Genomic DNA, 121,896 nt, shown 5'->3' on the forward strand with positions numbered 1-121,896 from the left:
AGAGGATCCTCAGATAAGATTGGACTCTGACAGCATATCATTGAAGGTCCATCCCATATCTTAATGTAGATGAGGAAAAAACAACAGCAAAGTTGTCAGACGTCTGGATTGCCAATGCAAATCACCACAAAAATGTTGTGATCCTTTGTAGTAGTTAAAATCACATCACATCTGGTACATCTCCACTTCTCTTTTGCCTTAATCTTAATATAAGCCAATGTTTCCCATCGAAAATAGAAGATGTACTACTGTCTCACAACGTGATGCAGCGCGACAGAGATTGTAGATTTTCTACACTCGATGCAAGAGACTATGCACAAGCAAGTACTTATATCAGGCTTTAGTGTTTGCCTGCTTTCACATAGTAATTGCGAAGGTCGCAGTTAACTATGGGATGGAGATCCCTGGTGTCATCAATATTAAGCCCATATATGGAGATCCCCGATATTGGCCAGCAACTCGACATCTGACCCCAATATATGGAGCTGACCTGTTCTGACATTCCATATGTTGATCCTTCCCCATCCATCTTTCCTCTTCGATGTCTCCCTTTTGACTGATACCTGTCCATTTAAACTCTAGACGGGCCTGCCCCAAAGTTATTAGTGCAGCCGCACCCGGCAGCCGGCGAAAACAAATTCTTAACAGGCCCAAAAATTAAGATCTTACCCCCCATGCCAAAGCGCCAGCGCTCGCCCAGCAGTCTGCTGTCACCCATTCATATATGTTCATCTGACCACCCATTCCAAAGCATCAGTGCCAGGCGTCTTACTGGTACTTATCTTGAGCGAACCCATAGAAGAGAGGGTATATTACAAACCTGTGTGTTGTGGCTGCTGGGTTGCTGCTGCTGCTGCTGCTGCTGTTCTGTTAGGATGAATGACAAGCACATGTTCTAAAAAGCAACCTGTTTGAAATTGTTAACCAAACTATTTTACTTTGCTCAGCTCATCAAAGAAGGATGGAGCCTTTAACAAAAATGTTAAAGGCCTTTAACATCTTTCAGGTAGATGAAATCAGGTAGATTTCAGGTAGCAACCCTCAAAAATGCATGTTGTATGATCATCCATATGCAGAGATACAGTATGTAACCTTTTTCTTTCTGTTACCATTGATTTGGGGATCCTCGATGGGAGCTTTTTCAGGGCTGCGGTAGAATCGGATGACGAAACAGAAGCCGACCAGAAACAGAACAGCCACCGAAACCACTGGGATGAAGGGTACTAACACGTCTACTGCTGTGAAGGACATGACAAAAGCCATCACAAAAGCTCTCCACAAAATGAATTTAGTGTTATTTAAAAATAAACCATAATGACCACTTCAAATAACAAATGACTCATCTTGACAATGTAAATAAATAGTTAAATTAACTCAAAAGGAACTGACAAGGAGACGCAAGGGCCAGTGGTGACATTTTGGGATTTGACGTACTCTTCAACGTGGTCAGAGGTGAAGTCATTGTAGTTGTAGTAGTAGTTGACAGGTTTACTGCTGTGAAGGACATGAGGAAAGGAAACAAAACCAGCATCACCAGCAATGTTCATCATCACAAAATCCCCCCACAAAATACATTTAGTGTTATTTAAGAAATAAACCATATGACCACATCAAATAACAAACGACTCATCTTGAAAATGAAAATAAATAGTTAAAATAACTCAATAGGAACTGACAGGGAGACGCAGGGGCCAGTGGTGACACTTTGGGATTTGACGTGCTCTTCAATGTGGTCAGAGTTGAAGTCATTGTAGTTGTAGTAGTAGTTGACAGTTTACAGTTGAAACTCTTCCGACATTCTTTTCTTTGACAGGTTCTGAAAACCAACCATGTAAAGATTAACACAACAATTGCATTTCCAGATATATTCCTATGTTGACAATGTCGCTAGCTTAGAAGTTTGAGCAAAACTATTGTGATTCTTCATGGAAAACAGTAGCAGTGTCTAGCTAAGTTTGGTTGCACACTGGGACACTGCATTGACAGGTGAGGGCAAATAACACCAACACTAATGAACTTGGTCTTTGTCTGCCACTGGCTGAGAAATACTGCTTTACGTGTTAAAGCACGTGCTGCTATGGTGTGGGGGTAGGTGAGCTTTGATGAAATCGAAAAATCTGAGAATCTAAGACACGCATAACAGGAAGTTTGGAAGGCAGCAATAAATATCTGAGAACTCTCCTCCACTCTGACAGGAAAACAACATCCTATGACCCTATTGCATGACTAATAAGGTGGTGCCTGTTGGAAAGCCAAATAGAATACCTCCTCAACATCAGAAAAGTTGCATTTTGAACAACACGTTGAGTCATTTAAGTCTTAAATGACTCAACGTGTTCTTCAATTTTAAGAGACACCAATGAAACTTAAGTATCAAAGTTTTGAGGATCAAAAGAGATGAGGTTTTTACTTTTAACTTTTAAACCATTGGTTGCAATTGACTGTGGCTTAATCTAAAGTCCATTGACATACGCGGTTTGTACACGGGGGGCAGTGACTCGAGAGACTCAGGGGTAGAGTGGCTGGTAGAGCGGCCAGATGTTCAATCCCGGGCTCCCCCAGAGTTAGTGCCAAAGTGTCCTTGAGCAAGACTCTGAACCCCTAATTGCTTCCGAATGTGCAGGTTGGTGGCTTGCATGGTTTTCTCCGCCATTGGTGTATGAATGTAATGCACAATCTATGAAAAAGATTGTCAGAATTGTGGTGGAGTGGAAAGGAGTCAGTGTGGTCTTGGCTAATTAGACATCTCAAAATCGTTTGATTCTTGACTTTATCTCATGGAATCACACACCTTGTGCAGCTCCGGCAAATGGGATCTGTACCGACACTTCCGACAGGGAAATATCCCTCGTCGCAAGCACATACTGCGTTATTTTTGTAGGAACAGGCCTCTAGCGTCTTTTGCCCTGTGTACAAACCAAAAACACATAGTTTGGCTTTATTAATATCATAAAGCTACTGCCTCAAAAACAATAGGTTTATATTATAATACGCCCATTGACATTTGAGCAGAAAGTGATACTTACCCTTAGAACATTTGATACATCGTTCACATTTGTCACGCGTATTGGGTATGACTGTGAATGTCCCATCACGACAAATTTTGCATCTGTACATCTGGACACCACAGGGTCCTGCATTGTAATAACCTGGAAAACAGTGGAAACCGGATTAAATCTAGAAGCTGATCTAGAATACAGTGGTTCATAATTACACTCCAAGTTTTCTGTAGAGTTGTCTTGGACAGAACAGTTATTGACACCAAGAAGAACTGGAAGAGCAGTCAAGATTCAATAAGGGATGCATACAGACAGACCAGACCGGTTGCATAAAGTCATAAACTATACCTAAAGGTGCTGTAAGTGATTTGTCTTTTTAAATAAGTGTTAAAACTATATTCTGAACGTAATCATTGCAAAAGAAGATTTCTTCAGTCTCCTCATCTCTCCAGTTCTTTAACAGAAAATGCATTTTCAGGTTGAGATACCATGCCAATTTATTCCAATCGAGAAGACTCAGGATACAAGATAAACAAGTGAAATTGGAGGTAACAACACAAACACGCGAGCAGACACAATTGGAACTGGAACACTACAAATTGAAGCTGATAAATGGGTTTTCTCTCCTGATTGGATGAAACTGATGCCCTGAAAAAGTTATTGTATAAACTTTATACACACTTCTATTAACGACTAGGTGTGTTGTCATGCTCATTTCAGCTCGGCTGGAGAGCCTATTTCAACCAATTGCTTGGTCAGAAGAACTACCTGTGTATTAATAAAATAAATAAATATTTCATTCTTTTATGGGTCAGTACTCTGAGTACCACCAGATGGGGGCTCAAGTACCACTAGTGGTACTAGTACCAGTGGTTGGGGAACTCTGTTACAGAGAGAACTTATGTCTGTCATTTTCAAACATGTTTGATATTTGTCTGCATGATTACTACCGTCTATCACTGACATGAAGTGATAGGCTTGCACATTGCTCATAGTGTCTAGTTGGGTTTCACTATCCCAAAAATGCATCTTGGTATCTCTTTATAAGTCATTCTTATATTCCAGAAATTATTCCATATTTAAGTCTTAAAATGTTCTGAGGAAAAAAACGGAAAAGGGAAACGTGATTTTTTTTCAAGCATTTTCAACCTATCCTCATCTATTAGGTCCTCACTAAAGCTCATTATAAGTTTGTACCATCGTGCCTACCAGTGACATCCTCAAGTCCTTGGTAAGCAGGTTTGGTCATTTTCATTTAAAACAGGTTTGGTAATTTAAAACTTTTTTCACTGGCTTCTATTTCAGCGTGCTAACTTTCCAAGAAGAGAAAGGCTGTCGTTTTTATTACGCTAGTTTGGAATCCCCATCGATGATGTCATCGGTAGGCAGGTTCCTGAACTGTCCATATCCCACCAAAGACAAACAGAGTGAGTAGACAGATATTGGACCAATATTCAACCTTATATAAAGGTTGAAAATAGTGCTCATTAATAACCTGATTGAGTGCTATAGAGCATTGGTTCCCATTCCCAACCTTTTAGTTTTTATACTGAAGTACCACCTCAGAAAATATTTGGCTCTCCAAGTACGACAATAATAACTGATGGTAAAATACAGGAGCGTATACCTGCACTTTTTGTTCCATTCCTACAGTAAGCCAATAATGCTGCTGCTCTGACAAAACTCTGTCTAATCACTAATCAGCACAACTGATGATATTTCTAATGTGTGACTGATTGATCCTCATTTCAGCACGGCTGGATAGCCTATTTCAACCAGTTGAACACACACAATATATGATGAACTTGGGACCCCCACACGGAGTTGCACCACTCACTTCACATGACAGGTGGGATTTTTCAGGTGGAATTGGGATACCAATTTTAACCATTCAGGAGAGACAATCCATTTATATGCTTCAATTGTCTTTACATTTATTTGTTTCACCACTTCCACTTAAAATGTATATCGCATTTTTTAATGCGATATACATTTTACTTCCTAAAGAGCTGGAGGGTTGCAGTGTTTGTTACTGAACAAACACTGCAAATGATTACTATCAGAATATAAAGCTACAACATCCTAAGGAAATCCTTATGGTAATCTAATGCAACTCAGTGCAGATCTTCCATCTGTCAAATATCATCTCGCAATATTGGAATGCAATGCACCTCTTTACATCAATGTGCATGCACGGTGAAACTCTCTGGAAGATCTTGGTCATTCCAGAGCATATTAATAAGGAAGTTATAAAAGCACCTTGAATGCAGTGTTATTGTTGAAAATGTCAAACATTCTGGTAACACAAAAGGGTCCATCGGACTCCATATCCTTCGCTCCATCCTCTTCCACCATCATATACCATTGACTGGATCAAGCACAAAACAACTGCTGGCTAAACGGGAAACATGGAATCATTTTCCCAATTGGAAGATAGCCTTTACATGCTCTCTTATAGACAGCAAAGTAAATCAAGTAAAGATTGACAGACTCAAGGATATGCATAGCAAACAGGCCTCGACATCACCCAAGATCAAAGAGATTATATAGGCCAGGACTACCTCCCATGGACCAACACCAACCACCGTAAATGGTGATTCACTAGACTAGAGGAAGTTGTATCTTGAGTATCATCAGCCATAACTGAGCACAAAGAAATCACATAGACTTTGAAAAGCTTGTGTTCATATGACTCTCAGACAAAAGGAGATGAGGCGCACACCAAAATTGAAAGAGGTGCTGCTGACCACGGTAAAATGAAACACACACAAAAATAACGTATGGATGACACCACAACACCTTGAGGTCCAGACTGTATGTACAGCCTCAAGACAACAATTCAAGTCAAATTGTTCTTGCCAAGTGCAGGTGAGTGACAAAGAGTGATGGGAGTAGAGTGAGACATGAGTCAGTAAGATCAACTCAATATAACGGAAGCATTATGTAGTGTGTGTTCTGAAACAATATTTCAATATAGAACTCTTCAGAACTATGCCAAAGTTTTAAGTTTAATTATGGCTTCGCTTGCACTGACTTTAAACGACAAGTAGAATTCTGGCCAAACGTCTACCGTTACTCCGAGATGGACACCACCTGCTGCAAAATACTGTGTGCAGGCATTAACGATACCACAGGATGAAGAGAAAGTAAGTACTAAGTATGCATTCAAATAAATCCCTCAACATGGCAATATATCCTACGAGTCCACGGCTGAAAACAAGTTCCACTGACTGTTTTTTTTTCTTTTTTTCATGAGCAACACGTGGGATGCTATGTGAGAGCTTACCTCTTGGACATTCCTTACAACATGTATCACTTTCTTTCAACATATCCTCTGTGCAACTCTGTCCAGTGTAAATGAAGCCAAACAAGAGTGGCCAAACCTGAGAGAAAGGATTTAGGCTGGATTTAGTTCTTTGGGACTAGCTGGCCCCATGTACAATACCACAAAAGAAGAGTTTATCAATAATATCTTGTGATTTGATTAGTTCTCCCCATTTAATAATTGTTATTACATGGTATCTTTCATCATATCGTACCTACTTATTGGCTGACAGTTTACTTAATATAGTAAAGCACAGTGCTAAATGAATAAAGTTTGACTGACTGACTGACGTGAATCATCCAGCAGGCAACATGAAGGCTTTCTTTTCTTTATATAGAACTTTACAGTATATTATTTGAAACAAGTTTATACAAAAGCCATGTACCTGCTTGTAAACTGCTTCACAGAGTGAAAATAATATATTATTATATTATCTTATGAGCCTCGGACAGTATATAACCTACTTGCCAACCAGTAGGTCTAAGTGTCGCAGGCTAGTCCTACCTGACACCAGTCTAATCAAACTCAACCATACAGATTGGTTTTAATCAACTTTTATTCAAATCAAAAGATAATAAATTAGCGGAGTAGTCTTAATAAATTAAACATGAATATATTATAACACAAAATAAATTATATAAATAATAAAGTGGATTACTTACCAACAACAGGCACCTCATTTTCAAAAGAATATGCCTTTAAATAAAGTTAAACAGTACACCTGATAGCCTGTTTCTCTCATTTGAAATGATCAATGATTATAAATTCATCAAACAAAATAGAGTTTGGACCAAATGTAACAGACTGTGATCGAATACAAATGAAACCTGTGTTTATGTTGATGTGATTGTCACTTCTTTGGCACTGAGCAGAACTGATTGTAGAAACAGGAAACACACTCAGAAAACCCCCACAGAGTAACAGTAGCTGTGCTATTGGTGGTTACAAAGATATATGGTAGGCTTATACGTCAGCAGACACGTTCATAGGACTTCTTCCTAGAATTCCATTGCACCTTTCTAACAGAAATGAAGATTAGATTTATTCTGATATTCCATGACCTTACATTTGAGGAAGGAAGACATTTTCATATTCTGAGGAAAATAATTACTTTCTGTTTTTAACCATCTAAATATATTTCATTTTACATTACATATATTTATTCTTACATGCAAAATTTACTTTTCAAAAACTTTTTGAATTGTTCTCTCTTCACACACACGCACACACACACTCCCTCTCTCTGCACCTTAATATTATTATTATAATATAAAAACAATTGTTATCATGATGTTAACGTGTTGACAGAAACTTGACACCACGTTAGTCATGGTAATACCAAATAATAAAATTAATATAGTGAACAAGATGTTTATAACGCCAAACCGTTTTGACTGATCACTGTAGCTGTGTAATAACGCTTATAACTTGGTCCATTAACCAGACACCAGTTCAAGCAATTTTATAGTAAACAGTTATCCAACGTATAAAAAGGTGGCATTTTATAAGGAAGGGGAGAAAATCCATTCAGAAATCTCCCCACGCGGTGGTTTGCGCATGTTTCTGTACACAGTACAATCAAATCAATGTACATTCCTTTATCGTCAGGAGGTGAAATCCCCGTGGCGTCTACTGTGTGTGTGCGTGTGCACTGTGAGTGTGACCGCAGTACGTTTCTACCCAGAAGTGAACAAAGCGACCCGGAAGCGCTGGTGGTCCGGATTGGAGGCACAGTCAGGCTAGAGAACACCAACCTTTTATAATAATAGCCTAGATCTGTTCTCTCTCTGCGATCAGGAGGACACAATCAGGTATTTAATGTGCACGTCTTCCAACGTCTTTATGAGTGTGCATAACGTCGAGATGCGCGTGACTTGTGCAGAAAATACTATAGACTTGGCTTTTGATTCGTCAAAAAAGTTGCAGAATGTAAAAAAAAAAAACAACAACAACAAACAAACAAAAAAAAGTGCATTTAGGTCCAGATGGTCCAGTATTTCATGGGAGCAGGCGGTGTGCGCGCCGATGCTGTTCTTTTTATCCGTTATGTTTTGTTTTAGGTCGAGGCAGACAGACTAGAGACAGTAGACAGCATCTGGGCTAGTTGTATTTCCGTGCTATATTTTTTTTGCAGGGCATGGTTTTCTAGGAAGTGTCATTTTTTTTTAAAGAAGTGGTGGGGAGGCCGGGCTATTCAAACCTCATGCAATTCCCCGTAAACAATCCTTCATGCCTTTGACGCGACAAACACACCTTTTGTGTGTCAGCGTCGACTAGGTCTCGTTTCCTCCCCAGACAACATGTCAGTAATGTTCCTAAAAAATTGGGGTCTGCAGAATATGGCGTCCCGCCTTATAAAAATAAGGGCTGCCATTTTTGTTTCTCTTTTGTCTGGAAATGTTTTTTAACAAAACTGTCTTAGACAAGACGTCTGGGTTACATCGGGGAGGAGCGCCGCGCCGATCAGTGAACATCACACATGTTCGCAAGCGGTTTACGTCTGCAAGTAGAAATTATGAAGTTTCCTATGATGATATATGTATTTCTTTACTCGCAACAGAGCGACCTATAATACTTATTTCCACGAATTCATATTCAGACAAAGGGATATGTTTGTCTATCATTACATAATGTATTCACGGTCAAAACAGTCTTTGCGGAATATTTAAGACTATAGACTGTATTAACCTTTTTATGAATGTGCCTGTCAGAATATCATGTGCGCATGTCATTTATAGATAATTGACAATACAGTATGAAGCGTGATCGTGGCAGGAGGTGTGAGAGCCCGTATTATTCTGAAATAATAATTGTATAATAACAATACCCAAATAATAATAATATGTGCTGAACTGAATGGTCACATGTCATGAACCATCTTCCTCAAAGCAGTGATTATATTTTTTCCAACCCAAATGATCTGTTCTTATTCTTATAATTACTAATGGAATATCCTCATTATGACATACTTAGGCCTATTTGTTACTATTTTAAAATATTTTATGAATTAAACCCTGTGATTATAGTGCAGTAAGTGAAAGTGTGTGTGTGATATATATATATATATATATTAGTGACATACTGTACTTAATTGTGTGCACTAACTGTGACTAGTAATCTCACATCTGAAATTGTGTAAACAAGTTGCCACGCGCTGTCAAACCCCAGGACTCGTCTCTTAATAGTGTCCAGAATACATATTAACCCATTTAGACCTAACCTAAGGTTTCTGAAAACCTTAGGTTAAATTCTTATTAAAATGTTAAATATAATAATTTTGTTGCTACACATATAGCAACAACTAATGAGACACTGAGGTATAGCATGTGGATTGAATGGTGTAACTACGTATGTATACGTTGCACTAGTTCTAAATGGGCTAAACCTAATACACTGATTTGATTTATATGCATTATAGTGAAGATGATGTTTGATTGAGAACTTTGTGCACACAGTCCTGTCTGTCCAATTGAACATAAATAAGGTACCGGTATTAGACATCCACTGGTTAATACTATGGCGGGAAGAAACCAAAGTAACTCCAAATTGTTCATTTTTTCAGGAAATTAAGAAAACCTTATATTTTGCAAACAAAGCAATACTGCCTCATCAAAGTTGGATGTGACTTTATATATCGTCAATTTCTTGCATGAGAGGTGGTGAGGTTAGTTGCTTTAGTAGACAGTTTGAGGCTCCAGTGGAGTTAAGAGGTTTTGTCCGAAACAACAGACAGACATAAAGGGTGTTCAATAGCACTGATTTATACAAAAAAGTTGGGTGGTTTCCTCCCGACAGCAACGATATGCACATTGAATAGAGTCATTGCAAAGGATAGCTAAAGAAAATTGGGCCAGTCACTCATATTGCACTAAAACACTTTTACCTCCTATAATAGGAAACACACACTGACAGTTTTCATTTTCCCATGATTAACCTGTAAGAAATCAGTACATTCATCCATCTGATAACAATCAGTCAAGCTTTTAGAACAGGATGTGAATGACCACACAGTACTACAGAAACCCAACATGGCCTCATGAGTAAGCACTTGGCAACAGTGGCAAGGTTTGACTCACCTGATTTAATTTCTTGGTAACTAGAATTTAATGACTTCTTGGTAACTGGTTTTACAAACGATTTGTTGAAATCACACAATTACATTTGTTTCCCCAATTATCATTCAGCCCTATTTCACACAATTACTTCATAATGTGTGTCATGTTAAAATATGAGTGATAACACATTATTTTTATCTCAGGATGGCAGAGCCACGATTCAACAACCCATACTTTTGGCCACCACCTCCCTCCATGCCGACCCAGGTAAGAAGCGAGTTACCCCGTAGACTTTATTTTCTGTGACATTGCCATTTTCCACTGCCTTGTGTCCATGTGTGAATGTCCTTTGAGCCATTCGGCAGGAATCCCTGACCAAAACAGTGAATCTTTCAATGTCGTCTTCCCGTCCCCCCCTCCCTCCCCCCAATTTCAAATGGACAATTTCGTGCTCACGGATTCTATAAATGGTGATGAAGTTTAAAAAAAATGCTCCCGATTTGGAAGGCATGAATGAATGACATTCACACATGGTGACTGTTGTCTGTTGAGCATGAACCGTTAAACCTTTCAGCTGGATAACCTGGTGCTCATTAACAAGATCAAGGAGCAGCTGATGGCTGAGAAGATCCGACCCCTACATCTGCCACCTACCTCCACGCCCTCCCAGCAGTCATTGCTGGTGTCCTCCTCGCCCTCTGACGGCTCCGCACATCACGGTATGTCCCAGAAGCAGCAGCAGGTGTCAAGCCACCACCCTTCTCAGCCTCAGGGCTCTGGCCAGCCAGACATCGCCCTACACGCCCGCCCCACCTCCAGCTCTGGACAAGGTACAGTCTGATGTCCATTGTTTGGTCTGGCATTGGTTCCCAAGTCTAAATGAGTTGCAAGTAAATTGCTAGAATTAAAGCCAGTTGTACTACATTATTGTATGTGTCCCACAGACTGAAGTGGACAACATCTGGGCTTGTGTGACTGCCCCCCTAGGTGCATTCAGCAGCTATATTTATATGCCACTTATTACTATATATTTTTTTAACGATGGAAGACGGCTCCATCATATGTCTTTAGAAACTAAAGTTATATTATTGTTCTCAGTGTGGACGCTTTGTGTACAGTTACATACTTGTAAGTGGAGGAAAGGACATGGCTGTCTGTCCAGAGACTCCAGACTCTAGACCAGATTTGTCAGGAGGTTGAGTGCACATCTTGTACCTGTAAAGGAAACATTTATGAAATGAACATTTGATAATTGATGATTTAATAATGATCTTATATAATACACACAGATAGACATGAAGCCTTTGATCCCATACCCACTGACTCTGCAACATCTGACTTCTCATTTTGAGGGCAAAACAAATATATTCATCACCGCTGTTACAACTTAATTCTATGGGAAACAGTGCCCAGGTTCAACCCAGGTTGCATTGCAATGATATATATTCTGTCAGGATGTTTACCTTCATTATCAATAACTTGAAGTAAGAACTCGCTAAGCAATAATGATATTGCAAATGAAAAAATAAAATAATCAATCAACAACATTCATGAGGTGACATGACTCTCAGAAGGAGCGAGTGCATTCTCCGGCAGCAGCGTCAGATGCATCGCTGGGGGGGGGGGGGTTTATGACACTCCACTGCCGGTCCGTGCGGTGGCATTGTCTCCTCCACTGCCGGTCCGTGCGGTGGCATTGTCTCCTCCACTGCCGGTCCGTGCGGTGGCATTGTCTCCTCCACTGCCGGTCCGTGCGGTGGCATTGTCTCCTCCACTGCCGGTCCGTGTGGTGGCATTGTCTCCTCCACTGCCGGTCCGTGCGGTGGCATTGTCTCCTCCACTGCCGGTCCGTGCGGTGGCATTGTCTCCTCCACTGCCGGTCCGTGCGGTGGCAGTGTCTCCTCCACTGCCGGTCCGTGCGGTGGCAGTCGTTCCAGACACAGCAACAGTCGATAACGGCCGCAGTGTTTCCTCTGCTCTCCCGACATGCGTGACCGGACACATGCGTGGCTCGTTAAGACTCACCCGTAGCTCCCGACACGCGTTGCCGGTTAAGACACATGCGTGGCTGGTTAAAACTCACCCGTGGCTCCCGACATGGGCTGCCGGTTAAAACGTACCAGTGGCTTCCCTGTGAGGTTAGGGTTTGGGGTAGCGTGTCGGACCAATGCAGAAACACTGCCGCGGCTGTCATCATCAGTTGGCGGCGACACTGCATCCGACATCGCTTCCGGAGAATGCACTTGCTCTGTCTCGATTGTCACTTCACAGTATTCATTTTGACCTTCATCCTTAGAGTTGGAAATGTTGGAAATAATACAGTACCGATATAGAGACAGGCGTTGTAAAATGTTTCTTTAATTTTCAAACTTTATTGTGTATTGATTAATCTGTCCTCACCTCACAACCTCTCAGATGGAAATATGGATGACAACAAGTCGACGGTTAAAGCGAAGGGACTGTGGGAAGACTGGCATTTAAGACAGATGTCAGAACAAGCTGGCAGAATCAACCATCGATCAGGTACAGGAGTCACTGTTCACTGTGTGAATGACAGAACACCCCTGTTAACTAGAGGCCGACCTATGGCAGACATTTGGGTCTGATGCCCATCGCAATTTTGGAGAGTCCGAGAATCTACTCTGTCCACCGATTACCAATGTTTTGACAGATATATCAAAAAGTGCAAAATTAATTCTAATCAATTAGAAAAATCTACAAGCTTACAATGCGTTACAAAAATAGCAGATCTAAAAGCTCACAAATGTGTATTTGACAACAAAAGTAAAATAATGGCCGATATATTGGTCTGGCTCTAATTCAGATTCAGTGCACAACAGATGCTTGTTTTTGACTTCCACAGCAACAGTACATACTGACACATCTAGGACATGGACAACAGGGAACATATAAACAAGGGGACATTGCAACACATACTAAAAATAGTGCAGTGCACTATACATAACTCTCCAAATATATACATTCAGCATTCACTGTGCATGCAACGTTGCACAGTTAGCTGCAGAGGAGTTATGTGAAACTATGCTACACAATTGCAGCTAATCTTTTATTTAAAGAGTAGGCATTAAACCTACGTCATGGTTAAAACGAATAGAATAATAAAAATAAGTCCACTTAATGGATCATACTAGCAGTTAATTTATTGGATGAAGTTGACATCTCGGGTGTCTTCTCTCATCCTTGGTTAAAGGTATATTCAGTGATTTCACTTAATTCAAATATCACTTATTTTTTTGTTTTGTTGTGATAATATTCTCTACTATAGAGTGTGCTGACCATATAAGTAGTTCCTCCCTGTACCCAGTTAACCCCTGGGGGTCAAAAAACCTTAGGTTTCGTTTTTGGCTCTATCCTGATTGGATGAAAGGCTTAGGTCCCAGCCAAAAACGAAACCTAAGGTTTTTTGAGTGAAATCACTGAATATACCTTTAACCACAAGCCCTATATGGTATACTATTATATACATTTTATATGGTCTGTACTAGTATATTTTCAGTTTTCTGGTATTGTGGGGAAGGCTTTTGCAGAAAATAGTAGATCCATTATGACAATGATGTATCTGTCTGTGTAGGCATTATGATTAGTTACTAGTGGATAAACATCACGTGGGTGGTAATAGATGGCAAGGTAGTGAATAGTAACAAAAAGTAGAACATTTGCAGAAAGCTTTGTCGATCTATATTGGTGCTGTGGCAGGAGAAATCAACAGAATGTGCATATATTTAGATTGTATCTGTATATAATGTATACACATGCACACACACACCCTTGAGGCACATTAGAAAGCTGAGAAATGTACAGAAGAGACTTTGGTGTGACACTAAAAGCGGTCCGTCTAGAAAAGGGGCTGTATGTAAATGTATGTATGTATAGCCTATAACGGGAGGTTGGGGGCATATATTATTGTGAATTGTGATTTGTAAAGAGGCCTAGCAATTGGAAAAGCCCCTTTTCTAGACGGACCGCTTTTAGTGTCACACCCAGGTCCCCTCTATAAATGTGTCCCAAGTGTTGCATTGTTTCATATACACACTGAGGAAGGCTTGACGCCGTGTTTTGTTTGTGCGTGCAGCTTTATGCAATACATGTACCAGAAGGACTTTGGAGTGCTGGCTATTTCTCTATTAGTGATTCTTCGTGAGCCGTGCAGGCGTGCACCCGGTAAACTGAGAGTGCTTGTTTGTCTCTTCTTAAAAGTACAGAAGATACTGGTCAAATACACTGGTAGGATTGAGTGCCAACTAAACCAGTTTTGGGTGTATGCATTAACCGATCAATGTGCAGTAGCCTACCTACTGTCTGATCCCTACGCCACAGGTTTGGCCCCTTCGTCCCGGCCTGAAAACCACAGCACCTCAGAGGCACTGACGCCAACCACTCCCACCTCCAGCAGTCAGAACCGGCTGTGTGGAGCACCGGTCAACATCATCTCTGGACTGGTCAATGGCCCCGGCATGGAGCATATGAAGGTCGGGGGCCTGGCGGGTCTCCTAGGGCCCCCACCTAAGGCCCCCCGGGGACGCAAGAAGATCAAGGCCGAGAATGCTACAGGTCCACTGTTGGTGGTGCCCTATCCCCTCCTACACGACCAAGGCTGTATCACTGTTGCACCCAAAGAAGGAAAAACCTACAGGTTGGGACACTGGAAGTTACTTTGTGTTGTACAGATAATTCAATCTTCATCAGGTCATTGTCCCACAGAAAACATTTTTTTTATATATATATATATATATTTTATCCCACGATTTTGTAACCCATTTTTCACCCCTGTGTCAATCATCTAATGTGATCCTGGCCTCTACACACCCTCCACCAACCTAGTCCCCATATATGGGGGACAAGGGGAGAGCAACGGACTTGAACTCATGCTTCCTTCATGCCTGAGTGTCCAAGTTGCTCCTTTACACCTGACAGGGTGGGAGTTTCCCTGGTTGGACGTAGCGCGTGGAAGGAACACGTTATTCCAACCAGTTCCTTTCCCCTCCATCAGCTGGCCAGGGGGAGGCAGTTTAGAGAAAAAAAATCTAATAGGCTACTTTATAGTTAATATATCATAGTCTGTGTTATTGGTAGTCTTCAATAACACTAACATTTGTTATTGTCCTCTTCTGTCCATTAGATGCAAAGTGTGTCCACTTACCTTCTTCTCAAAGTCAGAAATGCAAATGCACTCCAAGTCTCACACGGAGGCCAAGCCCCACAAGTGTCCCCACTGCTCCAAGTCATTTGCCAATGCTTCCTATCTGGCTCAGCACCTGCGCATCCACCTGGGAATCAAGCCCTATCACTGCTCCTATTGCGAGAACTCCTTCCGCCAGCTGTCACATCTGCAGCAGCACACCAGGTCAGTTACTTTACTTTATTATGGATCCCCATTAGCACTTGCCTAAGCATGGGGATTCTTCCTGGGGTCCATTACATTTCCAGTCCACATTACAGGAACCACATAAGTGAATTTGTGAACAAATTCTAGTTACCTTAAAGGTGTTAGGTCAGGGGTGGGCAATTACTTTTCCCAAGGGGCCGTGGAGGGCCGGGACAAAAGGCTGAACTCAATTATAAATAATATTAACTCATTCGGTTGGGCTAACGTTCTCACAGAAGACAGTTGACTGGCCCTTAAATAGGCTACCCGCTGCTGTATTATTATTATATAACGTTATATCATTGACCTAAATGGCATTTAGGTCAATGATATAACGTTAGACTTATGTCTTTTTCAGAAATTAATTTGGACATATGTGGAAAACTTTAGTTAAACATTTAGAGTGACGCACACATTACTTTACCTGGGTAACATCATCTTCTATTAAATAATAATCCTGTACCGTCACCACGTGTAGTGTTTTGTTTCATTACTGCTCGCTGAGCACACATGAACGGTAAAGATAGATACCAAGGATCGGACAGTGATGTCACTGTTATGCTACGCAACACTGCAGTAACACGGACTCGAAGCCGTTTATAAATCAGTCACTGACTCGTCTGCTGACGAATCCTTGGTATTTTCGGACAGAGTAAACTTTTCACCGCTTTTTGGAAAGTCCTTGTGGCTTCTGATTGGTCTGTGGTGCGGATTGAGGAAAAACACCAGTTTGACGTATCAATGCGCACTGCGCAGCTACTGCTGTTGTCCTGCAACGTCCCCTATCATTCACTAAACTCAACCCACACAGACGTAATTTATTTTGTACTACTGAATCTCAGTGGACTAATGCATCGTTTACTTCTTACCGTAGGTTTTTAGTCTCAAACGGTACTATTTCTTTCAACAGTGAGAAGCATGGACAGAGTGACGCTGGTTGACGTATCAGTAACTAACAACATAACATAACAGTTGACGTTATGAAATCCGAGTCAAGCAGCCACTGTCCAGACTGAGTAGCGAGTGACAATTCAGAATCAATTCAGGCTGGAACCCAGGCTAGTTGCTGCTATCAGCAAGCTAAATCTATTTAGCATATAATGCCAGCTGTGAGGCCCTGTAGCTCATGCCCAAACTCTGTTTGTTAGAGCAGAAGTTAAGTCTCTCATTTTAGGAGAGACAACTTAACTATTATTAATGAATTGTAACAGGTTGTCAATCACACACAATTCACGGCAGGAAACACATTGCCTGTACGTGAATAAACAGGCTTCAAAATAAAAGCAATGCCGTTTTAGTCCACACATAAGGTAAAATTAGAAAGTACGTTTCAAATTTCCAAGTAACCTTTCACAGGCAGGTCTGAGTCAGCCGTGTAATGCCCAGGTCTGTGTTAGGCAAACTGAAGTGTCTTGAGTTATTTGAACCACTGATCTATAGTAACCTCTGAATGGCTAATGTGTTTCCCAAGATATTGTAAAGTATCCAATGCATTCCATTTATATACTGTAGGAGGAATGCACTGGATTCTAGTTTTTTGAGTAATCCAACATCCTTCATGTCCCCTTCCTCCTGCCACAGAATCCACACTGGTGATAGGCCTTATAAATGTGCCCACCCTGGATGTGAAAAGGCATTTACCCAACTTTCTAACCTCCAGGTGAGTAACACTGCATACACACTACATGGAAAAGGTAAGACCACATAATATATATATGGCCTCACTCTAAAAGGCCAGTCAGTCTATGTACCGTGGGAGTGACAACAGATGGAAAGAATGTAACTTTGACACCCTTTATACAAGAACGAGAATGACTATATCTGTGGAATGGTAATGTGATGAGAATAAGGGAAGACCCGTCAGAAAAACGGGAAACAGCCTAAATTATTTTGTCAAATCTCAAATATCTTCCCAACAATCTGTCCCCAGTTCAGTTCTGACTTGTAGAGACCATTGCTGCATGTCTTTACCTCTCTGCCACAGGCGTCCTGTCGGTCTACACCGTACAGTCCAGTGTCCAATAATGCAATAACTACCTAATGAATATAAAAACGTTTGTTGCATTTTGTTTTGCCATTACAAGAAAAATAACTGATCATTATCTTGGTCTTTCTGTCCTTCCATTACAGTCTCACCAGAGGCAGCACAACAAAGACAAGCCGTACAAATGTCCTAACTGCTACCGTGCCTACTCAGATTCAGCATCACTGCAGATCCATTTGTCAGCGCACGCCATAAAAAATGCTAAGGCCTACTGTTGCAGTATGTGTGGCAGAGCATACACCTCAGTGAGTACACCTCAAATTACCTAGGTTTGAATAGTACTGTCTACCTAATGACGGAATGTCAATGTTGAAATGTTCTGTTTAGTCACTCCAAAGAACTAAACTGATTCTAAATGTTTTGTACTTTTGGAGAGTGCAGAGAATTTGTCATCCAGCTGCATTTCTCGAATACCCCACATTAAAAGCTCAGAGCATCTGCTGTGCTACTTGATTTGATGCCATATCCAAACGACAGCCATGCAAACAAACGCACAAAGTCGTTTACAGCTAAGAGCTAAACATTGCTCTCAATGTTTTTGAAAACATTTAATGCGAGAAGTAGACATGTTTTAGATATAGATTTCCGAGGCGAAAGCAAGGAAATACTTTTTTGTTGGTTTGCTGGTTTTGTTGTTACTTTTGCGCCAATTTATTTATTAAGTAGCCATCTAATAAGCAGGATAATTAAACCCATCAGCTTCACCTCAGAGTTTAATCATCCTGTCGGGAGTTATTTCTCAACGACCCGCGCGCCGTCAATTATCCCTTGCATATTGAGGAGGAATTGTACAGTTTATCCGGCTAGATGGATTTTGATATACTGTATAACATAACGGGTGGGCATAAACGATAAGTGAAATTTGTATGCTTTAGTACTATACTATAATTTAGTATAGGTTACTGTCAAGTAGCAGAGGAGGCTGAAAAACGGCCAAAAGAGACACACATCTTAGCTAACCTTAGTAGGCTGGGTGCCAGAACAAACAAAGTCACAGATCAAGAATAAAAATGTCTGCAGACCAAATGTCTGCTCCCAGTTATATCTTTACTTATGTGGTAACGTTTTAGGCCGCAGCCCTTCCTACTGTCAAGGTCTAGTGAAACATGTTTTTTTAATAAACGTGTACATTGCAAACCCCCGTTTGCATTCTTTTTTTCCACAGGAGACATACCTTATGAAGCACATGTCCAAACACACCGTGGTGGAGCACCTAGTGAACCATCAGTCACCACAGAGGACCGAGTCCCCCAGCATCCCCATACGCATCTCCCTCATCTGAGGTCCCCCAGTCGGTCAGTCACTACTCACAGCAGCAGTAGGTTGGATTTATTAGTCACGTGAGGCTGGCTTTTAGGGGCCCTGCACACGCGGTCATCTACATAAAGCCTACATTAGCATATGACAGCTGACATAAGCATTCAGTGCTGATTACAGCATCCAAGACGTCCCCCCTCTCTCGTTCCATTTTGACACGTCCTGTCAAGATGAGCACAGCGTTTTTATGAATGTAACGATGCAGCTCGACATTGCCCAGAGGATACAATGGCTAGGAATGTCTTACGTCAGATCTAAAAAAGCACTTTCGTAGGCGTCATGTACACTGCCGGATGCATTGGCCCTTAAATTGAAAACTCATTTGTTTAGATTTTGTTTTGTTTTTTGTTTATTATTCCATGAAATGGTTTCCCAAAATGTGCCAGATGAAATTTGCTCTCAAAAGGAATTGAGAAAGTAAAAGAGAAAAAAATATTTTGTGGGTGTAATCTGGAGACATCCAAAGATAATCTTAAAGCACTTTTAGGCCTTGTGGTTTTGGCTCAAATTGTTTTAATCTTGTCACATGGCGTCAAAAAGGCATTACTTGAGGCAGCTAAAAGTATTTGTGTCGAAATGAAAGTTGTGTTGTTTGTTTTGGTTAACTTTTCTATTCTATACCTTTTATTTGTAATTAAAAAAAGAATATTCAACTATACGTTTACAGGGTCATAGAAATCAAAATTTGGAGAATGGCAATCGGAGCAATGTGGATGACAATTCAATTATGATTATGATTGTATTAAGATCATTTAGGAGGTAAAAATAGAGAAAAAGGTTACTATTTCCCCAAATGTTTCATCCGCCACATTCAATGGCAACGTTTGTGATCATTGCATTATGATCCATCACTGCTATGTAGTTACCTTCCATTTTCCAATTGTTTTCCTCATGTCTAGTGCCATATGAACCATATTCAGGTTTTCTGTTTTGTTTTGTGAGAAAGAAATATTAGAAGTCGTATTTGCTTTCACTATTTTGTTCAGTTAAGCTATGGACATTGTTTGTAAGCATTAGAAACATACTGTTGCTAATTGATGTATCTACTTAACGCTTAAGACTTTGGCTCGTGATATAATTTTTTTTAAATCAATTCAAGCAGACATGAAATCTGTTAAAATGGGAAAAATATATTTAAAAGTAAACCATTGGACCAAAATGTGAAGTTGTTACAGCTATTTTGACCCAATATATATACGTATATATAAATAGTATTTTTACCTTCATATAAACATATTAACAAGCTTTACCCATTTAAAATGAACTTCCATATAAGTCCTACTCCATGGGCCTATAGGACAAGTTAACATGGAGTCGATGCTTATGCTTCGCAATATTTCTTTTGTTTATTTTAGTATTCTTTTCATTGTACACAGTATTGGTTTGATGTATTTTTTACTGTAACTTTAACCTCTGAATGGTACAAATTAGAGGTACCCTGTATTCTTCAGGGTACTTAATGAAAAGGTGCTATGGCTCGACGTATGTCTGAGGTGGAACTGAGAATAATGTAAAATACATATACAGTATATAGTATGTTTTCAAAAGAATAAAAGACAAAACAAAAAAACTATTACTCAAGCCACTGGCCTGAAAACATCATTTAACACAAACAACGGACCCTGCCTCTTCAACTTAATCTCTCTTTCTCTCTCCCCCTCTTGAGATTAGAGAAAAATGTACATGTTGCTGTATGGTAAATCATGTTAATCATTTATAGTTCCTATTTTAAGTTTTCATAAACCGTTTATTTCTATTCGGGTTTTGTAAAAGATGTTTATCTATGAACTTACTGTAATGATTTACATGTTGTATGTTAATAATATTCACGTTTTATATCGGTTATTTACATATAAGCCTTAACTGTTCTACCATGCAAACGACCATTCTATTTCCATTACTTGTTGTGTTCTGCAGTATTCCGTCTTGTAAACATATTTTATTTTTTCCTTTCGCATGGACTACCCAAGCTGTAAACTGTATGATAACTGTTTAACCCATGTTCTCTATGAAAAAGATAATTGCGTAGATTTATTACTTTTTCCTGTCTTGCATTGTGGTTTCATATACAAGTTTCTAGATAACTAAATATGCACAGCCAAGACTGAAAAGTAAAACTAAGAACATCAATGTTTAAAAAAGAAAAAAAAAGCTTTGTATCTTTACCTTGTTTAATAAACAGACTGTTATAAACTCACTCATTGCTCGGCAGGATTTTGTATCAGGCAGCAGGCTGTTTTAGTAAAACAGGACACATAAGAAAAAAAGATGTTGCAGGATTGTGAATTAATTCTTTATTTATGAAAATATGTTTGTATTTACATGGTTCAACTTCACCAAAGAGTAAAGTTATTGCCTGTGATAGTATTTCATTTACCACATCACAAGTAATTTTTTTGTTAAGATGGTATTCATTTTTACCAGTAAGACAAAGTTAAAACACTTTGTCATTTCAGGCACGGTGACGACTAAGTGGACGACAATTACCACAGTGTACAAGCTGGGGGTTTCTAACCGTAAAAGGAAACAAATCTATTCTTAGTGGTACAAAATATGTGCATATTAAATCCTATCCCAACATTTATAACTTGATTGTTCTTGATCACAGTTAGATAGTATATCATATAAAAAGTCTGTCTCCATTTTATCGAGCTTTAGCAAAGTATCTTGGCATCGAGTTTCACTGTGACCAGTTACAAAAACAGGCAGTAGTTCCACCATTGCCTGGGTACCCTAAAAATAGAAATTCCTTTCCGGTATCCTCCTTTTTACTGGCAACTTCAAATTACAAAGAATAACTAAGCTGAAGTCAGCATTTCACACAGCTGTAAATACTCAACTGGCTATAGCAGAATATTTAGATACTCTACATCTGACAAAATCTCTACATTACAGACAAAAAATTAACCAATACATTTAGTATTTACCACATTTATACAGTATTGTAATTCTGTAATTATGAAACACTTAAGTGCTGACAATGTACGATAATAATGACCAATGAGCCAACCAAAAAAATAATAATCATCCCATAGGCAACTTTACGTAAAAGTACCGTTCTTTCCTTTATGTAAACCAAGTCACAAATGTACCTTTTATAAAGTGCTTATTTCAAATCAGTCTGATTGTCTCTACCTGACATTAGCTGAGCACTCGTGTGAGGTCTGCCATTATCTTACTTTGCCTATCACACCACCACCACCATACAGCTTGGTCCAGAGTTAGGACTTGCTTTGGCATCCGGAGGCAAACACCATTTGGACAAATTCCAAGGTAAACACACAGATTAATAGTGCCCAAATGTTTGGGCCACAACTTTTGCTTAAAAGTTAAGTAAGCAATAATGCACAAGTGTCAAAAGTATTGATTTTGGAATGGTGATTAATCTGTTGACTGGGACTGTTTTTAAGAGTTGCAATATTGGACATTAATGTGACAGCCAATCGTAAATAAATGTTTCATGTCCGTATTATTTGTTATACAAATAAATCTGAATGGTTGATACTATAGGTATGGTATAATTATGATATACTATGGCTCTGATAGTTCTATATCACTCCAAGACAAAAAAAGGCGTACTTTGCGATCACTTAACGTCTTTGTCACTAGGTGTCGCTAAACTGCTGTGTCACTGACTGTTGCCTTTCAGCAAGCTTCTTTGTTCCATCTTGTGTACTAGAGGTACACAATGTACATAAGAGTCAATTCTGAGGCATTACTAATGCAGTTTTGAGGAAGTGGGTTGCTAGAAGAACAATATTGATTAATTTCACAATGGCTAGTTTAATCAGGATTGCAACCACCTTGTTTGTGCAGGCAGTCAGTGATTATTTTCTTGTAAAACGCATTTGTGTAAAGAAATTATTGTTTTAACAATAATTTAATTGGGATATGTCTATGATTTTTATGTTTCCATATTTAGTAACCATTTTATAAAATATCTCACTCCATCAGGCCATGGTAAATTGCCATACCATGCCCTGTCATGAGTTATTGCTTAAGTAACAAGCTCCAAATTCCATCATTTAGTCTTACACGAACATCACCACATACATGCAACGCCGGAATGCACACAGGCTTGCTTTTAGCAAATTATCCTCTTCACCGTGTTCACTTTAGTACCAACCCAAAGCATAACCCTGGAAGACAACGTATCACCAAGCCAAATAAGGGAATGAACATATACTGTAGAATGCCACTAGAGTTGCAAATAGCACTTGAGAAATGAATACCTGAGCATAAATGAAGTGGAAGCCCCTTTCTGAAAATACTCTTTTACAAGGGGTAATAAAATAAAACAAATCAACCTTGAATCCCTTTCACATCACACTTACCTATGCCACAGCGAAAGCAATGTTGTTCAGAAAAACAATTATAATGGAAGTAGACAATGCTATTGTATGTGTTTGACACTGTATGTTGTAGGACTTTGGCTTGAGCTCAATCCTTAAGTTGAAATACCTCCACTTTGTACTATCAATTAGATTAGTTTAGAGGACAGACTGGATAAGACACTGGATAGTAAACGTTTAGGGTCACAAGGTATTGAGTTTGCACTTTGAATCAGACGAGGGAAAAGTTCTGAACGCAGTGATGGTGCGCCATTGTAACTCATGTAACAAGATGGCTCCCAAACCAACCCTTTCATACCTTGTCAATCCCCACACCGGGGCTTCTCCTCTGGGTCTTTGCGTTCTGGAGGAATGACAGGGGAGGTCAGATTTAAGTACCCCAGCTCGGAGGTCTGGGATTGGGTGTTGGAGAAAGAAGTCCGGGTGCCCTCCAGCACGCTCTCGCCCACCTTCATCCGACAGATGGCGTCCAGGATGCCCAGCGGGTCGCACGTGCCCGGCGTCAGACTGCTAAACAAAAAAAAACACAGGCAGGCGCACACACTTGAGAAATGAAAAAGGAAATGCCCAGAGCACTCACCTTCATAATCAATTACAATCGAAAATGTGCTGTGATGGAAATGCAGGGTATAAACAAATTCTTCAATTGGGAATAAACTCCTTCTGTACCTTACAGTGGATGTATGCAGGCCATTATCCATAGGAAGACCTTCTGATGGAAACATTTTCTTGACATCCTGCCAGGAAAACGATTGAAGCCTTAACACATCAAAAGCGTCAGAAATATTTCCTTTACGAGGGGATTGTGTCACCCAGTTGACATTATTTCACACCCGTTCCCCTTACCTTACAAATAGCCAGTGGAGAGATGGAGTCACTTCCACCATTCCCAAGCAAACCGCTAACAGTTACAGTATCTTGCCTGTGGTAACTGCGTAGGTTAAAATGCAAGGTTTTACAATGGCTTTATTCCAGCGTATTGGTCTGTGCAGCATTAAGCTATATAAAAGTACTTGTTATACAATAGTTGATTGGATGTCAGGCAGTAGAGACAACTGGTTGTGCTATTACAGTGTATTCAATATACTTTTACATATAAGCCACTGTAAAGTGTTACCAATTCCCTAATACACACTGTAAAGCCACTGTAAAGTGTTACCAATTCCCTAATACACACACACACACACACACACACACACACACACACACACACACACACATATAAATGTACATGTAACTGTTACTTCTTACCCACCAATGCAAATACAGCAGTGGTGGAAAGTAATTAAGTGCATTTACTTAAGTACTGTAAGGTATTTTTTGAGGTACTTTACTTGAGTATTTCCAATTTCCAATGCTTTTACTTCTACATGATATCACATCCAAATATTGTACTTTTTGAAAATTCATTTTTAAAAGTTTGTTTGAGACATTCTGCATAAAAGACTACATTCTACTTAAGTACATTTTGATGACCGATACTATTGAAATCTGGACTTTTACTTGAGTATTTCTATATTGCAGTATTGATACTTTTACTTAGGTAAAACATTTGAGTACTTTTTACACCACTGTAAACGGGACTGTGTACTACTACCTCAAGACTGTAGTATGATTGGGTGTTCCTCAGGGCACGTTCCAGGCAGCTGACCTGATTGGACAGCTTCAGGGTTCTGTCCTGCAGCTGTCTGTTCTCCATCTCCAACACGTTGACTCTGGAAATAGAATAACATCCATCTCTCCTACTCAATCAATTCATCCCATGTGATTAGATGTGACGTCTTTATTTGGTCATGCATACTGATAACATTGATGAAATAATGGGCAACTGGGTCTGTCCAGCAATTCTAAGATTGAATCAGGGGATTCAGTCTTAGGGAATCAGACAATTCTGAGATTGTGTCGGGGGATTCAGTTTTAGGGAATCTTGCATGCCTATATGGATCACCAAACTTGAACCTAAAAAGAAATACCTAAAAACAAATACAAAAAATGAAATCATATGGATCTCAACATCCATGTGGGAACGACGTGGCTCCAATATGGATCTGGGACGTGGCTCCATTGTGGAACTTGGATTTCTGGTGTGGGACGTCAGTCATCTACAACACGTCTATAGACATATGACTGACTGGGCACCGTTCCAGACAGATCAGAACACGGAAAACATGTGGATGTACACACACACACACACACACACACACACACACACACACACACACACACACACACACACGACGAGCCCATTGCAGAGCCACAGCGTAAAAACAAGATGATCGACGGAGCTGGTATACCTGAGCTGGATGGTGGAGGCGGTCCTCATGCCATTGCTGCCTATATCCTCCGCATCACTCATCTTCCTCAGCAGCTCCCTCTTCTCCACCAACAACCTCTCATTGTCGTCCGTCACCGTGTGGATCCACTCCTTCTCCTGCATGCCACCACGGAGAGCCACATGAAGGGAAACCAGCGAGAGCCACATGAAGGGAAACCAGGGAGAGACACATGAAGGGAAACCAGCGAGAGCCACATGAAGGGAAACCAGCGAGAGCCACATGAAGGGAAACCAGGGAGAGCCACATGAAGGGAAACCAGCGAGAGCCACATGAAGGGAAACCAGGGAGAGACACATGAAGGGAAACCAGCGAGAGACACATGAAGGGAAACCAGAGAGACACATGAAGGGAAACCAGGGAGACACATGAAGGGAAACCAGCGAGAGCCACATGAAGGGAAACCAGGGAGAGCCACATGAAGGGAAACCAGGGAGAGCCACATGAAGGGAAACCAGGGAGACACATGAAGGGAAACCAGGGAGAGCCACATGAAGGGAAACCAGGGAGAGCCACATGAAGGGAAACCAGGGAGAGACACATGAAGGGAAACCAGGGAGAGACACATGAAGGGAAACCAAGGAGAGACACATGAAGGGAAACCAGGGAGAGACACATGAAGGGAAACCAGGGAGAGCCACATGAAGGGAAACCAGGGAGAGCCACATGAAGGGAAACCAGGGAGAGCCACATGAAGGGAAACCAGGGAGAGACACATGAAGGGAAACCAAGGAGAGACACATGAAGGGAAACCAGGGAGAGCCACATGAAGGGAAACCAGGGAGAGCCACATGAAGGGAAACCAGGGAGAGACACTTGAAGGGAAACCAGGGAGCCACATGAAGGGAAACCAGGGAGAGACACATGAAGGGAAACCAAGGAGAGACACATGAAGGGAAACCAGGGAGAGCCACATGAAGGGAAACCAGCGAGAGCCACATGAAGGGAAACCAGGGAGAGCCACATGAAGGGAAACCAGGGAGCCACATGAAGGGAAACCAGCAAGAGCCACATGAAGGGAAACCAGGGAGAGCCACATGAAGGGAAACCAGGGAGACACATGAAGGGAAGCCAGGGAGAGACACATGAAGGGAAAAGATAGACAAAAGTGTGAGACACATTTTCACTAGTTTGGGTCCCAGGCAAATATCTAATTTCTGTTTTGGGTCACAGGCTGAAAAGTTTGGGAACCACTTCTCTATCTGACAGGATGGTGTCTGTCTGACCTTGTGCGATAGGCTAGAGGCCAGGGCGAGGTCGTTCTCCAGTTTCTGGATGATGCGGTCTCTCTGGGCCGTGGCCTTCAGAAACACCTGCTTGGCCTGGCGGAGCTTGGTCTTGTGCTGGGACTGCTTCTCGTTGTACTTCCTGGTAGGGGAAAAGTGTTGTAGCAGAACGTGCATGAGCCCGAGCAAATGGCACACAAAAACAAAAATAAAAAAGACGGAACAACGCGACAGTCGAACTGTCGAACATACTTCGACCTTTGGAACAGAGTGACTCAAAAGAACAAACGACAAAAGCATCTTGTGCATAACATACATGAATGGAACAGTGTGAAAGGAGTCGCCCACACTAGTGCTGCTTCCTAAACAATTATGTGCAATGATTTGATCATGTTTTAGTAATATTTCTTATTAGGCATGTAACAATATATCGTATATCGATATTAATCCCGACGATTATCGCCGTGAATCCTGACGACATTAATCGATTTAATATATATATATATATATATATAGGGCTAGTAAATTATGGTATGTGCGATATGAAATGTGAGCTTTAATCATATTCCATCATATTCAAGTTATTTTGGAGAGAAATGAGACAGACTATGCAGTCACTTTCAGTAGTAGAAGTCTGTGTGTGTCTGTGACTGTGCCCAGGTGATGGTTGTTGATGCTCATTAATACATCAAGGAAGGCAATTATGTTTCTGCACTGTCAAATAGGTCTACATCTATCCTAAGATGCCATCAAAGAAAGCTTATGTTAACTCGAGCTAGGTTCTAAACAAGAAAGCATGTTTACAGTTGTTGCACAGAAATTAAGTCATTTTACATGAAAAGTTTGTCTGGAATTTGTCTGGAAAATAATTTTGTGTTTAAAGTATCGTGAAAAATCGTATCATGAAGACGTGAACCTCATATCGTGATACGTATCGTGTCTATTGCCTATTGCTAATATAACATATTGTTAGTTTGACCACTTCAAATGCTCTACTCTTCTAAACTGCAAGGTCTGCGTCGCTGACCTTGTAGAATGGCAATCTTCGCGGCAAAACATGCTGATACATACTGGCTTCTATGGAATCCAAATGACTAATCACTTCCTGTGTTTTACCTGATGTGACTGTCCAGCTGCAGCAGCACCTGTTGCAGCTCTCCCTGGAGTCTGTCACACTCCTGCTGACCGGAGGCCACCTCCTCCTGCAGCCTGTGACACGTCTTCTGGCTGTCCCTCTGCTGTGGACACAACACACACCAGTCAGTGAGTGTGTGTGTGTGTGTGTGTGTGTGTGTGTGTGTATATATATATATATATATATATATATTATTATTTTTTTTCATTTATTTAATTCATGTGGAAACACTGTTGTGTCAACACATTTAGAGAGGGGTGGGCATAGAGCATTAGCCAGACTGATGACATCGATTCACTCACACGCGTTCGTTGTGTAAGTGAATCCACGTTATCAATCAGGGCTGAAGCGTTAAAAAGGGAAACATAAAAGAGAAAGAGAGAAAAGAACATTGGAAAGAGTCTGCATGTGTACTGTACTGCAGGGTTAGGTAACCTTTGGCACCAGTGCCAACATTGGCACAGCGGAGGGTGATCACTGGCACACTGGCATAAGTGTGAGAGAGAGGATCTTTGGTTAAAAATTAACAAGTAAAAAAAGTCAAAGTCCCTCACATATGTATGTAAATTATATCCTGCACATAATTCAACGTTCATTCAAACTCTGAACTCATGGGGAGGGAGTCTGAGAGATAGGCGAGGCTATAGCTCAGAGTCTAATAATCATTATAACAATGTGAAAGAAAATATTTAAGTAAGTCAGAGAGGCAAATTGTCAGTATCAGCCAGGGTGTGGGAGTCTATCCCCGTTTCAATGCGCTAGACCTCTGGGAGATGGATTGCTGAAGTGGAGCGCAACACCTACTAGTCCGGTAGCCGAGGTGAGAGAGACAGCGAAATGCCTTCACGACGGACGACCTATGTCGCGACGTATATTTTTCCGTCGCAACGTATATTCGAGTACGTCCTGGCGTAAATATCAATTCGTCCCGGCAGAACGGACTCGTCGCGGCTATATCTACCCGTTTGCGACCTAGTAGTTTGACTATTCTTTTACGTCGCGACAGAACGGGACACGTCACGGCTATATCTACCCTTCTCGACGTAAAAGGTAATTCGTTGTGGCGTGTGTGGACTCGTCGCAACAGAACGGAACTCGTCGCGGCTATATCTACCCTTCTCGACGTAAAAGGTAATTCGTTGTGGCGTGTGTGGACTCGTCGCAACAGAACGGAACCCGTTGTGGCGTGAGCTGGACTCGTCGCGACAGAACGTGACTCGTCGCGGCTATATCTACCCGTTTGCGACGTAATGGTTGACTTTGTTATATGCCCGGTGCGCGGTGCCCTGCGCGGTGCCCTGCGCTGCCCTACGCCCACCGCGTGCACCTTGCCGGTCCGCCCTGCGCCCTGTGGCCTGGCACGTGTGCACGTGTGCCAGGCCACCGCGTGCACCTTGCCGGTCCGTGGAGCCCTTCGCCGTCCCCAGGCGACCCTGCGTTCCAGAGCTGTCACATGCCCACCGAAAATAGCAGATCTACCAGCTCCTCTCCTACATACGGGATGGCCCGACCCGCGTCTGTGGACCCCTGGGCGGGTGTGTGTGTGAGCGTCTGAGCTCCTATCTGTGTGCCTCCCCCCCCCCCCCCCCCCACCCCATGTGGACCCTTGCAGGGGGGGGGTCGGGGGGTCCCCCTATGCACTTTGTGTAGATGCTGCGTATCGCCTCATACTGAAAAAATTACTATTTTACGCACAGCGCAAGGCAATATGTGATTACGATCGTCCTTCTGGGGGGGGGGGGGGGGGGGGGGGCTGGCCTACACAATAGATAACCTACCCTGGCCAACACAATAGATAACCTACAAGGACATATGAATTTAATTTATATACACGGCTATATTAATTTAGCCGATCATCAAAGCTCACCGCGCTCGTATAGCGCATTGACTGTCTGTCTGTCTGTCTGTCTGTCTGTCTGTCTGTCTGTCTGTGTCTCAATGACTTGCCTTAGGCGGATAATATAGACTACAAGTACTTTATTAAAGTAAAGTAAAAGAGTGAGTTCTCATTGCGTTCTCTGCGTCGTAGCGCATGCAGATAGGCAGATAGGGGGGGGGGGCAGTTCTATAGGCAAGGGCAGAAGGTTCCTATAACGACAGTGGGTGCGTGCCCACCTTAGAGTAGCCTATATATTTTAAGGCACCCGCCCCGCAACTTATTATTATTGGCTTATTATTTTGCCACCAGCGGAGTTGACGGTTGACGCCGTTGTCTAGTATAGACTATAGGCCTGTGCCAGGATGATTTTAAATAAATATGTCTCTGTCTCTGCGTCTCTAGAGCTATAACATATATACTGTAGCACACATCATGTGTGACACATGTGCACACACACACACACACACACACACACACACACACACACACACACACACACACACACACACACACACACACACACACACACACACACACACACACACACACACACACACACACACACACACACACCGAGTACTAAGTATAAGTAGCATATAGGGTACGGCTCTAAAAACATTAAATACTGCGGGAGCATTACACTAAACAAAGTTGGATTTGTACATTGCAGAAACGTAACATAACGTAAGTGTTCTTATTATTGTCCGTCTGGGTTTTATAATGCAGTGTGAGTCCGCTCCGCGATAGCCGATCTGCAAGCTCACAACGCGTTGCGCTGATTGACAGTGCACGTGCAGCAGCTACTGTATAGAATTATATTTAAGTAGGCTACTTTTTTGTGTGACGTCTGTGTGTTATTGACTTCTTGTTCCTTAATGTGCAGGTTTATCAGAGCGATATAGTGCAGCTGTGAGTGAGTAGGCCTATAGCTGCTGCTGCTGCGTCCGTGCACCAATAGAGCGACCGCGGCAGCGGCACGTATGCTTGAAATATTAAATAAAAATATGTTGGGCTTCCGGGCGTCCGTTTCTGGACTGTACCAACGGGCTTAGGGCCGGACGGTCCCTTAACTCCACGGGCCCCTATATTTTAGGCCCGTGCAGGGCTCTAGTGTGTGTGTGTGTGTGTGTGTGTGTGTGTGTGTGTGTGTGTGTGTCGCATGCGTGCGTAAAGTTAGTAGGCTATCAGAAGCAGCAACCATGCAGAGCTATACCAATCAGATTAAATAGGCTATATGCCTTAAACGTTTGACAAGCAATATTAAAAATACAAATCCACAAGCTCGAAAACCACCTGACGGGCCGCCCAAACGGGTCCGGGGACCCCCGGGCGGTACGGGTCACCGTGGACCCTTGGGGATCAAGGGGGGCCACGGGTGTCCACGTTTGCGGAGACGCTGCCTTCATATTAGCCTACTTAAATAACAAGCAGCTGATCTACAATTGACAATTTGACATGTCATTGCGTCGTATTCTGTCTTTCTTTCACGCACGCACGCACGCAGACATGTCACAGACCACCACATAACCATATTTGTATGGCCATATCGTTTATAGGCCTTATAGCTGAATAGCGCCGGCCGTCGGGGGTTCATTTGGTTCCAACCGTCCCATTATGGTCAACACTTATGATATGCTATTGCATTCTTCCAACTAAAGATTTAAATATTAATCTGAAAAAATGACATGGCACGGACTGGCTCAGAAAATCTCCCTGCATCATTATATCAAAACCAGGCCTATACTGAATGTAGGCAATTGAATTCCATGACTTTTGTTTCAATCAACTGAACTAGACCAATAAAATAGTAGGCTAGTATTTATGTTTTTCGTTAATAATAATGCATGCTAATAAAAAAGCTTGTAGATCTGTTTATTTTAAGCATGCCGCCGCATTCTGTCAGAATCTCGTGTGTGTTATTATTGAACCATTTCATTTCATGTCTGTCTGTCTGTCTGTCTGTCTGTCTGTCTGTCTGTCTGTCTGTCTGTCTGTCTGTCTGTCTGTCTGTCGGCATCTGATCTACAAGCTCACGCATCGCAGCGGACAGCGGTTGATTATCGCTGGGCCGCAGCGGGTCTATATCGCCTAATGTATCATACAGCGAATGAAAGCAAACGTGTGTGTGTGTGTGTGTGTGTGTGTGTGTGTGTGTGTGTGTGTGTGTGTGTGTGTGTGTCGCGTGTGCGTGTGCGTGCGAACTTCATGACAGTGGTGCAGCATTACATTGTATTTTGATTTGAAATAAATAATGATGAATAGATGTCTATACTGTTGCTTGTGTGTGTGTTATGCTATAGGGTTAGCTGGAACACACGCCCTGTATGATCTGTGGTGCGCATCTACAAGCTCCAAGTGTTGCGTCCACATGCAGCGCGTTGTGAGCTTGCAGATCGTCGGTGCCCCACTATAGAGAGATGGTAGGGTAGTGCCCAAGCCTATTCCTATATGATCTGTGGCTATATTAAAGGCCTTTTATGTGATCTCACATAATGTGCGAGTCAGAGCTAACGTTACTCAATGATCATTTGCGTCTGATTGATATCACAGCACAGCGTGTGCTGAGAGAGAGAGAGAGAGAGAGAGATGGGGGGGGGGGGGGTATGCTCCGTTCATTGGCTCTATATGCCGTGCGAGACAGGATGATTTTAAATAAATATGTCTGTCTCTGCGTCTCTAGAGCTATAACATATAGCACACATGTGTGCACATGTGATGTGTGTGCGCGCACACACACACACACACACACACACACACACACACACACACACACACACACACACACACACACGAGATTCTGACTAAAATAAACAGATCTACAAGCTTATAGTGTACCTTAGCGTACATACCAGCGTACTTACCGTTCAATAATAATTAGCATGTATTATTATTAACGAAAAACATAAATACTAGCCTACTATTTTATTGGTCTATAGTTGTTTGAAACAAAATGGTTGCTGCTTCTGATTAGTTACTAACTTTATTAGACCAATTTAAAATAGTATTAGATGTTTTTCGTTAATAATAACTTATGCTAATTATTACTGAACCATTTTAGATGTTTATATTTCACCAACAGGCATGATAATGCATTTATACTGCATGGCAGAATAGGCCAGTGGCCACCGGCCGGCGCAGTACGGCACAATCACAGCTCAGTCCATTTTAATATCATAGCGCAATTCCATGTTTATATACATCTGCTGGTGGGGGGTGCTGCTATATGTTGATTGCCCATTTGTATAACACATTATATAATATAGGTGCTTGTATGGTGCGTGTATATAATAGGCCTACATTTAAATGACCACATTTAACACACACACACACACACACACACACACACACACACACACACACACACACACACACACACACACACACACACTAGAGCCCTGCACGGGCCTAAAATATAGGGGCCCGTGGAGTTAAGGGACCGTCCGGCCCTAAGCCCGTTGGTACAGTCCAGAAACGGACGCCCGGAAGCCCAACATATTTTTATTTAATATTTCAAGCATACGTGCCGCTGCCGCGGTCGCTCTATTGGTGCACGGACGCAGCAGCAGCAGCTATAGGCCTACTCACTCACAGCTGCACTATATCGCTCTGATAAACCTGCACATTAAGGAACAAGAAGTCAATAACACACAGACGTCACACAAAAAAGTAGCCTACTTAAATATAATTCTATACAGTAGCTGCTGCACGTGCACTGTCAATCAGCGCAACGCGTTGTGAGCTTGCAGATCGGCTATCGCGGAGCGGACTCACACTGCATTATAAAACCCAGACGGACAATAATAAGAACACTTACGTTATGTTACGTTTCTGCAATGTACAAATCCAACTTTGTTTAGTGTAATGCTCCCGCAGTATTTAATGTTTTTAGAGCCGTACCCTATATGCTACTTATACTTAGTACTCGGTGTGTGTGTGTGTGTGTGTGTGTGTGTGTGTGTGTGTGTGTGTGTGTGTGTGTGTGTGTGCACATGTGTCACACATGATGTGTGCTACAGTATATATGTTATAGCTCTAGAGACGCAGAGACAGAGACATATTTATTTAAAATCATCCTGGCACAGGCCTATAGTCTATACTAGACAACGGCGTCAACCGTCAACTCCGCTGGTGGCAAAATAATAAGCCAATAATAATAAGTTGCGGGGCGGGTGCCTTAAAATATATAGGCTACTCTAAGGTGGGCACGCACCCACTGTCGTTATAGGAACCTTCTGCCCTTGCCTATAGAACTGCCCCCCCCCCCCCTATCTGCCTATCTGCATGCGCTACGACGCAGAGAACGCAATGAGAACTCACTCTTTTACTTTACTTTAATAAAGTACTTGTAGTCTATATTATCCGCCTAAGGCAAGTCATTGAGACACAGACAGACAGACAGACAGACAGACAGACAGACAGACAGACAGACAGACAGACAGACAGACAGACAGACAGACAGACAGACAGACAGACAGACAGTCAATGCGCTATACGAGCGCGGTGAGCTTTGATGATCGGCTAAATTAATATAGCCGTGTATATAAATTAAATTCATATGTCCTTGTAGGTTATCTATTGTGTTGGCCAGGGTAGGTTATCTATTGTGTAGGCCAGCCCCCCCCCCCCCCAGAAGGACGATCGTAATCACATATTGCCTTGCGCTGTGCGTAAAATAGTAATTTTTTCAGTATGAGGCGATACGCAGCATCTACACAAAGTGCATAGGGGGACCCCCCGACCCCCCCCCCCCTGCAAGGGTCCACATGGGGTGGGGGGGGGGGGGGAGGCACACAGATAGGAGCTCAGACGCTCACACACACACCCCCCCAGGGGTCCACAGACGCGGGTCGGGCCATCCCGTATGTAGGAGAGGAGCTGGTAGATCTGCTATTTTCGGTGGGCAGGTGACAGCTCTGGAACGCAGGGTCGCCTGGGGACGGCGAAGGGCTCCACGGACCGGCAAGGTGCACGCGGTGGCCTGGCACACGTGCACACGTGCCAGGCCACAGGGCGCAGGGCGGACCGGCAAGGTGCACGCGGTGGGCGTAGGGCAGCGCAGGGCACCGCGCAGGGCACCGCGCACCGGGCATATAACAAAGTCAAACTATTACGTTGCAAACGGGTAGATATAGCCGCGACGAGTTCCGTTCTGTTGCGACGAGTCCACACACGCCACAACGAATTACCTTTTACGTCGAGAAGGGTAGATATAGCCGTGACGTGTCCCGTTCTGTCGCGACGTAAAAGAATAGTCAAACTACTAGGTCGCAAACGGGTAGATATAGCCGCGACGAGTCCGTTCTGCCGGGACGAATTGATATTTACGCCAGGACGTACTCGAATATACGTTGCGACGGAAAAATATACGTCGCGACGTACGTCGTACGTCGTGAAGGCATTTCGCTCCACCTGCGAGGTGAACCGGTGGGAAATTTGGTATATAGTCTTTTTTATTGGCCTAGAATATTGTCTATACATTCATGAATCCACTTGCTGACTGGTTGTCACTATTGGGCAATTTCTTTATAGGGGTTTCTTGTGACCCTACCATTAACATCCTATGGGAGCCTGGAGGCAAAGATGTCAAAAATGTCATACATTCCTTTTGCTTTAAGTAGCATGTGACATGTCAAACTAGGGGGCATTCATGATTCTGAATCCATTCCAAGCATTAGTTTTGCACAAAATACACTCCTTGGGCTAAAAACAGCAATAGCCACTTGCCCAAAATGTGCTGACCTCATCACATTTGTGCTGACCTCATCACATTTGTCAGGATTGCAATGGCCATTTTTAGCCCAAGGAGTGTTTTTTGTGCAAAACTAATGCTTGGAATGGATTCAGAATGTAGGGTCAAAAGAAACCCCTATACAAGAAATTGCCCAATAGTGACAGCCAGTCAGCAAGTGGATTCATGAATCCATGTATATAGACAATATTTTAGGCCAATAAAAAAGAAATCCTACTTTAAACAAAATAATAATATAATAAGGGTTATATCCGTGTATATAGTTGATGTATATAGTTGATTAATGTTTTTGGGGGACCTCCCCAAAATAATTTGGCGACCCACGGGTTGAGAACACCTGCGATAGCTGATACACTCCTAATGTCTTGTGAAAGAGCCCGTGGCGACATCAAGTGAACCAACCCTAGCCTCTCACCTCTTCTCTGGCCTTGCTGTGCTCAGCCTCTAGTACGGCCAGCCGGGTGTCGAGCTGCTGGGCACGGTGGCTGAGCTCAGAGTTGGTTCTGGTCAGGTTGGCCTCCTTCAGCCTCAGGGAGCGCACCTGTTGCTGCAGCTCCTCCTCACGCTGTTCTAGAAGCTTCCTGGGAGCAGAGAGAGAGAGAGAGAGAGGGGTACAAAGTAACATATTCAGTGTTAAAGGGACACTCTTTTTGCTAAAAAATATGACGTTTACAAGATTTAGAACACTTTCCTGGGGGTCTTTATGTGTGCAATATGTGGTTTTAGATCTTCTAAACGTCATTAACATATAATATTTTGCAAAAAGGGTGAAGTTTCCTTTTAATGTAACAAATGGATACATTAACAGAGGATCTCGCTGTGTGGTTATAAGTGTCTAGTGAGTGTTTAATGCCTTGGTTCTCAAAGTGAGGTCCAGGGACCTCCAGGGGTCCCAGAAAAATGAAGAACAATTTAAACAATTATTTCTCAGCAATCGGAAAATAGCTGACAATGCGTTGTGAGCTTTTAACTATGCTATTTTCTATACTTTTTCATTTTTAGAACATTGACAAATCTGGACAAACGCATATCTCAATATTGGGGTCCTTGATTCTTAAATCTGTAAATAGAACATAAACTAACCTAACAATGATATGGTAATTCTGTAGATTCTGTAGATGTACAGGCATACATTATGTGCCAAAGATTAATCACTATTCAAACAGCTTCTTTTTCGCTTTATCGTCAATGGAAATAATATCACTGAGAACATACCGTGTTTTAAGCCTTGCAGCACTAGCAATCAAAAATAGATTTGATATAAAAGGATTGTTGTAGTAACATTTTGTATTGGTACATTACATATGCTATAACCACTAGTGTCAAGGGGTGTGGAGGGGTGTTGTCCAGGGGTTTTCTTTTTTTTTACTGCTAGTTGCGTTTTGTTTTTTGTTTGTTTTTTCTTGTCTTTTTCTTTTGTGTAAGTCATGTGAATTTTGTATGCTTTATTGAAAATCATTAAAAAACTTTGATGACAAAAAAAATGGATTTGAGCCTCAACAAAAGAGCGCTTTGCTTTAAAGAGGCTTCTAGTAGTCGCTTAGCAACCCATGAGAGCCTAGATCAGTTCCTACTAGCCAATAGAGAGGCACGGCACCACCTTGTGGGCACAGGGCATAAGGACGGTGTCAGTACTGGAGCACACAGAGACCTGTTTCCACCAGTTGGTTCCTGATGGGAACCAGTTTCAGTTCTTTGTGGTTCTTACTAGTCCAATAGTCCATGAGCCAGAGCTCCAAAATTGGAATGTTAATTATGAATTGAGTGTGCAAAACCATACCTTTATTAGATTGTTATCACCATGAAACATCCCCAATTTATTTACTTACACGAAGACAACATGAGTTAGACTTTAATATATTAGCGCCCCTCACATCACACAGGAGTGATTTTTAAATATGCAAATAAGGCATTGTATAGGAAAATACGAAAACATTTGAAAATATGAAAAAGCTACTACTGTGGAAGGGTTATCATATATTAATTTACTCATATTGATCCTACAAACAATTTAATTTAGGTATAGTTTTGCCCACTCAATTCATAATTACCGTAACGTTCCAATTTTGGAACTGGCTGACTAAGAACCAGAAAGAACTGAACCGGTTCCCTTTGGGAACCAACCGGTGGAAAAGGGGTCAGAGTGCTATAGCAATAACATAGCAGTTACAAGTAAATGCCTGCAAATATTTTCATATATCGAACATTAGAGAACACCCAGTCACTTAGCAATCATAAGTACAACTCGTCCTATATGCATCCGTTTAGTGTAGCTACTAGCTAGCTTAAGATTATGAAAAGAGAAAGGAGAGAAGCCCAATGGATGAGCACAGAGACTATGATGTGAGGAGACAGTTTTGGAGCGTGTTGTTGAGACCTGGTGATGTGCTCCTCCTGTTGTTTAGCTCTCAGGGCTGACAGAGTGTCAGAGAGGTCCCTGCTGTCCCTCTCTAGGCGGTTGTTCTCGCCGGCCCGAGCCTCCTCCATACGCAGCTGGTGTTGAGCAGCCTTTAGCTGCTGCTGAATGTCCAGCACCTGTCACATGGAAGGGGGGGGGGGGGGGGGGGGGGGGAGAGAACAGCACCGTGGAATTCACTTCGGTCCATCTCTCCCCTTTATTGTTGTCTTTCATTTAAACTCTGTCTGCAACCAAATTGATGTTTGTTTGTGGGACACGGGTGTGATTCTTTTAATTTTATTTTTCGCTACGCGAGTTGCGTCCAGACCCGTTATTGAGTAGGAGGACAGATTCTTCAACGAGCTCACTTAACCATTACACAGAAGCTTCTCACTCAGTGTATAGGTCTTTTCAGACGAGGAGTTGTCGACTGGATCAACGACAGGTCTGCTCATGAGGGACGCAACTCGCGTAGCGAAAAAAAAATAATAATATCACAACCGTGGAGTGAAGGGCGCTCTTATCATCATACATCATCTCATTCTGGACAATCACAATCTGCGTCCTCAATTTTCCGTCTTCACTTTTCTGCCCTCACTTTTGCTTCAATATGTACTTTGCTCAGCCAGTCAAATCATCGCTATGGGGTGATCAGCCAATGTTTGTGTTCACACAAACCCGGAAAGCTGGGCATAGGAGTGGCTGGCGCCCCTCAAAAAGCTCAACACAATCCACGTCTAGTCAGTCGCGGGCGTGTGCACAAAAATACTTTAAATACGCTTGTGTGTCTAAAATAAACGCACGCCTCTCATTGAAAATGAATTACTAGCCGCGTCAGTGAAAAGGCCTATGTATGGACTATGGACTATGGAGCATGTTGTATTAGGAACAATACCTGAAAATAAAGAAAGGAAAAATAAACTGCATGACAGAACACTTTTGGCTAGAAACCCTAACCTTTTTGTCAGCTGCGATGAGACGCGCCCTCTCTGCCTGCAGCTCCTCCTGCAGGCTGGTGGTGGCGCTGCGGCTCGAGGTGCTGCGTGCCAGCTCCAGCTCCAGCTCTCTGATCCTGTGCTGCTGACGCTCTGTCTCGCTCGTCTTGCCGTGGATGTTCTGCTCCGTCTGGACCAGCTTGGTCTGGGCCTGTTTCAGCTCCGCACACAGCTGGGGAGGGGAAGCACATCACCATGATACTGGTGTGTCAGAGTACACTGCCTTACCCCTTATCCCTAAACTTCTACACATTATTATGCAGTACAATCCAATTTTGTGTATATTGCTTAAATGCTTTATCTTGGGCTGGTTGAACCTACGGTAATACTGAAGACATTTATCCAAGCCAATTATCTCTCAGAGCTTGTCGATTCATTAATGGCATAATGCTAAAGTCACATGCAGTGCCATTTTATACATAGCAATTAAACTATCATACTACTATTATTCTATCATGTCTTATCTTATTCAAATGTTGTTGTCCAGGGCTGCCTCTGCTACCCAACTGTATTTCATGTGAATGCTATGGGACAATAAACACCTTCAACCATTTCACTAAGGTCTGCTGTGTGTGAATCCATTTCTAACCTTGAGCTTCTCCTGGTCCAGCAGAGCGTTGTGTCTCTTCAGGTCCAGGTTCTTCTCCCTCTCGTAGCGCAGCTCTCTCTCTGCGGAGGTGAACAGGCTCTGGGCCCTCTGCAGGTCCTGCTTCAGCTGCTTCAACTCCTCGGCCTTCTGGACCAGCACACAGTTCTGGGACTTAGAGAGAGAGAGAGACACGAGGAGAGATCGTTCGCAAAGGAAGAAGAGCATGTGCAGTAAGAATCTACACAGTGCCCTTACCGCAATGTAGATGAATGCAGAAGAAACACATGGTTCTAGACCCCAAGGTCCAACATCAACTATAGCCTGATTATGGGCAGTAATCCTGGTCTCTAAAACTACCTCCCCCTGGCAAGCCGGGGCGCCTGATGGAGGGGAAAGGAACTGGTTGGAATAACGTGTTCCTTCCACGTGCTACGTCCGGCCGGGGAAATTCCCCCATCAGGTGAAAAGAAGCAGCTTGGACTCCTCATGCATAGAAGGAGGCATGAGGTCAGTCCGCTGCCCCCCCAGGTTGGCAGAGGAAGTGTAGCACCCAGGATTACATTAGATAATTGGCACTGGGTGAAAAAACTGGGTTGCAAAATCGTGGGATAAAAATAAATAAAATAAAAACATCAAATCTACAAGCTCACAACACCTGCCCCATTGGCTATTTTGGCACGAAACCCAAGTATAAATCACCTCAAAGAAATGTGCAGCAAAGATCTGTAGATTAGGCCATAATAATATGTACAAACAGCTGTGCTTGGTGTTGACCGGAAGCCGTTTTGAGGTATTGATTACAGTAAATATGACTCATATCAGAGCCTATAAGTAGATGTACTGACCTTGGTGTGTGCCTGGGCTTCGTAGACCTGGGCCTGCAGGGCTAGCTGGTGCTGAGAGGCCAGCTGCCTCTCCTTATTCAGGGTGAGCTGAAGACCACTCAGTTCCCGCTTCGCAAGCGATATCTAGGAACGGAACACAACAGACATGTTCTAATACAGTGGTTTTCAACCCTTTTCACATCAAGGCCTATTACTTATTCGACATTTGAGCCACGTCGTACACCATTTGATGACCTTTAGCTTCTCTCAGACCCAAAACTAAAGCATTTTGTTGTCGTATGGATAAGATTTCGTCCTGTATTGAATTATTTTGGTACCATAGGCAAACGTGTTGACTTCTTGTAAATTAAGTAATGCAGACGTTTAACAATAATTTAACTCTTGACAGCATAAAATTCAAAATTTCATTTTACGCTCTCAAGAGTTAAAGATCTAATAAGGGTCCATTTGGTTACCAACTCTCCATCATTTAGCTGTGGGACCACATGCAACCCCCTCAAGGACCACTGGTCGTCCCCGGACCACTGGTTGAATACCAATGTTCTAATATTTATAACTACACACATATTGACCACAAAATTAGCCGATCTACAAGCTCACAATGAGCTTCTAGATCAGCTATATTACATAGGATACAACAGATTCAAGAGGTATTGGTGTTAATTAGCATGCAATATATGAATGTCGATTTACCGTAGATTTGGCACTGGGTCAATTTGTAAGCATTAGCTCCCTCTAGTCTTGGGGGGGAATGGAAGGCGGGGCTTTTCTGAGTAAAATTGGCCTCATGTGATTGGCACTCCCTGGCAAAAATGTGTTAAAAAAAGTCCATAGACTTGGCTGCCACATGATGTCACGTTTAGTTCTCTAAACAAATATTTAAAAAGTATAGGGTTTAAGAGGTTAAATCTATGCCATCCAGGTACCTGATCTTGGCCCTCATCCACGGTCTTCCCCCCTGGACTAGGACTAGACTCTGTGGGAGCTCTGTGTGGCTCTGGCTCCGTCTCTTGTCTGGACGAGATGAGCTCCTGCTGACGCTGGAGCTGATCCCGGAGGTGCTGCGCCTCCAGGCCCAAGCGGTCCCTCTCCTGGAGCTGATCCCGGAGGTGCTGCGCCTCCAGGCCCAAGCGGTCCCTGTCCGCCTCCACCGCCAGCTTCTCCTGCACCCTGGAGCTCAGCTGGGTCTGCAGTTCGCTGCTCTGCAGCCGCTCGGCAGCCAATTCATCCCTACGAGGCCCACAGGCGTGCATGTGTGTAGATGTGTTGAAACAAGCATGGCAGACAGATTTAGAATCTGGAATTCTCTCGTACCTTTTTATTTTTTTAATTGCAAAAATAACACATGATCTACATAGTTAATATGTTGGATTGCAAGAAATCAGTAACCAAAGTGTAGACTACTTAGGACTAAATGCATCGAGTATGTTTACATACGGCATGTGTTCCAAATCCTGTTTAATCATTTGGCTGAGAAACAAGCAACCTTTGGCAATGGCAGATTATTCTACATGGTCAATTAACACAACCTTTGAAGCTGCAATTTATTTTTATACTTGGCTACTGGGTGTCCCCTTACACCAATTTCAACCCACATATCCCATATATCCCATATGCAGCCCCCACCTCCTTCACTTAATCACTTAATAAGGTTACAATTCCAAACATGACCCACTTTAATTACTTCAGTCTATATTAGTAGCTTCAAGACTAGTATTAAAATTGTATAGTCTTTTTTATGACCAATATATTTGTATTTAAGTTAAAAAAGTTACTAAAAGTACAAAATTAAATGCATTTGATATTAAAAAATTACTTTTCAGGATTCCAATTCAAATATAGCAAAAACATTATTCAGGATTACAATTAAAGATAGCAAAAAATAGCCGATCTACAATTTCAAAAAAGTGTCGCATTTTGAGCATCTAGAAGTTCATCTATTTTTGCTATTTTTGTGTGACATAGAATGACAAAGTAGGACATTCATTACATAAATTGTTTTAGAATATGGAGATAAGAGGTTTCTGCCCGACAGTACATGAAATGTGGCCCGCTCTAGAGTGAGTGTGGAAATAAATTGGATCAGGAAAAATCTGTATCAGCAAATCAAATGATCGGAATCGGATCGGGGGCAAAAAAAACGTGATTGGGACATCCCTAGACTTCATGTAGGAACAAAACCTAATAGCAACCTCAGTGTGTTGTGTTCTGACTGGAGGCTGGTGAGCTCAGCACTCAGCCTATCAGCCTGCTGTTGGAGATGCTCCACCCGCAGCCTGCTCTCCTGTAGGTCCTCGTGTGCCCGGCCACTGTCCTTCTGACACTCTAATTCGCCCTGCAGTCGGCCCTGGGCGCGCTCCAACTGGGCCACCTGAAAAACAGAGAGAGATGGAGAGAAAGACAGAGAGAATGAACGGTAGAGTGACATATATACAGTATAGGGGAGAATGAGGTCATGTTGGGTGGTCCTCTCCTAAATCAGGGGCAACTGACAAAGAAATACCCCACATTGAGGAATTAACTAATTATTACAGTAGGGTGCTTTACGCTGGAAATCACTGCCCTCGTCAGAGCCTTATTCAAAGAAAACCTTTCTGTGTGGAGTTTGCATGGCCACACAGAAAGGTTGGACACGACCTACCCTAGGCCTACCCCGGCCTAGGGTAGGTACCCTCACAAAAACATGCAGTAATCCTGGTCTCTAAACTGCCTCCCCCTGGCCAGCCGGGGCGCCTGATGGGAAAGGAACTGGTTGGAATAACATTTTCCTTCCGCGCGCTACGTCCAACCAGGGAAACTCCCTCCTGTCAGGTGTAAAGGAGCGACTTGGACACTCATGCATGAAGGAAGCATGAGTTCAAGTCCGTTGCTCTCCCCAGGTTGGTGGAGGGTGTGTAGAGCCCACGATCACATTAGATAATTGATACAGGGGGTGAAAAATGGGTTACAAAATCGTGGGATAAAAATGTTAGTTTAAAAAAAGAAAACCAAACCACTATATTAAGGTTGGACCACCTTATGGCCCAGCGTCATATCGGCCATCTTATATCCACATCGAAGTATAAATGTGTCTAATCTGTTTGCTGTATGCATCTCGGGGCATTTACTGTGCTGCAGTCAAGACAGCCATCTACAAGCCGATCCACGCCGACAATGGTTACAATGAACGAGGCGGGTAATCTACCCCGACAGCGTGTCGTGGGTTCCAGTCCTGATCCCAACGACCTTTGCTGCCTTCTCACCCCCCCCATCTCTCTCCCCGTTTTCTGTCAACCTACTGTATATCTATCAATAAAGGCAAAAATATCCCCACCCCAAAAAAAGCAGTTAGGACTCTTTATGGCTAGTCCTATTATGATGATAATCAATGCAAGACCGTATACACAGAGTACATGTAAAAAATAAGGTACAGCCATTGTTTGTGTTAACAGAAAACTAATATCTAACTAAAATCATGGGGAATCAATCACCATCTGCTGGGTGATGTACACAAAAATAGCATATTATCTGCATCAGATGCTTTTGGAGAACTGGCCACTAATGTTGTTCCCAATTTCCAAGGTCCAAGGTTGTGCATTAATGACGTTAAACCACCCCTTCTCGTGTAATATTGCTTAATTGATGTTTACTAGTATCCAAAATAGGCAAAAATAGCACCTTTACAAAAAAGCAGCTTAAGAAAAGCTAATTTAACCAACCTTTTCCTCAAGAATTGCCTTTTCTCCCTTAACTTGTGTGAGACTTTTGATGAGGGTTTTCCCTTGTTGACATGAAGTCGTAAGGCCGTTGACCTCAATCCTCAGCTTCTTCAGCTCTCTCTCACCGATCTGCAAGGCCTGAGGTAAGTAGGAGAATAAGGAAATGTGTGAATTATAACCAAACAGCAAATCTGTGTTCTTCAGAGCCTAGTAGGTATACACACCTTGACGCATATCATGCCATCATGGAAAGTAGACAAGTCCAGCAGTGATTTATCTGTAATTTTATGTTGTTGGGTAGCAATTCTATTTTCAGTGTTGAAAACTACACACAGCTGAAGTTCGCTCCAGGGATCAATGAAGTTCTATTTTATTGGTCCATCTTACTTAATAATGACCTGGAAAACCATCCCGGTCATGTGAATTCACATTATCTGGTGGTGTCTACTCTTCTGCAGACCGGGCGTTTTGCAGAAACCAACTTGAGGCCTGCATGTTTTGGTGTAAACACTGAAATTAGTTATTTTTTACTTTCATAGACATTCTGTTCAAGAAGCAGTGTTTTCGCTTTGGTGGCACAGAAACAAAGACGTGGAAAACTAGACCAAAATGGTGTCACCTCTTTGTCCTTTTTGAGGGCGGCCTGGGCAGCACTGAGGTCCACCTCCAGCTGTTTCCTCCAGTCTTTCTCCTCAGTGAGGCGAGCCTCTAGCAGAGCCACTCTCTCCTGGTTACCGCCTCTCAGCTGCTGCCCACAAAATGTCACAAAACACAGTCAGAGGTCAAAAAGTGGATCATATAACATAAATAACCATTTCATAACGTAGTGAAATGAGATTTCACAAGCGAGTCAGTTTCAAGAATTCTATTTGTGCATAGTGCATACTGTACATAACTTCTTGTGGCTGAGGAGTGTTTTCTCTGAAATGTTATGCAGGCAGCAATAGCAGTTCAGGGAAGATTTGAGTCGTTTTGCTCTACATTCAGCCATATTTTGGTCTTGGTTATAATGCCAGTATAACTACCAGTATAGTGCAGTTTACAATGCTGCAAAAAAAAATTGTCACGGTTTGCTGTTTTATTTATCATAATAATCATATTAATTCTAACTGATGTAGAACCTTTTTGAGATAGTGACAATACAATCACCTAAGGAATTACATTCCTTTTTTACATTCTTCCCTTTACGTGGAGAGTCAGGAAGCTGAGGGCAGACAGGGAAAGACATGGCAGCTGGATTGTGATGAGCGTTTTATTGTTTTATTTCGTTTTGGGTCCACATCCATTCCCGTTTAAGTGCAGTTTGTGGTAGTTTCCCTGTGTTGGTTTGCCAGCACATTTACCACTTTAACCCTGGTGTGTCTGTTCTGGGCGTCACAATAGGCAAAGATATTTGGTGTAGAGGGGAAAAAGGAGGGTACCAAGTATAGACCTTGGAGCCCGGGTCAACAAGTTTATATGGGTTAAGTGGTTAATTATAAAACAGCAGGACACTACAATTCCATATATTTTACAAAGAAATATGGTCAGGTTCTGTTACTTGGAATTATAGAGTTCCACTGCACTGAGGCCGATACTACAAATGTCTTTTGAAACAGTTTTCTGAAAAACCTGTTTCTATATCAATGGTATTTGGCCACCGGACCGCCATCTGAAAATATGTTGTTTCAGGGACCCCTCCAGAAGCAAAGACTTGAGTTAAAACGTTTGCTGTGAAAGATATATTCAAAGATTTGCACCACATTTTCATGATTTTTAAAAAAATTGCAAAAGTTTAAAATAATGGTTAAAGTGGATAAAAGAAAGACATTGACCTGTTGTAATAACGACTCAGTCTCTTTGCCTCCATCTCCATCCTTCAGCATCTTGTCCTGGACACCGTACTTCTTCAGTTCTACCTCCAGACTTTTGATCTGTAGGAACAGCACGTAATAATTAGTCAAGTCAACAGAGAGCCAACATTCCCAGACATCCTTTAAAGCCTGGTTTCAGACTGTATTATCATTAGAGTGGTATTCTAGTCGAGGACTAGAAGCTTATTAGCTTCTCAGAAACCAACGCCTTTGTTGTTCTTTTCTCCACAAGCATTAAGAGCATTAGAGCGGCCGGACGGGAACTGTCGGGTTCCCAGTTCGACCCCAGTCTCCCCCAGAGTTAGTGTCAAAGTGACCTTGAGCAAGACGCTGAACCCCCAATGGCTCCCGATGTGCAGGTTGATGCCTTGGCTGGCTTGCATGGTTTCCTCCACCATGGGTGTATGAATGTGTGTATGCTACATAAATGCAACATTTACCTTTACTGGGATTTGAAAGAGAGTTATTTTACTCACTTTCTTAAAAGCTCCATTTCTGATTAATTTAATCCGAGATAGTCCTGTAATTTGAATTATTGCCTAATACTAATTTTAATGTAATCTGAATCTGCCATGTTGGACATTTTCTGGACTGAAGGTTTTCTGGTAATACTAGTCCTGTATAAATAAACAAAAAAAGTGTGCTCGTCGGAGCTGGCATTCAGGATGCACTCAACAATACTAAATCAAACCGCTTTGATACGGTTGTGCCGTTTGTGAAACAAGCTTGTAAATATCTGGAAACCCCTTACTTGTATTGTAAATAAGATAAGAGAGACCCTATGGCTGTGCCGTTTGTAAATGAGCTAAGAGAGACCCTACAAGTGTGCCGTTTGTGTGTGGAATGCCCCCCCCCCCTTCTTCTTCCCTTTCTTTGTTTTCTTAGAAAAATAACACTATGCACAAAAACGAACTTTCACCCACTTTTTTTACTTGTTAAAACTATGATGTGATAATAATACATTCTGATTATTTTATTCACATGTCTCACACAGTGACCTTCAGTGATGTTATGTTAGCAGTGCTCCACTCCTCACCCTCCTGTGCAGTCCCTCCACCTCATTCTCCTCACCCTCCTGTGCAGTCCCTCCACCTCATTCTCCTCACCCTCCTGTGCAGTCCCTCCACCTCATTCTCCTCACCCTCCTGTGCAGTCCCTCCACCTCATTCTCCTCACCCTCCTGTGCAGTCCCTCCACCTCATTCTCCTCACCCTCCTGTGCAGTCCCTCCACCTCCCCCTCACCCTCCTGTGCAGTCCCTCCACCTCATTCTCCTCACCCTCCTGTGCAGTCCCTCCACCTCCCCCTCACCCTCCTGTGCAGTCCCTCCACATCCCCCTCATTCTCCTCACCCTCCTGTGCAGTCCCTCCACCTCCCCCTAACCCTCCTGTGCAGTCCCTCCACATCCCCCTCACCCTCCTGTGCAGTCCCTCCACCTCCCCCTAACCCTCCTGTGCAGTCCCTCCACATCCCCCTCATTCTCCTCACCCTCCTGTGCAGTCCCTCCACCTCCCCCTCGTGGCGCTGCCTGTCCTCCTTGCTGGCGTTCTGGGCCTCGCCCAGCAGGGACTCCAGCTCCTCGTTCCTCTCCACCAGCTCCTCCTGCTCCATGCGCTGCCTCTGGAGCCGCCGCTGCAGCTCTCGCAGCTGCACCAAGCCGTCCTCCCTCGCCTCGCGGCACCTGGCCCCACAAACGGTAGGGCAGAGAGGCCAAGGAGGACAGAGGTATGTATGGAGATATAGAGGTCAGAACGGACAGGTGACTAGGAACTCAACTGAATGAGATTGCATTCGATCAAGGAGGTTGTTTCAGTGTCTAATATTCAATATGAATCCCTTAGGATATTAAACACATTGGCTGCCGGGCAGATGCACAGTCTAAGTGTTCAAAATAGACATTTTTCAGGCAGAAAAATAAGTAATCAGAGGCACAGCATCAGCTTTTCCATAAATCGGAGATCGGCTATGGTCTCACTACTAATAAATCAATGTATTTGTATTGGTACCGTTTATGGATGTCATCCTTGTCTTCAGCTGAGGAGGCAGTCAGGTCGCTGTGAGCCTCATCACCACTAGTCTTGTCCTTTTTAACCGTGTCTTTGACTGCGTGGTCTTGGTCTAGACCATTCTTTGCCATCTGGAGGCATTGGGGGAGGAAAAAGTCCAAAGTGCATTTGCTGAAATAATACTATCATAAATAATGTTAACTTTATAGGTTTGGATTGATTTAGGAATAAGTGATGCATTAACTGCTAACCGTCTCTTGGAGATGTCTTTTTTCAGAGTCCAAGGTCCGTACCCTCTCTCTCAGAGCTCTGATCTCAGCGTCCAGCCTCTCGTTACGTTCTCTGGCTTTCTGTAGCTCCACCATATCTGGGACAAGACAGAACAAACATACATGACAAGTTTGACAACATTCCATGTCCTTTCTGGTTGGGACGGCATCCATTTGAATTGATGGGATAAAAAACCTTAAAACGTGAATAACTCTTAATCTAAATCAATGATTGATTGTGTTTTTGACAGCCCATCGCGGTTCTGTCACTATCATCTTTTGACTGGAGGATGATGTTAATTCCCTACCCTCAGGTTGTAAGTTGAATCCCATAGTCTCTCTCACCACAGTGCTTCAGTTTGTCCACTTCTTTCCTCAGGTTTTCAACCTCTTGGCCCGTTCTCTCCAGGTCAGCTCCTTAAGATTAGCAATCAAAATGATTTATTAAGAATGAGATTATGAGAACTAAAAGCTTTCAGATGAATTCCATTTTATGTCTTTATAGGCTAATATACCTGTACACATTATAGTGGTCTGCTATCGCTACACATCTCCTAGCTCAAAACGTGTCGCAGTACACCGCGTTTTCAGCTTTGGAATCCTACAGTGGATTATTTTCGGAATGCATTTATTTCAAATGCATTTATACTAATGTTAACTTTATGAACTGAATAATACATCAGTATTCGGATATTAACCTGTGGGCCGCATTAAGTGAAGGTAGGGGCCGCAAGAGGCCCCCGGGACAGCATACAGTTGCCCATGCTTTGTTTAGACGATCAATAAAATAAGTGACAAATGTGAATGCGCCGACTGGTTTGGAAACGTACCACTGAGTATCACAGCATTGTTGTTCCTGGCCGTGTCCAGCTCATTGTTCAACCTGCGGATGTCCTGGTGGGCCATGGCCAGCCTCCGAGAGGCCTCCTCCAGGTCACGCTCCAGCCTCTGGCGCTCCCCTCGCTCCTCGTTGTGGACCTGACGGAGAATAGGAGAGGTTGGGTACGTTACGTATGGCAGGAGAAGGAGGCACGGTGCTTTAACCACTTAGGCCACATTTACACGATAACGGTCTCCAGAGAAAACTCGAAAAGTCCCGTTGTGTTCTCACTTTTCATTCAGCCTTTAAACGGAGACGCAACAGTGATTGAAAACGCTGTAGTGTGCATGCCGGGTGGCTAGGTGGCTGTGGCACACTGACAGGTGGCTGTGGCACACTGCCAGGTGGCTAGGTGGCTGTGGCACACTGACAGGTGGCTAGGTGACTGTGGCACACTGACAGGTGGCTAGGTGGCAGTGGCACACTGCCAGGTGGCTAGGTGGCTGTGGCACACTGACAGGTGGCTAGGTGGCTGTGGCACACTGACAGGTGGCTGTGGCACACTGACAGGTGGCTAGGTGGCTGTGGCACACTGACAGGTGGCTAGGTGGCAGTGGCACACTGACAGGTGGCTAGGTGGCTGTGGCACACTGACAGGTGGCTAGGTGGCAGTGGCACACTGACAGATGGCAGTGGCACACTGACAGGTGGCTAGGTGGCTGTGGCACACTGACAGGTGGCTAGGTGGCTGTGGCACACTGACAGGTGGCAGTGGCACACTGACAGGTGGCTAGGTGGCTGTGGCACACTGACAGGTGGCTAGGTGGCTGTGGCACACTGACAGGTGGCTGTGGCACACTGACAGGTGGCTGTGGCACACTGACAGGTGGCTGTGGCACACTGCCAGGTGGCTAGGTGGCTGTGGCACACTGACAGGTGGCTAGGTGGCTGTGGCACACTGACAGGTGGCAGTGGCACACTGACAGGTGGCTGTGGCACACTGACAGGTGGCTGTGGCACACTGACAGGTGGCTAGGTGGCTGTGGCACACTGCCAGGTGGCTAGGTGGCTGTGGCACACTGACAGGTGGCTAGGTGGCTGTGGCACACTGACAGGTGGCTAAGTGGCAGTGGCACACTGACAGGTGGCAGTGGCACACTGACAGGTGGCTAGGTGGCTGTGGCACACTGCCAGGTGGCTAGGTGGCTGTGGCACACTGACAGGTGGCTGTGGCACACTGACAGGTGGCTAGGTGGCTGTGGCACACTGACAGGTGGCTAGGTGGCAGTGGCACACTGACAGGTGGCTAGGTGGCAGTGGCACACTGACAGGTGGCTGTGGCACACTGACAGGTGGCTAGGTGGCAGTGGCACGCTGACAGGTGGCTAGGTGGCTGTGGCACTCTGCCAGGTGGCTGTGGCACACTGCCAGGTGGCTGTGGCACACTGACAGGTGGCTAGGTGGCTGTGGCACACTGACAGGTGGCACACTGCCAGGTGGCTAGGTGGCACACTGCCAGGTGGCTAGGTGGCAGTGGCACACTGCCAGGTGGCTAGGTGGCTGTGGCACACTGACAGGTGGCTAGGTGGCTGTGGCACACTGCCAGGTGGCTAGGGCACACTGCCAGGTGGCTAGGTGGCTGTGGCACACTGACAGGTGGCTAGGTGGCTGTGGCACACTGACAGGTGGCTGTGGCACACTGCCAGGTGGCTGTGGCACACTGCCAGGTGGCTAGGGCACACTGCCAGGTGGCTAGGTGGCTGTGGCACACTGACAGGTGGCTAGGTGGCAGTGGCACACTGACAGGTGGCTAGGTGGCTAGGGCACACTGCCAGGTGGCTAGGTGGCTGTGGCACACTGACAGGTGGCTAGGTGGCTGTGGCACACTGACAGGTGGCTGTGGCACACTGACAGGTGGCTGTGGCACACTGCCAGGTGGCTAGGGCACACTGCCAGGTGGCTAGGTGGCTGTGGCACACTGACAGGTGGCTAGGTGGCAGTGGCACACTGACAGGTGGCTAGGTGGCTGTGGCACACTGCCAGGTGGCTAGGGCACACTGCCAGGTGGCTGTGGCACACTGACAGGTGGCTAGGTGGCTGTGGCACACTGACAGGTGGCTGTGGCACACTGACAGGTGGCTGTGGCACACTGCCAGGTGGCTAGGGCACACTGCCAGGTGGCTAGGTGGCTGTGGCACACTGACAGGTGGCTAGGTGGCTGTGGCACACTGACAGGTGGCTAGGTGGCAGTGGCACACTGACAGGTGGCAGTGGCACACTGACAGGTGGCTAGGTGGCTGTGGCACACTGACAGGTGGCTAGGTGGCTGTGGCACACTGACAGGTGGCAGTGGCACACTGACAGGTGGCTAGGTGGCTGTGGCACACTGACAGGTGGCTAGGTGGCTGTGGCACACTGCCAGGTGGCTAGGTGGCTGTGGCACACTGCCAGGTGGCTAGGTGGCTGTGGCACACTGACAGGTGGCTAGGTGGCTGTGGCACACTGACAGGTGGCTAGGTGGCTGTGGCACACTGACAGGTGGCTGTGGCACACTGACAGGTGGCTGTGGCACACTGACAGGTGGCTGTGGCACACTGCCAGGTGGCTAGGTGGCTGTGGCACACTGACAGGTGGCTAGGTGGCTGTGGCACACTGACAGGTGGCAGTGGCACACTGACAGGTGGCTGTGGCACACTGACAGGTGGCTAGGTGGCTGTGGCACACTGACAGGTGGCTAGGTGGCTGTGGCACACTGACAGGTGGCTAGGTGGCTGTGGCACACTGACAGGTGGCTAAGTGGCAGTGGCACACTGACAGGTGGCAGTGGCACACTGACAGGTGGCTAGGTGGCTGTGGCACACTGCCAGATGGCTAGGCGGCTGTTGCACACTGACAGGTGGCTGTGGCACACTGACAGGTGGCTAGGTGGCTGTGGCACACTGACAGGTGGCTAGGTGGCAGTGGCACACTGACAGGTGGCTAGGTGGCAGTGGCACACTGACAGGTGGCTGTGGCACACTGACAGGTGGCTAGGTGGCTGTGGCACACTGACAGGTGGCTAGGTGGCAGTGGCACACTGACAGGTGGCTAGGTGGCTGTGGCACACTGACAGGTGGCTAGGTGGCTGTGGCACACTGCCAGGTGGCACACTGCCAGGTGGCTGTGGCACACTGACAGGTGGCTGTGGCACACTGACAGGTGGCTAGGTGGCTGTGGCACACTGACAGGTGGCACACTGCCAGGTGGCTAGGTGGCACACTGCCAGGTGGCTAGGTGGCAGTGGCACACTGACAGGTGGCTAGGTGGCTGTGGCACACTGCCAGGTGGCTAGGGCACACTGCCAGGTGGCTAGGTGGCTGTGGCACACTGCCAGGTGGCTAAGTGGCAGTGGCACACTGACAGGTGGCAGTGGCACACTGACAGGTGGCTAGGTGGCTGTGGCACACTGCCAGGTGGCACACTGCCAGGTGGCTAGGTGGCTGTGGCACACTGACAGGTGGCTGTGGCACACTGACAGGTGGCTAGGTGGCTGTGGCACACTGACAGGTGGCACACTGCCAGGTGGCTAGGTGGCACACTGCCAGGTGGCTAGGTGGCAGTGGCACACTGCCAGGTGGCTAGGTGGCTGTGGCACACTGACAGGTGGCTAGGTGGCTGTGGCACACTGCCAGGTGGCTAGGGCACACTGCCAGGTGGCTAGGTGGCTGTGGCACACTGCCAGGTGGCTAAGTGGCAGTGGCACACTGACAGGTGGCAGTGGCACACTGACAGGTGGCTAGGTGGCTGTGGCACACTGCCAGGTGGCACACTGCCAGGTGGCTAGGTGGCTGTGGCACACTGACAGGTGGCTGTGGCACACTGACAGGTGGCTGTGGCACACTGACAGGTGGCTAGGTGGCTGTGGCACACTGACAGGTGGCTAGGTGGCTGTGGCACACTGACAGGTGGCTAGGTGGCAGTGGCACACTGACAGGTGGCTGTGGCACACTGACAGGTGGCTAGGTGGCTGTGGCACACTGACAGGTGGCTAGGTGGCAGTGGCACACTGACAGGTGGCTAGGTGGCTGTGGCACACTGACAGGTGGCTAGGTGGCTGTGGCACACTGCCAGGTGGCACACTGCCAGGTGGCTGTGGCACACTGACAGGTGGCTGTGGCACACTGACAGGTGGCTAGGTGGCTGTGGCACACTGACAGGTGGCACACTGCCAGGTGGCTAGGTGGCACACTGCCAGGTGGCTAGGTGGCAGTGGCACACTGCCAGGTGGCTAGGTGGCTGTGGCACACTGACAGGTGGCTAGGTGGCTGTGGCACACTGCCAGGTGGCTAGGGCACACTGCCAGGTGGCTAGGTGGCTGTGGCACACTGCCAGGTGGCTAAGTGGCAGTGGCACACTGACAGGTGGCAGTGGCACACTGACAGGTGGCTAGGTGGCTGTGGCACACTGCCAGGTGGCACACTGCCAGGTGGCTAGGTGGCTGTGGCACACTGACAGGTGGCTGTGGCACACTGACAGGTGGCTGTGGCACACTGACAGGTGGCTGTGGCACACTGACAGGTGGCTGTGGCACACTGACAGGTGGCTAGGTGGCTGTGGCACACTGACAGGTGGCTAGGTGGCTGTGGCACACTGACAGGTGGCTAGGTGGCTGTGGCACACTGACAGGTGGCTAGGTGGCTGTGGCACACTGCCAGGTGGCTAGGTGGCAGTGGCACACTGACAGATAGACCACTAGACCAGGCACGCATGTACTAGAACCACCGTTGCGTTCTACTTCCTGTCACATGGCTGTTTGTTTATATCATGGTTTACATTCACCATCGCTAGTATGTATTCGTAGGATTAGCGGGGCAAGTGAGTGCTTGCTCCTTCTAGGAACTCCAAATGTGGCCTACGGCTCTGTACCAATTTAATAACAATTAAGCGTTGTGAGCCCACGTGAGCCATGATGTCGCAAGTTTTGCGGATTCACCGTTTTGCACGTTTACATGGAGACGGGAAGAGACAGCGTTTTCAAAGATTTCCACTCTGGAAGGAGTTTTCACTGCGTTTTCAACCCCCGAAAACGCCATTGTCATCTAAACAGACGATTTTATTTTGTCGTTTTCTATGGAAACCGCTCTCATGTAAAGGGGGCTTTAATCCTATATACTTGGCTGACTGGAGTCACCCAGGGTCTTTACTAGGCCCTGTCCTCCCAAATATCTTTGCCGAAAATAGCCGATCTACAAGCTCACAAAACGTTGCGTCACTTTTTCTATGGCAATAATGTACGTACAGTATACTGCACTTTACTGTACATAATGTAGTCCAGATGTGGAGTTAGCATTATGTTTGTTCTGTGGCACTACTTTCCAAGTATCAGTATGCTCCTGCTACCTACCCCTTTCTGTAATTATTGTATCTTTTGTATATTTATGACTGCTATTAGCATCCAGAATCTATTGATTGCTACCATAGAGTTATAAACTAGAGAGCGGACAGCCCCACCCCCCACTATTCATTTCAACAGAAGTTTCTCACTGGCGTTTGAAGCACCCGAAGAACACTCTACTTCCGCATTCTCTCGATTTGGTTTTAGTTGCTATATGAGACACAGAGGTGTATATGAGACACGGTGGCTCCCAGCATGAAAGGTATAACATACAGGTTACACCAGGTCCAAATGGGTTAAACCCCAGCTGCTCTTTTGCACGTGTTACATGCTACAACCACCCGCAGTTCCAGCTTTGGCCAGTAGGGTTGGGACGTTTCCCAGCCGCTCTGGGGGCTTGGTTTGCCCCGTTTTTTTTGTTTTCTTCTGTACTGCATTTGGCAGCTGAATTTCCTCACCAGGATCAATAAAGGTCTGTTTATATGCCCATCTTAGATCATTGTAAACTTGTAGATCTGCCATTTTCTCCCCTGAATAGGGATTCTAGGGGTTCAAGTGGTTAGTCTTGTACGTGCGTGGTTGGCATATCTGGTTAAATGTGTTGATTTAAGAGACATGCGTTACCGGGGCTGGGAGCCGTCATCACTGAGGGCCTGGAGAAGGAGATTTAGGAAAATGAGAGGGAGAAGAAACCACATTCCCATTGCCCAGCATTTGGTATACACCTGAGAGAAGGATTACATTCAGCCAACGATGGACATGCTCTTGCCAATTAACATGCTGACGATTTCCATTCCTCACATTTCACCCTTGTCATGCATTGATTAAATTTACTGTGTCCCAATTTAACAAATCTGTTAGTGAAACAGGTGCTGTGGTTCAGTAGCGGTACAGACATCACAGTGGCGCATACCGGGATCAATAAGACCGTCTCAGTTTGAGTATGTAAAGACTGGTAGTAGTAAATGCATCAAAACAAGCCACACAGACGGGTGGCATCAGTGTTAGTGGTTTGGATATAGCTGTATGGTGGAGGACATACGGGGGCACCACTGTGTTTGTTCTGAGCAGACCTGCGTGGACCAAACAGCTTCTTCCATGGACTCTGACACGAAGACTGCTGAGGAGAGAGATAGGCTGCTGTACAACATGACACAATTTGGTTGATTAACAACTTTACACCATTATACCACACACATGCACACACACACGCACCATTTTTGCTGTTGTTGCTGCTATCAAACCTGTAACGTTAGGGTTACTGGACAGTCAAATAACTGTTGACATTATGATATTGTTGATATTATGAGTTGACAGTGAAACGGCCCCAGGTCTGCATCCAAACCAAAGAGAAACACTCCTGTCCTGATTTAATTTGGCATAGCCTGACTAATATCACTGCCCAGGGCATTCTTTTTGTAATTCCTGTGGCAGATTCATCTGGTTTCCAAGCTAGTCCTGAGCCTCATCTAAACCACCAGGGTTCAAATGGAGTCTCCTCACCTTAGTCATGCTATCTTTGGTCTGCAGCATGTCCTCTCTCTGCTGCCGTAGCTCGTCTCCCAGTGTGTGATGGACATGCTCCAGCTCCGCCTGTCAAGATGGTATGGTAGAATAACAAAAGAAGACAAATTCATCTCTGACTTTATAGCATCACTTTTTACTCAAATCTGCACTTGGATCAGTCTATTTCAGGTTTTCAAATCAAATGTGTTGTGTATATTGTACGTATTAGTAATCAACCATTGAGTAAAAGTACAAAAGTATTGATATCAAAATGTACTTAAAGTACCGAAAGTAAAATGTACTCATTGTGCAGAATGTCTCATTTCAAGTTTTCAAATGTATAGTAATCTTTTGAAAATAGCCGATCTACAAGCTCACAATGTGTCGCATAGCGACGAATTGTGTGCTTGTAGATCGGCTATTTTCAAATGGGCGACATGTATATAGGGCTGAAGTGTTTAAAGGGGAATACCACTCATTTTCAACATTTTACTAGGAAACACAGAATGGGGGGACTTTTATATTATTTAACAGCTTAATGACATAGTAAAATGTTGAAAATGAGTGGTATTTAATGTATGTGTTGTAATAATCCAAGTAACTAAAGTTTTCAAATAAATAAATAAAAGTACAATATTTGCCCCCGAGTGGTGTAAAAGTAAAAGTATTGGAAAATGGAAATACAAATACCTAAAACATTGTACTTAAGTAAATGTACTTAGTTACTTCACACCACTGAATGGGTGTGGTACCTACCTGCAGATGAACCTCCCTCAGGTTGCCTGTGAGGCTCTGGCTGTCCAGCCTCCTCTCAGCAGCCTCCAGCCTCTCCAGGAGCGTAGCCCTCTCCACCAGCAGGTATGCCACCTGCTCACTGGGCCCACTCAGGCCCATCTCTCCCAGACCCTCCTGGGCCAACAGCTCAACCAGCTCCTTGCCCTGGCCCTCTGCAAGAAGATGAGTGGCATGGATTGCAAGATGATGAGAGTGTCATGGATTGCAATAAGATGAGTGTCATGGATTAGGCTCCACAACATGTACCTTAGAATTCTCAACGGTCCTGAAAATTAAGGCCCGGCTTAACTGAGCCCTAAGTGGTCCGGCCCGAGGCCCGGCCCGAATAATTAGCATATAATTTTTTGCCCAACCTGGCGCTTAAACGTTGGGTCATGTCGGGTTAGGTAGGGTCAGGTTTGGGCAGAATTTATGAGAACTCTATCGCAGAGTAAAAGTGAAACGCTAGTCAGCACTATCTTCATAATAAATAAATACACAAATAGACAGAACAGAATTGTTTTATTATTAATAAGAGAATTCATTATTAATAATTAGAACTCTAATGTTCCTTCTTGGATCTGGATCAAGGTCCAGATAATAATAATACATATTATTTGTTATTCAAATTGAAGCATATTCTACACCGTGTACATGTACACTCAGGGCATAGTCTCTCGAGACAAACTGTCAAATTCAAGGAAAAGAGGGCGTTGTTTTTCCTAGATTTTTTCAGACTTTGCACAATTCCAGAATCTTTGGTGACTGAAATTTCTGTGTCCAAAATAATACTTTCAACACAAAGTAGTGTAGTAGTATAGTTAATCAGTGCTTCACTGTCATAGACTGAATTAAAGAACAATTTACAGAGTGAATATCATTAAAAAGCCAATACTTATTGTAGTCTTCAGTACCTATTCTGCTCAACCATACCGGTATTAGGGCTGTCGATTCTCTCATAAAATCTTATGACCTGTGGCTGAGGGAACAAAGCCACGGCGCATTCATTTAATTATACATTTCCCCATATCAAATATTTATTGGCAGTTTGTATGAACAAAAGACGTCAGTATCTGATTCTGCATTTGTCATGAATAAAAAATAACATGATCAAAACAATGTCCTCCTGACACATGCCATCTATGTGCTCTGCAGTGTAACACTAAAGCAATCCGTTTGGAAAGAAATGTTAATACAGTCATAAATGAACCAGTTCTATGTTGTAAAGTTGGTTCTACTGAAAACAAACAGTTCTACTGGAGGCAACAGTGTTGAGAATTCATTGATGATTGATTGATTGATTGATTGATTGAAAAAAGAAATTCACAGTATGCAGAAGAATGAAATGAAAGCACAAGTCAATACGATCCATGATTAAGCATTACACTCATTTACAACAGGGTCCACCATTTTCAATTCATCAGAGAACATGTGCCAGTCGAGCCATGTCATCTCTCTTTTCCTCTCGCTAAACAAGTGCTGTTAATAAACAACAGCAGCATCCAAAGCTACAGTCTGTTCCAGCCACCGTTGGATCAATCATAACAGCAGCAGTGGCATCAACAGCCACCATGAGTCATGACCGGCACACGCTGACTGCATTCCTAATGGAACTCCCTGAGTCACCCACTGGTATCGGCTAGTAGTGCAAGCTACATTATTATAATTATTATAATTGTATTGTTCATCACAGACATGGTAGCTACTAGCTTTGCATCGGCCAAATCACATAAAATTTACAATTATTTGTCATTTCAAATTATGACTATTATTATCAAGATTATTCAAAGATTTACATGATTTAGGATTTAAATACTTAATTTTATTTGTATCTTCAGATCTTATCTAAGAGCACTAGTACTGTAGGTTGGGCAAGAAGGGATGATCACAATGCTTGCTGGGCTCAGTTTTATTTAATCTGTTCTGCATGTCTTTATCCCTGTGGTTGTGCTTTACATGAATATCGCTGCAGAACCTGGAGGATGACTGAAACCTAGTGGCTGACGGAACTTCATTTGCACGAAACACGTAATTGGACAAAGCACTGACACCATTGCGCCAAGTAATTTACATGAAAGGACGTGGTTGGAAGAGCACCAACCATAATTTGCATGCAAGCATGTCATTGGACAAGTAACTAAGTAAGTCTACATCTAGTGTCCCATGAGTGAGTGAATTAGTGAATGAATGAATAAATAAATGAGTGACACTAATTTACAACAGTATGCAGGGCCATGGGGGGAAAAAACCCATTTAACTTCAATTGTAAAACTAACAAACATTTGTCACGTGGTGGTTTCCATGGGGTAGGGATTAGCATGATGTAGTAAGTACTGTATGTGGAGTAATGAGTTTTGCGTCTCAAAATACTCCCTTAATGTCAATGAAGTCCACGATCACAACACCAGACGGAGTTCCACAAACCACATTCAACCTAGATTTGTCTCAAACAAGGGGTTAAATAAATTTAGCTCCTATGCCACAAAAATGTGGAATGCCCTACCAACAGCCGTTGGTAGGGCAATGTGAATCCCTATCCTCCTTCAAAACCACTCTCAAAGAACACTTACGGGCGGTCGCAATTCAATACTGGTCCCTTTAAAAAAGTTAAAGTCTGTATTTGATGATTTTTATTTTTATTTTGCATAGATAGTGTATATTTGTATGTCTTTAAATGTCTTGTTGAATTGAAGCTCACAACGTGGCGCAAAGAAGCTCATTCTTAAATATTTGTTCTAATTTATGGAATTTACTGAAATAAAATCATTGGATTTTGTTATTCATTCATGAAAAGTTTAGCTTTTTCGGGAATGTATTTTGAAAATGTTTTGAAATAAGAATAATTAAAAACCATTTAAAATGCAGGAAACAAAAAAATAAATGGACCCATAAAAATGTGTAGGCGACCCACAAATGGGTCCAGACAGCAGTGAGTTGGAGGATAAAAGTAGTGTTTTCTGTGGAGTACACACTCACCTTGCTGCAGTTTGATCTGTTGGAGCTCAAGGCGCAGCTGCTCGTTGTCTCTCTCATATTCAGCGGTCAGCGCCTCGCGCTGCTCCAGCAGCCCGCGGATATGCTCTACGTAGCTCTCCACCTGAGAAACATGCAACAGGCGCATACAAAGTTATGCATCGATTTTGCACCATAGTGTCTTTGAGTATTATGAAAAGCACTATACAAATACAATGCATAAGTAATACATGTATAGCAAAAGAAATAAAGACTTAACTGCCTAAATTAACATCAACTAGAAAGTTTGCACTTATGTAGTACAGGTCAAGCAGTACCTCTGGCGACACAATTTAAAATGTCCCCTGGATTGTATCATTGACCTGGCTTCAATAATTTCAACCAAAAAGTAAATCAACTAATGAAAGACTGCCAAATCCATTATTGTGATCTTGTTCTTGATTTTGACAATGAACATTCACCCTTTTGACCCAGAGGTTAAGCAGAATGTCTTCGGGGAAACATACTGGTCGTCCCCCCAAGTTTAATGAAAATGCACATTCATTAAATCTATTTTGCAACAGCACCTGACCTTTGAAATCCAAAGTTCCTTCCCCTGTGGTACTGGGCTGACAATCTAATCATCCACGTGGAAAAGGGATGAACTCAAAGAAAATCCAAAGCACTCAGTGCTTCAGTACTTCATCAGGGTCCATTGGTCCTTTTTTTGCCTAGCTGAGCCATGAAAATAGGCTTTTTAAAAATTGTACTGAACAGGAAGCATTGTATTTTCTTTGAGTTCACCCCTTTTTTGCACTTGGATGATTGTTGGCCCACTACCACAGAGGAAGGAACTTGCCTATTATCGAACCCTCTCCAACGAGCACCCGTTTGCAGTTACTGATAACCATACGGACCACGCAGCGCTTCTTCTTCTCTTTATTCAATGTGGTGGGCAAGTACTTCGCCTCTGCATCACTCATCAGTAGACTGAAGTGCTCAAAGCGATAAATATGGCCCTTTCTCGTCATCTCACCTCCTTCATCTCACGGGCCTGTTGGGTGCGTAGCGTCTGCAGCTCCTGGTTGGCTGCGTTGCGCTCTTTCTCAGTGCCAAGCAGCTGATGCCACAGGTGGCGCTGTCGCTCCTCAACACTGACCCCTGGAGGCAGGCCATCCTCCTGCAGACGCACCGCGATCTGTTCCTGCTCCGTCCGCACCTTGGGGACAAATAATTGGTGCTAACACTCAATGTGTTGCATAAGGCCTATTCATACTCCGGTTTTAGGTGATAAGGTGACCACCGAAACGGTTGTTAGTAAAAAACAGAGATGTGTTTGGGACGGGTTAATTGTTGTACGAATCGATTGATTTAATTCAGTTTTTTGACATTGAACATTGGAACATGTGGTATAAATTAAAACTAATTGCACAGGGCACGGGCACGGGCAGTTATGACAGAATGATAACTTGAATGTACAAAGCAATGACAGGCAATGACTGGTACGGCAGTAACGGCAATAATAAATCAAAATGAATAATGTACGGGGCGTCCGGTGGCTGTGCGGTCCGGGCGCATGCCACATATAGGCCCTTTTTTAAACTAGCTCCTGGCCACTCGCCCTACACACTTCCACTCGGTTTGAGCATAGATATATAAATAATAGAGACGGCACCAGGATTCCCCTCCCATCCAGTGCCGTCTCTATTATTTATATATCTATGATCAAACCAAGTGGAAGTTTGTAGGCAGGGCGAGTGGCAAGGGGCTAGTTTCAAAAAGGGGGATAGGCTCTGGCCTGCCAGCACATTGAGTGTTCCGAGTCCCGAAAAATGTGAATAATGTACTATGGCAAAATAGGCCACATTAATAATTTTATACTTTCAAAATGCGACAGGCCTACATACATCATTGTGTGTGTGTGTGTGTGTGTGTGTGTGTGTGTGTGTGTGTGTGTGTGTGTGTGTGTGTGTGTGTGTGTGTGTGTGTGTGTGTGTGTGTGTGTGTGTGTGTGTGTGTGTGTGTGTGTGTGTGTGTGTTGATGTGTCCAACTGTGAAAGAGAAACAGGCCACAGAGTTAAACTCTCTCTTCTTTCATCTAGCAGTGAGTTTTTAGAGTATCCATTCCAAGCTGCCATTTTCAGTGTGATGAAAACATGTGATGTTAAATTTGAGTTAGCGGCAAAATGATCTATTGCACGACACATGGCAATGGCAGGAGCAGGAGGACACAATGCATGGGCCCTGCTTACACTAAACACCTGTCATTGAATTCAATAGTGTAATTTGCAGGTCCTGTAACTCGAGAGGGCCCGCCATTCAATGGAGGTAGACAGACACCATCCCAGCATGCTGTGCATTGTCTCCACATGCTAGGTTGGAGCATCAGGTCTCACATGCCTGGTGTACTTAAAGGACAACTTTAGTTTTTTTCAACCAAGGTTCATGTTTTAGGTTGTTATTAGAGAAACTAAAAGGTGAGTGTAAATGTTCTTTCATTTGCTGCTTTCTTTCGTTTTGGGGATTTTAGCAGTTTTTGACAGGGGGGCGGGGGCATTCGAGCATGGGGCTTCACCATCAAATTTGGTAAAAAAATACATATTTAGCCCCATGCTCGAATGCCCCCACCCCCTGTCAAAAAGAGCTAAAATCCCTAAAACGAAAGAAAGCAGCAAATGAAAGAAAATTAACACTCACCTTTTAGTTTCTCTAATAACAACCTAAAACATGAACCTTGGTTGAAAAAAACTAAAGTTGTCCTTTAAACATCAGACCAAAAGTGCCAACAGTGGGATTACTTGGAAGCATTTGTATAATTCTAACATCCACTCCAGCAAGTAACCAATCATTTTTATATGTTTGGCAGCCAGGTGAAATAGTGACACTGCTCAAATTGGTTTAAACATTTCTGAATCCAACAGCTGCTGTAGTCGACCCATGCAATCCCGGCCGCCAGACCCCCGCCAAACTCCAAACTATAACATTTACAGTATGTACATTTTACAAACTAGGACAAAGCTGTGTACATGTACATGTTAAACCATGATAAACAAATCAATGAATGAATATGGGCATTACCTCTTCATTATCCATGGCCATGCATCAGGAAGTTGCATCGGTAAAGTGATGAACTTTTCAGCCAGGACAATAATGTTAAGCAGCAATCCAGCCTACATTTTGTCCAGATAACATATTAAAAGGTTCTCAAATTTTGTCCAATACGTAGATCGTCAAAACGCAGACTGCTGCTCGGTCTGGCTGTTGTGTGCCATTGTCTTCTTCTCTTGCTTTCCCTGTAAAAGATAAGAGACCCTAAGTTAGAGCAATGATGATGTCTGTTAGCCTGGGTTCCAGCCTGATTCACTGCGTTCCACGGATCTGAAAATGTCACTGACAATTCATAATCACGGAAGGCAGCAATTCAGGCTGGAACCCAGGCTAGTTAGGAGTAGGATTGTACGGTAGTTGCATTTTGACTTTCTAAGATTGAAGATCAGGGTTATAGTTACTACCTCGGCTTGGGTAGGAAGTGTCACATGCCATAACCTCAGGTGTACGAGTCACATTACATCACCCTAGGCTATGCAAAGCTTCAAGCTGATTAGCTATGTTTTATCTGCTGTATATTATTATCATGACTTGTTTAAGCAAGGCAGGGGACAAGGCTGCAGTATGCACATACACCAGGGTCCATAGCAGTTAATAACATTGTTTGACTCAGTGATTTACATATAGACACCATCTCTCTTACTATAGGTACAGTAACGGTAACAAGAAGACTCGCCCCGTTTCTGTTTTCCTCCCAGAAATTTCCCCAATGTGAGGGGTGGGAGAGGCTGGACAGCAGACGGCTGGACTTGAATTTCTCTAACTATAAACTTTCATGACAGCAGACAGCCTAAGTACAAATATAATTTATGAACAGCTTTTCCATCAGTCAGTACTATAGTAGTTGAGTGAAATCCGCAATATTGGGATGATGAATCCAGTGTAGTAGTAGTACCAAAATGTCTGACGAGGAGGAGCAAGTTAGGCTTTTTTTTCTCTCTCCCTCTCTCCAGGCACCACAGGCATTTGCATTCCTTTCCTGCAAAAGCTAGCCGACAACTGCATAAACTGGGATGTATCCATTCAGCTGTCTCAGAGCAAATAAACCCACAACCAAGAGCGACAGCTTCAGCTAAACCTAGTTAGAAGTTAGCCCCAACAAAGTTGACTGCAGTTGAGCACAGAAGTTGAGGAGGCTCAGCTAATAACGCTAACTCGCTACCGTTAGCTAATAGCACCCAGTTGTCAACGAACGACACCCCTTCGCAAGCAAATCTCTGTGTCGTTATTTACACAGCGACTAAAATATACGTTTTTGCGGTGCCAAAAGTGAGCTTAAGCTTTACACACCTTAGCGACAAAACACCAGGTGCAGCAGAGAAGACAAGAGTAGACAGGACAGTGAGACAGGCGTGGCGGAGCGGAGTGGCTTCTACAAGCACCTAGGCAACGGACCATACCATTCAGTCAGTGGATGGGAATAATTCTGCATCGAGTGATCTTAATGGTACTGTTAAATAGATTTTTGATTAATTGCAGATTCTGACTTTCAAGTGTTAACTTTGTTTTAATTGTATTGTTCCACTTTTTGCTTTGGCAATGTAAGTGAAAAGGTTTTCTCATCATAGCCCTTTGAATTAATTGAAATTGACCCATGACTGACGCACCATAATGTCCCCTGCTGCTGCATGGTCGCACTCACAGTCAGTGGTAGAAAAAGTACTCACATTTATTTGTACATTATTTACTCGAATAAATGTAGAAAAGTATTGGTATCTAAATGTGAATTTTCAAGTTTTCAAAAATGTTAAAAAATATTTTGATAATAGCAGATCAGCTATTTTCAAATGACCAAAAACCCAAAATGTATAGCCTATAGGGCTGAAGTGGTTAATGTATGTTTTGTAATAATTAATAATCCAAATCTATAAAGTAACTATATAGGCCTTTTCAAATAAAGGTAGTGGAGAAAGTTAAATATTTGGATCTGAGATTTAGTAGAGTAGAAGTAAAACTGTAATTGGAAATGCTCAAGTAAAGTACAATTGTACAAATACCTCAAATGAACTTAGTTACTTTTCCCACTGGTCACAGCATAGACATCTATGGTTGCAGTCAGTATAGCCTATTTGTATGTCATTAAATGTTCCTATGAATTGAATATGAAGGACCCCAATGGAAACAATTGCCATATAGGCTTACATGTGGTTTAAATCCTCTTAGCAGACCTTGCATTGAACTGTAGCCTACTTTCCTGTGCTTTTTTTGCAAACTGTTAAAGTATTCAATGAATGAATCAGTAATTTGTGGGGAGAAAATAAATTAGTTTTCCTCATAACAATAATAATCAATCTATGATGAAAACACTTATGTGAATATTCCCTTGAGTTCCCTAAGGATAAGTCCATCTTTCCTCTCTGCTTTAGCCTTTAACGCAGCCACCCATATGGTGACAAATGTAGGCCTACTTACATTTATGGATGATAGAGATAAAAGACAAGTTTACCCTTTTTCCACACTAAATTTGTCAAACAACATAATGTAACTTTTCAAATAATAATACATATTTGAATCATTTAGGAACCAAATAAATCACACCCGTGTGAAGTGAGTGGTGCAACTCCGTGTGGGGGCCCCCGGGGGGGCGGAAGTTCCAGACCCACAGGAACGCACCCAGGGTGCCGGCCCGGTTCCGGCGAGCCGCCCCGCGTCCGAAACGGTTGAGAAATGACAAGTTACCCTGTGAGGGTCCCTCTACTGTAGGCTACTGTACTGTATTGGCTCACCCAAAATCATCATATATACAGTTAATATGTGCGTGTGTACTGTGTTTGTTAGGGTGCGCACAGGTGGTGAAAAACAACTGCGCTGTTTTCGTGCTCAGACCCACCCAGCCAGCCACCCACACACATAGCTCCGTAAGGGAGTGGTTGCACCACTCAAAAAGAAAGTTTTACTAGTCTCCCAACCCACTGTTTGGGAACCACGTGTACTAGACAACTAAAATACTATATAGCAAAGGCAAGTCATTAAGAAGTTAAGAACAATGTTTACAGCCCTAAACAGCCTACATTGAGTACTACATTCCATTCTCACTCATCATTATCCCCTGCAGTTAAAAAACAAACAAAAACAAAACAAAACTAAGCTATACAGTAGCTGCATGTTTATTTTTCATATGATTCACAACACAGATGGATGAGGAGTGGCAGCATGGTCATTATAGGTACCAGAGTTCACTCTAAATGGACTGTTTACAGTAAGGATCTTTTCATGTGGTCGAGCCACTCGTTCCACTGCCCATGGGTGGGTCTTGCTTTGACTCTTTTTTGGACGGTGATACTGCACTGAGGGAGTGTGTGATACATAGGCCTATAGGCTGCGCCGTATGACGGTGTTGCAAGAGTAAAATAGCCTATCTACAAGCTCACAGCATCTTGACGATGTGACACGCTGCCAGTTTGTAGATCGGCTATTTTTGGTGTGCGGCACACACTGTCATACGACAGAGTATAGATCAGGCTTAAGGGAGAGCAAAAAGGGAGCTCTGTTCAAGTAAAGGGAAATGGGCGTTTAGAGTTTCTTTTTAGGAACTCTACATTCCTCCCCCTGGAAACTGTGGATGGCGTGGGTGAAAAAAAATAAAGGAGGTGTGGCTCCCCTGGAAATGAGAGGACCACTGAGAGGGGCATAATATTGAGGAGTTGTGAGGCAAGCTGAGTGAGGTCACATTAAAAGAAGAACAAGATCTAAAACCAAGGTGAGTGGAAATGTAGGCTACTAATAGTGAATGAATATAATGTAACTTGGATATTGATCATTCCTTTCATTGTATGCCATAATCAAAACAGAAATATAGTACTGAAATGTTTTGTTGCTTCTGGTCCAAGCTTAAGAAATCTCTGGCATTCACAACAATGTCGATAGATAAATATGATCGTAACATGAACCATAGCATGAATCTCAGCAATATATTTCTGAACTTTAAACTTTGCAACAATGATTGTGCCTTATGTTGAACAGTACTTGATAAAAAAAAATCCTGTCATAATCTGGTTAGGGTTGGGTCATTATTTTGAAACAGTTTAGTCTGGTTCCTTTTTATGCCATTTCCAATGAATTATTATTTTTCATTCACTTTTAACTTTGATGGGTGTAATCTATGGTACAGTAATTATATCATTTGACAATCATGGAGACTGGAGTACTCATATGCCCACCCAGTTGGAGCTTCGGATAAAGATCTACAGACACCCATCCATTTGGACTTTTCCTTAAGATAAAGATCCATAGATAATTTCATCCTCTTCCTTTTTTTCCTCTCTCTCTCTCTCTATTTCACATTTTGTCTGATTTCTTTTCAACAATTTTGGGCTACAATTACACTTATTACAGATGCAGCTGGGTCTTCGTTTCATTTCATTTAAATCATGTAAAAAGTAAAACACATGATTTCCTTCATACCGTACTTGAAGTCTGAGTTTACAAGTAGAGCTGCTTTAATGAACACCAGGTGTAGGTTCAAAAACACGCTGTTTATTGTGAGCCATGAAAAAGAACCCCAAAACACCAACCTTCCGAAGGTTATTGAGGTTAATTGAGTAAACATTTTGACATCATTTTGATTTCAATGAACCTCGCCCACTTACTCTAATACAGGTTCACTGTATGGTAACACATGGGCCAGTCAAAGAGTAGTTTTAAAAAGAAGTTCATTGGCACTCTGTTTTGGCACCGGGTCTTATGTAACACAGAGTATTCTTTGTCTTGCGGCTCACATTTTCCATTTTGGGTTTAAAAGGAAAACAGGAAAGTACCATAACACAAGTGTGGCAGTAACAAATGTGCTAAATTAAAATGATCATGTAATGATGAATAATGATGCCTTTTCACACTGTTGCCATGCGTATGCTGGGCGGATGATGTTTTTGACAGGAAACTAAAGATGGCATACTTGCTGATGTTCGTTACCCTCCTGCATCTTATCACCCTGGCTATGCTCTTCATTGCCACCATGGAGAAGGTATAGAAATCAATTTGATGTCACGATTAATACTAATTCACATTCAATCAAATTAGTTAATAATTATAGTATTACAATGATGTATATTTTGGTCTGTCTGTCTGTCTGCCTGCCTGCCTGCCTGCCTGCCTGCCTGCCTGCCTGCCTGCCTGCCTGCCTGTCTGTCTGTCTGTCTAGTCCTGGTGGGTTTGGGACGGCCTGGAGAACTCAGACCTGTGGTACAACTGCAGGTTCGACAATGACACAGGAACCTGGTTGTGTGCTTCCTCCCAGGAAACTGGTAAGGAACCATTTCATTAAAACTCCTGATCAAGCAGGGGCATCATTTTTGGTCCCAGGGGACGGAAATTGCCACCTCCTAGCGTTCAAACTTTAACCTTAACCTTTAACATTTTCTCCAACCTCTGAATGTTGTTTTCAGATTACATTCCATACACATCCATTTACCATGCAATCTGGGAACCCATTCAGGCATGCCTATTTTGGGCATTTAATTCTATAGGCGAGCGTTATGTTTCTAAACTGGAAGTCGTACTGTGACTTGTTGTGAGCTTGTAGATCAGCTATAGTTAGAGTTTAAATTTATACTTTTTTTCCACCCTCTTTTTTTCACCCATTTTTAAAGCCTCTGTGATGCAAGTCTCTCCTAAACCAGACAACAGAGACTCTGGTTTTTGGTTGTAGAACAGAGCAGCTTATCATCATCCATTCAGGGCTGTGTCGTATGTGGTTCCTTGATTGATACCCTATTTTCTCATTAGTTTGCACTTAAACTGGGTGGAATCATTTATCTACTACTTACGACATTTTGTCAAATATTTTGCCACTGGGCGCTACAACAAATATACGTATGAATACAACTGGCCATGTAAGGTCGGAGGGCCCACTCAGTTTGAACAGGGAAGAATAGTGCATTCCTCCACACACATTATGCCCTCCCAGTGAAATTCATCACTGTCAGGTGAAAAGCAGCTTATATTGGAGGAGACATGTGGTTGTCTTGCCAAGACCACGGTAGGGGTTGGTAGTGACAGGGACTATATATGCAAATAGGGGGAAAATGACAATGACTAAATAGGAGAAAATTAACTATAGGCCTGGGCCATGGCTCAGTGGTCCAGGCACCTTGGCTGGTAATCCAGTCTGGCAGTGTGCCGCGTGTTCGACTCCCGATCTGGCCTTTACTGCATGTCTTCCCCCTATCTCTCTCCCCATTTCCTGTAAGCCTACTGTCTGTCCCTCTATAAAATAATGGCGAAAGCCTTTTTTTTTTTTTACACGCGCTCCACACCCCCACAGGGAGTGCAGTGCCTGGTGTCGAGTCGGTTAGACCCACGGTTGTCCAGAACAGCCACAAAAGGCCTCTGCCCGGGCTCTGGACCTGATCTCCATATGGAGCTGTCCTGTTCATTCTGACATCTGCATAGACTCTATATTTGGGCATGCCTGACAAAGAACTCCATATATGGGCATAAAAGGGACACAGACATAATAACTGGGTCGGACCCACGGTTGTCCAGAACCGCCACAAAAGGCCTCTGCCCGGGCTCCATATATGGCCTGTGACATCACATTATGTTCTGACATCTGCATAGACTCCATATTTGGGCATGCCTGACATAGAACTCCATAACCATAATTATGGGCATATAAGGGACACTGGGTGGGGCATTAATTTCCAACTTGCATCGTTCCAAGTATTAATAATAATGGGGGAAAGGTAGATATTTGTTAATCCCACGAGGGAAACTGAGCTTCAGCTTCACCCAGTTGATGGCTGCTCGGATGGTCATGATAAGCGCTTTGAGGAGAAATGGTTAAGGCTCAGTGTTAAGCGTTTTGCTCAGAGACACGTAAACCAGGGTCAGGACTCTCAGGGGACGAACTGAACTGGTGACCTTCTGCTTATCAGATGGACTGTCTCGACCCACTACGCTACATGGCCACCCCAGTAATAACAATAATATTTTGTCAACAAACATGGTACGGATGTTGCGTCATCCTTGGGTCAAAGCTAATTGAAAAGCATGTGTGTACGTTTCTTCATTGCAATTTCAAAACCCACCATAATCCACCTCAACAACTAAATAGAGGAAAGCAAAATAGATGTTATTGGGGGGTAAAAATGATGACCGTATTGGTCTATATTATAACAGAAAAATACAATAGAGCACGCACATACACAAACTAAATGCCAGGTGCCGGCCTGCCAGGCCGAGGTAAATAATAGAAGAAAGAATATATTGTCCGCACACTGAAGTAACCTCCAAAACGTAAAAGATTGATTTAAGGTTCCTTCTTACACCATAGTGGACATTTCGAACCATAATGAGGAGCCGTGAGGCTCGAAACATCATGTCCACTATGGTGTAAGGAACCTTAAATAAATCTTTTACGCTTCGGAGCTTACTTCAGTGTGCAGACCTTATCTTTTTTCTAGTATTGGTCTATATACCTGGTGTGGTGTGGTGCATGATGGCGTTCTTGTTCCTTCCTCAGAGTGGCTTCAGGCAGTCCAGGTCCTGATGGTTCTGTCACTGGTCTTCTCCTCTGTGTCGTTCCTGGTGTTCCTTGGACAGCTGTTCACCATGTCCAAGGGTGGTCTCTTCTACTTTACAGGCTTGTGTCAAGTCTTTGCAGGTAATGATAAGGAAACAGGAGCCAAACAAAGCTCCAATTTAGCCTAACCCGGCTCTATGTGTCCCATGCACTAAGCTTGCCTTCCAGAACCATATACTGCAGTGGTGTAAAGCAGGGGTTCTCAACGTCCTTGGCCGGGGACCCCCGAAAATGCTTTGGCAACGTCTCGGGACCCCCGCCCCCCCGACCCCCAATATAAATTCACTGCTACAATAACCTTAATAATAGAGACAATACACCATAAATAAACCAGATATAATCATTAGGGAAGGTGTATGCATGTATTTGCATGCTTTTATTTTTATTTTTATTTGGGGACCCCCCAAAATTATTTTGCGACCCCCCGAGGGGTCGCGACCTTTTTTTTTTTACAGTCTATGGTCGCAACCCACGGGTTGAGAACCCCTGGTGTAAAGTAACTAAGTACCTTTACTTATACTGTATCTGCTATTTTCAAGATACATACATACATACATACTGTACATTTTAAAACTTGAAATGGGAAATTGAGTATTTTCTACTTTTGATACTTTAAGTACATTTTGATGCCAATACATTTGTACGTTTATTTACTCAAGTCAATTCCGGAATTTTACTTGTAACAGAGTAATTCTACATTACAGTATTCATACTTTTACCTAAGTAAAAAACGTGAGTACCTTTTCCACTACTGTAACAGAGTAATTCTACATTACAGTATTCATACTTTTACCTAAGTAAAAAAAATGAGTACTTTTTCCACCACTGTATATATATGTGTTTTTATGTCCTGATGCTTAAATACATTTGTTTTCTGAAAGGCATAATGTTCATCACCATCCTTACTGTCTGTTCAGGTCTAACAGCGTTTGCCGCAGCTCTCATCTACACGTTACACCACAAAGAGATACTTCAGGTCTCCAAGGAAATGCTTTCAGGACATTTTGGCTACTGCTTCATCCTGGCCTGGGTGTGTGTGCCTCTGCTGCTGTGTAGTGGGCTCATGTACATCCATCTGCGAAAGAAACAGTAAGAGCATGGATCCAGGAGGATTACTATGTGACAGTGTTTGAAGTGACAGGGTTACTCATATTTACATCTGAACGATTTGACACATATAGGTATGCTGTGAATGGTGCCTCTGTTGATTGTTCAGGCTTTGACAAATGTTTGTATATGTGTTTTTTTAACAAGACAATACAGGCTTATATAGGCCTACCGCATGTAGCAGCCTTTCAAGTCCCAAAATAGAATGCAATGGCTGATTATACCATTTAAAAAATATATAAGAACTGCACTCTGTCGAGTGCATACTTGCTTGTTGCACACTAGTAGGCCATAAATGGCCTACTAGTGTGCGCAAGCAGAGCGCGCAAGTACTTTCGACCGTTAAAAACTGTCAAATCTCAGTTTCTCTGTGAAGGAACGTTTGAAATGTTGAATTATTAGGTTTAACTATTTGCTACCTACCTACTTTATGCATGTAACGTAATGACTACTTGTGCCTGATACGGCAGTGGTGCCAGATTACATACATGTACTGTATACATAGGAGCATTACCTTTAATCCTCCCAACACTAAAACATATCGTCATTACATCACCATCGAAAACCAATTACACTCTGGCATTGTGTCCTTTAATCCACATCTTTATTACGTCATCATTGAGAGCTAGTTATACCAGCTAGTTATACCAGTGCCGGGTGGATTAAAGGAACTGCCTCTATGTATGTATATGTAATTTGTAAATTGATTAGCGGTATACTGTGGTTACTTTGCGCCGTATGCACCATCCCAGCATTTTCGATGCGTATGCACCGTCCCAGCAAATGACGTAATGACTAGTTGTGCCTGATAAAACCAATGGTTTTCGATGGTGGTGATGTAATGACAATATGTTTTAATGTCGGGAGGATTAAAGGTAATGCTCCTATATGTATACATGTATGTAATCTGGCACCACTGCCGTATCAGGCACAAGTATTCATTACGTCATTTGCTGGGACGGTGCATACGCATAAAAAGTGCTGGGACGGTGCATACGCATCAAAAGTGCTGGGACGGTGCATACGGGCCGTGGGCGAAACTAGTACCTACTTGCGCGCTCTGCTTGCGCAAGTAATTAGAATGTTGACAAATTAAGACAAGTGCCAATGAAGTGTTATGTATTGGGTTGTTGTTTTTTCTCATTCTCTTTTTCTGACAAGGTTTAGATTTAAATGGCACTGGAGTGTGCTTAGAGCAAAGTTTTAAAATATATTTTTGTACCTATACCTATCGCTATAATGTCTAATAAGTGCCTCCAAAATATATCTCAATAAAACATGAATAAACAGAATTCTTACCTTCATTCTACTATGGGTTGGTTTGATTGATTGATGCAGAATAGGTACATGATGAAAGCACAAATCAATACTAAAACGACACCATGATTAAGCATTACACTTGTTTACAACAGGGTCCACCATTTTCAATTCATCAGAAGGTTCTGTTTGAATTGTTATGCTTTTTTTTATTTCGAACAGCTGGCGTTGTTGTTGAAAATGTGTCTGAATTCATTACAGAGGCCACCGAAATGCACAAATTCAAAGATTATCATCGCCATGGCAACCAAAAGTGTAGCACTAGAGTTTGTAAACAGAAAGCTCTGTGGTGTGGATAGAGCTGTTGTAGCTATACAGTCATTTGTAGTCTACCTGTAACAAATTAGTTCAAAAAGTCTGAATTTAGTCGACGTACGTGGAAATGCCTAGTAAACATCAAGCTTCAAGGGAGACATCCACAATAAATCCTCTTGCAAACTCTAAAGGTGTAAAAAGGTTATGTGAAGTTTGTCAGAAAGCAGCGCACCTGCAATGCACCAAGTGTTGCGTCACCTTCTACTGGTGAGTTCTTAATAATTGTTGTAGGCCTATTGTTTTTGTTGATGATTCTATCATTTCATTTAAAACTATATTTTGAAATCAAATTAAACAATGTGCGTTATTATTTTAAGTTGTATCGCTGATAATTAAATGAGGCTGAGCTTGTTGGGATATATAATTTGAACACTAGGTGGCATTGCTCACAAGACTTTACAACACTCCTGTGGAACGTTTTGGCATGAGAACCTGCATCCACCGAAAATGTGGCAGAGGGAGACGAACAGCTGGAAATGAACTTACCACAAAGTTTTTTTCTTCTTCTTCTTCTTTTTTTGCACATGTGACAGTCAGCGAATTGTGAAAGAACAGCCTGTTTGTTATATCACAGAAAATGGGGCAACAATTAAGTAGAAAGAAGAGACAGACATCAAAGAAGGACACTTGGCAAACTTCCCTCTGCTGTGCGACACTGGAGTCAAGAGTTCTTTATACTGCATTTGGTGACATGGTTTTCTCCTAATTTTGCTCCTGTCTGCATGGTTTAGGGATGACTGAGCAACTATATAGCTATTCTCTTATTTTAGAGGGGAGCTTACAAGTTACAACCACCAACTTCTTTACAGTGTCAGTGATTCAATGGTGTCTTTCCAAGCCTTTCGAATGCGTTTCATGTGACGCGCATTTATGAATCAATGGAACATTGTACATACACACCCTCAACGTGTCTCAAGTGTGCTGCAAAAAAACAAAGGACGAGGGGAAGGGAAAACATGTGTGGGAGGGGCCATGTCTCCCCCAGGTCACACACCAAAGCTTATGGTCAGGGACACTCACGAGACGTTTTTTCTCCTACAATAAAACATTTAAAGAAATATTTATTTGTTAAATAATTGTATAAATGTTAAAACAAACGGAACAAATCTAAGCATTTATATAAATAAAATAATGTATAATTAAGAAGTAATGGAAATAGCCGATCTATGTGTGTGTGTGTGTGTGTGTGTGTGTGTGTGTGTGTGTGTGTGTGTGTGTGTGTGTGTGTGTGTGTGTGTATGTGTGTGTGTGTGTGTGTGTGTGTGTGTGTGTGTGTGTGTGTGTGTGTGTGTGTGTGTGTGTGAGAGAGAGAGAGTGTGTGTGTGTGTGTGTGTGTGTGTGTGTGTGTGTGTGTGTGTGTGTGTGTGTGTGTGTGTGTGTGTGTGTGTGTGTGTGTGTGTGTGTGTGTGTGCGTGCGTGTGTGTGTGTGTGTGTGTGTGTGTGTGTGTGTGTATCTATGTACTAACAATTGACTTGTTAGATAGTGTCTTTATCAAAGCAATCAGATTAATTCAAGACAGACAGTGCATCTCGTTGGACCCTAGAGACCATCTTGTGTTCTGTATAGTATTAGCCCACTGCATTTATATGCCAAGTAGAAATTCCTTTGCCCCATGCATGCAGGAGTCAGGACCAAGTGGGAGGGGAAGAGGAAAGGACAGGAGGGTGCCAATTTTCATACTTGGATGCAGTGTACAGCAGGCGTGTACTGCCTGTGTTTCTATTTTCCCCTCCAGTGACACAGAGCACCAGCGTGCTGACTGGGTGGGAATCCACGAGCGGATCTGTCAGCTGCTTGTTCCCATTCGCACCCCGCCACCCTTATATTCCCTGCTGAGTGATCGTGAAGCCCGCCGCGCCCAAACACTGCTCAAACAGGTGAGGAGTGTATGCGGTGTCCCATGAGGACATAATAGGGATGGTTGACTGGATGCACTCACCCACAGCCTATTCACTAACACTCATAGCTGTGACACGTTTATGCAAATATAGTCATACAAATAAATATACCACCACCAAGTCATATACCATTGACAAAAATCATGAGAGGAATCGCCGCAGAGGCCTGAACGGATCAAAATAATTTGCAACATATTGCCATGTTTTCATGTACAGCTAAATAATAGCAGAGATCTCTTCACTTTTCATTTTTTATTTTACCACTGCTGAAATCAATGTTTCCCCTATAATATTTTCCTTTTTGTACAGGGCTCTATTAGGCCCACTGTCTGGCCCAGTCACTTTGCTTTTCCATTTAAATTGCCAGCTCTATATTTGGAGTCTATAGTCATATAAAGACTTTTTGTACAACAATTAGAAAGATTTCTGCATCCATTCAAACCCAGATGGACCCTCAGCTGGCTTACAGCATCAAATTCCACCATTGGTTTCTACCTCAGATTTTCAAATGATCTGCATAGAAAAAGGAGCGGGGTCTTTTTTGCAAAAGAAACGCATCTGGTGTTTGGTTTCCCAGGAGCAGCTGATAGAGATCTCCAGGGAGGTGGCCCAGAGCAAGCTTTCTGAGGGAAAGTACCAGGAGGCATTGCCGGCTGCCCGACTCTTCCTGCGTTGTGCCATGGACGTCTATGGTCCTAGTGCCGTCCAGCTGGTCCCTGCCTACCTGCTGCTGGGTGAAGCCAACATGGGTGGGTGCACGGAGACATTTGTAACTGATGATCCACCTACAATAATTCTAGTGTTTGGTTTTGCCTTTAGCTGCTAGTGGCATGCAAAGAATGCCAGTGCTATATGTAATACTGCATAGTTCTGTGGATTTCTTTTGTCATTAAACACAACGAAATTAGACTGTGCACTGCAGGCTGTGTGTGTGCAGGCTTGCATGTGTGCTTGTTTATTGTATGTCTCTCTCTGCATGTGTGACCTGTGCAAATAATATATCCAGGTCTGGGCAGTCTACCCCAGGCAGAGGAGTACTTATCCCAGGCAGAGTGGACAGTAATGAAGAAGCCAGACTGCGGCCAGGCAGTCCGCCATCAGCTGCACAGGAGCCTGGGTCGGCTCCATACCGCCAAAGGGAACCTGGAGGCCGCCCTGCTCAGCTTCGCCAATGATGTCTGTATCTTTGCTGCCAGCGTGCCAATGTGTTTGGCAATAACATAATGTCAAGTCAATGAAAACCTTGTTACTAACATCTGTGCTGAGCTGAGCTGAGATGTAAATTTAACGATGGATTTTCTCACTGATTGTAATGATAGACCTGTGACACACAATACAATTTGTATTCCTGTTTGATCATTGATTTATTATTTGATTCATTATTAATCTCGTTTCAGTTTTATTCTCATATGACTATTCTGAATTGGTTCACATTGCTACGAACGTGGCTTACATTTGATTACATTTGTTACCCAGTTATAATTGTATCCTTTTAAAACTCTGAATTTAGCTCTCCAGCTTTTAGTTACTTACTCAGTCTGCTGCAACCTTCCGAGGCGAATGACCGCTGGCTGCTGATTTCAGCTTAATTTCTTTTTTTATACCATTGCATCTGTGGTATCAAACAAAACATCCTAAATGGCATTTAGTGGCAATTCTTAATTCTCTCACCAAGAGAATAAAGCTGATTCCAAGTCTGACAGACAGTCTGCTTTTGTGTTAAGGTGTACTATGCCAGTGAAGAATACGGTCTGCACAGCACTGTCGCCTGCAGCGGATACTTTCTCATGGCAAATGTGTTTGTGAAACAGGGGAAGATGCCCATTGCTCATTCCCTATACTCTGAGGTATTTGATATTCTTATTTTGGCTTTACATGGACTTTATTTGTATTCCTTCTCTGTTATGCTTTTATGTATTTTAATGTGCTTTGAATCATCGCCTTTTATGTATGACATGACAAATGCTAAACATGCCATGCCTGCCTCCCTGACTGATGACTGACCTTAAGTTAGTATGAGCTGAGTGGGCAAAAAAATCAATAATATTTACAACCCTGACCCAAGGGTATGTAGGGTCACTTGCTCGCTTCCCAGCCCTCAAAGTGTCATTTTTCTAATTGGGTGGACAGAAACTGCAGCAAAGTGCATCTGAACACATTCAGTGTTTTCTCTAAATGAGTATTGATTACAAGATTGAGTAAGTGAGGCACAGCAGGGACTACAGAGAAAGACCTTAACGACAACAGTATAACTGTACAGTAGGCGCTCTAAACGTCTTTGTACCTCGATTTGTCTTCGCATTGTAGGTGGCAAGTACATGGCATTCCCATCTGACCAAACAGTTTGAGAGCCACACTGATGATGCCCAAAAATCCATTGTGTCATCTGAAGCTCCTTTTGGTGAGTCTTGTTTTGAATAAAATAGAATAGAATAGATGATTAATGATCAAACAAGATGCAACAGAATATCAAATAAACACTAGAACATCTGAGGAAAATATTTACTGAATGAATGAAACTCAGCATATTAAAATTGTATTGTACTTTGATGTGTTCATGACTGAACGTCTGCAACATCTGTTATTATCCTTTATGAACCATAAAATTGTATATTAAACTTTATTGGCAGCTGGAGAATGCATAAATGCTGTATATTTAAATATTGTATGGACTTCCTATATTTAAAGTTACATGTTATATGATGAACATAAATTCTGTGTTCATCATCATGGGTCTATATTTGTCAGGTGTAGGTGAGGTAAGGACCCAAACGCAGGACAGCCAGGCATGTAGTGTTGGAAACCATGAAATGGTGTTTTAATTCAGAAGACAGGTGAACATGAAATAACTTAAAACAGACTGAAACAGGTGACAGGATACAATGACTCAACAAACACTGACTGGGGAACAAGACTGATATACACATGAGGGTTGATTACAAAATGAGACACAGCTGGAGCAAACAAACATAGAACCATGACAACTAGACCAGGGAACAAAACATAGAAATACAAGACCTAGACTGTACAATAAATGACAAAAGTCTGTGCCTGTGACAATATTGAGTATATTGAGTAGGTATTTCTTTTTTACATCACAAGGTTAAGGAATAGAATACAATAGAAAACAGATGGGAATTGGCCTTACAAATCTTAGGATTTTATAAACACCCACTTACTGTAAATAGAAATGATAGATACCGGTAGATAGATAGATAGATAGATAGATAGATAGATAGATAGATAGATAGATAGATAGATAGATAGATAGATAGATAGATAGATAGATAGATAGATAGATAGATAGATAGATAGATAGATAGATAGATAGGTAGGTAGGTAGGTAGGTAGGTAGGTAGGTAGGTAGGTAGGTAGATAGATTAGATTTATTGTCACTGCACATAGAGCAAGAAAGTACTGCCGAAGCCGCACATATTATACAAATACTTTGATAGATGGCATCAGTGATTTTCATAATGGGCATCTATTAGATGCCCATTATGAAAATCACTGATGAAATCCAATGTGGTGGATATTGGATTTTAATTTGCTTTGAAACAGGTGTGTAGAAACCAATGGGCGATGTCATAGCTCCCTTCATCCATATTGTTTTACAGTATATAGGCACGCTAGGGTTCATGTGCTTAATGATCCACCTTATCTGATCCAGCTGAGCAAATTGCACTTTTATTGCGCCATGCTGCCACTGAAGCTCTGTGCAGCATTAGATGATGTCATCAGCCACTCACTGTCAGCATCTTCTCCCCTCCAGCCTAGAGAGCATGCATGGAGCTCCATTGGCGTATCACTGAAAATAAGGTCAGCGATACTATATTTAGCCATGTTAGCCTACTGCGCCTGTCTTAACACCAGGCAGTCATGGCGGCTGACTTAAGGAGCATCACTGACACGTCCTCTGTCTGCACCATTATACTGTCTCCAGTAGCAACTGTAGGCCTCAATGCAATTTAGCCTCGCTTCCTTTCGCGATCGGCCACTGGGGCGTGTGACCTGACCTGGCTGAGCTGTTATTAGTTAGCTGTGCAGAATGTGCCATTTCAGGTTTTAAAATGTATACAAATATTTTGAAAATGGCAGACAGAAATGTAGCCGACATGCTAAATACCATAGTCGTACATTGTTTTGTAAATGTTTTATGTTTCCGTTTGATTTTATGCCCAAACCACACCAATGGGTCGCCATGCAACTCCTCGCAACCAAACGGCTGCATGGCAACCCATTGGTGTGGTTTGGGCCAATTGAATTGAACCAGTTGAATCACTTGGGTCATATATCACACCACTTGGACGAACGCTAAAACCGTCTTCTCCCGTCTCAACCCTTTGGTGTGGTTTGGGCCAATTGAATTGAACCAATTGAATCACTTGGGTCATATATCACACCGCTGGGACGAACGCTAAAACCGTCTTCTCCCGTCTCAACCCTTTGTTGTGGTTTGGGTTTTAGACAAGGCCCAGCAGGCTGAGGTGGAGCACATGCTTACAACCATACTGGATTCTGGAGAGAAGGACTCCAGGCAGGAGGACACGCCACAGACTGCCCTGGTAGCCCATTGCCTGGCCATGCTCTGGTACCTGGGAGGAGACCGACTGAAGGTGAGGGCGCAATAAAGAGATCACTTGGCACACTGTTTTATATACTTTCCAATGGATCTATCGTACCCTTTTTTCCTTTATAACTTCTTTGCCATATTTTACTATCTTGAAAAACATGTTTAAAAGAAGAAAATACATTTCAGAACTATTTTGAAATGTTTTTCAAAATAGTAAAAAATTGGAAATACGTTTAGGGATAAGGGTGGCGCATGATATAGCACATATATGGGCCCTATCTTGCCCCTTACCCTTCATGAAAAATAGTAAAAAATGCCTTGTGTGCTTTAATTTGCATTGCCAAGATTGCCACTTTTGACACAGTGACAGATTTTCTACTGTATGCTGCACCGTCTCATTCGTGGTGGAATTAGCTCAGCTGTAATTACTAAAGCCTTAAAGACTATCACGCTGGATTGGAAGTAGGATTTGTCAGGGAGTTGATCCTATACCAGCGCATCTCTGTCCTGACTTCACTCACTGGTTTCATGCATGCCAGTACAGGTCAGGAATTATAGTGTATTACATAGTAGTGTATTATTGGAGGTTGGAGGTAAATTGAGTGTGCTGCTTTTCAGCAGCATGCTAGTGGTGGTTTGACTGACATTCAGAGACAGCAAAAAAAAAAGTATGTAGAAAAAGGCCTGTATCAAACAGATGATTGTCACAGACTTAGAGGTCTTTCAAGTTTAGTAGGTCAGAGGAGAGGGGAAGGGATAAACCAGACACCATGACACACTCTCAAAAAGTCTTTAATATCCATTCAATAAATCTTTTCACCAGTTTCCGTTTGTATTTCTAATATCCCGTCTTGTAGCTTAGTTGTGTGTGTCTATTTACCATTCACAGGCCAGTTCTTAATCCATTTCCCACACTACACTAGTGGCTCAATGCCAGGATGTAGTAGGACTTGGCCGAATGCTGATCCGCATGCGTGCATGTGCGCTCGTGTTTGCGTGAATGCATACGTGCGTGTGTATTTGTGTCTGGTTGTGTGTGTCTGTGTATGTAGTATGTACGTATGTACAATGTCAGCATGCCCTTTGCTGTCATGGCAGTGTATAAGGTTGCAAATGTATGAAGTGAGGAGAGCTGCTATACCACAGATCAGACATTTAATGCAAAAGACAACCTCTCAAAGGGTGAATTTCTACCTGCCAGAGGCCCGCGAGCATGATGTTCATGCTCTCTAATAGCATTTATTTGCATTCTAGTCAAATTCACAGATTGCCTAGTGTCAGCAGTTTGGGGTATCATCTTGCCATTTCCTGTTTCTCTGATTTACTGTCCTAAAGAAAACAAAACACTCCAAACACTCCAGTTAGCTGTGGCATAATAGAGAAACACTGCTTGTGCAGGAGCACAACATTGGGTTTTAGGGCTTAGGTTTTATATTATGCATCCTAAGTTAAATGTGCCGAAAGTGATATATATATATATTTTTTTAAACATATGTTTATTGATTTCTTTTACAGTACAAAGAAGTATTTTCAAAACAATTGACATATATTTTTCTAAAGTGATTATTTGGGGTATTATTAATAAGTGTTAAATAACACTGTATTCCTGTGGTAATCATTGCTATAGCATGTTTGTTCAGTAACAGGGGGTCTCCCTGTTGTCTCCGGCTATTTATAAATGGAAAATACATAATCAGGTCGGGCATACTAATTTGATCCAATCAGGAGTGAGAACTACGTACACAGGATAAACAATTAAATTGGAAGGGACAAAAAGAGCACACATCACTTACAGTGCAGCACCTGCTTTATGCCTCAACTGACTACTCTTTCTGTTCGAAATAAGTCCAAGTGAGGCTAAAACCATTGAGGGCTGAGATTCTTTTTTGATTGCTTAATCACAATGCACGTTCTAAAGAACTAGGCCGGTGCCCGGCTGTAGAGCACAGAGTCTGTAACGATGGAAGTTGGAGATCCATGCCCCACCGGCTATGCAATACCCGTTGTACCAATCTGTCTGTGTCGGACATCATCCGTCATCAATCTCGGATCCACATTATCTTACGCACATCCAGTGTAAAGCACTATGGGTAGCCAGCCAGCCAACTAAGTACATTTACTCAAGTACTGCACTTAAGTACAATTTTGAGGAATTTGTGTAGTATTTCCAATTTCCAGCCTACTCCACTACATACAATTTTTGTACTTTTACTCCATTACATTTATTTGAAAACTTTAGTTACTAGTTACTTTGTAGATTTTGATTATTATGACAAAACATATAGTAACCACTTCAGTCCTATGTATATTTCAGCCATTTAAAAAAATGCCGATCTACAAGCTCACAATGCGTCACATTTTCAAAATATGTTTTGACATTTGATAACTTGAAATGGCACATTCTGCATAATGAGTACTTTTACTTTTTGTACCTTAAGTACATTTTGATGTCAATACTTTCGCACTTTTACAGTTTTACACTTTTACACTCAAATACATTTTGAATTCCGGACTAATAGGCCTACTTGTAACAGAGTATTTCTGTATTGCAGTATTGATACTTTTACTTTACGTTGAAAATGTGAGTACTTTTTCCACCACTGCCAGTCTGCCATCTGATTAGGTGATCAGGAGTGAGTGTCAGACCCACTGGGACACGGCCCCAATTCACAACATTATATAAGTGAGCTTTAACTCTGCCCTTAACGGTATAACAGCTGTAGCCTGTTTGTTTATTTCCATGTGTGTGTGTGTGTGTGTGTGTGTGTGTGTGTGTGTGTGTGTGTGTGTGTGTGTGTGTGTGTGTGTGTGTGTGTGTGTGTGTGTGTGTGTGTCAGGCCCTGGATTTTGGCAACAGGGCCCTGCAGTTGAGCGAGCTAGAACCAAACCACAACCTGACAGAGCCTATTCAAGACCTGCTTCAGCTGGTACAGAACACACCCCAATAACGGAACAGGCTGGCTGACTAAAGGCTGCCCTGCCCATCATCTACCCAGACCTACTGTATGTTGTTACATGTATGCACCAGACTGTGCTCCTCTGTAGTCAATCTTCCGCCGTAGTCTGAAAACTCACCTCTTCAGACTCCAGATATTCTACTGTTAGATGGATGTTAGCATCTTAGCTTTCTTATGATCCTTGATGACTATTTCTATGTATTTGATGTATTACCATGTTCTTGCTCACTGTAAATCGCTCTGCATTACGAGCGTCTGCTCTGATTGTAAATTGTAGTCTATCACACTGCTGTACCATATAGCAATATATATAGCAATGATATGAATGCTAGGTACGTCATGTGTAGGCTGTTCAATACTTTCTTCCCCCCCCCCCTCAAAATCATTTTATTAAAAAAAAACTTTTTTAAGACATCTCAGCGACTCATGCGACTCAGATGAAACTCACCTGTCACCCCACTCAGGTGGTCAACCAAAATCACACAACTGTTAGTTCAGGCACATCAGGCGCATCAGAAATGTGGACCTATATGGGGACCTACCATGAGTCACAGACAAAATCAGAGAGAGAAGGATGAGGCTGGCAGGGCACTGCGTCGAGCACCCGGAACTTGAGGCCAGTAAATTGACTCTATGGGAACCAACCCAGGACAAAGCCAGGAGGGGAAAGTGGCACACCACCTACGTGGTCGCACTGCGGCACGACAGCTTAGCTAACAACACTGCAGAGCTCAAGAATGTTAGATAGGAGAGTGTGGAGTGCAGCGGAGAACTAACTAGTTTAGGCGAAAATGTTCCAAAAATGTCAAACATTTCAAAACGTAAAAAGAGATAAAAAAAAATAGCTGATCTACAAGCTCACATATGCGACACGTTGTGAGCTAGTAGATTGGCTACTTTTGCTATTCCTACAATGAAGTATACAGGGCTTACGTGTAAGTGGGTAATTAACATTGGGGAGTGATTGACCAGTAACATTGTGAAATCAGTGTCCACTGAACATTGCAATGTATTGTATGCATGCAGATAAAAAAAATAATTAAAAGAAGCAGGCATGTTTTTCATCTTTTTTGAATGAATTTATTTTGATCTAAAAAAAAAAAAAAGAAAAAAAAAGAGGGATATACAGTATATGTACATCATTTTGCACATTGGTGAACTATAACTGTTTTGGGAATTTTGCAACACACTTGTCAAAATGTCTGATGATAAATCCATTTTCTTCACATTGAGGTCTAGCACGACTCTGCGTACAAGTCCAGAGTCACGGATCACGCCAGGTGTGAAATCAATTATCATGTGGTGATAAATACTAGTGTTGGACAAAGTGAATTTGTCTCTATTCTAACCAACAGAGAAGCTGCATCAATGCATTGGGGCATAAACTTTTTCTTTTCTTTCTTTTTTTTTGTTGCCATCATTGGTATTGATACTGCAAACCTGGAGGAAGGAAACAGAGGAAAGGAACCTAATGATCGCTTTCAAATCCTACATATTATATACAAATTCTGAAACAGTTTAAAAAAAATTATTTATATCAAAACAAAGAATCAATGTTAAATTCATCTCATTACTAGTATTATTAGTACTGAATTATACAACAAAATGCTTGTTTTTGGCATTGAGATTCATTTTGTAGGTGTTGAGAGGCAGTGAAACGCGGAAACACTTGCACAGCATTTCCACATATTCCCTTTTTAAATATTTGAGCCAAATATACATTAGCAGCAATTCAGAAATAAATAGTAACCTTTTTGCGTTGTGTTGTTGTACACAATGATCAGTCTGGAGTATTCCATACCTGCACAGCTAAATCCTCTATGTAAGTTTCAAACCAGTGTCAAAATGGACACTTATTGACATGTCTTTACACTCTTTTTGTTTTTACACGCTTTTGCTGTGCGTGCTCTAGGCAGGCCAAACACATCTCGAGCTAATGACATCTTTATATCCACTGCCAACAAGGACCACTTTATGACTTAACTATTATGTGTCCACTGGGCACCTCTCACTTTGTTCTTCTTTCTAAAATAGAGGTGCGTTTGGAAAGCACCAGTCACATACTGTAGCTGTTACATAGCTGCTATAATATGACTAACCAAAAGACCACTTGAAACGCCACACTCTCATTAAAAGTTGAAACGTTTTTAACTTGCGGTGCTTTTTGACTGCTAAAACAAAGGGCAGTGTTGGGAACACTTCAGCAGATCATTACACCAGTTGAGAACAAGAGGTTACCAGTGGACACACTACAGTATAACCTTCCCGGTGTTTTCCATGTAATTTAGTACGTGGCGTCCCTGGCTCTGGTCAATATCTCCCATGCCTTGTCTCTCCTTTGAAATGGCCACTGTTCTGAGAAGACCAGACAGACAGAACCCAAGCCTGAACCAAACTGTGAGCGATGTGCTTGTTTACCTGTGTAAAATACACATCTTCTCAGATCAATGCTCACAAAAGGGCACCATGCAGACAATGAAAAGGCATTTTCATAGTTGTTAGGGCACAAACAATTGTCCCAAACAATCTCAGTAACATTAGCCTTGCTTGATGTGCTTATGGATGAAGTGGCTGAATGGTTTCAAACAATGCATCATGTTCAGAGAAGAAAAAAAGAAAATCGTCATCTCTCCTATGGCTGGTGTTTAAGGTCTAAAGAGGATATGTCATCTTGGATTTACATGTATCTACAGAACAATGAATGTGGAATGACAGAGTTTAATACAAAGACAAAAACTTGGAAAAAAGGGTGACGACTCCAAACAGGAGGTGGTTACCCCATAGGACCTTTCAGAAAGCAGGGTGACCAGACCTGTAACGGTACTCCCAGGCAACGATATCAGCAGAGCAAATACAAGTACCGTTATGGGGCTATAGGTTACCTGTTGGGAATCAGGGCATGTCAAGTATGGATGGGGACACATGGGGGGGATTTCACAGCTTCTCTTTTTCAATGTATTTTTTTTTCCTTTTGTATATATGTATGTATAGATATACAGTAAATATTATGCTGGACAACATCACAGTACTGGAAATGGTGTTAAATCTCTGAGTGGAGACACTGCGATTAACTTGACAGCTTTCGGGAGGAAAGAATTAAAGTCACCTCTCATTGTCTTGTCTTATCTGCCACGTTTAGATTTGGCATCTGCGTGATTACTTCCCTCAAGCCCCTGTTCGATTCCAGACAGTTAGTAAAACCTCCCCACATGAAAAAGGGTATATAGGGGGTCAACCATCACAGCGGTCTCACTTTATTGAGACAATATTAGTGCACACAACTTTTTTTTTCTTTTTTTCTTTCAGAAAAAGAAAAAAGAAAAACATAAATTAGAAATAAAAAAAAAGAATGATGTAAAACAAGCAAGGAAAAAGTGCCTGTAAACCTTCATCATACACTGCACCTTATGTTATAGCTTACAACCTCTTTTCCCCCCATTGTTGTTAGTGTATCTGCCGATAAGCATCATTTCACAGGCAGATCCCTAACTTGGATGGATATATATATCACATGCATCTTCTTTTTTTTAACGGGGTGGGAGGAAAGGGAGATCCAGGCTGCTTCCCTGAATTTTGCAAGAGTCAACAAGTCTACAAAGAAACATTCTGAGGCAAAACAGGATTGGCTTGTGCTTTGGATCATATACTGTGAATGGTTTCGAAGACGAACGGCAGTTACCCCAGAGCCTGTATTGACAGGTGTAGTAGTGGAAGGTGGACCGGTAAGTGATCTAGTGTAAAACTATGTATAAAAAAAAAGATATTGGCTACGGTAATACCCAGAAACTTAGTTTTTTCCCCATTAAAGGAATGAGAAAGTGACATTCTATTCAAACAGACTGAAAAAAAAATATATAACCTTTTGCATTATTTTATTTGTACATCATGCTGACAGTTTGGAGGTTGCCTCGCTTTGTTAAAAAAAGAAAAGAAAAAATAACATTAAATTGTCATCAGCAAATAGAATGACTGAGAAATCACATCTAGCCAAATCCAGAAGCTCCAGCACCAAATTACGGTTGTAACTTTTTTTTCTTTCTCTCCTTTTTCAGTATCATACAAACCAATTTGTACATATTAGCTTACCCAAAATGTTAACGTTGGCAGTTGTTTTAGCCCTTCCAGTTTCATCAGCTGGAATTCTAGTTAGAAATAGAGCTAATCCTACTACCTTAATATTTACAAAACAAAATACACAAACTATACCTATCTCCTAGATATACTATATAAAGGGAGGGAAAGCCTGGCATATCATGGCCCATCTGAAACCACAAGTATCCTGGTGTTGATATGTATGTTTGGGTTTCTGTTGTTTCATACTATGGCAGTGAGAAGTCATCTGTTTTGAGGTATATTATGCTTGCCGGTGTAGACTCAGCTTTCACACTCCATGTCACGTTTCCCAAATACGTAATCTGAGCAGAAAAATGCATCTGTTCATCATAAAGTGCTATATTTTAAATGAAGTTAAAAAAATAAAAATAAAGAAATAGCAGACCGACTGAACTGCTATTGTTCTTGTAAAAAAAAGAAAAATGGTAAAGAGCCATCTAAAAGCATAAATTTAAAAAAGTATTTAATTTAATCTCCCATGGGTGTAACATTTCTAGAAGTCATACCCTCTGTGCTTAAAGGGAAATACACCCCAAAGCAGAATTCATATTTAGTATTCATATGATCTTGAATAATTTATTTTATTTTTGTCTACATCAACAAGTCTACCCCAACCTGTGAGTTAAACAGCACCTTTTGAGTGGGCTCCATTGACAATGAATCAAGTGAGAATTTTACAAACCTTTCCGTGGATCACGGAATGCTCTGTAACCTGGGTGTGATATATGGCAGATATGTTAAAATATGTGATTGTTTTGAGCGTGACAGCTCAAACAAACAGCAGGTCCACAAAGATATGCATTAACTCACTGTCAATGTAGCACCGCATTTTGACTTTAGGCAGAGTTGTTCATGAAAACAATTAAGCGAATTACCCAAGATCATAAGCAATGAACTCAGTTATTAGAGAGGATAACAACATACTGTACATAATATAATCACCACTGCGAGGGCCGTGAGTTCCACCTCAGGTTCCAGTTGTGCCCTCTCTCTCCCCATCCTTCACTATGTCCCTTCCTCTCTCTCCCCATCCTTCACTATGTCCCTTCCTCTCTCTCCCCATCCTTCACTATGTCCCTTCCAACAAGGACTATTGCTACATTTGAAATGACAGTACACTGTGCCTATATAGCCCTCGGACCGCATCCCTGTCCAATGGAGATAACCACTTGCAAGAAACACTTCACCCCATCTCCCCAATTCACCAAGCATGGCCGCAGTCTCCATGAAAACCTGCCCATATCACTCTCCAACATACACCTTTATGGAGTGCATTCAGCGTGAGAACCCGCGTTAGCTCTTGAGTGCTTACAGTGGGGTAAGCCCGCCCCTTCAAAAACATATCTACTATTAGTAACAATAAAGATAATAGTAATAATACTCTTCCTAAACTCACCCTCCGCAATTTTGCAAAAATGAAAACTAGGTTTGTCCAGTTTGGTAAAGACCTTGCATTCTATATCCCTCTCCCCTGTCACTATAGGCTGCAGATTAAGCTTTTTGTTTTTGGAGTGTGAGGTTTGTATTACAGTTGGGAATAAAAAGTGGGAAGAGAGAAGGGTCAGGGGAGCAGCCTCAGATCTCTCTGTTTATGGAGGGAGTTAGTATGAGAAGACTCATGTCAGTTGGTATCTGTCTGTAGGTCAGTTTTTGTCGATGGTTGTGGCATAGTACAGTACGCACGCGCGCGTGTGTGTTTGTGTGTGTGTGTGTGTGTGTGTGTGTGTGTTTTTTTGTGTGTTTGTGTGTGTGTGCGTGTGTGCGTGCGTGCGTGCGTGCGTGCGTGCTCATGGAGGTGTTCCATTTGTTCAGCTCATGTGTTTTCTTCTTCTTTGCACTTGCCTGCGTTGTTTTATTGTAGAGGGTTACTTGTGTATTAGTAAAATGAATGTCTGTCGCCATGTGTAGGGGTGATATGTAGGGGTGATATGTGTGTTTGTGATTCTACGGCATGTGTGTGTGTGTGTGTGTGTGTGTGTGTGTGTGTGCGTGCGTGCGCAAGTGCGTGCATGACGCTGCCGTTCAGCTCACTCAGTCAATAACTTGATCTCGTTGGCGAGGAGGGTGTTGAAGTTGTAGGCGGGGTCGGGGAGGCTGGGGAGCCTGGAGAGGTCGGGCAGGGAGGGCGCCATGACCTCCCTTGGGGAGGACTGCGATGGCTCGGCCAGCTCTGGGTCGCTCTCGCTGGAGGTGGAGCCCACGCTCATGTTGCACGCGGCCTCGGGCAGCGAGCCCCCGCCGAGGATGCCGGCGGGCACGCCTGGGCACACCTCGGGCTCGCTGCTGGTCTCGCTTGTGGTCTCGCTTGTGGTCTCGCTGGTGCTGGACACCACCGAGAGCAGGGACATCTTGCGGGTGAGGCGGCTGGGCAGCAGCGACAGGGCGTAATCGGCCACGATGCCCGCCACGTCCATGCCGCAGGCCTGGTCAAAGGCGATGAAGCCCACGTTGGCGTTGGCCTCGCACACCACGAAGGAGCCGTCGTTGAGCTGCAGCAGGTCGATGCCACACACGTCCATGCCCAGGATGTTGGACACCTGCGTGGCCAACTGCTTGGCCTCCTCGCTCAGCGGGCACATCATGCCGACGCCACCTAAACAAACCAACGGAGAACAGGGTCACAAACCTTAACGCACAAACAAACATCGCTGTGAAGTGTAGTTGATTTGATGTCTATAAAAGCACGTCAACAATTAATTTCCACTCAGGCCCTTTAATAATTAATAGCATATTGGCATTGGCAACCAAGAGTGAGCGCCTAATCCGCATGCATATTCATGACACTACAAGCCATGTCGTGATGGCACACGACAACATTTTCATGCACCAACAATTTCTGGCATTGAATCCAATGACCATCAGATTGTAAGATCCAACCGGAAACACTGGTAAAATGTCACGGCACATGACACCTGTTACATAAAAAGCAGAACGCACTGGTGAGTGTTGGCCCCAATATGTCGCAGTGGATTACTGCTTCAAATAGCCTGAAAACTGCACACGCCTCCTCGATGTTTGGCATCAACAGGACTGCAGTTTTTCTCAGGGTTTATTTATTAGTTTCAATTCAGTTGTCTTTGCTTGTCATATGGTCATTGAAAACAGTTTTTGTTTCCAAATACTGTATTGTTTTTAATTATATTATATACATGTTACTTTCAAAAATTTTATCCCACGATTTTGTAACCCAGTTACATGTTACTTTGTATCAATTGTTTTTCTTCTCCCCCAAGTGTTGGCAATTCCCCCGATGTTTGTATAGTCCACGTCTGACCAGGCTGTAGGAGGCGCTAGTGCAGCAACACGCACGTACGCACGCACGCACGCATGCACACACTGTCGAACACCTGTCTCCATAGTCTCCATAGTTTTCAACTTATTTCTTATCAAGGCCTATTATTTATTCTGCATTTAAGGCACTGATCACGATTTGATAATATGTATCCTTGCAGACCCAAAACTAAAGAATATTTTATTGTCATTGGATATGATTTTGTGCACAATTCCATGCTGTATTGATGTGGTACTATAGGAGAGATAAGGCAGACAATACTGATAATATCAACAAAACAATTACATGCTCTAATTGTGTAGACTTCTTTTAAATTAAGTAGCCTAATGCAGGTGTTTTTGGGCTGCTTTCGCCTTTATTTTACATTTTTTATAGAGGGACAGACAGTAGTGTTTAACAGTTTTAATGCCGGGATTAAACGACCGTCTTCCAGGCTAGACTGCCAATTGAAGTTACCTTTGAACAGCCAGTGCACCGATCGCTGAGTTGCTTGTCATGAAAATCCACTTGAAAACGGTGTAATCGCTTGTTGTAGTGTATTATTGTAGTATAATATTCCAAAGTGCATACCACAACAACAGGCAGGACTGGGCAGCCGTGCGCTGCTATGCAACTTCCCCATTGTAAACAACGGGGAATCAATTTCCCATCACAGTGGATGTCCTCCAACCACCTCAAGCTGAACCCAGACAAGACTGAGCTTCTCTTCTTCACAGCTAAGTCCTGCCCTATGCAGGAGCTAACAATTTCCGTAGACAACGCCCTGGTAACGTCTGTCCCAACAGCCAGGAATCTTGGTGTTGTCCTGGACAGTCAGCTCTAGTTCAAAACTCACATCACAGCTGTCACTCGATCCTGTAGGTTCACACTCTATAACATACGACGAATTAGACCGTTCCTCATCCAGGAATCAGCCCAGCTCCTAATCCAGACAACAGTCTTGTCAAAACTCGACTATTGTAACTCCCTCCTTACTGGCCTACCAGCATGTGCACTGCCTCTCCAACTGATCCAAAATTCTCACATGTCTCCCCCCTGCTCCGCTCCCTCCACTGGCTCCCGGTCGCTGCCCGCACAGAATACAAAACTCTGATGCTGGCATTCAAAGCAACCAAAGGTATGGCTCCCCCATATCTTGCAAGTATGATTGAACCCTACAAACCCTCCCGCGCACTCAGATCAGCCAACGCAGGGAAGCTGGAAGTAACCTAACTAAAAACGCCGGGACAACGCTCCACACGTCCCAAACTCTTCTCCCTTCTGGCTCCAAAACTGTGGAATGCACTTCCCATTGCAGTCAGAACTGCAGCATCACTCCCAATCTTCTGCCGTAGTCTGAAAACCCACCTTTTCAGACTCCATCATGGCCCATAGCACTTACCCTACCCCCTTAGATAGCATTTATGTAGACTTAGATACGCATGTTTCATGATAAATGCTTTTTATGTGATTTTATGTGATGTATGATGCTTTTTGTTCTTGCTTAATGTAAATCGCTCTGGATTAAGAGCGTCTGCTAAATGCCTAAATTGTAAATCGTAATAACCCTTTGCACGTCGTGGGACAGACCTTTTTACGATGACGTCATCAAAGCGGGTCTCATATCCCTTTCTATCCGACTTCAAACTGATTAAAATGTGGACTAAACAATGAAAATATAACTTGGGCAACTTGTGAATCGCAGCGAAAGTGTTCTACAATTAATTAACTCGGGCAAATCGTGAATAGTAGTCAAAGTGTTAACAATAATTTTAAGTCTTGAGAGCATAAAATGAAACCAAATGGACCCATTACACTCAAGACCACCTGGAACCTCCTCAAGGACCACTGGTTGAAAACCACTGAAGCAGTCAATGAATGAATCAGACCTACCCAGGGAGCAGTTGCTCTGCATGCGGCCGTCGGTGGAGCAGCGCAGCATGGAGCCGATGACGCGGCCGCCCACCAGCACCACGCGCACGTCTCGCCCGTGAGACTCCTTGACGTACTCCTGGAACAGGTAGGGGGCGTCGTGGCGGATCAGGTGGCACAGGTCTGCCAGGTGGTGCTTGTCCCTGGCCAGGAACACCGCCTTACCTAGAGAAGTCATCAGAGAAATATACATTCTGCTTATCTACTTGACCATTTAAGTAAGACCTGAGGTTGATTCTAAAAATGTCTTCTACATGTTGCTGTGCTCAAACTTTTTCATGTCAAGGACCCCTCCAAAAATAATTATATATATTTGGCTGCTGACCCCCATCTTATCTGATGGCTGAAACCAGTGACGTAGACTCCGTGGGGGCGGCGGGGCTCGAGCCCCCATGAGGAATTAGACCTGAATATATCATTACTCTATGGAATATATACATTCGCCTCGGTCCGTCCCGTTTGTACCGCGCCAGGTCGCGCCGTGACCGTTCGCACAATTCTCGTCTTGTGTGCATTGACTTTGTATGTAATCGCGCTGCTCTAACCATCCAAGTCTGAACACACCTTAACACCTCTTTTGTCCTGGCCCGGGGGCAGGGGGGTGGCGGGGGGTGGACCGCGTTGCCTGTCCACTTGTACACATGCAGATCAGACATTAAAATACTAATCTGGTGGCTTGTTTTCACCTGCCAGGTAGGGTATGCATAGTACTGTACTCTGCAATAGGCTACTTGTTCACAATGAGAAGGAGTAGCCAGATGACTCAGTGCAATCATGGCATTTAAACATGCTCTTCTGTATATAATCTAAACACTGACACGTTTAAAAAGTGTTACAAATAAGTGTTTAGAACCTAAACCGCTTGGGTTTAGTGTGAAACGGGGGGGGAGGGGGTGGGCCCCCATGATGATTATAAAAACATTTAGTCTCTGGCTGAAGCCATCAGCCAGGCTCAAACATTCTTTTGAGCGATACAACTGAAATAAGATAATGAAGAGATGAATGTTAGGAAGAGAGGAAGTTCAGGCTTTCTATTATGGCAATTAAGTTTCTTGATTTGAACTGAAGTGATAAACAGAACATTCCAGCAAATGGTGGAATGCTCTGTAGTTTGCTTCCTCGCAATTCAGTATTATTTACCACGACATTGATTTTGTTGTTTCCTGTTACACCCCATCAATGAGCATATTTCACACAAAAAGAAAAAGAAAAAACGCTATGTTCTGGCCCTCAAATGACCTCGACTGTCTTAAGTTATATAACAAAATGTTCACCTGACACCTAGCTGTGTATGCTGACAAAGGCGCCCACTGAGATGACCATGTAATTTCCCATCAGTTCCCATTCCTTCACATAACAGGACAACTCATATTCTCTGGGGGCACAGAATGCCTCTTGCTGTGTTCATTTGCTGTGCTTGGCTCTCTGGCTGCTAGGTGTCATGTCCCCTGACCCTCATTACAGCACCAAGGAACACCATGTGAGTGCAGTGTGTCTGTGAATGAGTGCACGTATATCTGTACACGGGTTAATACACAATAACGTGATGAGGCTAGCTGTCTTATTGACTGGTCAGTACGGTCACATCATGAATGGAGCAGCAGCCATAACATGACACCTTAGGGGCTCTGCAGGGATATTATGAGCAAGGAACTGAATGCAAGTGCCGTCCATTGAGTTAGACGGGCCCTTTGACCTTGGCATATGTGCCTCTGAAGAGTGAAGAGGCACAATATTTCAGTATTATAAGCCAAACAAAGAGGTGGGAGTGCACACCAAAAGTAATAAATAAATAGATCTTCAGGGTCACCCTGGCCTGAAGAAGGCATCTTCTGCTGAATCGTTGGTCATATTAAAATAAGCAGCTGAACTTCCCCATCGTGACTACGAGTTGTGCGACCTCTCCTCCTTTTTGTTCAAGTAGTATAAGACAACCACTACTTGGCAAAAGAACAACTGTCAGTACTAGTCATTGTTATTAGAGGCCTGTCTAACTGTGCCAAGATGTACTGTAAACACAAGAGCAAGTTCCTTTAGTCGGAGGGCTAATCACTAGCTGGACTCTAGCCAATGGTAATGGTCAACTACAGTGAGCAGGAAAAACAGTCCCGCCAATCTCCATAAAAAGGGGTCAAGTTAGTTAGTATTTGACCAACGGCTGCTTTCCTTAACAATGCCTTGTGATGACGGCCATGGCTAGCCAAAGTCCATTGTTAGCCCCTCCACACAATGGCAGAACCGGCGGAGTGTCCATGACTGAATAGAAAAGGCTTCATGGGTCAGCAGAGCCCCATGCAGTCAATCTCCAGGAAATGTGACATCAGCAATGGCAAGGCTCTGGCTTCCCAGGCTAGCCCAACGCGTGAGCGGTGGGAGCCGAAATAATAAAAGTAGGTCAATTAGTATTAGCGATTAACGAATGAAAAAGATGATCCTAGCAGCTGAAACTGAAGCGTGAGGCCGTACAGTAATATAGTGTGCTAAGCCAGTAATGCTGATGTGCTGTGTTTGTGTGCTTGTTGCAACACTACCGTCCTAATCATTTAACACCCGGCCGAAGAATTCCCTATGAGGACGGCCCGGGACCGTGGTGCCGTGTGCAGAAGGTTAGAGAGGCTTTGGCACTTTTCTTTGTGTGTTTTTATTGTTTCTTTCCGCGTGGTCGGTGCAGTGAGCAGTGAGGAGTGGAGCTAGATGGACTGGCCACTGGTGGACGCTCTCACCTCTGTGGCCACGTGCATTCTTCACCACCACTGGGTAGCCTAGCGGCTCCGCTTCGTCAATCATCTTACGGAAGTTCTCATGGCCTCCTGTGAAATGTGCGTACACAAATCCCACAAATATACACACACAAAATGTATACACGCATACATACATACATATACAAACATACATAGTACATACACACACACACACAGACATAAACAGACAAAAATAGATTAGGAATTGCCCCAATTCGATTCCACATATCACACATCCCAGCTGACTAAACTGAGCGGAGGGGGGAATAATATATATGGTTTGTTACTATGGAAACAGTGCTAACTGAAAACAGCAAGAAGACGGAGAGAGGGAAATGGTTTTGGATGAAGATGGCTGCTAGAATGCTCACCCTGAGCTTTAGGGTTAGAAGCCTGCTGATTCATGTGATTGCCAGTCGTCTGCTGGTAGAAGACAGGTCATGTTTAATTTGAAACAGATGACCACCTCTACCATCAGTTCGCCACAGCAGCAGCAGTTGTATAGCAACAGATTTGTTTTGGCTTCAGGTTTTGTTGTGGCCCGACAGAATAGCGGAAAAAAATGGTCTGCTCGCGTAACATTGCAATGTCGTAAGGATAATTAAGATAATTAATAACGTTCTATCTGCCCCCAGAAAGAATTAGTAAGAAACTGCCTCTCTCCCTTTCTCTCTCACTTTCTTTTCTCACACTCTCCGTCTTTCCCTATCTCTCCGTCCCTCTCTCTCTCTTCCTCTCGGTATTTATCAGCCTGGACTTCTCAGGCGTCCAACCAGATGTGAGATGACCCCTGCCACATGACTTCTCGAAGAAGCACACGTCCGCAAGAGCTTTTAAGCGAGGGAGAAGGGGGAGAGAGCAAGAGAGCGAGAGAAAGAGAGCTAGCATAGAAATAAATGACAGAACCTGGTCACGTCATGAGCTATGCTATGCTGTGTTTTTTTGCGTGTGTGTGTATGTTTGTGTGTGTGGAGGGATGTGGGGAGCAGGAGGGAGAGGGAGGGAGGGAGGCTATCTTTTATTTTCAAACCCATGAGAGGGGGGACAGAGGGAGGGGAGGGCCTCTGACTGTTACATAAGCGCTTCTGCCGCTCTGCATGCGCGGCCTGGCCTAGTGTGCACTGTGAAGAGACGGGTGGAATTTAGGGCAAATCCTCCCCTCCCTCGTCATCTCTCTCTCTCTTTCTCTCTCTCTCTCTCTCTCTCTCTCTCTCTCATGCCTCCCCTTTCTTTTCTGTTGCCACTGACACCACGTCACTGAACTGAACAGTTGTTTTGTCTTTTAAAAAAGGGGGGAAAATAACAGCCAAACAAGTAGTGCGTGTGTGTGTGTGTGGTTAACCCTAACTCAGGGTTCAGTACTCAGTTCCGATCAATTTCAACCAAAGCTGGTCAGAACTATACACATCTTCAGAGAGCTGTGCTGATGGATCAGGGGCTAAATATTGTTCTAATGATAAGGCTGAATGTATTTAGGGAATGTATATGTATTTAGGGAACATAATGGAAAAACAAATCTGCCATGTTCTCCATCTCTGTCTGTATGCAGGCTTAAGGAATATGATGTAACCAGATAAAGTCCAAACTGTCAATGAGGTAGAAAGATAAATAAAAACAGTGACAAACACTCATTACACTGAAAGCAGATAAACACATAAGTAACATTGTTGTGAAACATGATCACTGGTCCTGACACACACATACACAAATGCTGATATATTAGTAAGAAATGCAACAAAGGATAAATCAATCTTAGGTCATTTGGAGGTAATTGGAAACCCAAATGTATAATTCATTGTACAACTGGGTCGCTCACCGAAACTCAACCAAAAATGCTTTTCATTTTTAGATGAGAGATTGTAGAGAGAAAGGGAATCAAATCAAAGAGGACAGACATATGAGACACTGGTCCTTCTCAGTACTTTAAACACCTCCTTGCTCCTCCGAATTCCAGTCGTGACTGAGGTATCAATGGAGTTCCTCCTTCTTGAAGGACTGACGTCTCAATTTATAATTTGCTTGTCAAGGAGCCGAGGAGAGAGGAGCCTCCCCAAAGAGCTTGGAGCAAAGACACAAGTGGATCTTTTGCGTAATTTGTTTGCCAGAAAAGGATAAGTAATGAACTGATTTGTTTAGTTATTGGATACTGTCTGCAGCCGACCTTAGGTTATGGGATCTATATACAATTTACAGTGGAATCCCCACACTCCAACGAAGTCAAGTTCATTGTCTGTGGTCTGACACAATACAGAGTGTCCCACTTGATTAAGTTGTACAGGCTGGCTGGTAAGGAGAGATACTGAAATTCACTATATCTCTGAAAAACAGTGACTGAAGCAGTTGAAGCAGTTCATTCATTTGGCAGTTTAGTTAGTTGTTCCTAAATTGCAGGCTTGTTGTTCAAAACTGTTAATCTCTTGTTTTGTTTTTGTTTTTAACAAAGAAACTAAAATGTACTCCCCTCTGTCTTATCATATGGGGATTCTGAACACCCTCTGTTCCATTTCATAAATTGCACCCTCCTCATTATAAATATTTCAGTGTGTGAAATACACTTCATTCACATACAATTCAATAATTGATTGTGTTAAAACTTTATCGAAAAAATATCGAGATCTAGATTCAGACACCTATGCAATCTCATTTTGTCAAGAATGGTGAAGAATCGTGCAGCACTAGTTGGCTGTCCAATTCATTTTAGTTATTATGTTTTTGTTTTTTCATGGAAAAAATGAGAATCATGTGAGAATCGTGACCTCAATTCTTGTGGAGGAAAACAAGAGATTCAAATTTGAGCAAGAATCGTGCAGCAGTACATCAAACTTAGGCCCTCATTTATCAACCGTGCGTACGCCAAAATATGGGCGCACGCCGAAATTACCGACATTTTCGGCATTTAACATTTCCGGCAAAGCTTGAAATTGAACGTGACAACGTTCAAAACCCACGTCTGCTCGGCAGCTGGCGTAGCTTTGTCCTTGGCTGTTTTTCTGTCGTAGAACAGCAGACCAGCATTGTTTGACCAGCTGAGAGGCTGTCACAGGCATCTAAACATATATGTATTCACTCCTAAAATGTTTATATAAAAGGTATGTATAATGTATATGGGCTACATGTAAAAAATAAATAAATAAAAATGTTAAGGAATACATGTGTCATATGAAATTAGTAGGAGATAAAATTGCGCAATTAAAAACAATGTTGCAAGAGATGAAGAGAAGTCATTTAAACAGTGTTTTGCATGAGCGCATACATGCGAGGATTTGGGCTGTCTGTGCTGAAATATTTCCATGACGGGACGTTGGAGAGTATAGTGCAGCAGTGCTGCAGCTCAGCTGCGGAGAGTCCCAACGTGGTATAGCCTACTGTAGCCTAATCTACAGCAGGCCGATGTCTTTCTGGAGTTACGGTATATGTGCAATATAATAAACCTGACGCGTCGCTCGAATGCCAAATGTACCGTGCCAGGCTGCCAGCGCAAGTGGGAACTGCATCGGAGATATAGGTATATTACCCAGCCAGCCCACCACCAGCCACACATGAGGCTATATACGGTTTTGGCTGCACATTCATATAATGACAGTTGACAGCCCGGCCACTGCAGTGACTAACGACTGCGAGGCAATCTAAATAGACTGTCGAACGTGCATGGTCACTTGGTCAGTTGGTCACGGACGGACCACTGTGATAGAGAGAGACAGTTGCTTGCAAATAGCGATATGTGCGTGCGTGCGGGGGGTGAGGCGGGCAGCAAGGGAAGCGAAGCGAGAGGAGAAACAGACAGCTTTATTTAATGTGTCATGTAGGTGCGTGCGTGCATGACAGCAAGGCAAGCGAGGTGAGAGGGAAACAGACAGGGTAGGCCTACAACTTTATTTAATTCATGCAGGTGTTCGTTCTTTATTTGTTTAACAACACACCATTTAGTTGGGCTTGCAAGTTGCGTGTGCGTGCTGTGCGTGTGTATGAGAGAGGGGGGTGAGGCGGGCAGCAAGGCACGGGAGAAACCTATTTTTTCATGTAACCATGGTTTCAGGAAACGTATTGCCGTTGTTCATGTCGCAAAAACGAGGGCGAGGCTAGATTTAATAGGGCGTGCCAGATAGATTTCAGCCGTGACATTTATTAACGTCAGAACGAAATTAAGAAAGGATCAGCTGTTTGCGATCACTTTATAAATGCCGTGGCGACGTGGGTGTACTACGAAACCTGCACTCGAATCTGTGGCAGATTTTACACTCGATTGATAAATGAGGGCCTTAAAGTGTAAACTATGCTTAAGCCTGGACCACTCCATCATTGATAGGGAAGTATGTTTGTTTGGAACTTTGACTAACCTTCCCTATTGTAAAAAAAAATTATATTAAAAGAACATGACAGGTGTTTGTCTCACCGTAGGAGAAAGTGTCGGGGAGAGGCACCCCGTGTCCGGCCAGCTCCTGGAAGGTCCAGAACTTGTTGACACAGTTGAGGATGGCCTGAGGCCGGTTGACCAACCGACAGCCCATCTTCTCTAGGTGGCGCAACACAGTGATGTCGCTGTCCGACTGCACCCAGGGCGTGGGCACCCGGACCACCGCCACCTGCGGGTATGCAGTCACCACCTCCTGCTCCACCCGTAGACCTGAGGGTGGGTGGGGATGGGGATGTGGCAGATGGAAGATAAAGGGAGAGCAAAGGAAGACGTGATTAAGATTAAAAGCCTTTAATTGCCGGTGTGTTGTGGCAGATGCTGGTGGGAAAGGAATGATGAATAAAAATGAAGGTGTACAGTACAGTAAGACGTCCCCCCAGCCCTTGTTTATCCTTTCATCTTTTTTACCTAGCACTGATCTTGTACTGTTCCTTAGTCTTTTATGTAAAGCGGTTTGTGTATTTAGAAAAGTGCTATATAAATGTGAGCTATTAGTACAGTCTCTGGACATCATTTTCTACCGATTAGAATTTGTAGGAACAAAATGAAACTGATTCATTGATTGATCGTTAATAACCTAAAACTAAAAATGTTAATAGGAAACTGTCCTGTTTGGTTAGCTTTTTTTTGTTACTTTACCATTCGAAAGTTACCAACTCCGACTGGGATTTATTTTATAAGGGCCAGCATTCCTCCAGATCTATTTGCAAGAGTAGCTTTCTTTAACGGTGTTAAGTTCAGTGGCGTGTTCTATTTTTTTTATTTTATTTTTTATATATATTTTATTGACAAATGGGATTTCATAAACATGATGAGCACTACAGCAATGTTATTTCTTTTCTATTTCTTTTTTCACAAACACAAATACACAAAAGTTGCTCACAAGCACGTGTTGCAAATACTACTGGTATACACACAACAAAACAAAAAACAACAAACAGAAAACAGGAGAGAAATAAAAAAAATACAAAAATACAAAATAAAAAAAATAAGATATTCTGCAAAAATACAGAAAAGAGAAAACAACAACAACCTAATATGGCACATGAGAAAGACTAATATACAAAGACAAAAGAAAAGAGAAATCAAAAACAGTGTGGAGTTCAGTTACCATACCACCAGACCACACTGTCTGGCCTCTAATTGACATGAGTGTAGGTTGTCCTAGCCTGCTGGGCGTTACAGAATGCTTGAGGAGGTTAGGAGTGGATTTGTACTGAAATGGGGGTTACATTTTTATAGGGGTTGTGACAGTGTCAGATTAAATCTAAATTGTTAAAGTAAGTGATGAATGACTGAAAAATTTAAAAATGCCCCTGATTGTGATTAATTTTTTCTTCCAATTTCAGGAATAGCAGTATCGGTGTCGTGTTCTACCGTTATATGCTATATACGTGGTATGCCGTGCCGAGTTTTTGTTTCTTTTTTTAAGCGTATACTGATCATTTCATTCCATTGACCACGCGCGAGTGTATAGCCTATACGTGCGCAGGGAATAGTTATGGTATACCGTCTGAAAAAGTCCTAGGCTACAGCACTGGTTAAGTCCCATATCCCTACAGCATGAAGTATTGAACTGAAATACTACTGCAGCGCAGACTACTGTTCTTCATTAAAGGATGTCGTTTGACTTTGTCATTTGCACATGTTGCTGTGTATGTTGGCCTGGGGATGCACACGCTGATTAGACACACCAACGGACCGACATGCGGAAACAACGGTCGAACATGCACTGCTCCCGTGCTTGCGGTTTGGGTTTCATGTGGCCCCTTAACAAGAACCACTTGTATGTTCTACAGACTGGCAATGAAGCGATTTGGAGTTGTGTATGTAGCCTGTTGCCAGAGGGGTTGGCACTGGCCCTGCCACAGGGGCATGCCCTGTGGCAGCGCCAGTGCCAACTCTTCTCCGGCTGCTATTCTGATTCCCCGAGTCACAGAACAAGATCTCTGGTAATGTACTTACAGCAAACTAAACACAGCTTTGTCTCAATGTAGGCCAGCGGGATACGGAGACACCCAAGGGAGATGCAATTACTTTAGTCACACATTAACATAACAGGGAGAGCAGTGCCACTCAAACGTGTGTGTGTATGTGTGTGTGTGTGTGTGTGTGTGTGTGTGTGTGTGTGAGTGTGTGTGTGTGTGTGTGTGCACGCGCGTGCGCACACGTGCACACGTGTGTGTGTGTGTGTGTATAATTGGACAAGAAAAGAAAGAAAACATTTGACAGTGTGCATTGATGGCCAAATACAATTTAGTGTCAAACATTCAATGTATATATCTTTCATGGTATGTCACTCCACAGACCATGTTTCCTCCCTGGCCACTCCCACATTCCATTCCTTCACACTGCAGTCCCCTTCACTCACTGTCAGAACATTCGTCATTCTTCCCCGAGTTCCTGGTTTTTGTCTTCTTGATAAGGTTTGATTTTTGGACTATGTTTCACTGCCTTGTACTCTGTAGCCTTTCTGTTTACTGCCTTGAACTCTAGAGTTGCCTTTTTGGACATTCCTTGTTTTCTTTGTACTTTGAAAGGTTTGGGCTTTCAGCTACTACTCGTTTTTGTTACCTTTACTGCCTTGGATATAAATAAAAACCTTCCTGTTTGTGGCTTGCATATTGGGTTCAGTCATCCTGCTGTCCTGACAGTATCAATCATAGGGCCTAAATGGAAACAAGACTGCAAAGGACTTTCTTTTGGTGCTATCCCTTTTGACTGTACTCTGTTGCTATTTATTCATTCTGTCTAATAAACTATTCAATCAATCACTTAATGGAATGGCCAAGAGTCTGCTAATACAATATCTACTGTACACCCATCATATCAATTGAGTAGAATTACTCACCTAATGCTGCCTGCAGGTTCCATGTTTGTAACCTACATTGTTTAAGTGACAGTTTTCATATTGTAAATATGGTCGCTAACGGCACGGTTTAGCGACCAAAAAATCTAGCTTGTTTACAACTGAAACGCACTTCCTGTCCTCTGACTTCCTCATCAAAATAAGAGCCACTTGTAATGATTAGTCAACATTAGTTTTATTTCTAAGTCTACTTACAGGACGTTAACATCTCATTTGAGTTCCTTTTGAGTGCCTGTCAGCATTCTCTAAATCCGAAAAGTTTTGACGACGCATGCGCACTGGCGCACCGCTTGTGTGCACCCCTGGTCATATTGATAACGTCAGTTTTGTCGAAATATGGATCGAGGAATGGTGGATGGTGGATCTGAGATTATGAATTCACCAAACGGACGGACAGACAGACAGACAGACAGACAGACAGACAGACAGACAGACAGACAGACAAACTCAAGTCTGTTGGCAGGTAACCAGCCATTGGTCTACTTGGTTACTAGACCAATGGACATGCTAAAAACAGCTAAAAACAATGGAATACCTTCTCATAAAAAAAAAGACCAAAAAAATGAATGTTGCTATATACTGTACATAGCAACTACCCCAAAAGGGGTTTCCGTCCTGAAAGGTAGTTACAAAAAGGGGTTCCCGTCCTTCCCCCCAAAATTGATAACAAAAAGACCTAGAGAATACAGTAGATAGAGAGGGAAACTGCATTCTAAACAGGGAGCTAGCCTGACAGCTCACCAGGAGAGACAGATGGGGTGGTGATGGAACCCGAGGAGAGAGAGAGATAGAGAGAGAGACAGAGAGAGAGAGAGAGAGAGAGAGAGAGTGAGAGAGCGTGAGTGAGAGAGAGAGAGTAATATATGGAGAGGAGGGGGTTGGAGAGAGGGATGCTGGCTGTCACTGACGCAGCACTTCAGCTCCACCGTGACCTTCTTTCCAGCCATCTTAAGATCTCCACGCTAACGACAGCGACAGCACCGACAGCCCTGGTCGCCGGGGGTCACGGGGAGCTTGATGGCCGATGCATATGGAATGAGGAGAGAGACGGGAAGCTACTGACGTTCACCGCTATACTCTCTCACGCTCTGTCAAAAAAGCCGCCTGTGGGTGGGGCGCGGCATTTTCTTCTTAGACTGAGCTGCGGGTTGCACCATTATGGCTAAAAATGATAATACTGGAAAGCCATTAATTAATTTAGCCAGAAGCTAATCCAAACGCAATGTTCAGCTAAGATGGTTTGGCGGAACAACATTGCCACTAAACGACAAAAAACTGATATTTTGTCATACACAATTCATATAAACGTTTTCTTTGTGCACATTCATATAAAAAAACGGAACAGAAGAACGCATACAAATGTCAGGTATGCGTGTTGAGAGGAGGGGAAGAGAATGGGGGGGGTGAGTGGGAAGAGTGCAGCAGCATGTCTGTGAACTGCAGGCACGAAGCGACAGCTCTGCCTGCCACCCTTCCTCCACTCCCTTGATCCTCTTCCTTTTCTGCCTCTCCCCCTTTCAATCAGCACAGTATTCAATCAGTAGGATTCACTGTCCTCTCTCGGCTCCGTCGCGACGACAGGCAGACACGGAACACACAGCTACAATTGTGTGGCTCACTGGGCGATCAGCAAGCGGCGCTACGGTGCGAAGTGTCAGAAGGGAGGGACGGATCCACAGGCTTTTATTTTTGACAGACAGTGTTCAGTGTCCGCGGTGCTTGTCGCCGTTTCCAAGGGAACGGAAACATAAGCCAATAGGAGCACTGGTGGATGAATTAGCCCTATTCATTTGTTCCGGGTGTTGGCTTGCACACTGTACTGCCTGTCATGTGACCATTTGAAAACATTCAGAGAAACACTCATGACCGATCCAGTCTGTGCAGCGAACAAAAGGCGAGCCAGGGGCTTTGGTGTGATAATGTACAGATTTAGTGTGTCTGTCTGGCAAAGCCGTTTCACCATTAGAAGTATTATTATTATTGTTTGCTGCATATTGTTTTTCGCCTGCACTGCGGTCAGATCGCTCTTTTATTTGTGAATCTTATACCTTGAAAAGCACTGTGAAATGCTCTTTTTTTAAGTGCTAAATGAATAAACTTTTACTTTGTGTGTGTGTGTGTGTGTGTGGGGGGGGGGGGGGGGTTCCAGCCGGTGGTCCCCAGCTAAATGTGTTAGTATAGCATCACAATCATTGTAACCCCTTTATACGTTGGCTATTCAAAAACTGCAGATCATAGCATATCACTTCATGCTGTGCTGCGAGCTTGTACATCCATTGATCTTTTTTCTCTTATCTTGCGTCCCGGCCAAATAAATATGAATTTGGGGCTCCCCACTGACACAAAAACCTTTGAGAACCCCTGCTTTACACCTTCACAGGTCAATCAACAATTAGTGTTTTTAATTCAGTTTAGTGTTGTTGCTGACCAGTGGACCAGTGGAAAAAGGAGCTGTGTAACAGTGGATCCATTGTAGTCATTATTTAGTCAAAACTATTGTACATAATAGTTAAATATTTATAAAATCCACAGGGAGACTTAATGACAACTAAAAATGAAAATAGCAGATCTACTAATTCACGAGTTGCGATACAACGGCTTGCACAGCAGATTTGACATTTTCCCTACTTATACGTTAAATGTTGACAGTTGAGTGTAATCACCAAATTGTTTTATGTTTTATTCAATATAACGTTTCATTTGCAACAACTTGATCTCTCCTTTTTATTGAAATTTGGCTCCAAGCATAAGTTCAAGAAAGAAGAGCCAATCAGGCGATTGGACTCCGCCTTTGAATATCACTACCTCTCACCCTGTCCCCGTCTGTCATTCTCTTTTCAGCTAAAACAATCTTTGGCACAGAATACAAAGCAGCAGCAGCAGAGCAGCAAGATGGCAGAGCAGCAGCAAGAAGAATGAGCTGTGAGCACAGCAGGGAGTCAGACTCAGGGACAGAGGTTTAACCAGTCAGATCAGAGACCCTGTGACTGATGATCCTTTGAGTTGTCTGTCTGGGAGAGTCTCTTTCCCCAGTGTTTTTGCCCAGGTGGACAGGGTTTTGAGGTAAGTTTAAGCATCATTTCTGTGAGGTTAGGGTTAGGGTTAAGGTTAGGTTTAGCCAGGCATAGTGTTTGTGAAGTTAAGTCCCTTGTCCCTTGTCTGCCTGAACTAGCTCTGCATAATTTCAGTCAGACTCTTGGATTGAATAAATGTACTTATTGCGCATATTATATATAGCATAAATATTTATTATTTAAGCATATTATTTGGCGTTACGGCGACTCTGTCTCATTTCATTCATTCCCTGTAAGTATGAATTATAATAAATGATTTTCTAACTAGATTTTATAGGGAATGGAATTAAATAGACCCCCAAAACGTGTGTGTGTGTGTGTGTGTGTGTGTGTGTGTGTGTTTGTGTGTGTGTGTGTGTGTGTGTGTGTGTGTGTGTGTGTGTGAGACTTGGCCTGTTGTAGCGCCACCATGAGGCTGATTTGAAAACTGGCAAGTGGCATTTCTTCCAAAGCCTAGTGGGAATATGCATGCACAGTTTCACCACAATCGGACACTGCGTTGAGTAGTTGTGGCGATTTGTACAAAGCGGGCTACTCCTGAAAGGTTTAGAAGCCAATCGTAGCCAATGAGGGTGGATTATGAGAAATCAAACAAACCCGTCTTGATCACATGACTATGGATAGCATGTGTACTGCTTTGCGTGAACTTTGGATAAAATCTGAAGGAGTAATATTAGAAAATGTGTTTTACATATGTTGGCCTCCTGGTGGCGCTATAAAGAGCAGATGTGAAAAATTCCAGGCAAAGGTTTTTCCTTGGCCTCTAGGGAGTTGGTATACAAAGTTAGCCACAGATCCGTGCAGTTAGAGGTAAAAACACTTTTCGGCCAGTTATAGCGCCACCATGAGGCTGAGTTGAAAATGTTCATGTGGCATTTCTTCCTCGGCCTAGTGGGAATGTACATGCACAATTTCACGGAAATCACACGATGTGTTCATGATTTGCAGCATTTTGTTTGAAACTGAGCACTCCTGCGAACTTTGGAAGCCAATCAGGATGGAGTCTGAGAAATCTGAAAGACCCGTTTCGTTGAATGGCTCTAGAGAGACTGTACCAATTTGCGAGATATTTGGACAAAATCTGTAGGTGTACTGTCCAAAAACTTGTTTTGCACAAAGCGGCCTCCTGGTGGTGCTATAACAGGCTGTTCTGGGCAGAGGTTCATCGTTGGCATCCAGGGAGTGTGTGTGCAAAATGTGGCATCGACCGGGTTAACGGTGCCGGATATTAGCTGTTCACAGACGGAAGGACGGACGGACACACACACACACACACACACAGACGGACGGAGTGCAAAACATACTCTCTCCCCATTCCTTCGGCCTGGTGGAGACAAAAAGGGCACTTTGTGCAGCGCGTGGAACCGGCCTTAATAGTGTGAGATTTATAGATTCTTGGGCATAAATAATATATTAGAAGCCTTTTATCAAGAATTGATCAATGTCACCATGGTCCACATACAATACATACATACACGTACACACAGTGTACACTGTACAAATAAAATCTAAAGGGCACAATGCTGTCCAGAGGGCAAAGGGCAGGTGCTCTAGCACCACCTAGTGTCTATCTGTGCACGCCACTGACATCTAGCCATAGCCATAAACAATACCATGCATTTATGCATAAACATTAGCATAGCAAGGATGAGTACCATTTATCAGCCAAAAAACACCACAGAAAAGAAAATCCCCAGCAATCCACCAGATCTGCAAAAATAACTTTGCAAGCCATTGTGGCAGCATATTGACATTTATTTTGTTTTTTTGCAGATTTGGCAGCATGTTAAGTACTATGTTTCAGCATATTAGCACCCTTAGCATCAGGCAGATTTGGCAATATTTTAAGTACCATAGCACTATTTAGCAACAGGGCCAAAATAAAATATGCTTAAATATTTATGCTCTATATATTTATGCTCTATATATTTATGCGGCTGCCCAATATATTTATTCAATCCAATAGTTGTCTGACTGAAATCACAGTGCTGGTGTTGCTGCTGCCGACACATCCTTATGGATCCTTTGCAACATTTGGTGGGTTATGCCAACCTTGGATGGCATCTCAGTCTGGGCTATCCTGGGAGGGTAACAGTCAGCGTACTATTCCCTCTGAGGCCAAGGGTTGGGCCAACAATGGTCTTTTTACAGTGATCTGTCATCAGTAGGCAGGCACAAGCATCCTACACACAACTATAAATTATGGGAGACAAAAGCATACTGTAGGCTTGCTCTGTCAAAACAGGAAACCTCAGTGTTTTGTTCACTGGCTGGCCCAACCAGCCACTTTCACTATCTTACCAGATATGTAGACCAGTGGTTATCAACCTTTTTCATCTTCAAATCACCAGTGTTTAGTGTTAATAATTTAGGGTTAATAATGCATCTGGGTGCCGCATGATTGGAGACATTCCAGACTATCATTATTAAACAAGACTCCTATAGGACTATCTCTGAGAGTCTCAGCATACTCCTGAACTCTTACAGACTGTCCTCGGGTCGAGCAAGCTTTTCCCTTGAAGTGAAACATTCCAGCCCACCATCACGGACACCAGGGGTTTGAATCCACTGCATCTAGCTTGGCCAGGCGCTCCAATAAACACAATTGGCCTGTCCAGGCGGGGAGGGCGATCTCTGTCGCTGTGCTATAGCTACAACCAGGACACCTGTTGTTCAGCGGGGAGCAGAAGTGGGGAGGTTGGCATGTTCCTCTGCACTCGTTACATCCTCTCGGTGAAATTCCTCACTGTTAGTTGAACAGAAGTGGCTGGTGACTTCATGGTATCGGAGGAAACATGTGCTCATCTGAACCCCGCCACGTGACCAACTGTAGGGGTTAGCACTTAGCGTGACAGGGACTACACACGACACGTTGTGTAGTCCCTGTCACCGCTACAGTAACTGCTGTGTGGGGATACTGTATGTGGGGAATTGGCATAACTAAATTAGGAGAAACGGTGAAAAAGGATAGAAACAAAGAACAGGAACGTCAGCTGCGTGTCGTTTAGGCCTGGTAGGTGGTGTTATGAGTTGTTTAGGCCTGGTAGGTGGTGTTATGAGTTGTTTAGGCCTGGTAGGTGGTGTTGTGAGTTGTTTAGGCCTGGTAGGTGGTGTTGTGAGTTGTTTAGGCCTGGTAGGTGGTGTTACGAGTTGTTTAGGCCTGGTAGGTGGTGTTATGAGTTGTTTAGGCCTGGTAGGTGGTGTTATGAGTTGTTTAGGCCTGGTAGGTGGTGACACAGTGTACTTGATTGTATTGTATTGTGTACTGCCTGATCTGTAGCATACTTTATAGATAGGCTACGAGAGACATCTCAGACAGCAAGGTCAGCCTTGCTGCAGTAGGCACGTTATTATGTCTCATATCTTGTTGTCACGTCATTATGATCCAACACTATATGTTCCTGTTTGTGTAATAAACTTTGTGAACCTTTAGCGTGATACTGCACCGCGCCGCATTCGCCGTACCGAAGGAATACTTCAACCGGATTATCACACGTACACCACCCAGCCTGCACACACTACCTGTCTGTCAAACCAGACGAGGGTCCAGTACTTAGAGTTTACAACAGGTGGCTGAAGATAACTTCTCACCAATGCAGAGCTGTGCATGTGTGTGTATACACACATGTAAATGCTCAAGCAGATGAGACACACACCTGTGACCAATTAGGCATGGATTTCCTTTTTCAAGGCACATGTGAACACACATCAAAATGTCAATCAAGAATCTGCACATAACTGCTGGTGCTGGTGACATTTTCATGCATCTGGAGGAGCTTGCAGGACCTAAAATCACTGTCACTGCTCAGTCATCATTGACTGCTGAAAACGATTTACCAGACTTTTAATCAACCCCCCTTCACTGCCGAGATTGTTGTATTACCTTTAGAGCATACGCTGAATTATTTATAATCCGCGAAAATCGAGCGAAAAAAGCTTCCTCTGTTTGTTATGAACGACCGCACCACCCGCCATCTTGGTACACCCGGAAGACGCAGCACAGGACCCTCCTCCATGAGGCGTTGAACCCCATTCGTTTGCATTGGCCTCAATTTCCCAGAAGCCCTAGCAGCCCACAGCATGTGACGATTTCCGGTTTCATCATCAAAACAGATGCACCTACTCTCTATCTCCGCGGCGAAGACGGATTTTCTTTTTATTTATTACATTACGGCGGATTAAACACATAAAACAAAAGGCGCGTATGTCCGATATGGCAGCGACATTAACCTGGAGTAATCCATTCCCGGCACGGAAACTGTTTTAACTACTTGGGGGCCGGAGGCAAAAAACAATGCACAATTTTCATGCATCTGGGTGCCGCACGCAGAACCTAAAATCACTGTCACTTTAGCAACTACTTTCAACAACTATTGGATATACTCTTGGGAAGCCAGGACATATCAGTCAGGGCCTCCCTTTACCTGTTTGTGTAATTCAGTAATTCCTTCTTCTGTCAAGACTTACTACATTTACTACAGTATATCATAATGGGATGGGCCACTAATATTACATGATAAAAAACAAACAAAAGTCCATCCTTACACTTCACAGAAATGAAGAGAAATACGCAATCCTTTTATCGTGAGCTACTGTATACGGGTAATCATGTCATACCACTAAGTATGAAGTTAGAGAGGGATGCGGTTCCAATCTAGCAATCATACGTTGGATGCTGTCGCTTTGAGCTGATGCAACAATGAAAGAAGATTGCAGAGAGGGCAAATGCATGTGTGCGCCATGTCACATACAGTACATACAGCCTCCTTGGTCAGGTTGTTTATATCCAGGTCTCTAGAAAATGACCATTAAATGGCAAAAAGTAAATGATTAGCCAACAAAGTTGACACAAAATGTGATGGTGAACAGGCAAGTGTGGTCAGGCAAGCAACCCTGACTGTCGTGCGCCTGGTCACACACCTGGCCATATCACCATTAAAGGCCTATTCATACTCTGGTAGGTTTATTCACCAAATGAGCACTACAAACCGGCATAAATACAGGAAGCTCTCTACTCCCAGCACAGACTTCAGTTCACTGGCAAAATGGCAGCCTTTTATACCCAGCTGAAGATAATGAGAATGGACTATCCCATTTACAGGGGTGTCTTCAAATGAGAACATACCATAAATACATACATAAGCATACAATAAATACATATAAATAAATAACCTTAAACCATACAAACATTACAAGTTTCTGTGAACTACATGAACTATACAAGTTATAAATCCTTCACACTACAACATAAATAAGCAATCCCAACAGCACATCCTGATATGGTCCAGCCCAATCCTTACTGAAACACATCACAGGCAATTGTTAGGCATTCAATCAAACCTCAACAATAGAACTCCACATTATTGCACTTCCCAAACATATTGCATCTATAACCCACATTGCACTTGCCCCTCATGTTTGTTAATCACCAAGCATTTCCCCAGGTGGAACTTGTTGGGTGAGTGGCCATCTCAGCTAAACAGGAAACAGTATTCAACAATAAAATGACTGCAAAATACAACTGTGCAAGTTAATAAAGTGCCAATATGCTGTGCAACATAAGTAACAGAGGACCACTCTGTTACATAAGGTGACCACCGAAAACTACAACATAAGGTCATGCCGCGGTGGCAAGCAACTCACCGCTCATCTCTCTATTTCTTTTTACTAACCACATTTTACTGACCAGGTGGTCACCTTATCAGCTAAAACGGTAGGTGAATAAGTTTTTACCTAGTCCTATCCTGTAGCTCCTCAACAACAAATGATTATTATTTACAAATCTGGGGAAATGCCAAAACTGGACATGATAATGGACATTTATTTTGTTGAACACTTATCTCTCTTTGGGTTTTACCATTTGTCCAGCCTTTTTTCTTTCTTTTTTTTTGGGAAACCATAAATGCAAATGTCCTCTTCCAGTCACATGACAGAACTCCACTGTCTTACTCTTGTGTATACATATATGGGTCGCTACAGTGAAATACGTCAATCTGGAACTACTGACACAAGTTACTATCACAAGATAGGAAGACAACACAAGCTCATTTAGCTTACATTTACATTAGGCTACATTTCAGACACATGGCTGATAGTCTCATCCAGACTCGAGCCACCAGAATTAAATGCTAGGGGTACAACATTTAATCAAACTATTTAATTAATAATAATTTAATAAAATAATAATCGATTAATAATCAATCCCATTGTTGGGCATGTCATTATTGGCCAAACATTTTGAAAGATTTCAAATTTAGTGAAAATAGCCTGCGTTGAGCTTGCAGATTTTCACGACAGCATTTTCAACACCATTGTACGATGAAGTAGGCTATAAAATAAAGCTTAAGTGATTTAAGTAACTAATTTCAGTTGGAATTACATTTGAGAAAAAGCAGGGAAATGTTACAATCAATTTCCTTTCCAGTTTACCTCCAGGATAACCCCTACTTTTGGCAGTTATAGATTGGACACATTTACACCCATGCTTTAATATAACATATCTCACATAGACTTGTAAAAAAATGGCTCATGAAAATGGAACAGGGATACATCCACCCTATGGCTGCAAATACATCCATCCTATGCTCACATGTCTGATGGATTATTAACGAACTGGGCACAGCTTAATGTTCCTGTGTTCTGTTCTAAGTGACACAAATATGTGACATGTATCATCCTCAGGTTAAAAGTGTGTCCACTGGCACCCACCAGGAACATAAAAGAATCTGACGAACGATTCATATCCTGTCTTGTGCTCATATGTTTCTCAGCACACATCATGGGATGTGAAATGCCAATAGCTGGGCATTGAGTGTGTTTGACCTTTTGTTGTGTGAGACCATGTTAGGTAATCCAAAAGTAACACTTTGGGTTGTGTCAGTGCCTGTGGCCAATTCTCACCTGAGGACATATTAGTGAGCACATTTACTTCTTTAGTGGAGAATGTGGGCTCTCGGCCTGTGATTGTGTGAACACTGAATCATGCACTACTAATTATAAACCAGAATACACAGGGCAAGAAACCACACATTTTGGTTAGTGGCTGTTAATCCGTTCCCGAAATGAATGTCCACAAATTCACAATTTTTCCTAATAAAAATGACAAGAATCTCAGAAACAGATTTACCAGACTACAAATATTTACCAGCATTTTTTTTTGGCTAATTTCTCCCTGTGCATAGCAAATATCCAAGGATTGGGTTTAGATTGTATACAGAAGACAAACATACAATTAGCTGCTGCTGAGATAGACATCCACTTGTAGAATAGGTTAATAACTATAAAATACTTCACCTTTTTTCTTGTTTAACAGCACATACCTATAGTACATTTACATTAGAGGGGTCGCTATTAAATGAAATGAAATTTGTGATTCATAAAATAACAGAACTTTAACACAGACACCTATATGGATGGACTGGTGTATCAGAGAAGACCATTGGCCGATTAATGTAGAAGAAAGGACTCCTGAGCACACTGTGTTTGTCAGATTCAATAAAGAATTTAAATGTATTGGGAACAGAAACAATGTTTCAGAAAGGACCTTATCCTTTCTTCTAAATTCTTGTTTCAAAAAGTGTCTGGTTCCAAAAATGAACCAGTATTTAATGTGTAAAATCCATGATATTTACATTGTAATGAGCCTGGCTAGAAAGTGTCTAAGTGGGAGAGGCTTAGCTAAAGGTGAATTAGCTGATTGGCTGATGGTTGAATACTTTGCTGCATTGTCGTTTTTCATAGGGTAAGTGGAGTTATTTTAGATTGCCCGACCGACAAGTGCATTTTATGGGGAAGCAACCGCCTTGTTTAAACAGCATTACTAGTTATTCATAAAAGAACATATAATGCTACCAGGGTTTTCAAAGTGACTGTCGCAACTCTGCAGTTATTGATTGGATTTATGTAACATAAATTTGATTCACTTTTCAGGGAATTGGGCATGACCTTTAGGCAAGTAGAACTTGACCTATACTTGCCCGACAGGCATGTGCCTCTGAGACCTTTAGTGTCAATCCCTGACTATACTGCATTATTATATCCTCCATCTGATTTAATTGATTGTAATATTTATTAACAGTTTGCAGAATTACAGTACATTTCAAGCACAACTCAATACAAAGACTGTTAACTGTGAGTGGACGACCCAATAAAGCATTACACTTGTTTACAAGAGGGTCCACCATGTTCAAATCATCGAAACATTTAGAGACGTACAAATACACACTTCTATATAGCCAAAGAGCAGAACAGGAATTCATCATAAAGGAGGTAAAAAAGGGAAAAGAAACATATACAGGGAGGGGAAAAGGGGGTGGGTGGTGGGGGGAGGGGATTCAGATTCTACTGGGGCCAGTTTCGAATTGCAGCCCTTTGAGAGCGGTTTTGAAGGAGTCAAGGGATTTGCATGTCATAATGACTGTTGGTAGGGCGTTCCACATTTTGGTGGCCTAGGAGTGGAAAGAATGTAGTCCCTTGTTTGTGCCGAATCTCGGTTGTACATGGTTTGTTGCACTCCCTCTGGTGTTATGGGTGTGGACTTCATTAACATTAAGGAAGTATTTATACAAGTACATGGGTATCTTGGTGGTGTAGCGAATATTGTGGACCAGACCCATTGCAAGATGCTGTACTCATGCTGTGTCATCGACCCTAAGCCATTCCAGCCTGTCAAAGTGGGCAGGGGTGGGGTGGGTTCGGGGGGTGAGGCCAAGTAGGAGCCTGACCAATTTCTTTTGGGAAGTCTGGAGCCTTGTTTTAAGGGCCTTTGAGGTGCTATGGTACCAAGAGGTGCATGCATAGTCAAATAAACCTTGTACGAGGGCTCCTGTTAGGGTCTTCAAGGTGTTTTTGTTGACCAGTGGAGATCCTGTAAAGGAATCTTGTTCTTTGGTTGACTTTTTTGATTACATTGGTGGCCATTTTATCACCGGAAAGATTAGCCTCCAGGATGGAACCTAGGTAGGTAATTTCATCTTTTCGTGTGATAATATTACTCTAATAATATAACTCTAACCAAGAAGCCATCTGCCTTGCTGAGGTTACTATTTGATCCAAAGAGAATGGATTCAGTTTTTCCCAGGTGTAAAGATAGTTTGTTATCAGCGAGCCAGGTGCAGATTCTACCGAGTTCAGAGCTGAGGGCCTTTTCAACCTGCAGTTTGTTCCTGCCCGAGACTAGTAGTGCTGACTGCTGAGTCATCTGCGAACAGGAACAAGTTGCAGTCACAAGCTGATGTCATGTCATTTACATATATTAGGAACAGTAAAGGCCCTAGTATGCTTCCTTCTGGAACACCACAGCTCACTGGGAGGTGGGGGGACAGTGTTCCGTTTACCTCCACCATCTGTTCTCTCCCCTCCAGGTAGGATTGCATCCAGCTCACTGATGTGCTATCAAAATCATTTGCTTTTAGCTTGTTAACCAGTATGGAGTGGTTCACTGTGTCAAAAGCCTTTTGGAGGTCCAATATGACCATGCCACAGTATTTGCCAGCATCCACCTCTTGTTTGATGTGGTCGCTCAAATAGAGTAGGCATGTGTCAGTGGAGTGGGATGTTCTGAAGCCAGATTGCAATCAAGTCAAGTCAAGTCAAAACAAGTTAAAACCACCAGGATGCACAACAAAAATGAAGCTGTCCATCAGCTTCGTACTTGGGCTCTAATTTATTTTCTCAGTGATTACTCTATTTTCTTTTTTTTTTTTAAAGGTATATTCAGTGATTTCACTCAAAAAACCTTAGGTTTCGTTTTTGGCTGGGACCTAAGCCTTTCATCCAATCAGGATAGAGAGCCAAAAACGAAACCTAAGGTTTTTTGACCCCCAGGGGTTAACTGGGGACAGGGAGGAACTCCTTATATGGTCAGCACACTCTATAGTAGGGAGGATTATCACAACAAAACAAAAAAATAAGTGATATTTGAATTAAGTGAAATCACTGAATATACCTTTAAGATATTTTTTTGCGGCTTACGCCTTTATTGATTTTTTTTTAAGGGATAGAAAGTAGGCTGACAGGAAACGGGAGAGAGATGGGGGGATGACATGCGGTAAAGGCTGTGTCGGGTCCGGGAGTCGAACCCGCGGCACACCGCGACTGGATCACCAGTCCGGTGCCCAGACCGTTACGCTACGGCCTGGGCCAGTGATTACTCTATTGATGACTTCTTTGACTTTAATAATCTATCTAAATAGTCAGATTGAATGTTGCAGGCCTACTTAAGGCCCTAAAAGGTATTTGGGACAGCCTTGTTCTTAAGACTTACAGCAAGAAAAGTTTATCTGTGCCAAGATAAAATGTGGATAGTTGACATCCAAGGTGTAAATTAAATATTGAGGATTCATACCTGGATATGACACACATTGATGTATTGTAAGGTGTAAATTGGCCTCTGATTATCTGCTCTCCAGACACTCAACACACAGTTTCACTCAACAAATAACAACACTACACTTGTCACTACACCTATACAGTATACACGTGATAACCACAGTCATTCTTTTTAACTGCTGTCTTCAGTGCCCATGTGGTAAGCCTCCTATGTGTTTAAACTGTTGTCCACTGACTGTTAATCTGTAATGTTGCAGCTAAGAACTCCATACCATATTATGTACATCCTGGTCCAGTCAGGATTAAATGCTGCCTGGATAGCCAACCAGCAATGTTCCATTTGTGTCACCTGTTATCCTAGATACTTACACCTACCTGTGGATTAAGCCAGTGTTCTCTTTCACGCCCCTCTAGTATTATCTTTCTCATACACTTATGTATATGCAACAAAAAGCCAGTGTTATGTATTTATTTGTGTACAAAACAACTAATATGTCCTAGCTGGGAGGGATATGAGAACATGTTACATTCTTAAAACTGCTATCCATTCCTCTTTGGCTTTTAACCGTATTGCTGGCTCTTGAACCCATGTTTGGACTTCTAAGTGCACTGGGCAGAAGCTCTGGCAAACGTAGACTGGGAGGGAGGAATTATTTAGCTTTCTTAATTTTGGAAGACCTGCCCAATGGATGAATATGCGGATTCTGTCGCCGACTACGTCAAGTTCTGTGTGGATATCTGCATTCCAGTACGTTCAGTTCGCTCCTATCCGAACCAGAAGCCATGGATTAACAGTGACATTCGCATCAAACTGAGGGAGCGCACCGTCGCTTTCAAATCCGGGGATGTGGAACTCTACAAGCGATCCAGATATGAACTGAGAAAGGCTATCAAAGCCGCAAAGAGACAGTACAGAGTCAAATTAGAACTCGACTACAGCGGCTGTGACTCGCGGCGAATGTGGAGCGGACTGCAGGCGGTTACGGGCTATAAACCCAAGTCAGGTAATATCACTGACACCTCCGCGTCTTTACCAGACGAGCTGAACAACTTTTTTGCCCGCTTCGAGGCTCACAACTCGGACCCAGCCACTGCGCAGAGCGCACCGGAGGCGGTGGACCTGCAGGTGACGCAGAGGTCTGTGAGTAAAGCGTTCCAAAAAGTTAATGCTCATAAAGCTGCAGGGCCAGACGGGATAGCCTCTCGTGTCCTTAAGACATGCTATAACCAGCTGTCATGGGTATACACAGACATATTTAACCTGTCCCTGTCATTGTGCGTGGTGCCATTGTGTTTTAAAAAAACAATAATTGTACCCATTGCCAAGAAAAAACCTGTTACCTGTCTCAATGATTATCGACCTGTTGCTTTGACATCTGTTCTCATGAAATGCCTGGAGAAAATGGTTATCTCTTATATCAAGAGCATAATTCCTGCTAGTATTGATCCTTTACAGTTTGCTTACTGTGCAAATAGATCTGTGGATGATGCAATCTCTCTTGCTTTACACACTGCCCTGGTACATCTAGACAAGAAAAGCTCTTATGTCAGACTACTGTTCATAGACTATAGTTCCGCATTTAACACTATTGTACCATCTAAATTAGTGTTGAAACTCAGTGGACTTGGTGTGGGCAGCTCCATCTGTAACTGGCTATTTGATTTTCTGACGGGTAGGCCCCAGTGTGTTGATAACTTTAAATTCCTGGGCATACATATCACAGACACATTCACATGGTCACTCAACAACGAGTACATCCTCAAGAAGGCGCAGCAGCGACTGTACTTTCTGAGGCGCCTTAAAAAATTTGGCTTAAGTACAAAAGGACTAGTGAACTTTTATCGCTGTATAATTGAAAGTGTCTTAACTGGCTGTATCACAGTGTGGTACGGTAACACGACCGCTCAGGACTGCAACAGGTTGCAGAGGACCATTAAAACAGCAGCTAAAATCATCGGCACTACAGAATTACCCAGTCTCCATAACATCTACACCACTCGCTGTATGAAAAAAGCCCATAACATCATGGAAGACACCAGCCACCCCGCAAATACCCTGTTCAAACTACTCCCCTCCAAAAAACGCTACCAGAGCATCAAATCTCGTACCACCCGTCTCAGTAACAGTTTTTACCCCCAGGCAGTCAGGCTGCTGAACAGCTGACCTTGAACTGTATTGCACTTCACTTCACTTGCACTTTCTTTTACTGTTTTTTGTCTTTTCTTGCACTATAGATGTTTGTTTATGTCCTGTGTATGTAAGACGGAGAGTGCTCTGAGCAAAATAAATTTCATTGTATGTATACTCTGTATCTATACAAATGACAAATAAACCTGAACCTGATAAACCTGAACCTGAACCAATATCACCGCTGCATAGCAATGCGACAGCCCCGACCAACCCCACTCCCTCAGCTTCAGGCCAGACCAGCAGACTATACTGGCTATGTGTTAATTGAGACTTAACCATTTCCCAAGGAGTGACAATGGCCCCCCAACACTCCTCTAACAAATTCCATGTGAGTCTACTTGTCAAGCGTCCCTAGTATTATCATCAACACACAAAAGCTTCCTAAAACAGAGTTTCATAATAACAACCCTGCAAACAATGTTCTTTCTATAAAGCAGCATCACACCGAACCAACCCGAACTGACAATGAAAACCTGGAGACTCAGAGAGCAATTGACAATTTGCTCATGTAGCAGATGCTCCCGGGGTGCATACGTTGGTTCTACATACTAACAGTCCGACAGGCATTAGTCGAGTAACTTGCAAAGGGCAAGGTGAAGAACACTAGTGTAGGCCGGGTATGTGATTGTGGAAGTATAAAACAACAGTGATGTGGAACTAGGTATAGCTGGATAGTGGATAACCAACATAACTATTGTTGTAGGCCTCCCACCCCTGGATTTGGGCCTATGTATCTCACATCCAAAGGAGAATCCAATACATGAAGATAGATATTAGACATCTGGGCTTCAGGCATGAGTCAAGGATACACTGCTAGCTAGCATCTATGTAATAATAAGTTAACATAGCATGGACACATCTATTAAGGTAACTGGAATAAGCAACACACACACACACACACACACACACACACACACACACACACACACACACACACACGTGCATGCACGCACACACACACGTGAGCGTGCGTGCACACACACACACACACACACACACACACACACACACACACACACACACACACACACACACACACACACACACAGAGCGTCAATGTAATATATTACCTATCTAGCGAGAAGTGCTGCAGAGTGCAGACACAAAGCTAAGCAGTGGCTGACACAGCATCAATAAGGGATGGCAAGGATTATTATAATGGCATGCTGCTGGCTAGGGTTGAAGAAGTAGGTTGGAAATCACCCCCTCAAAAGACACACAACACAACACTATTGTATTGGAAAGAAATGCAGTAGAGCAGGCTATAGCCTACTTCTGTATTTGCCTATAAGAGGCTAATAAGCACCAAACCAATGTTCTCATTTCCATCAACAGTTACTGAATAAAAAAATTAAAAAAAAGGGAATAGCACTTTTCTAATTCTGAATCGTGGCTCATCTTGCGCCTGACATGGTCCGCATCCGCGTCCGCGTCCGCATCCGCATCAAACAAACAGCGGTAGTGTACTGTATGGCTACCCTCAGCTACTCAGTAGTCACTACTGACTGAATCTGCAGGCGGTCTAGCTGGAAAGTGGGTTAGGCGGTCACCGTCACACTGCTAGCCCACTCACCGCTACACACTGCTGCAGCTACAAAACAATACCGTTAGCAGCTAGCATCATCATTCTGTGGGCATCGCAGGTTGTACAATGTTTTAGACTCCCCTACACAACACAAACCCGGGAGTCGGGAACCCCCCAAAGTTATGCCGTATATAGGCAGCATCGCGTTGTTTCCCAAATGATCACGATAATGATTTCATTTCATGATCATGTATTCAGAATTGATTATACTTGCCCAGTTGCCCCTCGCTGATAGTGAGCACGATCTCATCCATGAGAAGAGAGCGGAATTCTACGTCCTCTTCAGCGCAGCGCTGTTTCAGAGCCCGGAGGATCTGCACTTGGGGATACTCCTGGTGAATACGCCGGTCAGTCACGAACCAAACCCGGGAACACATTTTTGGATGTGGAACTTTGAGGAGCCGAGTAGCAGCCAGAGGGGAAGGGGAAAAAAAGTAAATAAAGGAAAAATCACAGCTGTGGCGTGTGTACTGTGTGTGAGGGGGCGGTGGATGGGTCGTGTAGCGCAGGGATGGATGGATGCTGCCGCTGCTGCTCACACAATGGAGTACAGCAGCTAGACAGAGCAGGCTCTCTGGCGTGCGGGTTTGCCCGCTAGAAGCACCGTGCTAGCGAGTTCCGTTCGTCCGGCCGTTTGCCTTCATCTGCAGTCCTTCGAGACCCGTCCCTCAGATCACCAGACTATTGATTACTTAGATGCTGACTTAAAAAAACGGTCTCCCGACCCCTATACTAGGACTAAAAAGCCCAAAGATGCTGCACTATTTGCCCGCGAAGGGCAAACAAAGCTCCGGCTCTTTTACTGCGCTCTATTCTCCGCTCGGCCGGGTCGAGACCACCAGCATACACGCCACGAAATAGTAATATAAAAAAGTGGGATCACAATGAAACCCCCCACCCGCGCGGCCGTCCGTCCGTCCACACACACACTGGGCTCCGTTTGGCTGCTATCCACGAGGTATCGGTGCTGAAAAGTGCACGCTAATTCCTAGCCCTGCGTTTTTTTCCTCCTCCTTACAACTATCACGTCGGTCTCCGCGTTCCCGTTTTGTCAACAGACCTGCCAATGATAATAGCGGTTCTGCCAGTGAAGTCGACCAATTGCAACTTATAAAGCCATGAAAACACTCGTGCGCCCTCTGCGTCTTCCAATGGAACGGTGGAAGGTGTGGATGACCCGTGGCCGCGCGTAGCCAATAGTGACGGCTTAACGGGAGTTAGAGGGACGACCGGAGTATTTTAATACATCATGGACACTCACTCCACTCCACGGCGCGGACCGGAGAGCGCGCGGAAGCTGTGTGTGTGTGTGAGACTGTGAGTGAGTGCATGCGTGCGTGTGAATCAGTGCGTGAAATAACACCCAGATCCCATAGCCCAGAGGAACCGTCGCCCCTGTGATTGGGTAGATGTTGGTCGTCAGGGAAACGACAGCCTCTAGTAGTCTGCTCTCTCCACAGAGCCTGTTTGTCTCTAGAGACAACAGACTTTCTAGTCTACTACTAATATAATATCTTTTAAGAGTTGACTTTGTTTTCTTACTCCGACATTGACTCTAGTTAAATAGAACTCTAGTACTATTGACTAACGTATCTACTAGTTTACAAACAGTGCCTCAATTATGTGTGGCGAAAAGACGAAGACGGACGAAGGCGAAAAAAACTGAAGTTTCCTTGACCAGATTTTTTTTGGACAATGTCATCTCCTCGTATGCCACTACAGGCTCACTATATTAGAGAGGTATGGCAGCGCGCGCCTGGCTGCCTGACAACCAACTAGCCAATCGCAGCACGACCGGCTCTGTTTAGAATATGGGATCGTCGTCGTGGCTCTCTCTCTATCTATCATCAATACACACCAGCACGCGAGGCGAGACCTCATGTGTTGTGTCCGCACGCGAGTCCGCGCATTTTCCGAACCGGTTCAGACCGGGCGCTGCCGCGCTACTAGGAGGTATGGTTATGGACGGTGAATGAATACCGAATACCAACGCCTCTGTCTCCATGCCCAAGCAGCCCAAGCGGCAGGATATTTAATAACAGTGTTAACAACACTACTAGGCCTACTACTACCGACAGACAAACAGACAGACAGACACATAATGAGGCTGAAACTGACCCGCGCTGCTCTGCTTTGTTCGTTTATTTTATTTTCATTTAGGTCGCTTTTCCCCCCTTTTTTTTCTTTTTCTCTTTTCTTTTTTTTTTTTTTTTTTTTTTTTTTACTTTTCTCCAATGAAATCTCTTTATACAGTCTTATAAAAGCTGTCTGCTGTGCTGTCCTCTATTTATATGTACGATTATGCTAATATGTATTGTTGGGAGGTCCCTTGAAGAAGAATGCAAAAACACACCCATGCAGTACTGAGTATGAGTGACCATCTGCTGTTCATTTATTTTGTCACAGAGGCGGCATACTGTATCGCCTGATGGCTGCGAGGGGTGCATGCGATGATGCGCGGTTCGTGTGGAGTGCGACTGTGAACTGACTTGATGCATTGTGAAAGTAGGTTATTGTTGCCAACATTGTGCTAAGTCAATATAGCCAATAATGTTTGTTTGTTTGTTTTCACTTTTAGGGTAGCCTATATAGGCATGCGGCATCATCATTGCTTTCTCCGCACCTTATCTTACATACGAGACGATCTGTAGTAGGCTATATAAAACACATTGGAGATTTACAGTAGGCTATATATTCGAA

At 43.3% G+C, this 121,896-nt stretch overlaps 6 protein-coding genes across 15 annotated transcripts in view; 3 read left to right on the top strand and 3 right to left on the bottom strand.

Annotated features, from left to right (window-relative positions):
• The window catches only part of LOC310861940 (tumor necrosis factor receptor superfamily member 25), a gene marked incomplete at its 5' end in the record, with an annotated part of 4,136 nt that extends 2,674 nt beyond the window's left edge, over positions 1-1,462 (bottom strand). The window contains 4 exons of the mRNA XM_083769677.1: positions 1-59; positions 821-867; positions 1,110-1,238; positions 1,435-1,462. The exon at positions 1-59 is cut by the window's left edge and continues 38 nt beyond it. Of these exons, the coding sequence (XP_083625803.1) occupies positions 1-59; positions 821-867; positions 1,110-1,238; positions 1,435-1,462 (263 nt within the window). The remainder of the gene's footprint in view (positions 60-820; positions 868-1,109; positions 1,239-1,434) is intronic.
• A 6,561-nt stretch (positions 1,463-8,023) lies between these two features.
• On the top strand, positions 8,024-21,323 carry znf362b (zinc finger protein 362b). 4 transcript variants are annotated; one of them, XM_083768429.1, is made up of 9 exons: positions 8,024-8,135; positions 10,583-10,646; positions 10,954-11,209; positions 12,795-12,902; positions 14,685-15,033; positions 15,520-15,744; positions 17,347-17,425; positions 17,896-18,054; positions 18,975-21,323. In XM_083768429.1, exons 2-9 carry the CDS (start codon positions 10,584-10,586, stop codon positions 19,089-19,091), a joined length of 1,356 nt encoding a protein of 451 aa, XP_083624555.1. In that variant the 5' UTR covers positions 8,024-8,135; position 10,583; the 3' UTR covers positions 19,092-21,323. The 4 variants fall into 4 exon arrangements, with proteins under 4 accessions (XP_083624555.1, XP_083624556.1, XP_083624558.1 ...); XM_083768430.1 differs by having other exon boundaries at positions 14,688-15,033; XM_083768432.1 differs by having other exon boundaries at positions 14,718-15,033.
• An 864-nt stretch (positions 21,324-22,187) lies between these two features.
• Positions 22,188-64,385, bottom strand: ccdc30 (coiled-coil domain containing 30). 6 transcript variants are annotated; one of them, XM_083768437.1, is made up of 28 exons: positions 64,278-64,385; positions 62,958-63,172; positions 60,916-61,098; positions 59,904-60,024; positions 56,910-57,100; positions 56,151-56,240; positions 55,690-55,767; positions 49,284-49,431; positions 48,799-48,870; positions 48,436-48,551; positions 48,185-48,315; positions 47,667-47,859; positions 46,140-46,238; positions 44,945-45,070; positions 44,326-44,463; positions 42,820-42,998; positions 41,554-41,857; positions 40,628-40,750; positions 39,783-39,953; positions 39,156-39,365; positions 38,178-38,335; positions 36,216-36,381; positions 28,154-28,275; positions 27,038-27,179; positions 25,773-25,909; positions 25,073-25,193; positions 24,148-24,215; positions 22,188-23,988 (listed from the first exon to the last, which is right to left on the bottom strand). In XM_083768437.1, the coding sequence occupies exons 2-28, from the start codon at positions 62,976-62,978 to the stop codon at positions 23,781-23,783; spliced, it is 3,816 nt and encodes a 1,271-aa protein (XP_083624563.1). In that variant the 5' UTR covers positions 62,979-63,172; positions 64,278-64,385; the 3' UTR covers positions 22,188-23,780. The 6 variants fall into 6 exon arrangements, with proteins under 6 accessions (XP_083624563.1, XP_083624560.1, XP_083624561.1 ...); XM_083768434.1 differs by having other exon boundaries at positions 55,690-55,764; positions 60,916-61,119; XM_083768435.1 differs by having other exon boundaries at positions 25,076-25,193; positions 60,916-61,119.
• A 2,204-nt stretch (positions 64,386-66,589) lies between these two features.
• On the top strand, positions 66,590-72,920 carry LOC310861752 (epithelial membrane protein 3-like). The gene is made up of 5 exons (XM_083769359.1): positions 66,590-66,687; positions 67,863-67,950; positions 68,128-68,230; positions 70,450-70,590; positions 71,427-72,920. Exons 2-5 carry the CDS (start codon positions 67,873-67,875, stop codon positions 71,600-71,602), a joined length of 498 nt encoding a protein of 165 aa, XP_083625485.1. The 5' UTR covers positions 66,590-66,687; positions 67,863-67,872; the 3' UTR covers positions 71,603-72,920.
• Positions 72,921-73,042: 122 nt separating this feature from the next.
• On the top strand, positions 73,043-83,598 carry zmynd12 (zinc finger, MYND-type containing 12). The gene is made up of 8 exons (XM_083769678.1): positions 73,043-73,455; positions 74,985-75,126; positions 75,725-75,896; positions 76,154-76,323; positions 76,872-76,994; positions 77,455-77,548; positions 79,615-79,763; positions 82,558-83,598. The coding sequence occupies exons 1-8, from the start codon at positions 73,316-73,318 to the stop codon at positions 82,666-82,668; spliced, it is 1,101 nt and encodes a 366-aa protein (XP_083625804.1). The 5' UTR covers positions 73,043-73,315; the 3' UTR covers positions 82,669-83,598.
• Positions 83,599-83,799: 201 nt separating this feature from the next.
• Positions 83,800-120,211, bottom strand: rimkla (ribosomal modification protein rimK-like family member A). 2 transcript variants are annotated; one of them, XR_014569535.1, is made up of 6 exons: positions 119,411-120,211; positions 99,128-99,358; positions 94,717-94,803; positions 91,955-92,158; positions 83,905-89,383; positions 83,802-83,866 (listed from the first exon to the last, which is right to left on the bottom strand). XR_014569535.1 is itself a non-coding variant. In XM_083769962.1 (5 exons), the coding sequence occupies exons 1-5, from the start codon at positions 119,571-119,573 to the stop codon at positions 88,818-88,820; spliced, it is 1,251 nt and encodes a 416-aa protein (XP_083626088.1). In that variant the 5' UTR covers positions 119,574-120,211; the 3' UTR covers positions 83,800-88,817. The 2 variants fall into 2 exon arrangements, 1 of the variants encoding a protein (XP_083626088.1); XM_083769962.1 differs by having other exon boundaries at positions 83,800-89,383.
• Between the last annotated feature and the right edge of the window lie 1,685 nt (positions 120,212-121,896).

The sequence above is a fragment of the Protomyctophum parallelum genome, assembly GCF_964188405.1.
Source record: "Protomyctophum parallelum genome assembly, chromosome: 7".
NCBI lineage: Eukaryota > Metazoa > Chordata > Actinopteri > Myctophiformes > Myctophidae > Protomyctophum > Protomyctophum parallelum.

Excerpts from the sequence above, each read along its gene's own strand:
- znf362b (XM_083768429.1), top strand. The coding sequence starts at position 10,584 with ATGGCAGAGCCACGATTCAACAACCCATACTTTTGGCCACCACCTCCC. Across the intron at positions 11,210-12,794 it reads CACCTCCAGCTCTGGACAAG|ATGGAAATATGGATGACAAC; the intron begins GTACAGTCTGAT and ends ACAACCTCTCAG. Across the intron at positions 12,903-14,684 it reads CAGAATCAACCATCGATCAG|TAGCCTACCTACTGTCTGAT; the intron begins GTACAGGAGTCA and ends ATCAATGTGCAG.
- ccdc30 (XM_083768433.1), bottom strand. The coding sequence starts at position 62,978 with ATGGCCATGGATAATGAAGAG. Across the intron at positions 45,071-46,139 it reads CTGAGTCGTTATTACAACAG|CTGAGAGGCGGTAACCAGGA; the intron begins GTCAATGTCTTT and ends TGTGGGCAGCAG. Across the intron at positions 38,336-39,155 it reads TCATCGCAGCTGACAAAAAG|GTGCTGGACATTCAGCAGCA; the intron begins GTTAGGGTTTCT and ends TCCATGTGACAG.
- LOC310861752 (XM_083769359.1), top strand. The coding sequence starts at position 67,873 with ATGGCATACTTGCTGATGTTCGTTACCCTCCTGCATCTTATCACCCTG. Across the intron at positions 67,951-68,127 it reads TCATTGCCACCATGGAGAAG|TCCTGGTGGGTTTGGGACGG; the intron begins GTATAGAAATCA and ends CTGTCTGTCTAG. Across the intron at positions 68,231-70,449 it reads TGCTTCCTCCCAGGAAACTG|AGTGGCTTCAGGCAGTCCAG; the intron begins GTAAGGAACCAT and ends TTCCTTCCTCAG.
- zmynd12 (XM_083769678.1), top strand. The coding sequence starts at position 73,316 with ATGCCTAGTAAACATCAAGCTTCAAGGGAGACATCCACAATAAATCCT. Across the intron at positions 76,995-77,454 it reads CTCATTCCCTATACTCTGAG|GTGGCAAGTACATGGCATTC; the intron begins GTATTTGATATT and ends TTCGCATTGTAG. Across the intron at positions 77,549-79,614 it reads GTCATCTGAAGCTCCTTTTG|ACAAGGCCCAGCAGGCTGAG; the intron begins GTGAGTCTTGTT and ends TTTGGGTTTTAG.
- rimkla (XM_083769962.1), bottom strand. The coding sequence starts at position 119,573 with ATGTGTTCCCGGGTTTGGTTCGTGACTGACCGGCGTATTCACCAGGAG. Across the intron at positions 94,804-99,127 it reads CCCCGACACTTTCTCCTACG|GAGGCCATGAGAACTTCCGT; the intron begins GTGAGACAAACA and ends CACATTTCACAG. Across the intron at positions 89,384-91,954 it reads GCAGAGCAACTGCTCCCTGG|GTGGCGTCGGCATGATGTGC; the intron begins GTAGGTCTGATT and ends TGGTTTGTTTAG.